Raw genomic sequence first — 118,766 nt, 5'->3', positions numbered from 1 at the left:
CATCATATTTTCCCACCTGCTTTTGGTTCAGGTCAACAGCAACACAAACAACCTCTAAAACACAGTGTACATGTCAAACCAACACTTAGAATCCTTTTTTTTGCCAACAATAAGCAAATACTATTTCTGTTGTGTCTTTGTGTCTTTATTTACATGAAGAAACACGCAGAAACACAGCGTTGCTTTCTAACCGTGGTCATTGCTTTATTGAACCTGTGAACAAAGAAGAGGATGTGACATCATTATTATTATTACTAAAGTCTTCAGATCTTAAAGAGACAGTCATGTTAATACTTCATTTCAGCAATACACTACATCTCCTCCCTTGTATAATTAGAACTGGGTATTGAACTTAATAAAAGTATATATTTAGTTTCCTTTTATTTTACTTTACTTAGTTTTATTTTCTACATACTATTATTCCCAATATTTAGAACATTAGTAACAACTAACAGCTACAGCTATTAACATATGCTGTGGCATCACTCTTGGTTACTTATAACAAATAATTACAAGTTCAGCTTGTCTGGAGCCTTGCGGGTTCTCTCAGGGTAGCGTCTATCAGGCAACTGTTGGTTTGGTGGATCTGCAGTCATCGATCCTGGGGTTAAGGCTATGTCAGGCTGCTGCTGGGTATCAGTAACTGCACTGCTGTTACTCGTATCAGGAGGCTCCGCTGATGTTGGTGTGCAGGTAGGTAACCGGACTGGCAGGTCAGGAACATCAAGTGGTACTGCATCTGGGTTACCTCCAACACCTCGAATGTCCCACATTCAGCTGACGGCTTTGCTTCATGGGGTGTGCAATTGTTTGCTGCAGTTGTTTGCTAACCACATCACTCTGGACGCAGGGTTTTAATAAGTCCAGTCGGGTCCGCAGGTTGCGTTTCATCATCAGCATAGCTGTTGTCTCATTTGTGGTGGTGAGTGGGGTATTTCTGTATGTTAACAAGATATTTGCAATTTTCTTTTGCAGTGTCCCATTTTCCCCTTTCATTGCACGTAAACTCTGTTTAAGTGTTTGCACAAACCGTTCTGCCAGCCCATTAGTTGCAGGGTGAAATGGTGCTGTGGTGATGTGTTTTATTCCATTCCGTTTCATGAAATGCTGGAATTCTTCACAAGTAAACTGGGGTCCATTGTCACTTACAAGTTGCAGTGGCAATCCAAATCTTGCAAAAGTGATTCTGAGGAAATCAACTGTTCGCGAAGCTGTTGTTGACTGAGTGCAAAACACTTCAGGCCACTTGGAGTGTGCATCTACAACCACAAGGAACATACTCCCTTGAAATGGGCCAGCATAGTCCACATGAATGCGTTGCCACGGTGATGTTGGCCATTCCCAAGGATGAACAGGTGCAGTCTGGGGTAGGTTTTGGGTCTGTGTGCATCCAATGCAACATTTAGCTATTTCCTCAATTTGTTTATCTAGACATGGCCACCAAATGTAGCTGCGAGCAAGCATTTTCATTTTGACTATCCCAATGTGGCCATTGTGTAACTGTTCTAACACTTGTGACTGTAGCTTTGGAGGTACAATTACCCTCATGTCCCACAGTAGACATCCTTGATGGGTGGTTAGCTTATGTCTGCGGTGGTAATAAGGGTTAAGTGCTTCATCATGTCCATGAGACCAACCAGACATTGTCTGTTCATAAACACCGAGGAACCATCCTTTCGCCTACTCGACGGCGTACAAAAACCCTGCGTGATGAACCGAAGATTTCAAATTTTGATTCATCGGTCCATAAGACCTTCTTCCAGTCTTCAATAGTCCACTGGCGGTGCTTCATGGCCCAGGCAAGCCTCTTTTTCTTATTTTGCCATCTTAGCAATGGCTTTCTTACTGCCACTCGACCTGTCAAACCTGCAGCTCGAAGTCTTCTCTTCACAGTTGAAACTGAGACTTGCTTACTTCGACCAGTGTTAAGCTGTGCTTGAAGCTGTTGTCCTGTGAGCCGCCTATCACGCAAACTGTTGACTCTCAGAAACTTGTCTTCTGATTCTGTTGTGGCTTTGGGTCTGCCAGACCTCTTCCTGTCAGAGTTTCCTCCAGTTTCCAAGTGCCTTTTGATGGTGTAGGAAACTGTACTCACTGACACCTTGGCTTTCTTTGCAATTTCTCTAAAGGAAAGACCTACACTTTTAAGGGTTATAATGGTCTGTCTGTCTTCCTTTGTTAATTGACTTTTTCTCGCCATTATGAGAGCAATATACTACTTCCTGCAGTACAATACTGTCCAAATAATGCTTAAGAGGGTGTAGTAACACAGTCTGTTCCAACACTGCTTTTATACAAACAGAGGGTTTGTAAGTAATCAACAAAAGTTGGGACACCTGTAGGAATTGTTAGCATCAACTTTCAAGGCTTAATTTACTTCCATTGCTGCAGAACAGCTGTAAGTTGTTAACCCATTACTTGTTCCCTGAAAAAGGCCTTTTTGTATAACTCTGAAATGTACATTATTTTTCACTTTTTGGTAACCTAAACTTTTTTTTTAACCTCTGGCAGTTTACCGCTTACCTTTGTACCATTTCAGGTTATTCACTGGACTTGAACTGCTTAAATTCCAATAAAAACTGGAAAAATGGGGGTGTTCTAAAACTTTTGACCAGTAGTGTATATATATATATATATATATATATATATATATATATATATATATATATATATACACACACAGTGCCTTGAAAAAGTCTTCACACCCTTGAACATTTTTCACATTCTGATGCCTAAAGAATACAATTCAAAATGCATTAAAGTAGGAGTTTGTTTCACTGATCTACACAACAGCATCTACACTTTCAACGTGAAAGAACAATTATAGAAATATTCGAAAAGTAATTAAAAATAAAAAAAACAAAAAGTCTTGATTGCATCAGTCTTCACACCCCTTGAGTCAATACTTGGTGCAAGCCCCTTTTGCAGCAATAGCAGCCATGAGTCGTTTTGGATAAGTGTCTACCAAATTAGCACAGTGGGATGGTGCAGTTTTTGCCCATTCTTCTTGGCAGAATAGCTCAAGCTCTTTCAAGTTGGCTGGGGATCGTCTGTGGACTGCAGTCTTGCCACAGATTTTCTATAGGATTCAGGTCTGGGCTTTGACTAGGCCACTCGAGGACACAAACCACAAAACCTTCTCCCACATGTGTGCAGTGTTCCCTCAGTGTTTCTTTGCAAAATCTATGCGGCACATCATATGGCTTTTTTTCAGCAGTGGCTTCCTTCTTGCCACCCTCCCATACAAGCCATGTTTGTGGAGTACTCTTGAAATTGTTGAACAGTCAACATTTTCCCCAATCTCAGCCAGAGACCTCTGTAGTTCTTTTTAAGTAATCTTAGACCTCAGTGACCTCCCTCAGGCTACTGACTTTGGAGGGACGGCCTGATCGAGCCAGCGTCTTGGTGGTGCCAAACTGTTTCCACGTTACAATGATGGACCTGACAGTGCACCAAGGGATATTCAAAGACATTGAAAGTTTCTTATATCCTTCCACCAATCTGTACCTTCCAATAACTTTATCCCAGAGTTCTTTTGGCAGCTCCTTGTTCGGCATGTTTTGCCATTTGCTACAAATTCACTTCATACAACAGAAACAGCTTGATTCTTCATCCTGGAGTATTCGAATCAGTTGAACTACTGTGACTGGACACAGGTATGTTCTATTTAACTTATTATGTGCCTTGTTAAGGTAATTTGTTGTACCTGAGCTAATTTGGGTTCGCTATGACAAAGGGTGTGAAGACTTATGCAATTAAGACTTTATGGTTTTTTATTTTTAATTACTTCTTGAATATTTCTATAATTGTTCTTTCACGTTGAAAGTGTAGATGATGTTGTGGAGACTTTTTAATTTGGAAAATAGTGCAAACCCTGTAATGCAGCTCTTAAGCATCAATACCTGCCAGTGTTGATTACATGTTAGATAATTGACAAGCCAAAATGCCAGGGAATTAAACCAAGCCACCAATGTGTTGTCAAGATGAAGTCTGTTTAAGTTATTGTAGGAGACAGAAAATACTGAAAAAACAGGCAAATTTCATGTGATCTGACATTAGATTTTAAAAAATAAAACAAACAAAACCACCCCACTATATTAGTGACAACCTTTATATAAATTAATACAAAAAAATTATAGCCCTTCATAGGTACATTCACAGTTTATTCTCATCTCCGGTGATTGAACAAATATAAGAGTCCTCGGAGGCTACTGAAAGTCTTGGCTTGGGAGTCGATAGTTGGTTACTGTACAGTTTTATGCTGGTGTCTTGCACACTGCTTCTCTTTGGTTGGGTTCTTGGTGAGCTGCAGAATAATAAAAATCAAACAAACAAAATTAGTATTTTGTTGATCACAAGTGCCTAAGAGAATACAGCACACTACTCAGGATGAAGAAACCTTGCAAGGTACAGACTTTAATTGAAGTGCAAAATAAGTTCCTGATATGTTGTGACGCATCTTTAAGTTTAACGATACAGAAACAGTCAGCTTATGTCCTTAACCACATCTTTTAATAAACCGCTACCTTTTGTCAGGTATAAGGCATAGGGTCTGGTATGCTAAGAAATAAATAATAATCTGCAGTACATGGCATTTTCAAGGAGGAGGAAGATTTTGGTGTAGATAATGAAGTGTGACAAGTCACTTTATTCTGCTGTGCTGGAGGAGTGTGTAAATTCTGGTTTTCCAAGTCCAAACCTAGAAAAAAAAAAAATTCTCTCCTTAGTTGCATTTCCACATCATTTTAAAAGACACACAGTTAAAGAATAAAGTATTGGCACCCTATGATTGATATAAGCACAATTAAAATACAAGTTAAATACAAGCATTTAGTGAACAATAAATCGCCAATTAGTATGACAGACCAAAACTACACCATAGCTGTTAGTAGAACAAGCTTTATAAAAATAAAAAAAAATTAAAAATTAAAAAGCACTTGGCACCTTTACACCAAGTCTATAAAAATGTAATACAACTTTATATTCATTAATTGAAAACCACAACACCATAATTAAGCTGCATTATAAAAAGTAAACTATTTCCAACATCTGTTGAATACTTTTTGGCAACACAGTAGATGACGGCCAAGACAAAGGAGTTAGATTCATGTTTGAGAAAAGCACTTGCAGCAAATTACAACAAAGGAAATGACTACAGAACAGTATTAAAATAAATATGGAATACCAAAATCCACAAATCAGAGCAATAATCAAGTACCACCACAGAACAAATTCAACTGAAACGCTTGAAAGTGGAAATCCAAAGAATTAGGGGTAAAAGCAGGTAGGAGAATCATCCAATGATTAACAGCATCAGGCATAATCATACACGAAAACTGTACAACGATCACAGAAGAGTTGTATACACTTGGGCCTCACTGCAAACCACTTTAAAATAAAATTTATAAAACAAACAAAACAAAAACGTCTAAAAGTTTGCCAAGGCTAAAATAAATATTTTCCTCAAATGGATCACAGTATGTTGGGAAGGAGGGGGGGGGGGGGGGCTTCAAAATGAAGAAAACCTTGTAGCTACAGTTAAACATGGAGATGGTGCAATCATGATAGGGGGGAGTTAACAGTTCAGGGACTGGAGACTTTAATGCAATTGTAGAGTGTTTTGATACATGGCTACATTAATTTGATCTTTAAAGTACAATGATACCATCTGCTTGTAGGCCGATTGGTAGAATGTTCCAACACAACAACCCAAAGCATATGGCTGTCAACGCCGTGAAGGACAATCCAGAATTGATCTTTGCATTCAAGAATCATAAAAAATAATAATAATAATAAATAAATAAATAAATAAATAAATAAATAAATAAAATAACCAGATTAATCCAATAGAAATGCTTTCCACTGATCTGAAAAAAAAACTGTAGCGAAGCATTGTGTATCCAATCTGTCTGAGCAGATGGAAATATGCAAGACAGAATGGGCCCAGGATTTCACCAACATGACGCAACATACTGGTTAAGAATTATTATTATAAACATCTGAAAGACATAATAAAAAGCAAAAGGAGGACACACGTTAAATACTACAGCAGGGGTGCCAATACTTTGTCTTGAACAAACACTTTAAATGGAATAAGTTTGCTTTGGGATAGATTTGCTAAATTACTAGAAGTGTGAATTTTGCTTTTATTAAAAGTGGTTGCAGTTTACCAAATGCTTGTCCTTAAATCTGTGATATTGAATTATGGTATAATACGCAAAGGGCACCAATACATTTGGCTGCAACTGTATCAAGCAAACCTATTTAGATACAAGTTTTGGACAGACATTTACACTTGATATATTTCATCTACACAATTATTCAATTTAAATTTCCCCACACGTTTTTTAAACATTCAGATAGCTATAGAAAGTGCCTATAGAAAGTCTATACCATCTTTCAAAATTTTCACCTTTTGTTGCCTTATAGCCTGGAATTAAAATGCATTAAAATATTTTAATTTTTTTCATTTATCTACACATCCTACCCCACAACTTCCAAGTGAAAAAAATATTCTAGAAATTTGTAGAAAATTAATTAAAAATAAAAACTGAAACAGCTTGGTTGGAAAAGTGTCCATCCCCCTTGTAATAGCAATCCTAATTAGCTCAGGTGTAACCAATCACCTTCAAAATCACACACCAAGTTAAGTGGCCTCCATCTGTGTTAAATTGTAGTGATTCACATAATTTTAGGATACATTCAGCAGTCCTGTAGGTTCCCTCTGCTGGGTAGTGCATTTCAAAGGAAAGACTCAACCATGAGCACCAAGGCGCGTTCAAAAGAACTCCGGGACAAAGTTGTTGAAAGGCACAGATCAGGGGATGGGTATAAAAAAATATCAAAGGCCTTGAATATCCCTTGGAGCACGGTCTAGAAGTGGAAGGTGTATGGCACCACCAAGACCCTGCCTAGATCAGGCCATCCCTCCAAACTGGATGACCGAGGAAGAAGGAGACTGATCAGAGAGGCTACCAAGAGGCCAATGGCAACTTTGCAAGAGCTACAGGCTTTTATGGCCAAGACTGGTCAAAGTGTGCATGTGACAACAATATCCCAAGCACTCCACAAATCTGGCCTATATGGTAGGGTGGCAAGAAGGAAGCCATTACTCAAGAAAGCCCACCTTGAATCCTGTTTAAATTATGCAGAAATTCTGTAGCCATGTGGCAAAAAGTTTTGTGGTCTGACGAAACTAAAATTGAACTTTTTGGCCTAAATGCAAAGCGTTACGTTTGGCACAAACCCAACACAGCGTATCACCCAAAGAACAACATCCCTACTGTGAAGCATGGTGGTGGCAGCATCATGTTATGTGGATGTTTCTCATCGGCTGGGGCTGGGGCAGAAAGAAGGGAAAATGAATGGAGCAAAGTACAGAGAAGTCCTTGAGGAAAACCTGCTGCCCTCTGCAAGAAAGCTGAAACTGGGACGGAAGTTCACCTTTTAGCATGACAACGACCCAAAGCACATAGCCAAAGCTACACTGGAGTGGCTAAGGAACAAAAAGGTAAATGTCCTTGAGTGGCCCAGTTCGAGCCCCGACCTAAATCCAATCGAAAATTTGTGGCATGACTTGAAGATTGCTGTCCATCAACACTCCAAGGAACTTGACAGAGCTTGAACAGTTTTGTAAACAAGAATGGTCAAATATTGCCAAATCTAGGTGTGCAAAGTTGGTAGAGACCTATCCCAACAGACTCACAGCTGTAATTGCTGCCAAAGGTGCTTCCACCAAGTATTAACTTGGGGGGTGGAGACTTATCCAATTATGATCTTTCAGTTTTGTATTTTTAATATATAACTTTTTTCCCCTTAACAGTGTGGAGTATGGTGTGTAGATAAGTGGAAAAAATCCTCATTTAAATGCATGAAACTCTGAGGCACTGATACAACAAAATGTGAAAAAAGTTCAAGGGGGTGTAGACTTTCTATAGGCACTGTACCTGATTGCCAATAATCTTAGGATTGTGAAACCAATAGATTACTGTATAAGTGACGCTATTTTGCAAGTCACTATAAAACTAGACATGAAATATACTTACCAGTAGACAAGGCACTGTGTGACTTTGAAGCGTGTGGCTTCTTGCGATCTACGAAAGGAGTAATGTTTAAAAACTGATGTTTCAACCAAGTTGCTCGGTCTTCCTCAAATTCTTTCCTCTACAAGAGGACAAAATAAATTAATAAAATGAATGCATCCATCTGGAATTCACATATTGTATTTTCCAATAACAAACTTTTTTTTTTCTTTTTAAAGTTAGGCAATTTTATACCACAAGTACCTCGCGTCCTAATCGGATTGCAGCTTCTGTGAAATTTTGTCTCTCTCTTTCAAAGTTCTTCCTCTGGTCATCAAAAAGCCTCCATTCCTCCTTTAATTTTTCCTTCTCCTCCACGAGATAACAGTCACGGAGCAGTGCTCCAGCCTCATCATCAAAGGGACAGCTAAGCTGTTGCTGCAACAAGAGATACAAATTCAATCCTGTTTGACAGGGGTATTGCACCAAAGAGGTTAGCTATGTAACTTCTGCCACTGGTCATATCTGCTGCTAGGGTGCTCCTCCACCCTCATTTAAGGAGAGGATTGATAGAAATTTTCCCATGGAAAATCTACCCGGCACCACAGTAAAGTCACGGCAACTCTAATCACGTTAGGGTATACCACAGTTATCATACTGCGCAGCTTGAAGTGTTTTACACCCTCTCAGTAGGGTACCATTCCAGAACTATTAACCAACATACTGCATTTAAAATGAATGTGTTAATTGACAACTAAACTACAAAGAAAAAATCTATTGTAAAAAAAAATCTGCCAATATAAATGCAATTAAAATGCAAAATGTTCATTATCTGAAAAACAAAGTTCTTTAGGTCAGCAATTTGTGCAAAATAACTCTAAATGTTACCATACTATACACCATTGTGCAGTATTCAAATCAGTAGATGCAATTGTTTTGGCCCAGTTTAGGATGCCAGATACTGTAAATGTGATTACCAAGTTGCACACTTTCTATATTGCTTCATAAAATGTACAAAAACACAGCTGCTTCTCTTATTTTGTGGTGGCTTTTAATTTCTGTACCATTAAACAGCCTCTTTCCAAACCAGAGTACAACACCCATTTTTGTTTTAAATTTCAACATTATTATTATTATTATTATTTATTAGCAGACGCCCTTATCCAGGGCGACTTACAATTGTTACAAGATATCACATTATTTTTACATACAATTACCCATTTATACAGTTGGGTTTTTACTGGAGCAATCTAGTACAAGGGTACAGCAGCAGTGTCCCCCACCGAGGATTGAACCCACGACCCTCCAGTCAAGAGTCCAGAGCCCTAACCACTACTCCATACTGCTGCCCCTGTAACTCATATAAAATTCTACATATTGTGGTTGAAATAATGCAACATTTTAAAATGACAAGGTCTGTTACAATGTCACAATACACAAAAGAAAAGTTGTATACAAATTTGTATTGAGTAATGGCCAATGCTTAACCCATGGTGCACTGTGGTATCAGTTACCACACCTAACATTGTACTGGGGAGATTTTCCATGGGACCCACTGTAAGCAGCAATCACTATTTATTGACACAATACCTTTTAATTAGTGTTGGGACGAACACAGGATTTTCATGTTCGGATATTCGCTCATAATTTAAATATAAGTTTGGATATATTCTTTAATTTTTCCAAAAAGTAATAAGCCATTTTACTGCTCTGAACACAGGCAGACAACATAGCGCAGGGGCAGGGGGGATGCCCGTGGCCCCTGTGTGTGTGCGCGCCTTTATTTTACAGCAATACCTTACAATATGTAACATGTTAAAATAGAAAAATATCCCTGGGAGTAAAGAATGAAGTTGTGTAGGACTTACTTTACCCCAGTGAATTAACTACAAAACAAAAAGATGCCATAATAGAAGTTCAATGTTGTTTTGTTTATTCCTGAAATAAATAGTAAATAAAGTTGACACCGCATTTCATTTCTTTTTTTCTCCTCCATTCCTTCACAGTAAACAGTGGCCATAGATAAGTTTTCAAGTAATAACATGAGGTTTACTTGTGCCTTTTTGTAGCTGAACAAGCAAACAAACAGAAATTTAACTTTAAACACTTCAAATAAAACAAAACGTGGAAATGGCATTGTAAAGTGAAGGGGGAAAAAAAAAACCTTGCTGTTTTGGTTCTCATTTATTACATTCTACATAAAAAGTCGCAACAAATATATAATGTATACAATCTATATATATAAAAAAAATCATCACTACACAACAATTTTTCAGGAAGGGTACTGTATAAGCGAGGCATTTCAGAATGACGAGCTTGCCTTTTTTCTGTCCCATGAGATTCTGGCTCGCTCTAAAGCAGCACAATGTGTTTGTCTCAGATGGCTTTCCATTGAGGTCACTATGGTGGAGTTTCCGTGCATGTTTTTTTTTTTTTTTATAGCTCAAGATATTTGCATTTCATAATGACGAGCTTGCCTTTTTTGGGTTTCCATTCGCTCAGTTTATTTTACTCGATTAAACCAGGCTTTTCACCCGACATCATGCAAATGAATGGGAAAGGTGGGGGTTGATATGTAAATTAGCTATGCGTAAAGTACTTGTGCTGTTTTTAAAGATTACTAGTGACATTTTGTGAAAATGTGGTTTCCATGAGCAGAGAACTGGTACACAAGTCAATCTAAGCTGCTGCGACAAGGCAAAATACCTTGTGTCTGGTTGGTTAATAATGTGTTTTACTTCTTTCCCAAATTGTTTTTCAAACACCATTAGTGGGGTGTCATGTCGTTAGTAGTGAACACGGTTTCAACTAATTTCTTACAATTCATTTATTAAAAATGAACTCTGAGACATAAAATTAAACTGAGCAACAGGTATTGCAGATCACCATGGCTGAAAACCGGCTGAGATGTTTTATATGTGTGTGTGTATATATATATATATATATATATATATATATATATAGTGAGGAAAGGATAGCGTTGCCTTTAAGAAATGGCGGCGCTAAGGAAGAAACTACACAACCCAGAAATCCGAGTGCCAATTAATTGGGTGGGGTTTCTGGGTTTAAAAAGGAGCAGGGCAGAGCCATAGGGGAGAGAAGTGAGAAGTAGCGTGCAAACTCCAGTGTGTTGGAAAAAACAACCAAAAAGAAAGAGATCGCAAGGTAAAGCTATCGTTCGTGTTAAAATATAGTCGGCGTTTAGTTTTTACAAAGTGCGATTTTTCCTCTTGTTGAGGTAGCCTTTTGTTTGTCAAAGTTTATTTTTATTTTCTGTTGTCGGGGTGCGACTTGAAGATATTGTACCCCTTAGCAATTTAAAAGAGACCTGCGGTATTCTGTGCTGTGCGGTTGTGCGCCGCCACAACCGTAGTGTGTTGTGCTATATGCTTTATAACCCGGAGAGGTATTGGTTATTTACGTGTTGCAGAGACAGTAAATAATAACCAGAAAGAACAGACTTATGAGACTGGAAGTGCAAGACATTGTTTATTCATAACACAGACACAATATACTTTGCATATGATTAATACAGGGAAAATGGACACTGGCTTTTAGAAGGAATACAATTTGCTTCTGTGGACGACCGGGAGTTGGCTGCAGGAGTTCTTTCTCCACAGCCCGGATATAACTTGTTTTATCTTTGTTCACTTCTTTGGACGTCTGGGATTACCTCTATTGTGTTCCTGGGAGTCTTCTTTAAAAGCGGATCCATTCTTATACTTACCTGTGTTCCAGGACAACTCCAGCAGAGGGAGCTTGTCTTGTACCTACCTATGTTCCAGAACTACTCCAGCAGAGGGAGCTTGTCTTGTACTTACCTGTGTTACAGGACTACTCCAGAAGAGGGAGCCTGTCTTGTATTTACCTGTGTTCCAGAACTACTCCAGCAGAGGGAGCTTGTATTGTACTTACCTGTGTTCCAGGACTACTCCAGCAGAGGGAGCTTGTCTTGTATTTACCTGTGTTCCAGAACTACTCCAGCAGAGGGAGCTTGTCTTGTACTTACCTGTGTCCCAGGACTACTCCAGCAGAGGGAGCCGGTCTAATACTTACCTGTGTTACAGGACTACTCCAGCAGAGGGAGCCTGACTTGTTTTTATCTGAGTTACAGGACTACTCCAGCAGAGGGAGTCTGTTGGATAGTTACCTGTGTGCGGATCTACTCCAGTAGAGGGAGCCGGTCTTATACTTACCTGGGTTTCCGGAATACTCCAGCAGAGGGCGCTCAACCTACACTTACCGGTGACCCAGGACAGCTCTAGGGAAGAGAGCTGACCCTGTTCTTACCCGCGGACTGACTCACTTCAGGTCGGAGGATCCTTGGACTTCTTTTCTATCTCCATATCTTGACGTAGCTAGAGAGGGTTGAAGAAGTGAGTTAGTCAGTGCCCCGTACAGGGCGAGAACTGTGACAGAAACTGCTTATTTGATGTAAATATTGTAAATAAAAGATACTTGCCTGCAAACGTATTGAGTCTGTGCCAGTTGGTGGAATGGGAAAGCAGTGGTTCAGCAGCACGTATCTACTGGATCTTTTACATTTGGTGTCAGAGTGGGATTCAGATCGACTGGAAACATACTCCAGTCGGCCCACGAAGATCAACAAGATGGAGACCACCGACGTGCTGATTCGTGCCCTTTTACATGCTACAGCAGTGCAACAGGACCATAGCGCTAAAATGCAGGAGTTTCAACAGACGGCTGTGCAACTACAGCAAGAAATAAAACCGGTTGAACACACAGCAATTGGAGGTAACCCGACAGGAGTTAGCAATTTTAAAGGGACGTTTGGACCAGTCGAGGGAACCTCCACATGTGTCTCCAATTCGACCCTCCCACGTCTTACAGAAGATGACGCGGGAGGATGACGTAGAAGCGTTCTTGCTGGCATTTCAGCACACCGCCACCTGGGAGGGGTGGCCGTCAGAGAAATGGGCTGGGATTCTGGCACCGTTCTTGGTGGGAGAGGCACAGAAGGCCTATCACGACTTGGCCCCACAGGAAGCTGAGAGCTATCCCCATTTAAAAGCAGAGATCCTTGCTTGGGAAGGGGAGACCTCGGCTGTCCGGGCACAGAAATATCATGCCTGGGGTTACACCACCGGAGTTCCACTCAGATCCCAGATGTATGATCTGATTCATCTGGCCACTAGGTGGCTCAAGCCGGATATAAATAACGCAGAGAAGGTAGTGCAGATCCTGGTCATGGATCGGTATCTGCGGTCATTACCAGCCACACTGAGGAAGTGGGTGGGGCAAGGAGACCCCACTACCATTAATGAGTTTGTGGATCTCGTAGAGCGACAGTTAGCCGCTGAAGAACTCTTCCGTCAGCCCCAGATCCCGGCAGCACGGAACCCGAGACAAACGTCATGGAGGATTCGGACGCCTGTCAGGTCGGGTAAGCAAACGGCGGTGCCGGAGAAGGGTGAAGAGCGGTCGATGGCCGTGAAGGGACTGGGGACAGATGGGGAAGTAAGGATAAAGGCCCGGGGTTATGGTAATTATCGCTGTTTTAAATGCAACCAGTTTGGCCACATTGCTAAATATTGTACACAGGAAGAACGAATGGAGTGTAATGTTTAAAAACCTGTTATCAATGAAAGTCAGTTTTGTGGGAATATAATTGTGCCACGTCATCCTGAGGGGACGTATCCATATCTGGTTAGGGTAAAAATGAATGGGAAACGGGCAGAGGCTCTCGCAGATTCGGGGAGTGCTATTACGTTAATTATGCCAGAATTATTGGCAGACAGACCATTGGATTATGATTTTAAGACCGGAATTACTTGTATCCATGGAGATATTAAATACTATCCGACCGCGGTAGTCTCCATTGAAGTTGGGTCTCAGGTGGTAGACTTCCGAGTTGGAGTGGTACCTTGTCTTCCCCACCAAGTAATTCTTGGACGAAATATCCCAGGGTTCGACACCCTGGTCAAATTTAACAGGCCTCTGGTGAAACCGGAAGCAAACAAGGCAGAAAATACGCCAGTAGAGAGTCCTTATGACATTTTTCCATTTACCGACCCAGATATGTTTATTGAAGGCAGTTGTGTACAAGTGAGGAAGTCACGCCGGCAGCGCCGCCAGGAACGTGACACTATAACACAAAGTTTAATTGGGGTCTTAGCAAAACACAATAGTAAGGGAGTGTCTACACAGTGTGATGAGACGGAAATTGTTACAGAAACAGGAGAGGTGGCAGTAGAAAACTCAAGGGAGGGGCCCAGGGAAGATTGTCTTCAAATCCAAAGTGGAGATTTTGCTAGGGAACAGGAACAGGACCCTACTCTTGTGAATATCCGAGAGCGGGTGGTGTCAGTAAATGGTACCAGGGTAGAGAATACTATAGTTAACCCACTTGAGCACTTTATTGTGAAGAATGATTTACTGTATTGCTGTACGCAGCTTAACCAAGAACCAGTAGAACAGTTGTTGGTTCCCCGGGCTTACCAGTCACAAGTGTTATACTTGGCACATACACATTTGTTTGGAGGTCATTTAGGATCTGAGAAAACCTTGCAATGTATACTAAGAAGGTTCTATTGGGTGGGGATTAGAAAGGCTGTAGATTGGTATTGTAAATCATGTCCTGAATGTCAGCTGGCTAGTCCAAATCCAGGATTACGAGCTCCTTTACAACCTCTTCCGATTATTGAGGTACCTTTCGAAAGAACAGCTATGGATTTAGTGGGGCCATTAAATAAAATCGGCTCGTGGGCACGAATATATTTTGGTTATATTAGATTATGCTACCAGATATCCCGAAGCCATTCCTTTAAGGAACACAACTTCCAAAACTATTACTAAAGAGTTGATACACTTGTTCTCTCGAGTAGGTATCCCTAAGGAAGTGTTAACGGACCAAGGCACCCCGTTTGTGAGTAAATTAATGAAGGATTTTTGCATAACCCTTAAGATTACACCTATTAGCATATCAGTTTACCATCCTCAAACGGATGGACTTGTGGAACGGTTCAATAAGACCCTGAAGTCGATGCTAAAAAAAGTCGCTTCAAAAGGACGGGAGGGACTGGGAACTCCTATTACCGTATTTGATGTTTGCTGTCCGAGCGGTTCCACAGTCCTCTACAGGGTTCTCACCGTTTGAATTGTTGTGAGACAGCCAAGGGGAATTTTGGATATAGCCAAAGAAACGTGGGAGTCTCAAACATCCTCCGGTCGCAATGTGGTTGATTACATCTTACAGGTTCGAGACCAGATTGACAAGGTGACCCCCATCGTAAAGGCCCACATGGAAGAAGCGCAGGCCCGACAAGCGGGTCAGTATAATAAATCAGCGGTACGCCGTACATTTAACCCCAGAGATAGAGTTATGGTGTTAGTGCCAACTCCGGAGAGTAAACAATATACTAGATGGCAGGGGCCATATAAGATAATAGCTCCAGTAGGAGAAGTGAACTATAGAGTGAGACAACCAGATAAGCGAAAAAGAGAACAGGTGTATCACATCAATCTTCTCAAACCATGGGATAGATCGGGAAGAACTGGTAGCAATGGTGGCGTTGGGTAAAGAAGGGGAGACAGGACGGGAAGAAAGGTCCGTTAATATAGGCCCCTCGCTTAACCCCCAGCAAATTCAAGAAGTTCAGGAATGTGTTAAGGCAAATCAAGATGTGTTCTCTCCCATACCAGGAAGGACTCCGGTTATTCAACATGAGGTCCACACACCCCCTATAGGATCCCGGAGGCCCAACAGAACGAAGTTATTCACGAGGTCGAAGCTATGAAACGGATGGACGTGATCGAGGAGTCCTCGAGTCCATGGAACAGCCCTATTGTAATGGTGGCCAAACCCAACGGAACTTGGCGGTTTTGCAATGATTTTCGGCAATTAAATCAGGTATCCAAGTTTGATTCCTATCCTATGCCTAGGGTAGATGAGTTAATTGAGAGGCTTGGTTCGGCTAAATATTTAACAACCTTAGATCTTACCAAGGGATATTGGCAAATCCCTCTTAGCCCCAAGTCTAGGGAAAAAACAGGTTTTTCTACACCTCTGGGGCTGTTCCAATATAAAGTGATGCCGTTTGGATTGCATGGTGCTCCTGCCACTTTCCAAAGGCTTATGGATATAGTTTTAAGACCTCATGCCCAGTATGCATCAGCTTATATTGATGATATTGTGATATTTACAGATTCCTGGGAAACACATCTTGAAAAAGTCAACGCAGTACTACAGTCCCTAAGAGAAGCAGCTCTTACAGCAAATCCAGCCAAATGTTTTGTGGGTTTGCAAGAAGCCCAGTATCTAGGGTTTGTGGTAGGGGGTGGTAAAGTTAAGTCCCAGATTAGTAAAGTGGAAGCTATCACTAATTGGCTAGTTCCGAAAGAAAAGAAACAAGTTAGAGCCTTCCTAGGTTTGGCAGGTTATTATAGGAGGTTTGTGCCTGAGTTTTCCTCCATTGCCGCCCCCCTTACCGATTTAATAAAAAAGACGGCTCCGGTTTGTGTGAGATGGAACCCCGAAACAGATAAGGCGTTTAAAGCGATTAAAGAAGCCCTATGTAATACTCCAGTATTAAAGGTACCCGTTTTCTCCCAACCCTTTGTGTTACAGACAGATGCTTCAGAAGTGGGTCTAGGGGCTGTGTTGTCACAGATCATTGATGGAGAGGAACATCCTGTAGGCTATCTTAGCAGAAAGCAAATACCCCGAGAAAAGAAGTATGCTGTCGTAGAGAAGGAGTGCTTGGCTGTAAAATGGGCAATTGAGGCCTTAAAATATTACCTGTTAGGCAGAGAGTTTACCCTAGTTACGGATCACGCACCCTTAAGATTTATGAAGGAGAATAAGGAGAAGAACGCTCGGGTAACACGCTGGTCTTTAGCTTTACAGCCTTCAAGATTGAACACAGAAGGGGAACACAGAATGCAAATGCAGATGGGCTGTCAAGGAAACATGTGGTTAGTTGGTCTGCTCAAACTGAAAGGTTGGGGCTGGGGGGGGAGGATATGTGAGGAAAGGATAGCGTTGCCTTTAAGAAATGGCGGCGCTAAGGAAGAAACTACACAACCCAGAAATCCGAGTGCCAATTAATTGGGTGGGGTTTCTGGGTTTAAAAAGGAGCAGGGCAGAGCCATAGGGGAGAGAAGTGTGGGGAACACGGCCCGGTTGTCCTGCAAGGAAGTAGCGTGCAAACTCCAGTGTGTTGGAAAAAACAACCAAAAAGAAAGAGATCGCAAGGTAAAGCTATCGTTTGTGTTAAAATATAGTCGGCGTTTAGTTTTTACAAAGTGAGATTTTTCCTCTTGTTGAGGTAGCCTTTTGTTTGTCAAAGTTTATTTTTATTTTCTGTTGTCGGGGTGCGACTTGAAGATATTGTACCCCTTAGCTATTTAAAAGAGACCCGCGGTATTCTGTGCTGTGCGGTTGTGCGCCGCCACAACCGTAGTGTGTTGTGCTATATGCTTTATAACCCGGAGAGGTATTGGTTATTTACGTGTTGCAGAGACAGTAAATAATAACCAGAAAGAACAGACTTGTGAGACTGGAATTGCAAGACATTGTTTATTCATAACACAGACACAAGATACTTTGCATATGATTAATACAGGGAAAATGGACACTGGCTTTTAGAAGGAATACAATTTGCTTCTGTGGACGACCGGGAGTTGGCTGCAGGAGTTCTTTCTCCACAGCCCGGATATAACTTGTTTTATCTTTGTTCACTTCTTTGGACGTCTGGGGTTACTTCTATTGTGTTCCTGGAAGTCTTCTTTAAAAACGGATCCATTCTTATACTTACCTGTGTTCCAGGACAACTCCAGCAGAGGGAGCTTGTCTTGTACCTACCTGTGTTACAGGACTACTCCAGCAGAAGGAGCCTGTCTTGTACTTACCTGTGTTACAGGACTACTCCAGCAGAGGGAGCTTGTCTTGTATTTACCTGTGTTCCAGAACTACTCCAGCAGAGGGAGCTTGTCTTGTACTTACCTGTGTCCCAGGACTACTCCAGCAGAGGGAGCCGGTCTAATACTTACCTGTGTTACAGGACTACTCCAGCAGAGGGAGCCTGACTTGTTTTTATCTGAGTTACAGGACTACTCCAGCAGAGGGAGTCTGTTGGATAGTTACCTGTGTGGCGGATCTACTCCAGTAGAGGGAGCCGGTCTTATACTTACCTGTGTTACCGGAATACTCCAGCAGAGGGAGGTCAACCTACACTTACCGGTGACCCATGACAGCTCTAGGGCAGAGAGCTGACCCTGTTCTTACCCGCGGACTGACTCACTTCAGTCGGAGGATCCTTGGACTTCTTTTCTATCTCCATATCTTGATGTAGCTAGAGAGGGTTGAAGAAGTGAGTTAGTCAGTGGCCCGTACAGGGCGAGAACTGTGACAGAAACTGCTTATTTGATGTAAATATTGTAAATAAAAGATACTTGCCTGCAAACGTATTGAGTCTGTGCCAGTTGGTGGAACGGGAAAGCAGTGGTTCAGCAGCACGTATCTACTGGATCTTTATATATATATATATATATATATATATATATATATATATATATATATATATATATATATATATATATATATAGTGAAGAAGGAGCAGTGGTGCCTTTAAGAAATGGCGTCACTGGGGAAAAACTACACAACCCAGAAACCTCAATACTGATTGGAAAGGCGGGGTTAGGCAGTTTAAAAGGAAGGGCAGAACAAATCGGGGCTTGAGTGATTGTACACACACACACACACACACACACACACACACAGTGCCTTGCAAAAGTATTCAGACCATCTCACAGTTTTCACATTTTGTTGCTTTAAAGCTTGCAGTCATGACATTTTGAAATAGGAATTAATATGTGTTCTATACACAACCTACTCCACACATTCAAAGCAAAAACAACAAGAAAATAAATAGATAATTAATATGAAATAAAAAAATGGAAGTCACGATTGCATAAGTATTCAAACCCTTTGCTGCTTGCAAACCTAAATTAATTCAGTGCACAAAATGACCTTGACGAGCCACACAATTAGTTGAATGGCCTCTGTCTGTGTGCAATATTAGTGGTTCTCATGATTTCAGAATAAAAACACCTGTCTGTCAGGTTCCTTGGTCAGGTAGTGAATTTCAAGCAGTCTCAACCATGAAGACCAAGGAGCTTTCAAAGCAAGTCAGGGATAAAAAGTCATTGAAAAGCACAGATCAGGAGAAGGGTACAAAAAAAAAATCTGTCTTTGAATATCCCTGTGAGCACAGTCTACTCAAATCATCAAGAAAAGGTGCATTGTACCACCCAGACACTGCCTAGATGAGGCTGTCCCTCCAAACTAAGCAGCCGGGCAAGGAGGAAACTGGTGAAGGACGCCACTGTGAGGCCAACGACAACTTTGAAAGAGCTACAGAGTTGAACGGCTGAGATGGGAGAAAACGTGCATCAGTCAACAACATCCAGAACACTTCACAAAAGTAGCCTGTATGGCAGGGTGGCAAGAAGGAAGCCATTACTAAACATAAGCCATCTCAAAGGCCGCATGGAGTTTGCAACAAAGCACCTGAGTGATCCCGCAAAAATGTGGCAAAAGGTGTTGTGGTCAGACGAGACCAAATTTGAACTTTTTGGTCTAAATGCCAAGCAAAAATTCACCTTTCAGCAGGACAATGATCTAAAGCACAAGGCCAAAGATACACTGGACTGGCTTAAGAATAAGAAAGTGAATGTCCTTGAGTGGCCCAGTCAAAGTCCTGACTTGAATCCTATTGAGAATCTGTGGAAAGACTTGAAAACTGCTGTCCATAAGCGATCCCCAAGCAACTTGAGAGAACTTGAGCAAATCTGCCAAGAAAATTGCACCAAGCCGGTGTGCAAAGTTGGTAGAAATTGCTGTAATTGCTGCCAAAGGTGCTTCCACCAAACATTGAGTTGACAGGTCTGAATACTTATGCAATCAACATATTTCTGTTTTTATTCAAATTTTGAATACAATATTAAGTTTAAAAAAATGTGTATGCATCATTTTGAAACTTCACAAAATGGGACACCATAGGAAGGGTCTGAATACTTTTCTTTTGCAAGGCACTAATTTATATTATATATATATATATATATATATATATATATATATATATATATATATATATAACACACACACACACATATATATATATAGTGCCTTGCAAAAGTATTCAGACCCCTAACCAATTCTCTCATATTACTGAATTACAAATGGTACATTGAAATTTCGTTCTGTTTGATATTTTATTTTAAAACACTGAAACTCAAAATCAATTATTGTAAGATGACATTGGTTTTATGTTGGGAAATATTTTTAAGAAAAATAAAAAACTGAAATATCTTGCTTGCATAAGTATTCAACCCCTGTGCTGTGGAAGCTCCCAGTTTACAGCGATGAAAGAAATTGCCCTGACGAGGACACAATTACCTTACCATTGGCTGCCACCTGTGAACCATTAAAGTTACTGTCACATTTTCTGGATAAAAACCCCACTGTTGAAGGATCATTGGTCAGGCTGTGAATCTGAAGGAAAATGAAGTCCAAAGAGCATTCTACAGAAGTTAGAGATAAAGTAGTGGAGTAGTAGCAGCAGTAGTGGAGTAGTGGTTAGGGCTCTGGACTCTTGACCGGAGGGTCGTGGGTTCAATCCCCGGTCAGGGACACTGCTGTTGTACCCTTGAGCAAGGTACTTTACCTAGATTGCTCCAGTAAAAACCCAACTGTATAATTGGGTAATTGTATGTAAAAATAATGTGATATCTTGTAACAATTGTAAGTCGCCCTGGATAAGGGCGTCTGCTAAGAAATAAATAAATAAAATAAATAAAGTAATACAAATGCATAGATTAGGGAAAGGGTACAAAATAATATCCAAGTGTTTGGATATCCCAGTGAGCACAGTTGGATCAATAATCAGGAAGTGGAAGCTGCATCACACCACCCAGGCACTGCCAAGAAAAGGCTGTCCCTCAAAGCTCAGCGCTCAAACAAGAAGGAGACTTGTGAGAGAAGCCACAGAGAGGCCAACAATCACTTTGAAGGAGCTACAGAGTTCAGGGGCTGGAAGTGGAGTAATGGTGCACCAGACAACCATATCAAGAGCTCTGCATAACACTGGCCTGTATGGGAGGGTGGCAAGAAAGAAGCCATTACTCAAAAAGTACCATCTGAAAGCATGTCTGGAGTTTGCCAGAAATCATGAGAGTGACCCAGCTGCGATGTGGGAAAAGGTTTTGTGGTCAGATGAGACCAAGATAGAGCTTTTTGGCCAAAACTTAAAGCGCTATTCATCAGCAGGGGCTGGAAGTGTCACGTGAGCTGTTCAGTGTGTTGACTTAATATGTAAATAAATCCTGTTCTCCTGTGGGGGGCGTCAACTTCAACCTCTGTCTCGTTCTCCTGCCTGTCGCTCAGCAGCAAATGCACACACCCACACTGCAGACGGCTACTCTGTCACAAGCATTAATACCCTGCATCTTTCTAAACAAGGGATTTAGGGGAGTTCCCTTATAAAAGCTGAATCTCAAAACAATAATTGTGTGAATATAATGTACAGCCGTCCCTTTTCTTTGCAGCGCCAGCAATAAAGTCGCTGACAAGGTGAGTGTCTTATTTATTAACCACAAACAACTGTAGCTGGCTTCCAGTCTCACACTGTAGGCAGGTACTGTTTCTCACTCAAAAAACTTTCACACACAGAGCCGTGTAATCTAACTAACCCCATTCACTCCCGGATGCGCATACACACGTGCATGCATACCAGTTTAACAATACACACAACGAGTACAACACATAACCACAGCAGCGGGTCTTCTGAGCGCCCAGTTGTCCGGGTCGCTACAATAATATTTGTTACAGCTGTGTATAATGGTATTTAAAACAGGATTTTCCCCTTTCATTCAGGCAATACAGCATATACCCTGGCTTAGAAACCCTACCCGTCTGGACGGCTGAGAGCTGCTGAGGAAGCATTCAAAACACCACGCGTGGGTAAATACGGGTAGTGGGCACTTGAAAGGGAGGTGGTGGATACTGATAAAAAAAACGGACTGAAGTGCAGCATTAGTTTGTTCTCAAAATCGCCACTACCTGCTGTATCCTGCAAAACCTCTTGTCAACAACAAAATGAGGTGTTCAGGAATCAGTGGCTGCCTGTGAGACAGCCCGGGAAGGTTACCAGTGTTGCCAAGTGTGATAGAGAGAGAAAGGATCGATGTTGTAAATCTCCCTCCCGATTAGAAAGGGCGCTGTGTAAGTGGGAAGGTACGCTGCCTCCTAGATCTGCCACCTCGGTGGTAGGTGGAAACCGGAAGGTGACCATATTAGGAGGGGCACATAGCTGCAAGTACTCAGGACGATTCCATTGCGGTCAGCTGCGGGGCAGCTCTCTATTGGAGAAATCATGGCGACTCGTTGACTGCAGGGAGGAGTTTGCTGGGTACAAAGGGGAAGCAGCTAAGTCAAAACCTCCCCTTGCACTGAGACACTGAAACGACCGGCCAGAGCTGGTGTATGTTTTTGTATTATGTGTTTGTTTTGTGTTCGCAGAGGAGTCGGAGGACGGGAGGCTGTAGCTACCACGCCAGCACGAACCCCAGAGCACGCCACTCACTCATTGCACAGCACTACACAACACAACACAGTGCATGCACCACGATCCCTGGACCAGAACAGCACATTTTCGTGCATGGAGGATTGTGGTTGAGGAGTGACTTTTTATTTACTTTCTTTGAGAACTGACCCCGTTTCTGTTTTACCCCGATATCACTGCTGATAGAGGGGTGGATTATTATTTTTCATTTTGGATTATTTTTGGTATTGTTTTTGTTTAAAAATAAAAGTATTTTTGTTGGGAGAAAAACAAACAGTCTGGACATTGCATATCTGTCGCACCACACCACTCACCATAATCACACAAGTCTAAAGAGAAAAAGCGACACTGCCTTTCAAAACAAACCCAACCCATGTTAGAGTATGGGTGTTTATGCGACTCTTGAAAAACAAGCCCAATCTCGCTTATTCTAAGCGGACTTGGCAACTGTGAAGGTTATCTCAGCTGTCAGTTTCAATTGAACAGCAGCAATCCGAGGAGGCTTGTACTATCAGAGATTCTCTCCTTTCTTTTATTAAGGAGTGTTGGATTTACTGTTGTGTTAAATATTAATAATGCAAACAAACACACAATCAATACGTTAATTTTTTATTTTATTTGGTCAGTTCTGAGAGGGCATCAACAACTTGTTGGATGTTGTTCTGCTGTTTTGGGCAATCGAGCTGGTTCATGATATCCAGTTCACCAACTAGATTTATTAACGTTGAGGACGGACACGCGTTGTCTTTGGACATCGGATCCAAAAAAAAAAAAAGGGAAGGGAATTAATTCAGTTAAACTTTTAAGCAGCTCACTTGCTCTTCATGTTTAACTTTAGCATAGTTTTTTACAGCAAGGCAATTCTAAAACAGCTGCTTTAATACTATAACAAGGCCATAATGCAGTTCATGGTGGTTTTATACAGAACAGTAAAACCAACAAGAGGTATACAACATGACATAACAGGCCAGACACAGCAAAAACCAATAATAAAAAAAGCCACCCGCATTATCATTAATGTGAACTACACCACTGCCAACCATAAAACTGCCCATCAGCCACTAACTTTCTGCCATCTTGGAATCTACAGTAACAACTGACCTGCTCCCTTGCAATATTTACATGTGAAATGCAGGTTTCCATGTGAAACTGGGCATGGATTTCCCGCGTTTTTCATCATTTACACGAGTAAAATTAGATTTACCCTATTCCTGGCCGTTTTTTTTGCCACAAACCTGGCGCGCATCGCTATTTCACGTGTAAATAGCCTCGCATGGAAACCCCATGTATGAGTGCACGTGCATAAATGTGGTTTGTTTACTTTTTGCTGTCTAATACATTTAAATAGAGGCTCAAGAGCTGCTGTGTTGATCCTGTGTGTGTTTGTTTGTTTGTTTATTATATAATTATATATATATATATATATATATATATTATTATTATTATTATTATTATTATTATTAATTAAAAAAAAAAAAAAACACCCAAACACACACGTAACATCCATGCAGAGCTCTTTCATTTGCCATTTTTTGAAACACCAGAATTTGCACAACAGACGGTAAATAAGTGCAAGATATGTCATTTGTAGCGAACATGAACATCTGATGTTTGTATCAGAATACATGCCAAAAAATATTTGTTCAAATATTCACATATTTGCCCCAGCACTATTTATAATACTGTTCACAAGTATCAGCTCCACCCGCACTTATACAAAGTGACCAGATGCATCTGGCTTCAACGCATACAGCCATATACTCAAACTAATCTTACCTGCCAAAGCTGCTGTTGGTTTGTAATTAAATCTTTACACTGCTGAATTTCTAGTTTCAGCTTTTCAATTACTTCCTCGTGAACATCTCTGGAAATTAGATCCTTTTCATTCGGGGCCCCCATCTGGACCAGGGAAGCTACAAAATAATAAATGTTCAAGGAACATATCTGAACACTTTTAAAAGCACTAAAGCAAGCCATAACTTGTGTGATAACTGTCATTCTGGAAAGTACAACATTTTACATCCGTCAAATTTGATACAGTAGGTCGAAATTGCTTTGTTCCAGAAATAAATATTTGGAAATCAAAACAAACCTTCTTGGAACGGGAACACATCATGCAGACTTTGTACACTGTATTGGTTTAAAAAAAAAAAAAAAAAACACACACACACACACCACAGACCACAGAAGTGGTATGCTAGGGAATGTATGAACTTATTTAGTGAAGGAAAAACACTGGTAGGAGAACGAAGGTTGGAGAGAGCTATTTAACAGCATTCTGGAGAGATAAGAAGGGGAGTTCTTGCCTTACTAGTTTTCTGTATCTGTTGAACCAGATCAGCATGAAACTGTGTCTCTGAATCCTAAAGTTAAAATGATATGTTAACTCTTCCCATTGTAGCACATGTTGCTATTTTAATTTAAATCATCCATTACCTGTCTTCTAATAAACATTAGGTTACTTACCATAACCCTGGTTCTCTGAAGAGAATACGACCACCAACCAATACTTTTGGGATATGCCTACCATAGATAGATATTCTCTGAGCATTTTATGTCAGAGCTGCCGATAGATTCCTCCGTGGAGCGACGTCCTCGATCCCACCTGCTGAGGGAATAAGTAGGTCGCTCTGCGGAGCTCACTTCCTCTTTTGCATCGAACTCGCGAATGTGAGTGATGCGACCTTGCAAGGTTTGGTGGTCGTCTTATCTTTTAGGGAACCAGGGTTACAGTAAGTAACCTAACGTTCCCTTTCAATTTGAAGATGACCACCAACCAATACCTTTTGGGAAAGTATACCGGAGCCACTGAGAGGTAGCGTGAGCGGACAGCAGACAAAGGAGACCTCACTACCGCCAACTAGTGTTGGTGGTGTGCACGTACAACCTCAAGGACCCTTGTGCCTAATGTAGGCTTAGGAGAGATTTATCACCTTAAGGTCGGTAGAACCTGGTGAAAGTGTTGAGCACTTTCCTTGGCACATGTGTCTCGGCATCTGTATTCTGGTTACAACCCAGCTGATAAGGGAATGAGCATTTCAATGTGAAGTGGAGCGATCAAAAAAAGGCGCCAAGTTAGAAGCAACAATTGTGTGAATGTTGGGGCCCAGAACCTTTCGAATTATGCCTATTTGCTTGATGCTTGACAAGGTTGCCCCAATTGCTTCTCCTAACTTGGGCTTTTGTGTTTGATCTCACCACTTTAAACAGCAGTTGCATTTTTTTAACTTGTTTTTTTACATTAACAATGTTTGTTAGAGATATCACTTCATCAAATAATTAATAAAGCGAGGGAAATATTTGAGAATGTGTATGGTAAATAGACAGACAGACGGACAAGACAAGAGAGTAATAAGTAGAGTAATACAAGACAAATGAGAATAGATTTGAAAGTAAAATAAATGGTAGAAGGGACCTTTGGACAGTATTGGAAGTGTAAACATTGTATTCTTTTAGTTGCATCAGTGGTGAAAACAATGTCTATTTTGGTAGGTATTGATATTTATGTAGGTACAAAACTACAATATTATATGGTTCAAAAGGTACATATGCATGTCAGTGCTAAAGGGTAGTTGTGACATGCTGGACGAGTGGTCTGACGTCAGGCCAGAAGCAGGAAGGAAAAATACTGACACCAGGGAAGTACTGCAGGTAAAGGCTGTGCCGTTTTTATTTAGCAACTAACAAAAATAAAATAAATATTTAAACAAAAAAACACTTTGCTCACAGAGCGAAAATAAAGGTTTAAACATAAACAAATCTCGAACACAAAAATACACACCGAATAGGTCAGGCTAGGCTATCGCCTTCACTGTTCCTATTCGCTTTAATGTTTACGTTTCTCTCTCAGTTCTCTTCACTCTCACTCACTCTCTCCTTCCAACACCCACCTCGAGTGCCGAGAGCTGCAGGCTTATATACCGTGGCCGAGGGGTTTAACTGCCTAGTAATTATCCTATTACCCCTCGGCCACAATCTGCACGAGTTTATTAAAAAGTGCTGTGGATGGGGCTTCCCATCCACGTTACTAAACAGTATAAAATAAACAAATGGCTACGCCGTCACTAAACAAAACAATACTAAAACATACGGCGCTCACCGTCATGTAAATAATAAATCATAATAAACAAACACAAAACAATAATCTGCACAGGGGCGGAGGGGAACCCCGTTCTAAAATAAAATAAACAAATAAATACGTACAGGGCTCTCTACCGCCCTGCTACAGTAGTATACTAACATTTTAAATGCTGGGGGAAAAAAAGAGTATAGGCGTTATGAATTAAGGTGTTATGAATTTAGGCTAATGTAAGGCATTTGTAAAGCATTAGATCTCTTCATAAAAAGGCCATATACATTTCGTTTGCATTTCTTGACTTCAATAAGTGCATCATTTGCATGCACCCATTTTCCAGTAGCACCCACAGCAAGAACAGACATAGTGTCCTGAAGGAACACCCTGTCCTTGGTGTATGATAATGGAATCTAATTGGTAATTCCTGTTGTCCACAGTAATTGTGCTCTTCTGCACAGCAGTATGTTGCATTTGCAATGTTGCATTTGCATAGCATGAGGTGAAAGTGTTCTCTTAGAAGATTGAGGCTTTTGCTGTTACTGAACATTAACAATGGTCTGTGAATGAAATGCACACAATCTTTTACCTTGTGTCCGTTGTGCGTGTTAGTCTCCTTCAAGCTTATCATAAATCCCTCTGAGCCGATAGTACTCTTCAACTGCAGTTTGACATGCATAAATGCAGGTGGGGTCAAAGTTGATAAGGTGGATATTGCTTAAGGAAGTAACTGTGGAAAGTGCAACAAAACTTTGTCCATAGGAGAATATGGAGTTACCAAGATCCATCATAACTGTTTTTAGAGTCATACTCTAAAAACCGGCGAGGTCTACGGCAGCAGGGCAGGCCAAGCACAGCCCCGATGGAAGAACACGTCTGACTTTTGTTTTTGCCCAAGCTGTGCGAACGACAGCCGTCAGGTCACAAAACGATGCAAGCCGAGCCCCAGCTGAGGAACAGCGTTCTCCCTGAAGGTGTAGGTTGAAAGACAACACACGCACACTCCAATACTGCACAGGCAGTCGCACTCATATGATGGACAGCAGAGAAAAGACAGCCCGTGAGAAAGAAAAAACACACACTTAGGTTAGTGACACAGATAGTTTACCTTAACGTCGTGAGGCAAGAGAAAGCGAGCCCCGCGGAGCCAAGGATGTCACTCCACGGAGGGGCCTAAAAAGCGGCAGCTCTGACATAAAATGCTCTGCGAATACCTACCTAAGGCAGGCATATCCCAAAAGTATTGGTTGGCGGTTGTCTTCGAATTGAAAGGGAACACAACTACCATGCATAAAATGCTGCAACTTGTTATACCATTGATAGCCAGCAGAGGTCTCTGCGGGTTTACAGGTTAAATATGTGCTAAACTGCAGTCTGCTACTTTATAGAGCAACTTTAAGGCAACACACTTACATTTTCTTCGATGATCTTAAGATGGTCTATGTACATGTTTGAGTAACGGACTGGAGGGATAATTAAGCTACCAAAGGGGTATTCAAATGTCAAAACACAACAATTAAAATTACTTAAGTTAAGCTTAATTCAGACTGAGCTAAAATGGAGGATGTTTACAAAACAATATTTAAATCAATGTCAGCATTTCAACTGCAATTGCAATTTGTTGAGCTTGCTTTAAGCCTCAATTTGTTTAGCCCATAGTAGTACCTGAAATACAATTTTTTTCATCACATCCTCTCAAAGCTCAACTGCTGTCCAACACCACTCATGCTGATTAGAGCACGCACTTAAAACAAGGATTCACCCGACTGCACTGTAGATTTATTAGTGCAGTAAGAAGATATTTTGAACAGCACTAACATTAGGAGGATGAAAATTACTGACTTGTATTTCCTGGTATAAAACAAAATCACATCAATTAATTGATAGTTTTATAGGGCTATTTAAAAAAAAAAAAAAAAAAAAAAAAGCACACAGACATACAAGGTTAGTTAGCTACATGCAAGGAACAGATACCTTTATTATCAAGGTTCTCCACATGATTTTTTAGCCTTCTCCACTGCTGCCGGATGCTGTTGGTGAGCTGCTCCCGGGCATCTTCACAGGACAGCTCCAGGGAAATATTCTCTCTGCCGTGTTCACTGGCATCCTCCTCATCGTCAGATACAGCCTACAGAACAAGATAGGTTATTAAAACAGAATCTCTTGGGTGCAAGGGCCATAAAATTGCACTCAAGATTATTGTCAAGTTTGACTGTGTGGTTACATTTTTAAAAATACTGGTTAAGAAATGTAGAAAACAAACAAAATATATTCATTTTTTGTCATGCTGCCATTTCAACATTAGTCTTGTCTTATAATAGAAAACACAAGCAGTTTTAATGTTACCCATGTCAACATGAGGTATAAAAACAGCAAAGTGGACTGGCGCATTGTTAGAAGGCATGAGCCATGTAATTGCATATTTCACAGATTGTTTTCCATAGTTAATTGGCTGAGGCCCCCTGTAATCTTTGAAGGATGACTTTACACCTGGGAATACAAGCTGTAATTCAGTTATCTATTGTAATTAAACAGTGTTCGACGATTGCAAGCATTGGTAGATATCCATGTTGCTGGCAAGCGCTCCACTTGACATACAATCAACACTGTAGCTTAGTTTCCAATCAAACGTACTAGATTTATTGTAACAAACTTACCTAGTGTGCAATAACCAAACACTTAGGTCATAAGTGTATACTAGCACCAAGCATAAAACATTCAATACTACAGTCCCAGCAGGTAAATCAGTACAGCAAAAAACAAGGATTTCACGAGAACCAAGGGAGTAAATTTTAAACAGGATAGGTTTATTATGTCTATTTGTATATAGTAATAAGCACAAGAGTAGCCTGGAGTAATCAGAACGGTAAGTCTTAAGTAAGATCAGCAATCTGGCAAATATCAACCCTGACTCAATGGTAAGCAAACTAAACATCCAGGTTGGTAGAACAATTGGAGCACACCAACACTGCAATGCTAATCACATAAAAATGCAATTGGAAAAGACAAACACATTGCAATATATATATATATATATATATATATATATATATATATATATATATATATATATATATATATATATACACACATACACCACACGAACAGGCCTTTGTATCGATAATCACAATACCAATGTATAGCAACACAATTAATAAATCGGCCTCGCTGTTGGAACTGGAGTAAACAAAGAAGAAAGAGAGGGAAGGAGACAACAAAAAAAACAGGCAGGCCAACCAATAATCAGGCTGTTAATTCTATGGCTCACGCAGTTGCAATAATTATATCCCAGTGTATGAGTACTTAAGTTTCAGTCCCGGGCTTGATATTAAAACACACCCAGAAAGTAACAAAACAAAACAAAAACAAACCAATAAAGTTCTAGAAAAATAACAGAACAATCCAGCACTCCCAAAAGAACGCTCTCCAAACAAAAACCTGAATGGCCATTCAAAAAATATTTGTAATCCAAACTGCAGCAAAAAAATAGAAAAGGATCGATCTCACCCGGTTATGATGAATCCGTGTGCAAGTCCTCCAGTTCATACAATGTTGGGAGTCGCCATTTGATTGAATATCTTCTCTCGTTCCGTTGTCCCGTAAAAGCAGTAAGGTATCAAAGTAAAGATATAAATCAAAACAGCTAGACGAAAAATAGGACCCAACACGGAAGTATTGCCCAACGAGCACTGAGCAGCGTGTGATAATAGCTATTGCACTAGCATTAGTCAAACCCGTTATAGAAACTGGTAAAAACCAAACCACGGTTGTTTGACATAACACCGACTAGAAGCATGCTATACACAGACTAACTCGTTTTTTATGCCGTTTGAACAGGTTGCCTGTAAGTTCTCTCTCTGTCTCTCTAATAACTCTGTATTTTTTTCTCTCTCTTCTCTCTTCCCTCTTCCCTCTTTCAACAGACTTTCAAAAACACTTTTTTATACCCTATTGGTCCAAAACTTAAGCAAAGGAAGCTCCGCCCCCAATTACCGAAAACAGTAATGGACAAAATACCTAAAACTAATTAGTCTAGGACCATAGCGTTTTAACTCAAATATACACAAATGTACCCAGCACACGAAATAAAACCATAATTGCCCCAAGAGTTTATTTTTAAACCAGGCACGGATATAGATTATAAATACACGTATGTATAGCGAAATATTAAGGAGCTAATTAAAAACGCTGTAATGAAATAACGAGGATTGCCTGGCCAGGCTTACTGGCATTCACTTAAGAATGCGCAGGTGCTACGTTTCTTGCAGCACATTGTGTGGCGATTGCCACATAGTCCCACCCCCCCCCCCCCCCCCCATCCGGAGGTACCGGGGTTTTTGCTCCAAAATACCGTTTTAGATTGACCACATTCAAAGTTTCACTTTTTGACTGGTCTGTCCACTGAACCCTATAATTGACAGGACCTAACTTTTTCACAATCACAGCTGGCCCTGACCACTTAGGGGCAAGCTTTGCGGAGAAATTAGCAGTGGCATCAGATATCGGATGTGTCCTTACCCACACTAACTCCCCTATTTGAAACTGTACATTTCTCCTACGTGCATTATAATATTTTGCTTGACGTACCTGTGCTATTCCAATCCGCTGTTCTACCTCTTTTACTAGGGTTTGCTGGCGTTCCACCACCGTATACTGCTGAGAACCAGGAGAGGGAGCTACAGCAATTAACTGGTCCAGAGGGCCTTTAAGAACGCGTCCCACTGCCAACTCAGCTGGAGACAAACCAGTGGTTTCATGCTTGGCCGAATTGATAGCAAAGCGAAACTCAGCAAGCCATTCATCCCAGAGCTGGTGATTCTCCCCCACGAACGAGGCTATCATAGTTTTTATTGTCCGGTTGGCTCTCTCCGTGAGATTAGCCTGAGGATGGTAAGCCGTCGTCAACTTTCGGATGACCCCCCACGATTTGCACACTTCCTCCATTAGCTGGCTGGTGAACTGGGGCCCTCGGTCCGAGACTAGGTAACGCGGGGTACCCCACCGAGTGAAGATCTCCTGAATGAGGATTCGGGCGATACTCTGCGTTTTACTATTGCGAAGGGGAAAGATTTCCACCCATTTAGTAAAATAATCAATCACCACTAACAGGTATACATTGCCTTTTCTGCTTCGTGGAAAAGGTCCCATTAAGTCCACTCCCAACTTTTCTACTGGCTCACCGACCACCGTTGGTTGCAGTAAGCCTGCTGGTTTACTATTAGCTGGTTTGTATTGTTGGCATATACTGCATTCCTTCACGTGTTGCCATGTATCTTTGCGCACCGTGGGCCACCAAGCCACCTCTAAAATCCTGAGCAAAGTCTTCAGCCGTCCTAAGTGTCCACCCAAAGGATTATCATGAAAATAACATAAAAACGATTGTGCCAGTCCAGGGGGAACCACCAGCTGAAATCTATAACCCCCTCCTTTGATGGGGACTCTACGGTAGACCAACCCCTGTTGTTGGACAAAGGTAATCTGGTTAGGTCCTGCCGGAGATGGCGTCTTCCCCTCACCGAGAAACTCGAGCACCATTGGATCCTTTGCCTGTGCCGCCGCCACCTCATCGAGTGAAGTAGGAAGATCAGTCCCGAAGTTGTTCTTTCTCATACCCACGGCTATAATAGCCACAGGAACGACCGGCGCGCGTGACAGGGCATCAGGGACTACATTGATGCTACCTGCTCTGTATTCCACTGTGAAAGAAAACTGCTGAAGTCTCAGTGTCCACCGTGTCAACCGAGAAGACGTCTTCGGCGCATTAAAAGCCCATGTTAGTGCGGCATGATCCGTCACCACGTGAAACTGCACTCCCTCCAAGTAGTGACGCCACTTCTCCACTGCCCACACTACTGCCAGACATTCCTTTTCAGAAGTGGAGTAATTGCATTCTGCCCCATTAAGCACCCTGGAAGCATATGCAATCACGTGCTCTTCCTCTGCTTCTCTCTGGGCAAGCACGGCACCCAGCCCCACCTCGCTAGCATCTGTATAGACCCAGAAGGTCTTTGAAAAATCTGGGTGTGATAAAACCGGAGGAGCTTGAAGAGCTTTCTTAAGCACCTCCAGGCTGGTCTGGGCTGTTGTCCATTCCCACTTTACATCTTTCTTTTTAAGATGGTTGAGGGGAGCTGCAATGTCCGCAAAATGTAAAATGAATTTATGGTACCAACCTGCCAATCCAAGGAAACGCTGTACCTCCTTGAGATTGGTAGGTACTGGATAGTCTTGTATGGCTTTTACCTTCTCCGGGTCAACGGCTACACCTTCCTTAGACACGATATGCCCTAAAAACTTCAAGGTGTTTTTAAAGAAATGACACTTGGCCAGGTTCAAAGTGAGACCTGCTTAATGTAGTTTCTCAAACACTAGCTCAAGGTCCCTCAAATGTTGGGTTTCACTGGGAGAATGGAGGATGATATCGTCTATGTAGACAAAACAACAGCGTCCTCTCAACTCTCCCAGCACATGTTCCATGAGACGTTGGAAAGTAGCAGCAGCGTTCTTAAGTCCAAAAGGCATCACTCTGAACTGAAACAACCCAAATGGAGTAGCAAAAGCAGTTTTCTTTTTCGAGTCAGGATCCATGGCAACCTGCCAATATCCTGAGCGTAGATCGAGTGAGCTAAACACCACTGCTCCATTCAGTGACTCCAAGATGTCATGGACACAGGGCATGGGGTAGGCGTCAAACTGGGTTTTGTTGTTCATCCTTCGGTAGTCCACACAGAAACGATAAGATCCATCACGTTTCTCGATCAACACCACCGGAGCAGACCAATCTGACGAAGATGGTTCAATCACGCCATCCTCAGTCATCTGATGAAGGTGTTCTTTAATCAGTGCTTTTTTGAAGGGGGACACTCTGTAGGCCCTACACCGCACTGGCATCTCATCTGTAGTATAGATGGTGTGGGCACAAACCGTAGTCATGCCTAATTGGGAGGTGCACACGGCAGGCCATTTCTTCATGAGTTGCCGGAGATCCTGTCGCTGCATCCCGTCGTGTATATCAATAGGGGTAGGCTCCACTGTACCCTGGGCAAGACATGTAGGTGCATCAGGCTTCTTAGAGACAGCCAAATAGAGATGTATGTAAGGCACGTCAGGCATGTTTTGTACTTTCCCTGACGATTCCCACTCCATTCTGGGCAAAAATGGATAATATGCATATCCCCTTTGTCCTTTGACTCCATACTGTTTCTTACGCAGATCAATCACGGCAGAGGTTTTATATAAAAAATCCAAACCAAGAATCAAAGGAAATGCCAGGTGTTGGTCTGACATAACATAAGTGTCGACCGACCAAATTTCGCCATGAAAATCATATGTAAGGCGGACTTTCCCTAAAGCGCTATGAGACTGTCCATCCGCCAACACAAAGGCTTGATCCTCACATGGCTGCAGCACGTCACTTGGCTTCTGAATTTGATGCCATAATTGGTTTTTCATTAAAGTAAATGTACAACCTGTGTCCAGTAATGCAGAAATGTGGGTGTTCCTTACCCCAACCTTCACGACTAATAGAGTCAATCCTGAGAGACTGGGGGTATCCGGGATGGATCTTCGGATATTTTGCATTACACTCACCTCTGCTGGTTTTCTTAAGGCTCCTTTGGTTCCTTTCTTTCCGGTGTTATCTGTGGAAGTTTTATTATTTACTTTAGCCCAATACTGTTTCTGCTCGCTCCAGTCCCTTTCGATCATGGTGCCTACGCGAACCAGATCAGTCACAGTACTCACTGTGCCACGGAGACCACTGGCCAGCTTTGGGTTGCTGTTATTAAGTATTCGTCGGACAATCTCCGTTTCCGTTACGTCCGGCTTCCACCTCAAACACAGTGAGCGATAATCATATGCGAAATCTCTAATACTCAGACCCCTTTAACACTGTAGATAACGTTGCCATAATTTCAATGTCTCTTAATGGCCGCAAAGCTAAAAACTCTTCACACAAATCAATGTATCCCACTGCATCACTGCTCTCGTCACCTCCAAACAAAAGGAAAATTAATTTTTATCGGCAGTTTAGGGTCATGGGCCCCTCTAGAAGTGATCTCTGGCTCCTCCGTCCTGCGATCAGCTGGATGGGAACTTGACGAATGAAGGCGCGATGGTATTGCCGACACTCTAGGGGTACTGGCTCTTCTCGCTAGCTTCTTAAATTCTCTGTCCCAATGCTCATTCCAACGGTTAAAACAATCCACCACTGACCGCTCCAGCTGATCAACAGATGATTCCGTCAAACTTTCGACCCTCTGGAACTGGGTGTCAACATATTGCCGAAAAGACTCCTCCCTATTAATACTGCTGCTTTGTGCCAGATTAAAACTTTCTTCTAGTGTCTTAACCTGTTCCGTTAGCTGAGCCAGCCTATTACCTAACTCTTCTAAGGTTTGCTGTTCCTCAGACGAGCCCTGTTCTATTTCCTCCTCTGCCTCATCAGGGTCTGGCTCATTAACGTATAATTCACTCAACAGGGAGCCCACTTCCACAATTGGCTCTCTCGGTCTTCTCTTGGTGATATAAACACTAGGTGGTTCTACTAACCTATCAGAGGGACCTGTCTCTCGAAACAAGGTTAACAAATCCAAAGACATGACTACAAAATACTACGCAGTACGCCAGAATGCTATAAAAAACGATGCAAGCTTACCCACTTAACAAACCTCTTATACACTCTACCTTAGTCCCCGTACGGGCCACCACTTCTGTAACAAACTTACCTAGTGTGCAATAACCAAACACTTAGGTCATAAGTGTATATTAGCACCAAGCATAAAACATTCAATACTACAGTCCCAGCAGGTAAATCAGTACAGCAAAAAACAAGGATTTCACGAGAACCAAGGGAGTAAATTTTAAACAGGATAGGTTTATTATGTCTATTTGTATATAGTAATAAGCACAAGAGTAGCCTGGAGTAATCAGAACGGTAAGTCTTAAGTAAGATCAGCAATCTGGCAAATATCAACCCTGACTCAATGGTAAGCAAACTAAACATCCAGGTTGGTAGAACAATTGGAGCACACCAACACTGCAATGCTAATCACATAAAAATGCAATTGGAAAAGACAAACACATTGCAATATATATATATATATATATATATATATATATATATATACACACATACACCACACGAACAGGCCTTTGTATCGATAATCACAATACCAATGTATAGCAACACAATTAATAAATCGGCCTCGCTGTTGGAACTGGAGTAAACAAAGAAGAAAGAGAGGGAAGGAGACAACAAAAAAAACAGGCAGGCCAACCAATAATCAGGCTGTTAATTCTATGGCTCACGCAGTTGCAATAATTATATCCCAGTGTATGAGTACTTAAGTTTCAGTCCCGGGCTTGATATTAAAACACACCCAGAAAGTAACAAAACAAAACAAAAACAAACCAATAAAGTTCTAGAAAAATAACAGAACAATCCAGCACTCCCAAAAGAACGCTCTCCAAACAAAAACCTGAATGGCCATTCAAAAAATATTTGTAATCCAAACTGCAGCAAAAAAATAGAAAAGGATCGATCTCACCCGGTTATGATGAATCCGTGTGCAAGTCCTCCAGTTCATACAATGTTGGGAGTCGCCATTTGATTGAATATCTTCTCTCGTTCCGTTGTCCCGTAAAAGCAGTAAGGTATCAAAGTAAAGATATAAATCAAAACAGCTAGACGAAAAATAGGACCCAACACGGAAGTATTGCCCAACGAGCACTGAGCAGCGTGTGATAATAGCTATTGCACTAGCATTAGTCAAACCCGTTATAGAAACTGGTAAAAACCAAACCACGGTTGTTTGACATAACACCGACTAGAAGCATGCTATACACAGACTAACTCGTTTTTTATGCCGTTTGAACAGGTTGCCTGTAAGTTCTCTCTCTGTCTCTCTAATAACTCTGTATTTTTTTCTCTCTCTTCTCTCTTCCCTCTTCCCTCTTTCAACAGACTTTCAAAAACACTTTTTTATACCCTATTGGTCCAAAACTTAAGCAAAGGAAGCTCCGCCCCCAATTACCGAAAACAGTAATGGACAAAATACCTAAAACTAATTAGTCTAGGACCATAGCGTTTTAACTCAAATATACACAAATGTACCCAGCACACGAAATAAAACCATAATTGCCCCAAGAGTTTATTTTTAAACCAGGCACGGATATAGATTATAAATACACGTATGTATAGCGAAATATTAAGGAGCTAATTAAAAACGCTGTAATGAAATAACGAGGATTGCCTGGCCAGGCTTACTGGCATTCACTTAAGAATGCGCAGGTGCTACGTTTCTTGCAGCACATTGTGTGGCGATTGCCACATAGTCCCACCCCCCCCCCCCCCCCATCCGGAGGTACCGGGGTTTTTGCTCCAAAATACCGTTTTAGATTGACCACATTCAAAGTTTCACTTTTTGACTGGTCTGTCCACTGAACCCTATAATTGACAGGACCTAACTTTTTCACAATCACAGCTGGCCCTGACCACTTAGGGGCAAGCTTTGCGGAGAAATTAGCAGTGGCATCAGATATCGGATGTGTCCTTACCCACACTAACTCCCCTATTTGAAACTGTACATTTCTCCTACGTGCATTATAATATTTTGCTTGACGTACCTGTGCTATTCCAATCCGCTGTTCTACCTCTTTTACTAGGGTTTGCTGGCGTTCCACCACCGTATACTGCTGAGAACCAGGAGAGGGAGCTACAGCAATTAACTGGTCCAGAGGGCCTTTAAGAACGCGTCCCACTGCCAACTCAGCTGGAGACAAACCAGTGGTTTCATGCTTGGCCGAATTGATAGCAAAGCGAAACTCAGCAAGCCATTCATCCCAGAGCTGGTGATTCTCCCCCACGAACGAGGCTATCATAGTTTTTATTGTCCGGTTGGCTCTCTCCGTGAGATTAGCCTGAGGATGGTAAGCCGTCGTCAACTTTCGGATGACCCCCCACGATTTGCACACTTCCTCCATTAGCTGGCTGGTGAACTGGGGCCCTCGGTCCGAGACTAGGTAACGCGGGGTACCCCACCGAGTGAAGATCTCCTGAATGAGGATTCGGGCGATACTCTGCGTTTTACTATTGCGAAGGGGAAAGATTTCCACCCATTTAGTAAAATAATCAATCACCACTAACAGGTATACATTGCCTTTTCTGCTTCGTGGAAAAGGTCCCATTAAGTCCACTCCCAACTTTTCTACTGGCTCACCGACCACCGTTGGTTGCAGTAAGCCTGCTGGTTTACTATTAGCTGGTTTGTATTGTTGGCATATACTGCATTCCTTCACGTGTTGCCATGTATCTTTGCGCACCGTGGGCCACCAAGCCACCTCTAAAATCCTGAGCAAAGTCTTCAGCCGTCCTAAGTGTCCACCCAAAGGATTATCATGAAAATAACATAAAAACGATTGTGCCAGTCCAGGGGGAACCACCAGCTGAAATCTATAACCCCCTCCTTTGATGGGGACTCTACGGTAGACCAACCCCTGTTGTTGGACAAAGGTAATCTGGTTAGGTCCTGCCGGAGATGGCGTCTTCCCCTCACCGAGAAACTCGAGCACCATTGGATCCTTTGCCTGTGCCGCCGCCACCTCATCGAGTGAAGTAGGAAGATCAGTCCCGAAGTTGTTCTTTCTCATACCCACGGCTATAATAGCCACAGGAACGACCGGCGCGCGTGACAGGGCATCAGGGACTACATTGATGCTACCTGCTCTGTATTCCACTGTGAAAGAAAACTGCTGAAGTCTCAGTGTCCACCGTGTCAACCGAGAAGACGTCTTCGGCGCATTAAAAGCCCATGTTAGTGCGGCATGATCCGTCACCACGTGAAACTGCACTCCCTCCAAGTAGTGACGCCACTTCTCCACTGCCCACACTACTGCCAGACATTCCTTTTCAGAAGTGGAGTAATTGCATTCTGCCCCATTAAGCACCCTGGAAGCATATGCAATCACGTGCTCTTCCTCTGCTTCTCTCTGGGCAAGCACGGCACCCAGCCCCACCTCGCTAGCATCTGTATAGACCCAGAAGGTCTTTGAAAAATCTGGGTGTGATAAAACCGGAGGAGCTTGAAGAGCTTTCTTAAGCACCTCCAGGCTGGTCTGGGCTGTTGTCCATTCCCACTTTACATCTTTCTTTTTAAGATGGTTGAGGGGAGCTGCAATGTCCGCAAAATGTAAAATGAATTTATGGTACCAACCTGCCAATCCAAGGAAACGCTGTACCTCCTTGAGATTGGTAGGTACTGGATAGTCTTGTATGGCTTTTACCTTCTCCGGGTCAACGGCTACACCTTCCTTAGACACGATATGCCCTAAAAACTTCAAGGTGTTTTTAAAGAAATGACACTTGGCCAGGTTCAAAGTGAGACCTGCTTAATGTAGTTTCTCAAACACTAGCTCAAGGTCCCTCAAATGTTGGGTTTCACTGGGAGAATGGAGGATGATATCGTCTATGTAGACAAAACAACAGCGTCCTCTCAACTCTCCCAGCACATGTTCCATGAGACGTTGGAAAGTAGCAGCAGCGTTCTTAAGTCCAAAAGGCATCACTCTGAACTGAAACAACCCAAATGGAGTAGCAAAAGCAGTTTTCTTTTTCGAGTCAGGATCCATGGCAACCTGCCAATATCCTGAGCGTAGATCGAGTGAGCTAAACACCACTGCTCCATTCAGTGACTCCAAGATGTCATGGACACAGGGCATGGGGTAGGCGTCAAACTGGGTTTTGTTGTTCATCCTTCGGTAGTCCACACAGAAACGATAAGATCCATCACGTTTCTCGATCAACACCACCGGAGCAGACCAATCTGACGAAGATGGTTCAATCACGCCATCCTCAGTCATCTGATGAAGGTGTTCTTTAATCAGTGCTTTTTTGAAGGGGGACACTCTGTAGGCCCTACACCGCACTGGCATCTCATCTGTAGTATAGATGGTGTGGGCACAAACCGTAGTCATGCCTAATTGGGAGGTGCACACGGCAGGCCATTTCTTCATGAGTTGCCGGAGATCCTGTCGCTGCATCCCGTCGTGTATATCAATAGGGGTAGGCTCCACTGTACCCTGGGCAAGACATGTAGGTGCATCAGGCTTCTTAGAGACAGCCAAATAGAGATGTATGTAAGGCACGTCAGGCATGTTTTGTACTTTCCCTGACGATTCCCACTCCATTCTGGGCAAAAATGGATAATATGCATATCCCCTTTGTCCTTTGACTCCATACTGTTTCTTACGCAGATCAATCACGGCAGAGGTTTTATATAAAAAATCCAAACCAAGAATCAAAGGAAATGCCAGGTGTTGGTCTGACATAACATAAGTGTCGACCGACCAAATTTCGCCATGAAAATCATATGTAAGGCGGACTTTCCCTAAAGCGCTATGAGACTGTCCATCCGCCAACACAAAGGCTTGATCCTCACATGGCTGCAGCACGTCACTTGGCTTCTGAATTTGATGCCATAATTGGTTTTTCATTAAAGTAAATGTACAACCTGTGTCCAGTAATGCAGAAATGTGGGTGTTCCTTACCCCAACCTTCACGACTAATAGAGTCAATCCTGAGAGACTGGGGGTATCCGGGATGGATCTTCGGATATTTTGCATTACACTCACCTCTGCTGGTTTTCTTAAGGCTCCTTTGGTTCCTTTCTTTCCGGTGTTATCTGTGGAAGTTTTATTATTTACTTTAGCCCAATACTGTTTCTGCTCGCTCCAGTCCCTTTCGATCATGGTGCCTACGCGAACCAGATCAGTCACAGTACTCACTGTGCCACGGAGACCACTGGCCAGCTTTGGGTTGCTGTTATTAAGTATTCGTCGGACAATCTCCGTTTCCGTTACGTCCGGCTTCCACCTCAAACACAGTGAGCGATAATCATATGCGAAATCTCTAATACTCAGACCCCTTTAACACTGTAGATAACGTTGCCATAATTTCAATGTCTCTTAATGGCCGCAAAGCTAAAAACTCTTCACACAAATCAATGTATCCCACTGCATCACTGCTCTCGTCACCTCCAAACAAAAGGAAAATTAATTTTTATCGGCAGTTTAGGGTCATGGGCCCCTCTAGAAGTGATCTCTGGCTCCTCCGTCCTGCGATCAGCTGGATGGGAACTTGACGAATGAAGGCGCGATGGTATTGCCGACACTCTAGGGGTACTGGCTCTTCTCGCTAGCTTCTTAAATTCTCTGTCCCAATGCTCATTCCAACGGTTAAAACAATCCACCACTGACCGCTCCAGCTGATCAACAGATGATTCCGTCAAACTTTCGACCCTCTGGAACTGGGTGTCAACATATTGCCGAAAAGACTCCTCCCTATTAATACTGCTGCTTTGTGCCAGATTAAAACTTTCTTCTAGTGTCTTAACCTGTTCCGTTAGCTGAGCCAGCCTATTACCTAACTCTTCTAAGGTTTGCTGTTCCTCAGACGAGCCCTGTTCTATTTCCTCCTCTGCCTCATCAGGGTCTGGCTCATTAACGTATAATTCACTCAACAGGGAGCCCACTTCCACAATTGGCTCTCTCGGTCTTCTCTTGGTGATATAAACACTAGGTGGTTCTACTAACCTATCAGAGGGACCTGTCTCTCGAAACAAGGTTAACAAATCCAAAGACATGACTACAAAATACTACGCAGTACGCCAGAATGCTATAAAAAACGATGCAAGCTTACCCACTTAACAAACCTCTTATACACTCTACCTTAGTCCCCGTACGGGCCACCACTTCTGTAACAAACTTACCTAGTGTGCAATAACCAAACACTTAGGTCATAAGTGTATATTAGCACCAAGCATAAAACATTCAATACTACAGTCCCAGCAGGTAAATCAGTACAGCAAAAAACAAGGATTTCACGAGAACCAAGGGAGTAAATTTTAAACAGGATAGGTTTATTATATCTATTTGTATATAGTAATAAGCACAAGAGTAGCCTGGAGTAATCAGAACGGTAAGTCTTAAGTCAGATCAGCAATCTGGCAAATATCAACCCTGACTCAATGGTAAGCAAACTAAACATCCAGGTTGGTAGAACAATTGGAGCACACCAACACTGCAATGCTAATCACATAAAAATGCAATTGGAAAAGACAAACACATTGCAATATATATATATATATATATATATATATATATATATATATACACATACACCACACGAACAGGCCTTTGTATCGATAATCACAATACCAATGTATAGCAACACAATTAATAAATCGGCCTCGCTGTTGGAACTGGAGTAAACAAAGAAGAAAGAGAGGGAAGGAGACAACAAAAAAAACAGGCAGGCCAACCAATAATCAGGCTGTTAATTCTATGGCTCACGCAGTTGCAATAATTATATCCCAGTGTATGAGTACTTAAGTTTCAGTCCCGGGCTTGATATTAAAACACACCCAGAAAGTAACAAAACAAAACAAAAACAAACCAATAAAGTTCTAGAAAAATAACAGAACAATCCAGCACTCCCAAAAGAACGCTCTCCAAACAAAAACCTGAATGGCCATTCAAAAAATATTTGTAATCCAAACTGCAGCAAAAAAATAGAAAAGGATCGATCTCACCCGGTTATGATGAATCCGTGTGCAAGTCCTCCAGTTCATACAATGTTGGGAGTCGCCATTTGATTGAATATCTTCTCTCGTTCCGTTGTCCCGTAAAAGCAGTAAGGTATCAAAGTAAAGATATAAATCAAAACAGCTAGACGAAAAATAGGACCCAACACGGAAGTATTGCCCAACGAGCACTGAGCAGCGTGTGATAATAGCTATTGCACTAGCATTAGTCAAACCCGTTATAGAAACTGGTAAAAACCAAACCACGGTTGTTTGACATAACACCGACTAGAAGCATGCTATACACAGACTAACTCGTTTTTTATGCCGTTTGAACAGGTTGCCTGTAAGTTCTCTCTCTGTCTCTCTAATAACTCTGTATTTTTTTCTCTCTCTTCTCTCTTCCCTCTTTCAACAGACTTTCAAAAACACTTTTTTATACCCTATTGGTCCAAAACTTAAGCAAAGGAAGCTCCGCCCCCAATTACCGAAAACAGTAATGGACAAAATACCTAAAACTAATTAGTCTAGGACCATAGTGTTTTAACTCAAATATACACAAATGTACCCAGCACACGAAATAAAACCATAATTGCCCCAAGAGTTTATTTTTAAACCAGGCACGGATATAGATTATAAATACACGTATGTATAGCGAAATATTAAGGAGCTAATTAAAAACGCTGTAATGAAATAACGAGGATTGCCTGGCCAGGCTTACTGGCATTCACTTAAGAATGCGCAGGTGCTACGTTTCTTGCAGCACATTGTGTGGCGATTGCCACATTATGACAGACACAATTCATAACATAATGAACTATTTGCATCATAGCAAAATGGTAAATTACTGTGTCATTCATTTTGAGAAATGCATTTCTTAACTGACCATTTTAAAATATTGGTAGACACATTAAAGAGAATAAAATACTGACTTGTTCTAGGCTGTCTTCAATTCTCTCTTTCATGCCGTGCTTTTGGGGGCTTAAAATAGAGACCATCTCCTTCTTCATCTGCTGAAGAACCTTCTTGAGCTCTGCATTTTCCATCATTAGGTCTTTCTGCCGATGTTCATAGTCACTAAGAAGAACTTTGTACATTTCCCCTTCATTCCTGGAAAAAAAATAGGAGGTAAGGGTGGATAACATGAAAAAAAAGTAGGTTAGCATGACATGTAGATCTATAGTATGCATAGTTTCATTAGTATCAGACAAGTAGTTTGCATGTATATATATATATATATATATATATATATATATATATATATATACACACATATATACACACAATTAAAGCCTACCTCAAGGGTGCAAAAGTTTCATCTGAGTTGGATGAAGTGACAAGTTTAAGCTACCAACTGTTTCACAGTTGTTGGTGTAGTAGAGGCAGATCATTTGACTTACACCAAGTTCTGTAAAGAATGACCACCTGATTTAGGTAATAGCCAGTTTTGAGGGGTTAGTTAACTGCTTTACCTGGCCTCGGCCTTCTCAGTTTTCCAGACACTCCTCTTCCCATCAGATCTTCCAACATAATTTAATACTTCAATGGCTGGGAAAAAAATAAATAAATAAATTATATTGATTTAAAAAAAAAAAAAATATATATATATATATATATATATAAATTAATTATATATATATATATATATATATATATTATATATAAATTAAGAAGTGAAGTCTCTTCTGAAAAACAAGTTCAGAATTCTTTCAGCCAGACTACCAGTTTAAACGGCTTACCAAAAAGTTTTCATAGAGACATTCATGGCCGCACTCTCATCATTTTCCTTCAAAAGGATTAATTTTTTAACTCCCGAGTTAAATAATTAATCATTTTTAAGAAAAATGACGAGAGTGCGACCATGAATGTCTCTACAAAAACTTTTTGGTAAGCCGTTTAAACTGGTAGTCTGGCTGAAAGCAATGAGAATAGTGTATAGAACTTACAAAAACAGTTTGTGCAATAAAACAGTACTGCACACAATGCTCAATCTTTACATATATAAAAATCACACACAGGCACACATTTCTCCCCCCCCCCCCTTTTTTTAAAAAAAAAACAAAAAAAAAACACATTCACTAAACAGGTAATACAGTAGTTCTTAATACAAGATTGCTGCCTAATTAATTCTGAGGATGTTACAGGCTCAAGGGAGGGTTTTGTTCCAGAAGTCGTCAGACCTGCTGTTACACCCAATTAACCCTGCTGAGCATGAAAATGACAAACACATTGATATTTAGACGTTATAGCTAGGCTTGCCTACAATTAATTTTTTTTTTTTTTTTGCCAAATCAACGATTTTAGAAAGAATTTACCGGGTTTTTTTTTTTAAAACTATTTCTCAATTCAAGCAGAGAACGGGTTAAAATCGACTTCTTTTTTTGAAAATGCGTAAGACTTTTTATGCCATTCAGGAAGGTCTCATTTGGCGAAACCCCTTTATCATGCAACATGCAACAAAACCATGGTTACCAATATTCCAACTGAAATAATGTTTGGTCACAGCGGACCTACACCTTGTAAAGAAAGATCCTACACAAATGTAAGTCTTAGCTCTGCCCCTCTCCTGCTTAAGCACAGCTGGACTAACTGGAAGACAAGGTAGACTGGCCCGCTTCGTCCTGCTGCAGAGACTTCACCTGTCGGTCAGGGCATTGTGCACAGTACTCAAGTGTTTTCCTCTTGCGCCCCATGTTCAAATCAAACTAGTAACTGTCTCCGTATACCTATAGCAAAAACTTACCTACACCTTAACCCGCTAATTTCAAAGTAGGTGCTTTGAATGACAGGCGCTGTAGCTGGCAAATGAAAGTGTACAGTTGGTGCAGGTCTTGATTGACAGTCATTTATACGAATGAGAGCACTCTCGAGCTGCTTGTCAACGAGTAGTAGCCTACTAAGAGACCACTGAGATGACTGACAGCGACCCCTAGCCATTCAGAGCAGAACGGGGAGGGCACAGACAGCAAGTATAAAAACTACACAAAACTAGAGATGATTTTGAAATTACTATTTTTGGTAAGAAAATAAATAAAGTGGTTTTACTTATGTTTTCCCTATGTAAATTTGAACTCATTTTTGGGGAATTTGGCATTTAACAAGCTTTACCGATTAAAATCAAAGTAGCAAGCCTAGTTATAGGCAATTAGGGATGTCTTTCTTGTACACACATCCAATTCCTAACTCCGGGCAATAGTTGTACTGTACCATTATCAAAAAAGCAAAGCACGTCATACCCTACCTATATTTTACTTGTACAGCACATTGTCAGAAAGCCATTAAATAGACTAATATGGTACGTTGGCACAGATTAACTTCTCCCACCTGTATTTGCAAGTCAAATGGCAAAAACCTAAAATATATTCCTGATTGAATTGGTAAATTAAATACATACCTAGCTTTTTATCCTTTTTGTCCATCAATAGCTGATGTAAATGTTCTTTTAGTTTACCATATTCTCTTTCTTTCCTCTTCATATCATGGTTATACTGTGTAGCACGGCTTGCAATTATATACTGAAGTTTCTGTATCTAAAGAAAAAGGTTTAACTTCAATGAATTCTCCCATCATGGCTAATGAAACAAGCCAAATTTATGAATTCCTAACAAACACCCTTGGTCAGGACTCCAGGAATGTTTATTATTCAGCATTTAGTCAGTGTCAGTCAAATATAAAATTACAAATTGATATTAAAAAGTGATTTCTATTTTACCTTGTTCAGCAATTAAACCACATTATAGAAAACCTTCTGTATTCGATTAAATAATGTAACATTAAGCCTTACCTCCTCTCTCTCATTTTTTAAGCAATTATGCAAGCTCTTATTCTTCAGTTGTAGCTGGCGGTCTCTTTCTTGAAGTGCTTTATTTTCCCTTACACACAATTCAAGTTGTTCCTAGCAGAATTAAAGAAAACAATTGTATAACAAACATATTTAAACAGCATGTCAGAAACTATACAGCGTTATTAACTACAATCAGATAATGTTGCTCTTCGAAGAAAACTCGAATCTGTATAAAAATAAATTATAGTTTGCCATACACCAATATTAAATGATATGGTATGTTCCTTAACGGACCTTTACTTTTGAATGGCTGCTCTGTAGATGGTCCAAGTCACTACTGGACTTGAGCTTCTGATTCTCCATGTCTTCCACAGTGCACATGCTTTTACGCCAGAGCTGAAAAAGCTTGTACATCGCATTCAACACAGACACCAGGTTCAGGTCTGTCTTTCCATTGGATCCATTATCAATAGTGGGGAAACTAAGTGAAGACATTTCCTGTAAACAGGATTATGTTGCATTAGGTGTGTGTAATTCTCTTTTATATATCTATATATAAAATCAACCAGTCTCATTAACACAAAATCAATTCCTTGTAAAAGGAATTTCATCTTACCGAAACAGCTTAAAATTTAATAGTTTAAAAAAAACTGTCAAGACTGCCTAGAATATTGTTTTGCATTTGGTGTCATTCATAGGAACATTTATTTATTTACTTATTTATTTTTATTGTTTTTAAATCAATCCATCAGCATACCTTGGGATTTAAAATCTTTACAGCCTTTACACACTGAAGAGTATGCAAGCAAGAGCAAAAATACCTAGAAAACTGCTAAGCATTGTATCAAACTAAAGCATGAAACAGATTTTCAGGTTAAACTGTTACTTACTTGATTGATGTATGAAATGCACTGAACAATATTTTCCTCTGTGCAAAATGCATTTAAAATGTTGTAAGAGTTTTTAGACAAAGCCTGTGAACAGTGCAGAAGTGGTGCCTTGTAAAGTATTGAGGGAGACATTGCTCTTGAAGTACAGCTGGAATACATTTCTTTGCAGACTGCAAAAAAACAAGAATTTTAAAACATTACCAAAGTTTTTTTTTCTTTTACATTTCCCATTCTAGCGTCTGTAAAACAAACCCAGGGATGGAAATAAGATTCTTATTGCATAGCAGATTCAACCATTCCAAGTTTTGTTGGGCACTTGATTAGCTACTGTATGGGTAACAAGTGCAGGTGTCACATTAAAACTCAAAGTAAAACTAGGAATAGATCAAGCTGCTAGGCAATTGGGGTCATATTTCCATGCCTGAAATCGTACACTGCTACACAAACAAATTAGGCTATGATAATTCACCCTTGCATACTAGTACACTGGTCTCATATTATATTATATTAATATATATATATATATATATATATATATATATATATATATATATATCAATTCGTCGGGGCATGGACTCTACAAGGTGTCAAAAGCGTTCCACAGGGATGCTGGCCCATGTTGACTCCAATGCTTCCCACAGTTGTGTCAAGTTGGCTGGTAGTGGATCTCTACTCCGAATAGCTCGTTCCATCTCATCCCACAGATGCTCAATTGGATTGAGATCTGGTGACTGGGCAGGCCACTGCAGTAAGCTGAATTCACTGGAACTTCGTGGAACCATTCCTGGACAATCCTAGCCTTGTGGCATGGGGCATTATCCTGCTGAAAAAATCCATTAGCAGATGGATACACTGCTGCCATGAAGGGATGCACCTGATTGGCAATGATGTTCAGATATCCTGTGACATTCAAACGTAGCTCCACTTTTATCAAGGGGCCCAATGTGTGCCATGAAAACACACCCCACACCATCACACCACCACCACCAGCCTGCAATGTTGACACGCGACATGATGGATGCATGTACTCATGTGGTTTTCTCCATACCCTAGTCCTCCCATCAGCATGAAACAGCAGGAACCAGGATTCATCAGACCAGCCAATGTTTTTCCAATCCTCCAGTGTCCAGTGTTTTCGTTCCTTAGCCCACTGCAATCGCAGTTTCTTGTGTTTTGCTGAAAGAAGTGGAACTCTGTTAGGTCGTCGGCTGCCATACCCCATTCGTGTCAAGGTACGACGAGTTGTGCATTCTTTTATGGGTCTTTCGGCACCAATGTTGTTCTGGACTGTCAGTTGACTAACTGTAGCCCATCTGTTGGTCTGGACAATTCGGTCAGCTTCCTTTGGCCTCTTTCATCAATGAGTCGTTTTCGACCACTGGCCTGCCGTTGGCTGGATGTCCTTTGGGTGGTGGACTATCCTTGATACACACAGGAAACTGTTGAGCATGAAAAAACCAGCAGCGTTGCAGTTCTTGACACACTCAAACCAGTGTACCTGGCACCTACTACCATACCCCGTTCAAAGGCACTTACATTTTTTGTCTTGCCCATTTACCCTCTGAATGGCAGACATACACAATCCATGTCTCAATTGTGCCAAGGCTTAAAAATCCTTCTTTAACCTGTCTCCCCTTCATCTACACTGATTGAAGTGGATTTATCAGGTTACATCAATAAGGGATCATAGCTTTCACCTGGATTCACCTCGTCAGTCTATTTCATGGAAAGAGCAGGTGTTCCTAATGTTTTGTGCACTCATATATATATATATATATATATATATATATATATATATATATATATATATATATATATACACACACACACACACACACACACAGTGCCTTGCAAAAGTATTCAGACCCCTGACCAATTCTCTCATATTACTGAATTACAAATGGTACATTGAAATTTCGTTCCGTTTGATATTTTATTTTAAAACACTGAAACTCAAAATCAATTATTGTAAGATGACATTGGTTTTATGTTGGGAAATATTTAAGAAAAATAAAAAACTGAAATATCTTGCTTGCATAATTATTCAACCCCCACACATTAATATTTGGTAGAGCCACCTTTCGCTGCAATAACAGCTTTAGGGTAAGTATGTACCAGATTTGCACACAGTGTCAGTGATTCAGGCCCCTTCTTGGCAGATTTGCTCAAGGTTGTTCAGGTTGGTTGGACGACGCTTGTGGACCGCAATTTTAAAATAGTGCCACAGATTCTCAATGGGATTGAGATCAGGACTTTGACTGGGCCACTGTAGGACATTCACCTTGTTGTTCTTGTGCCACAATGTTATAATTATTATTATTATTATTATTATTTATTTCTTAACAGACACCCTTATCCAGGGCGACTTACAATCGTAAGCAAATACATTTCACAGTACAAGTAATATTACAATTAAGAGCAAGATAAATACAATGACTTTGGTTCAAACAAGTACAAGTGTGACAAAATACAATTCAATAATACAGCAGATAACAGTGTCAGTGATAGTTACATCAGGACATGATTAAATACAAAATACTACAGATTAAACACTTTGCAGATTACAGTACTCTGAAGTACAGGATTAAATGCAGTAAAATAGGGGGCAGATAAGAGCAAGTAAAGCGCATTTAAGGAAGGGTGATAAGTGTCCCAGGGGAAAAACAGAGGAGTTCTACAGGTGTTGTCTGAAAAGGCGAGTCTTGAGGAGGCACCGAAATGTGGTCAGGGACTGGGCAGTCCTGACATCTGTGGGAAGGTCATTCCACCACTGCGGAGCGAGGGTGGAGAAGGAGCGGGCTCTGGAGGCAGGGGAGCGTAGAGGAGGTAGAGTCAGTCTTCTAGTGCAGGCGGAGCGGAGAGGTCGAGTGGGGGTGTAGGGAGATATGAGGGTCTGGAGGTAGCTGGGTGCAGTCTGGTCAAGGCATCTGTAGGCTAGTACAAGAGTCTTGAACTGGATGCGAGCGGTGATCGGGAGCCAGTGGAGTGAGCGGAGTAGTGGAGTTGCATGGGAGAAGCAAGGCAGAGAGAACACCAGGCGGGTAGCGGAGTTCTGTATGAGCTGGAGCGGACGGGTGGTGGACGGAGGGAGGCCAGCCAGGAAGGAGTTGCAGTAGTCTAGGCGGGAGACTACCAAGGCCTGGACCAGGAGCTGGGTGGCATAGTTGGTGAGGAAGGGTCGGATTCTTTGGATGTTGCTCAGGAAGAATCGGCAAGTGCGTGCCAGAGTGGAGATGTGCTGGGAGGCAGGGGTCCAGGGTGACTCCGAGGTTCTTAGCGGAGGAAGAGGGAGAGAGTGTGGTAGATTCCAGAGGAACAGAGATAGAGAGATCAGAGGAGGGGGAGGAGGAGGGAAAGAAAAGGAGGTCAGATTTAGAGAGGTTGAGTTTGAGGTGATGCGAGTGCATCCAGGAGGAAATAGCAGACAGACAGGTAGAGATACGGGAGGGGATGGTGGAGTCAGAGCTGGGGAAGGAGAGGAAAATCTGAGCATAATCAGCATAGAAATGGTATGAGAAACCATAGGATGCGATGAGGGGGCCCAGGGAGCGGGTGTAGAGAGAGAACAGGAGGGGACCCAAGACTGACCATTGGGGGACTCCTGTTAAGAGAGGGCAAGGTGTGGAGGTTGCTCCACGCCAGGTTACCTGGTAAGTGCGGTTGGAGAGGTAGGAGGAGAACCAGGCCAGAGCAGTGCCAGAGATCCCCAGGTCAGCAAGAGATGATAGTAGAATAGAGTGATCAACAGTGTCAAAGGCAGCAGAGAGGTCGAGGAGAATTAGGACAGAGGAGAGAGAGGCAGCTTGGGCAGACTTTAGTGAGTTGGTAACAGACAGGAGGGCAGTTTCAGTGGAATGAGCAGAGCGGAAGCCAGATTGGAGAGGGTCGAGCAGAGAGTGGATGGACAGGAAAGCAGAGAGCTGGCGGTGTACAACTCTCGGTGTACAATGTTGCTTTAGCCTTGTGCTTGGGATCATTGTCCTGCTGAAAGGTGAATTTCCTCCCAAGCTTCAGTTTTTTAGCGGACTGAAGCAGGTTCTCTTGCAGTATTTCCCTGTATTTTACTCCATCCATTCTTCCTTCAATTTTAACAAGATGCCCAGTCCCTGCTGATGAGAAGCATCCCCACAGCATGATGCTGCCACCACCATACTTCACAGTATGGATGGTGTGTCTTGAGGCATGGGCAGTGTTAGGTTTGCGCCACACATAGCGCTTTGAGTTTTGGCCAAAAAGCTCTATCTTGGTCTCATCTGACCACAAAACCTTTTCCCACATCACAGCTGGGTCACTCTCATGCTTTCTGGCAAACTCTAGACGTGCTTTCAGATGGTACTTTTTGAGTAACGGCTTCTTTCTTGCCACCCTCCCATACAGGCCAGTGTTATGCAGAGCTCTTGATATGATTGACTGGTGCACCATTACTCCACTCCCAGTCACTGAACTATGTAGCTCCTTCAAAGTGATTGTTGACCTCTCTGTGGCTTCTCTCACAAGTCGTCTCCTTGTTTGAGCACTGAGTTTTGAGGGACGGCCTTTTCTTGGCAGTGCCTGGGTGGTGTGATGCAGCTTCCACTTCTTGATTATTGATCCAACTGTGCTCACTGGGATATCCAAACACTTGGATATTATTTTGTACCCTTTCCCTAATCTATGCATTTGTATTACTTTATCTCTAACTTCTGTAGCATGCTCTTTGGTCTTCATTTTCCTTCAGATTCACAGCCTGACCAATGATCCTTCAACAGTGGGGTTTTTATCCAGAAAATGTGACAGCAACTTTAATGGTTCACAGGTGGAGGCCAATGGTAAGATAATTGTGTCCTCGTTAGGGCAATTTCTTTCATCGCTGTAAACTGGGAGCTTCCACAGCACAAGGGTTGAATACTTATGCAAGCAAGATATTTCAGTTTTTTTATCTTTCTTAAAAATATTTCCCAACAAACTAATGTCACCTTACAATAATTGATTTTGAGTTTCAGTGTTTTAAAATAAAATATCAAACAGAACAAAATTTCAATGTACCATTTGTAATTCAGCAATATGAGAGAATTAGTCAGGGGTCTGAATACTTTTGTAAGGCACTGTATATGTAGAGATATATTATATATATATATATATATATATATAAACTAAATAAATATATGGATGAAGGCTATATTTGCATATAGTGGAGCCATTCGGGCAAAAAAAAGGCATAATACCAGAGTAGTGACATCAATAAGTAATACTTCCTCTAGAGGAAAATGTACTTGAACTTTGACCCATTCGACTCAGAGACCATCACTTTCAATTCAAAACACAGAATGTCTTGTTTTCAATCACTCGACAACACCTACAGTACAGAAATGTGCATTAATGATCAACAAAATGAGAATTTTTTTAAACAAAGTAAAGCAGGTACATTCGTATCTCAGAGAAACTGGAGAGGAACGGGAAATTAGAACAAGGTAAAAGGCAATCATCCCAATAAAGCTGAAGCACTAATGGATAAGACATAGAACATCTGTACAGCACTGAAGAACTACATTTTAAAAAAACACAACTGTACTGCTGAACCTCGTCTTTATTAGCATCACAAGGGTATCCATGTATTATAAAAAAATATATGGACCTCTTCAGTGAGTTACAGGAAAACAATTCTAAACCCTAGATGGAATTATTTTCCTGTAACTCACTGAAGCCCATCTATATCAAATATATATGTTAATCACATCTGGTCTAGTTAGTGGAATTCAAAGTGTACTGAAGACAGTTACTAAACCATGTACTAGTGTAACTAACCGACATATCAAGGATACATGTGTTTTTGTAACCAACAACATTACAGGTGCATTTTGTGGTGTAAAACCCTAAACCTTAAATTGCCCCAGGTTATATGGCTCCCTGCCTTCTTTGTGAAGACCATTACAGTATACTTAGTTCCTCTGGTGGCCAGAATAACGAATGTCCTTTATATCTAGACAATAATCCTAGATCAGTCATCATAATAAAGCCAGATGTACAGTAATGCTGTGCCAGTGCAACAAAATAAACCAAAACATTTGACTAAGGTTTGTGGTTAATGGTTTAATTTACAACCCCCTACAGCAAAATATTCAGTTAATGCACAAAATATACTGTAGAAAAATATGGGTCATTCAATACTAACTCTACTAGAGCTGTTGCTGGCAAAAATTCACCGGGTGAATTTTAAATTTCCCCTTCGAGCTGTGACCCGGCAAAGGTCAACCTAAAGTGAAAAAAATCACCCTGGGCTGAACTTAGACGTTACCATCATGTATAGCACCTCGGTTGACTCGGGATTGAGAAATACCAGGAGCACCAAAATCACTTTTTGGGACAAATGATCAGTGAGGGGGGACTTGAAACCAAAAGCGTTTTAGTAAATTTGGAAGAGTGATCCCTAAGGTTCTTACAGCAATACTAACATTTTAGGACCAGCATCCCCTACAGAGTAAAGGGTTGGGCTGAAGTTCGAATAAAACTCGTCACTTACTTGTCTGGTAACTTGCCAAAAAGTGAGTTAGGTGCACCTGGCATTTCTTGAAAGCCCTGTTCATTACGAGTCGACCGAGGTGCTACACATAATGGTAGCATCTCAGCCGAGCCCAGGGTGATTTTTCTGGTCAGGGCCACTTTTTCACTTTAGGTTGACCTAGGTTGAAATGTTACTGGTTTTTGCCACGTTAAATGCCGGTAGTTTGTTTACTGTACTATATTGCTGTGTCTTGATAATATTTTATGTTGTTATGTATTTCTAAAGTAACCAGTGTTACCGGACTGTTAAATGATTTAATCAATACGCTTCTTTAGAGCGATGTTTCTGCGCATGCGCCAACGAACGGGACAGTGCTCAGAAAATAACATTTTTCATAATTACGTATTGTCATAATTTGCTAATGTTGCCATTTTCTTCAAAAGGCATTGGACAAATGTGAAGTCTACTTCAAAAGTTTTATGCATTTTTTTTAACATGGCGAAAACCAGCAACATTCTGTACGCCTGCATCGACTCTCAATAGAATTTTTATTGCCTAACTCTCTATATACCACAATGCTTTGCATGCAGTGATACGGAAGTCTCTATTGAAAATCAGCGGAGTCAAGTATCTTGTTAAATAGAATATCTTTTGAAACGCCCTTCTAAATATTATTGGATGAAGCAGTTTTGAGTGAGGCTGGATTTTCATTGATTAAAATATTAGTGTGTGCTCCCATTGGCTAGAAAGGTTGCAGTGTTTTCAGCACAGTGCGAGATTGACAGTTGGAAGTTTGTCTGTTTGTTGGGAAGTTTGTCTCGTTGAAATTTGCACGTCCATACAGCCTTTTGTATTAATGAATGACAAATTAATTAATGAATTATTAGATGAATTAACAAATACGTTTATGAATTACTGTATGAATTGACAAATTTATGGACGAAGTGCTGGACAAATTGACAAACTAACGGCTGGATAGTTTTTTTTTTTTTTTTTTTTTTTTTATAAATTTAGTCGTTGCCAATTATTTTTTATTATTTTCTCCCAATTTGGAATGGCCAATTATTTTATTAAACTCAGCTCACTGCTACCACCCCTGCGCTGACTCGGGAGGGCGAAGACGAACACACGCTGTCCTCCGAAGCGTGTGCCGTCAGCCGACCGTTTTTTTTTCACACTGCAGACTCACCATGCAGCCACCCAAGAGCTACAGCGTCGGAGGACAACACAGCTCTCGGGCAGCTTACAGGCAAGCCCGCAGGCGCCCGGCCAGACTACAGGGGTCGCTGGTGCGTGGTGAGCCAAGGACACCCTGGCCGACCTAACCCTCCCTCCCCCCGGGCGGCACTCGACCAATTGAGCGCTGCCTCCTGGGAGCTCCTGTCCTCGGTCGGCAAAGGAATAGCCTGGACTCGAACTCGCGACGTCCAGACTATAGGGCACATCCTGCACTCTACGCAAGTGCTTTTACTGGATGCGCCACTCGGGAGCGCCCCCACGGCTGGATAGTTTTGACACAAATGGCGCTCCATAGTGTGTAGTGGTGCTGTGTTCATTTAGTCGTTGGTTTATTAACATTGGTATGTTTGTTACTATTATAGTTTATTAACACACACTTGACTGTTGCTTTTCTCTTCTGTTAATTTTATATGTTGATGCACGTGCGTCATGACAAGTAATACATATTTATTGACTCACATTGTGTGTGGTGGCTAACTCCGTCTTAATGCCACAATACACTAAGCAATTTAAGTACAATCCGATAGCCCTGATGAAGGGGGATTTTTTTATTTTTTATTTTATTTTTATATATTTTATAGACACACACACACTCAGAAATGTGTAATTCATGTTGAGGTATGTAGTGATGAGTATATGGGTATCTGATGTTTGGAAAGGAGTACCTGAATATGTGACACCCTACATGTAAGATAACACTCTCCATAAAATTTCACTCAGAAGGCACCAGTGAAATAGAAAAGGAATCTTCTGTAGTACTGTAAGGTATACTACTGCTCCATGTACACTAAGCAGTGTTTTATGTTTCTTGGAAGCATAAAATCCACACATTACAATTCACTTCTGCTTTATGTACTTCATTGAACTGCAGAAATCTGCAATTGTACCTAAACATTTCAATGTCATAATTGGCTTCCAGACATAAGATTGTTAGCAAGAATTCTTACTGAACTGTAAATTTTGAAAGAAGAATGGGTAACAGTGCAAAAATAAAATGAATAATAATACTGTAGAAAATGCAGGGACTCCTTTTGCCATGTGAAACAGTGTAGTTCATACAAGAAAGCCAATGTTGTGGATTCCACTATTAGAGTTTGGAGAAATATGGCTTGTGGAAGGTCCCAACTAATTAATTAGGTCTACTATATCCTGAGTTAATTGGTTTTATTTAGAACACTGGTGAAATAATTAGCTTGACAGCAAAGATTGTGGGAATGCAGTTACTGAACATGTTACCAATCACAATGACTTCTGTATGGCCAGTCTTCAGGGAAAATTTGTCAGGTGATTAGTGATGTCACTGCCCGTCATTGATGATGTCATATGTGATGTCACATGTGACAGGAAACATACACTTAAGGGTGCAGAGTCAAGGTTGCGTGGCTACCTTAACTTGCAATTTCCTCACCTTTTGGACATTTGCAAACAAATCTTAATGTTACTTTAACAAAGTTTTTGCCATTGAATTTCCAGTTTTGCAGAAGGCATCTTGGAAAATCAAACAACCAACAAGTATGTAAAGATTTTTTTTTTAAAGCCAGGTTTATTGAGGCAAAATCAATGTTGTTAATCCCTGCCCCTGAGGCTAGAGGAGGGGGGAAAGCAAAGACTGTCCCTGGAGGCTGGAGAGGTGGGGAAAGCAACGGCTCTGTACCTGAGGCTGGAGAGGTGGAAGCAGCAACAGCTGCCAGAGGGGCTGCAGATATGGAGACAGCGAGGACTGTACCTGAGGTTGAAGAGGGGACAGCAACGACTGCCTTGGAGGCTGGAGAGGTGGGGACAGTAACATCTGTACCTGAGGTGGCAACTGCAATGGCTGTACCTGAGGCTGGAGAGGTGGGGACAGCAATGGCTGCTTTGGAGGCTGAAGAGGTGGAAGCAGCAACGGCTGTACCTGAGGTTGGAGAGGTCGGGACAGCAACGGCTGCCAGAGAGGCTGCAGATATGGCGACAGCAAGGACTGTACCTGAGGTTGAAGAGGAGGGGACAGCAATGGCTCTATCTGAGGCTGGAAAAGTGGGGAAAGCAAGGGCTGTACCTGAGGCTGAAGAGCCGGTGACATTATTTGAACAGTACTGCCGGGGAGCAGTTATTCTTCATATTGTGTGGCTCTGTCCACTCTCTCTAGAAAGATCATGTAAGAATCCTGCAGGTTTTTAGGCAGACGGATTCATTGTGTGCAAATTTAAGGTCTTGATGCTATATTGGATTTGCCATCACTTCTCTCTTCTATCTGTCAGGCGCATCTTTCAAGTCTTGTCAGTTCTTACCTGAATTAGATAGGAGATATTTGGATCAACCACCAAAGGAAAAAAAGGTTTCTGAAATGTAATAAATCGAGTTCTGTATATTGTGATTTGGGTACCTGAAAATGTATATAATAATCTGTGATATACTAAGAGTATTTATTAGATGAAATAACAATAACAGGTTACATGCATTTCTAAATTGAGTTGACCAAAAGTTTATTCAAAATGTAATAAATAGAATTCTGTATAGTTGTACTTTACTGTACTGTCTTGACGAGTTGTACACATAAACAATTACAATCTGAATATTACTACAGTTGTATTGTCACTGTATTAATATTATACTGTATTGTATTTATTTTACTGGCTTTAGACTACTCGCTGCAAGCAGTATTAAATTTGTGTTCTCAATTCATGCCGATTGATTATCGTCATCAGCCATGTCTTATACTTTCTAAAATATATATTGTTATTGACCCATTTCATTAACAAAAGTTCAATAACTTTTATTTTGCTTGTGGATGTTCTACTGCTGTCTGATACATCCTTATTTCAGGGGTTTCTTAAATCCACACAAATGATTAATAGCTTTTACCCACCTGTCAGTAAATTACTTTGTGTTGTGAAGGTCTCTTTCAAGATAAACACTCTGTAGCAGTTGAAGAACTTTATTATTTTTGATCCATTTGGTAGATGCCTTTATCCGAGGCTTGCATTTTATTATTTAAATAGTGCTTAATTTGTTTCAGGGCTGAGCCACAGCACCTCTTCGTTTCACTCTTTAGTTATGAAAGTTTTTTTTTTTTTTTTTAAATTATCACTGGAGCCCCGCCATCCCTGTCATTACAAATTAAGGACAAGTGAGCAACAATATAACCCAGCAAACAGGGTAATACTGTAAAGTGCCACTGCATTCTTTATTTCCCTCGATCGTTTCTCTGACCGCTGACGCTGTGTGTGTATCATAAAGTGAGGGGGGCGGGGGAGAAAAACATATTTCCTAAATGAACAAAATTATTATTAGTTTAGGCACAAACAGTAATTATTATCACTGATTACCAGTTTTATCCTGACAAACACAGATCAGACAGAAGTGACCGTTATCTTTATGGTTCAATTTCGGTAAAACCAGGACCCCCACCCCCAAATATAAATACCCCGTTGCACATCTACACTCCCGGGACTATGTGTATGCCAAGTGTGGTTCCTTAATTGGCAGTACTCTTTGAGATACAGGTGTATATAAAAGTGTCTTAATTTTCCTTTTAAAAAAAAAAAAAAAAAAAAAAAAAAGTTGTTTTTATCGCCACTCTCTCTCAAAAAGTATTTCACCCGTTCACAGGGTTTGTTGAGCCTGTCAATCCGACCACACACACCAATTTTCATGCATATCATTGGGGATTTACCCCCCTTTTGAGCTGGATGTAAAATCGACTAACAGAACCTTCGTTCAAACCTCAACTATGTCTGCGCGACCGCCCAGACATAATTATGCTATTCTTACTAAACAGGAGTAATCATTTCGTTAATTGATGGGCATATTATTTTCATGTTATTTTATACATTACCAAAGTTCGAAAGGTTAGATATTTGTGGGGGGTTGAAGTTTTACGTTTAAAATGTTAAACACTCAACACGTATACACTTTTTTAAACCCCACAAATAACTCGCCTTTCGTACTTCGGTTGGGTTATTTTGCTAACATTTTCTTGGTTAGCTACTTAAATTGATTGATTACTTTGTAGTTTCATTTCCCCTTCCATTATTTTTATTAATGTTTAAATTGACCAAGTGCTTGTAAACTTGTACGTTCACAGAAAACTGTGAACAGGGAAGGATTGGTATGTCCAAACTCCACGTGTAATAGTGATTAATCAGAAGCTTACTTAATATCAAATAACATACATTTTTAGCAAACTACATTTTAATGGTGTTAACTATACACTATTTTATTTAACCCGTGCCAGAAATAAACCACTAATCTCAGCTCTTAACTAATAGCCTGTATTGGTAAATATATTTGTATTTTAAGCAATATAACCGATCATTCTCCAATTGTGTTTACCACCAGCTGAAGAAAGTACTTTATTTATTTTACACAATACAATTTTTCTAACAAACTGCTGCACCATGTTGTTTTGAGCAAATTATAGATCTTAATAGAATGATTCATACTGTGGTATATATTGTGCAACTTTAGGGTTCTTTTAAAGTTTTTAAAAGTCTTTTAAAAAATACATAAAATTGCTATGCCTTTTTTCAGCTTTTTGGTGTAGTAAAATATGAAATGCGAAAGTTCAAATCATTGTGTGAAAGGAAGTGTTTGACAGCACCTGGATACACAATCATTACACAACAGAAGCACATCGGCTCGGTGTGCAGTACAGGAGGTTTTCTTTTTAATGTGGTGGTGGGAACGCAAAGGGTCTTGTGCAGGGCTAGTTGTTTCAAAATATTTTATCTATCTATCTATCTATATCTATATAAAAAATAATAAAAAAAAAAAAAAATCCCCCTTCATCAGGGCCCCGGAAAAATTTCCCCATCCTCCCCGCCCTCTATGTGGGCCTGAGTTTACCACAGTTTCGTGTGTATTACCGAGTACAAGAGCAGAGCGGCTCTCCTGTCAAGTTCAAGTTCTTTCCTGTCAGCATAGATGTTGTCATGTGACTCCTCCTTGCTGACTGACTGGATACTTGTCCAGGGAAATCGCATTTGATCGCATGAAAATAGAGCCTCGCTCGATAGCTTGCAATCCGATCGAGCCCGATTGCACGGTACAATCACGGGTTGCAATTGCATAGTGTAACGTAGTCTTTATAGAACACTTTGCTAGCTTCACGAAGTGTGTTCTTAGCCGGAGACTACTAAACTATAAAGTGCTCTCCATTTTAAACTTCAATAGTATGGCGAATGGACAAATATACTGCAATTACTTTTATTATTATTATTATTACTTTTATTATTATTATTATTATTATTATTATTAATTTCTTAGCAGACGCCCTTATCCAGGGCGACTTACAATTATTACAAGATATCACATTATTTTTACATACAATTACATTATTTTTTACATACAATTACCCATTTATACAGGGGTTTTTACTGGAGCGATCTAGGTAAAATACCTTGCTCAAGGGTACAGCAGCAGTGTCCCCTACCAGGGATTGAACCCACGTCCCTCCGGTCAAGAGTCCAGAGCCCTAACCACTACTCCACACTGCTTTTAGTATACAAGGCAAGAAAGCCAAAAAACAACCCTGGTTAAGAAGGATATAAAAGAAATAATTGTAATTGAAAAATTTGACACCAGGGATAAAACTTGCGTCTAGATCAGGGCTTCCCAACCCTGGTCCTGGGGACCCCCTAGGTCTTCTGGTTTTCATTCCAACTGAGCTTAAATTAGACCTTTAATTGTTCACGGCTCCTGAAAATTTGTAGCGTTAAAGTTACTTATAAAATGGTATAACGAACTTGAAATGTGTAACTGTTTAAGAGCTGAAAACATATTAAAAAAAAAAAAAGTCTACTTAAAGGAAGGGTTTAGTTAATTAATTGACAGCTCAGAATGAAAACCAGAAGACACATGGGGTCCCCAAGACCAGGGTTGGGAAGCCCTGGTCTAGATTGAAGTTGAATTATGACCTTCACACAGGAATGAATACAGCCCTCCCAGCCCTGTACTGTAGAAATGCATTAAGGTTAAAAGCAAAAGTGTACATTATCATGGTCAACAGTATTTTTGTATATAAAAAACACACACACACACACAAATATGTGGGTACAAGAGCTAAGAAACTGCAGAATAGAAATGTTTCTCTGCATCATTTGTTTCTGATGCAGCTCCCCAGACACTGGCAATAGGGCAGTGCTAGTATTGAAAAGAAACTCCAACATCTGGGTACAGAACTACTGTATCTTAACAACTGACTAAAGAAACAATGTCACACAATTTATTCAATAAGAACCTTAACCTTTAATGTAAAAATACAATTCGCTAACAAGCCAGTTAGTCATTTATACCGCAATAATCGGCGAGACTAGTGATCTCCCGTTTCCTACACACCTGTTCAATGTGACGAGCAAAACATGTTAATATGTTTTCAACATTCTGCTAACATTACTAGTTTAAACGGTTTCGCTGTTGATACTGAGTTTGCCAACTGTTTTATTCTTTGAAACAATAAGAATATAGGTGCACAGGATACTGTATTGCAGGTGCACGGGGTCCAGATTCAAGTTTTAAGAGAGAGAGATCCTCCACCACGCTGTTAAAATATATAAAAAACAAGATTTACAAATAAAAACGCTAAATTTAAAAACAAACAATACAAAAGCCAATATGAAACAATTTTGGCGTAGTATACCGTAGTTGTAGATTAAGGTTTATTAGACAAGAGAAATTGTGGACACTGGATTGAGAATGAGGTTTTGAAACACCAAAACTGCAATGTGAAACAGCTACAAAAGCAAAATAGATAAAAATCGATCACATCTTAAAATATTTCAAGTAGAAAAACTAAAATAAACAAAATAGCCCAAGTCTAAACCGCAGCATCCCACTAAACGATAACTGTAGTGTAGGAGATTTTAAAAAGAAACATAAAAAAGCCACTTACACGCTACATATTTTGAGGTGAGATCAGATTCCAGTGTTTGCTAGGCCTTTCCCATCAAATAAATCAGGGATTATTTGAAATCTTCTTCCACGGTTAAAATGCTTTCATCCAGGTTCAATGTGCCTGCTGCACTCTCGTAATCTCCTCACGATTACCAACAGTTGTTGACGAGCCACAATCTGTACAGACTGTAATCGAGCAGCAGGTTTGAAGCTTCTGACTCCAGCACTCCATATCAAACAAAACACTCTATTGGCAAACTCGTTGTCAGGCAACCAGTATCTGCTCATGTATTGGCTGATAACAAACACAGACGTTAACAGTTTCAGCAGCTAAACCTTAATTACCATACAACAGCGTTGTGTGTATGAATGACTGAGAAGCGAAGGTTGAAAAGTGAACAGAACCTGCCACAATGGGCAACGAACAAAAATTACTGCAACTCACTTACCGGGGAAAAAACAAAACTGTATTCTCTGCTAACTGTACTGGTTATCTTGAATGGGGTGTTTACCACGCCACAAAAAACAAACAAACAAAAAAAAAATCATCAGGACCACCCACCCCCATGGGAATGGAAAAAGTAGTTTGTCTGTGACTTTGTTTTTTTTTTTAATTTTATTAAAAAATAAATAAATAAGTAATCTTTTTTTAAAAAAAAAAAAGAAAAACTAGTGAAAAATATGTAGTGTCCCAAATGTAGTGCACAGTACTTGCAACATGTTCTGTTGTGACGTCATCACATCCGTATTAGGAATTCACACAATAAGTTAAATGGAGTCCATCTGTGTGGAATAAAAGTGGTTCACATGATTTCAGATTAAATACACCTCTCTCTGTAAAGTCCTACAGTTGGGTAGTGCATTCAAAGCAAAAATACTACCATGAAGACCAAGAAGCTTTCAAAACAACTCCGGGATAAAGTTATGGAAAGGCACAGATTAGGGGAGGGGTATTAAAAGATTTCAAAGGCATTGAATATCCCTTGGTGCACAGTCAAGCCGATCATTAAGAAGTGGAAGGTATACAGCACCACCCAGAATCTGCTTAGAGCAGGCCATCCTCCCAAACTGAGCAGCCGGGTAAGAAGGGCATTGGTCAGAGAAGGAAGCAAGAGGCCAATGACAACTCTGAAAGACCTACAGCGTTCCATGGCTGAGATGGAAGAAACTGTCCATGTGTCAACAATAGCTCAAGTACTCCACAAATCTGACCTGTATGGAAGAGTGGCAAGAAGGAATCCATTTCTGAAAAAAGCCCATGTAAAATCTCACTTGGAATTTGCAAAAAGGCATGTGGGAGACTCTGAAATGATATGGCAAAAGATTATGTGGTCTGATGAAACAAAAATGGAACTATTTGGCCTAAATGCAAAGCGTTATGTCTGGCGCAAACCCAACACAGCACATCACTCAGGTAACACCATCCATACTGTGAAGCATGGTGGTGGTGGCAGAATCATGCTATGGGGATTCTTTTCATCAGCAGGTACTGGGAAGCTTGTCAGGGTAGAGGGCAAAATGGATGGAGCTAAATACAGGCAAATCCTTGAGGAAAACCTGCTTCAGTCTGCAAAAGACCTAAGACTGGGACAGAGATTAACCTTTCAGCAGGACAATGACCCCAAGCACACAGCCAAAGCGACACTGGAGTGGCTGAAAAACAAGAAACTGAATGTTCTAGAGTGGCCCAGTCAAAGCCCAGACTTGAATCCGATTAAGAATCTGTGAATCTATATATTGTAAGAAAGAGTAACGGCGCCTTTAAGAAATGGCGGCGCTACTGAGAAAAAGAAACAAACAGCACCCAGGAACCGGAGCACTAATTAGTAGGGCGGGGTTCCTGGGGTATATAAGGAAGTAGGGTAGGACAGGACGGGGGTGATTGTGGGGAGCACCGCCGGATTGTCCTGCAGAAAATACCTAGAAAAATAAAGAGAGTGTTACAAAACTTCGCAAGGTAAAGTGAACGTTTTTGTTTGGTGAATAAGAGTTTTGTTTTGATTAAACTGTGAGCGTTTTTTCCTCTCGGTGAGGTAGCCTTTTGTTTGACGAGGGTAATTTGTTTTATGTAAACGTTTGTACGAACGCCGCTCCTCAGTGTTAAGTAAAGCAGTCCCGCAGCTTCCGTGACGGTTGAGCATCGTCACAGCGGCCGTCTGTGTGACTGTGTGGAGTAACCGGGACCTGGAAGGGAATTGTGTGAGCACGCGCTGCAGGAGCAGCGGGTAAAAATAAAAGAAAAAGAAAGTGGACTGAGACAACAGTTTGGTTTGCAGGACGCAGTTTATTGTGAGACATAAAATAACCACGTTTTACACAGGGGTGCTCTGGAATCTCCCAGGACATTGGCTGCCGGGGTTCTTCCCCACAGTCTGGATATATTCATCAACGCCGTTGAGCACGTCTTGCTCTGGAGGTGGGTCACAGGAGTGGCCTTCCAGGAGCTGTTATTCAGGGGCCCCATTACATACTCCAGCCAAGAGTCTCCCCGTTGTTCTTACCTGTGTTACAGCGAGACTCCAGCAGAGGGAGTTGGCGCTGTTCTTACCTGTGTTACAGCGAGACTCCAGCAGAGGGAGTCGGCGCTGTCCTTACCTGTGTTGCAGCGAGACTCCAGCAGAGGGAGTCGGCGCTGTCCTTACCTGTGTTGCAGCGAGACTCCAGCAGAGGGAGTCGGCGCTGTCCTTACCTGTGTTGCAGCGAGATTCCAGCAGAGGGAGTCAGCGCTGTCCTTACCTGTGTTGCAGCGAGACTCCAGCAGAGGGAGTCGGTGCTGTCCTTACCTGTGTTGCAGCGAGACTCCAGCAGAGGGAGTCGGCGCTGGCCTTACCTGTGTTCAGAGAGACTGCAGTGAGTGGGGAGTCTGTGGATACCTACCCGTGTTGCAGGATTACACCAGCGGAGGGAGCGGTTGGACTACGTGGATTACAAAGCTCCTACCGCTGGGAGAGCCTACGCTGACCCTTCCTCTGGAGCGGACTTCTACAGGCTCCGACCTGTAGGACCTGGTATTCTATAGTAGTTAGAGAGGGGCGAAGAAGTGAGACAGTTAGTGACCCGTACAGGGCATTAAGTGATACAAAGAGTCTGTTGGTGTCTGAATATTGTAAATAAAAGTTACTTGCCTGAAAGCTCTACGTGTCTGTGCTCGTCGGTGGAAGCCGTGGAAAGGAGTATCCCGCAGGGTACCCCGCCAGTTTGTTACAATATATATATATATATATTGTAACACAGCAATTTATTGCTTAATTAGATTTGTTAATTGTTGTATTCGTTAGTTATGACCTGCACATGGCTGTTGTTGTAAATTAGAGCTAGGTGCAGAATATAAAAGAGAAGCAGTCAGCCTCTGCTTGAGGCTGCTGTGTGAAGAGCCCGCTTGCGAGTGTGTGCAGGCGTACAAGATCTTTTTTGTTGGAGTGTGCTGTGTACTTTTGTTTTTGTTTATTTTTGCAACAGGTAAACAGCTTAGCTGTTCTGTTTTAAGTTTAGGTTCCTGATGTTATGTTTAGTTAGCGCTCAAAGAAGGCTAGGTGTTTATTTTTGGCTTTTGTTTTATTTTGTGTGTTTTTGTTTATTAAAAATAGCGCATCAGCACAGTGATAATCCATTTCTCGTGTCCTGGGTCGGTGTTTTAAAAGGGGCAAAGAACCCAAGTGGGTGCGGTTTTGTTACAATATCATTACTTTTTTATTTATTTTTATTTTTAAGTAGCTTACCCACATTATTTTGCGTGTTTATTTGTTTTGTTTCCATTGCCATGAAAAATGATGACAGACAGATTTGAAAGTTGTGCTCACAGGATCCCTTTGGTTGTGTGAAAGGGTTATGACGGTATTATACAAGTGTTACGACGAATTCAGTGCCCCCTAGGATTCATGTGTCCCCGATGGATGTGCGCATGCGCTTGCAACAAACCTTGATATCTGCCAACGGTGGCGTGTGAATCGTCGCTCATGACGCTGTCATTGCAATCCATTCACCGTAGAGCAGGGCCTGCTGCAACGTGAACGTGCGGTTTGCTGCAAACGGGAGCGAGTTTATTGCTTCTGGACGGAAGATGTTTGTGTAAGCTTGTGATTTCGGCGATTCTACATCCAGAATAGATTGTTTAAATACAGTAACACACTTTTTTTTTTTTAGATTTCAACAACAAACAAAAGAAATAGGTTATTATTAACAGTTTTTACTTAACTTAAACATATCTAAAATTAAAATATATAAAAAATGATTTAAAACGTGTAGAAATGCTTTTTTAAGCACCAAATCCTAATACCCTTTCCTTCTCGGTGGCCATCTTGGATTTAAGTGTTGCACTGTACTGACTAGCTTTCTGAATAAAAAAAAAATAATAATAAAAAAAATTTAAAAATAAAAAAAAATTAAAGAAAAAGTTTACTCTAAGCTTGGTCGTGTTTTTAAATTGAAAGTTAGAGTTATAGTGTTTGTTTAGGGTTCAAAAGTCATCATAACAATGTTTTACATGTTAAGAATTTGTAAAGAGTGCATTTGCCACTGAAAAGGCAGGTAATGTGATTATTTGTATATAAATAAAGTGTTTAGCATTTTTTATTTTTTAATATATTAATCTAATTTAAACTTGTGTAAATTGTTACACAATTGCAACTTTGTAATTTCTATAAAGTTGATATATTTAAAGCATAATATATAATTTGGTATCATGGTATTTTTTGCCGTTGAGTAGTTTAAAACAACAATGGTTAAAATAAATAAAATAAGTATTTAATTAATATGCAAATGACCACTTTCTTACGTTTTGTTACATGTTCACTGGGCGTGAGCTGGGGGGGAAAGATAAGGCAGAAGAAGCAGCAAGGAGCAGTTAGTAGGACAGAATGTGGTCACCGACTGGGGCCGACGCTGTCGACATCCCAGGGGCGGAGGACCCGGCAACCGGAAACAGGATAGAAAAGAGGTCACCGACTGGGGCCGACGCTGTCGACATCCCAGGGGCGGAGGACCCGGCAACCGGAAACGGGATAGAAAAGAGGTCGTCGACTGGGGCCGACGCTGTCGACATCCCAGGGGCGGAGGACCCGGCAACCTGAAAACACATATGAGGGTTAGACTTGAAAAGCCACCCCTCGGGAGGAGATGAGAGAGGTACCCAGCATTTGAGGCTTATGTAAGGGGCGCTCGTAAAACCCCTGATTGGCCGAGACATCACGCTGCCTGGGACCTGAAAATAAGGACAGAGCATTGAGGTTAGTATAGGACTCAGCACGAGTGACCACGTCCTGAAGAGAGGCAGAATAGAAGAGAGCCTCAAGTGAGATGAGCGCAGGAGCTGCGACAGAACAGAGTTTGGCCGGGGGTCCGCTCTGACTCACGCGGTGAGAACCCCTGAAGGTAAGGGAGGCGGCTGCCTAGCCCTGAGGTCGGGGAAGTGAGCCTCACTTGCCCCCCAAAGGATGAACCCCTTGAGGCAGATTAGGGGAAAACCTCTGGTGGCCCCGGCGAACAGGTAGCCCCCACTCCGGGCATGCTAGCGATTTTAAAATGGGCTGCAACTATATCGGAGGAGATGAATGAACGTAATAAATCTACTGCAGAAGAGGACCAGCAGCCCATGGTCTTAATCAGACTGTGGTTGATGCTGGCTCTTGCAGCGGAGGTAGCTGCACCTATACGAAATGAATGGGGAGAATACAGCTGAGGAGGGAGGCCTGCTCTAGAAAGGAGAGTGGAGAGGTGGGCTGATTAGGAGATCTTCGTCACTGCAGGGAAGCTTGAAGCTGAAGAAACTGTGTATTCTGAGCTTCTGAGGAAGCCGAAGAAGGCTGTGAGTGATGTTGGCCCTAGCAGCAGAGGGGGCTGACGAGTGATCCTAGGAGCGAGAGAAATCAATAAGGGGGTGGAGTAGAGGAGGGAGGCTTGCTCTGGAGGGTGGAAGGTGGGTGAGAACCAGCGATGAGTGATGATAGGAGCGAGAGGAATCAATGAACTGAGGGTCCTGGGGAGGGGGGGGGGGAGGGGGGTTTGCTGGGGCGATACCTTGCTGATGAAAGGGGCAGATAAGGGACTCTTCTTGACAGCTGAATGGACTAACCACGTTGAAATTGATCCCTCTTGGAGGTACGACCGAATGGTGAAGTAAATTAGAAGCAAAAGAAACAGCGAGTTCTGAACGTAATAATCTACTGCGGAAGAGGAGCAGTGGCCCATGGCCGAGAAGCAGATGAGATACCTTGACGTTGAAAATAAGGGGCAAATAGGGGAATCTGCTTGACAGCTGAATTAACTGACCGCGCTGAAATGGATCCGTCTGTAGGTACACGACTGAATGATGGAGTAAATTAGAACTGTGGATTCTGAGCTCCTAAGGAGACCGAAGAGGGCCAGATGCAGATGGTCTCCATAGGTAGATCCTTGTATGGGGAGAAGTGGCGTTTCAGAAGAGAAGAATGAGCAAACTGAGAATGGTCATTGATGCGGACAGCGGGAAGGTGAGGCAGAGGGGAAGGCTCTTAAGAATCAGCTGTTAGGCAGATGGTCTCCATGAGGAGATCTTCGTAAGGGGACAAGCAAACTTTCCGAAGAGTAGAGATGAGTGAAAGAGAATGTCTGTTGATATGGGCAGGCGGGAAGGTGCAGCGGGCGGGGGGGGGGGGGGGGACTTTGAAGATTCCACGAAGAGTCAGACAAACTACTGGTATGGAGAGAATGGTGGGAAGAAAAAAGAAAAAAAAAAAAAAAAAAAAAATCCCTAGCTGGACGATGAAAGCCGTGATCTGGTTTGATTTGAAGGAATAGGATGAATCCGATTCTGGCACAGAACGTTTAAAACACTGACCAAGCTGTACAATATGAAGCTGTCGAAGGAGGGAGAGAGCTGCAGATATGAAATGCTGAGCAGATTGAAGGAGGTTACTGAGAGTATGATTCAGTCAAATGACAGCTGGTGAAGCTGGTGAATTTGGGGGGGGGGGGGGCACGCAGCAGACGGGAGCAGTCGACGGAACTTGAATACTAAAAGTGGAGGCCGAAGGGGAGCTGGAACTGACAGTTGAGGTAGCAGCTGGATCTGAACGAACGTGTGTAAATCGACTGCTGGGGAGGCTCAGCACGCTTTGTGCTCCATTTACTGGAATGGAGGGCAGAGATGAGATGTTGACTATCCTATGTGTCAGTTAATACGGGATCGATCTGCGGTCTGCTACTATCATGTCTGCTTGAAATGGAAAAGGTGAACTCACACTGAGAGACTGGGTTTCACAACTCCAGATATTCTCCTAGAGTGGAACTCCTTAACTCATAAACAAGACAGATTTCCAGTCTCACCGCGTCTCTCACCATGTATTAATGCTGTAATATTTGAGAAGATGTGTGGACATATAAATAGATTGCTGAGAAAGACAAGCACCTCGTATTTTTGATCAGATGGGGATTAGCATTAGCCTTGACTGCGGAATGCTTCCATGATCTGCGTATTGGAGGAAAGCGGAAGCGTTGGAAGATCTGGAGTAGTGCAGGTACAGATTTAGACTGAACTAAAGCAACTTGCATGCTATAATCTGAGTAGATCTGAAGAGGGAGCAGAGATCTGCTGCAGTGAGGAGCAATTAACAGTAGAGGACGGGATCTGCTGGACGGTGCAGAGATCTGAGGAAGTAAACAAAGAAATGCTGTCAATAATGAGCTGTGGTCTGCTGTAGAGAGAGAGAGAGAGAGAGAGAGAGAGAGATCTGCTGAAGCAGTGATCTGTTATTGTGAATGGTGGACTGCCATTGGTAGAGCGTGGTGGTCTGCTGCAGAACGCAGATATCTGCTGAAGCAGGGATCTGTAATAGTGAATGGTGGATTGCCATCGGTAGTGTGATGATCTGCTGTAGAGCACAGACATCTGCTGAATGCGGTGGATATTGGACTGTGAGTTAAAGTGATTTAGATGAAGCCAGAGATGGAGAATACATAGAGCTGAGGCCGTTGTAGAACCTAAGAGGATGAAGAATCCGCTGCTCTGAGGCTGTTGAAAAATCTATTGATTTGGTCGGGAGCAGTCCGCCTCAAAGGGGCGGGGTGAGGGGGGGTAAGAGTTGAAATTGAAGAATGTCATTTGATATAGATAGACAGAGGATTAGGCAGGAGGGAACTCTCGAGAATCAATCCGAGCGAGAACTGCGGGAATAGATAGAAAAGCTGTAGTGTCCGAGCTTTGCAGCGAAACCAAACTAGTTTAATGTATAGAGAGAGAGCTTGTGGTATTATACTGCCATCCAGAGGTTATGATTGGAATTACATCATTGACTTGAGTGAATCAGGGTAGACTCTATGAAGTTACTACGATTAAAATCCTTGTCTATGTAGAACAACATTTGCTTATTCCTTTAGATTTGAACAATAAATATTCTAGACATGTTTAGGACAGATAGTCATGAATATAAATAAGTTAACGCAATATTTAGATGTTATGGTTCGGCGCGTTGAATTGGTCCCCACCAGTTGTGAAAGTGCAGCAACAGGAAGCCGGAAGATTGCAGTGCTGAGGCACAGAGCACGCAGAGCCTGATAAAGCTGCCTGGTCGCCATGACAACTTACCACTCCCCGCAGTCACTCAATAAGGGCATTGCCGTGGTAACCATAGCCTGTGAGGCGCCGGTGGAAAAGTTACAGTACAATAGTGTAGTTAGAGAATGTTGTGACCAGTCGAGTCACGAGCCGCCACTAGTTAAATTGAGTTTAGAATGGGCTGGATACGTCTTTAAAATGTTGAACGTAGCTGATGGAGGTCCAGGGCAGGATCTTCTGATGAAACGGTAATTGTGCTGGCTCAGTGGGAGCGAGGGAGGGGCGCCTGATTGCAGGCGAGGATTAAAGAAAGATTCCGCCGACAAAACTTCGTAGTAGAATTAAATAGAGCTAAGGTAAGGCAATCGCAGACAACGGGAATGTCGAAGGAGCTTGGAAGTTTAACGGAGGACCAGACTTTCTGATAAAGTTACAGACAAGTTGAGTAATGGAGCTGCGCTTTGGACGGCTATGATGCCGAGGTGGAGACCGGATGGAACAGGAAAGAGTAACGTTGGAGCTCTTGGAGCCGAAAAGAGAAGCTGAATGAAAAGAAAGATCACCTGAGCAGGTAAGAAAATGATTGATAATATATCTTGGCAGCGATGTGCAGAGAAACGACCTGCGTGAGCGAGGCAACGAAGTTTAGATATTAGAGGTGAAGCACGAAACGACGGCGTCTGAGCGTTTGCTACAAAAAACGAAACACTAGACAGAAAAGGTGCAGGTGATCAGGTCTTAAATAGTAAATAGAACTAATTAACTGGAGATTAGAAAATTGAAAGATTAGAGATTAGCGGCCTCCCCCAGCTCCACGCCCCCGGCCCGCCTAGCACCACCTACCGGCCCTCCAAGCATTGTCCTTGATATCATTACATCAGGCCCGCCACATCAGAATGTTCTAAAGGCGCAGCGCAGACATTGCTCATTGTCCGATTGGCTGATGAAGCTGTACATTCAGCTGTACTTGCCTGCAGAGAGCCGCACTGTTCGATCCTACATTTTCTATCAAGAGTTTCAAAATACAAAGTAAAGGATCAACTATCAAAACAACATCTGTGCATCACCTGATACCGCTCTGAAGTGAATATAGCAATTAACAATGATAGATGATTGCAATGATTACAATGATTGCCCTCGATTTTTATATTACTATTGTGTATGCAAATCAAGTCAACGTCAAAGTTATTCAGAACCACTCAGCATCTGACTACCCCCCCATACAAATATTACCATGGAAACAACAACGGTAGGGTAACGTTTCGAGGAATTAACGTTAACCAAAAAACCCCAATCTAATCTCTTCTATTCAAAAAGGCTGCACAATGGCTCTGCCAAAGAGAAAAGTCTATCAAGAACATAGGCAATTTCAAGAGAAGTGGACCATTGATTATTTTTTCGTTGAGTTCAACAGCAATGCAACGTGTCTGATTTGCAAGGAGAAAGTTGCTGTTTTAAAAGAATATAATCTCAAGCGCCACTATTCAACAAAACATGCAGATCATTACGACAAATATCGGGGAGATGAACGAGAGAAGACTGCTTTGCAGCTCAGAAAGGGGCTAACATTACAGCAAAATCTTTTTCAGAAGGGGAAAAAGGAATCAGAGGCCGCTGTTTTGGCAAGTTATGTGGTGAGTGAAATGATCGCTAAAGCTGGGAAGCCGTTCACTGATGGTGAATTTCTTAAAGATTGCATCCTGAAGGTTTCTGAGATTATGTGCCCAGAAAAGAGAAGCCTATTCAGTAACATCAGCCTCTCCGCAAACACAGTAGTAGAACGCATCGTTGAGCTTGCTAACGACATTGACGAACAACTCTGCGAGAAAGGCAAGGCATTCAGTGCGTACTCTGTAGCACTCGATGAGAGTACCGATTTGGTTGACAGTGCACAACTAGTGATATTTGTCAGGGGTGTCAACGATACTTTTGATGTCACAGAGGAGCTGCTCAGTTTGAACACAATGTGTGGTCGGACAACAGCAAATGAAATCTTTTGTCAGCTTTCAGATGCAATTGATCGTGCTGGGCTGCCGTGGCATGCATTAGCAGGCATTACCACAGACGGTGCCCCATCAATGATTGGGAAAAAGAATGGGTTGGTGGCGCTGGTACAACGAAAGATGGAAGAGCAAAATGCAGAGCAACCCGTTGCATTGCACTGCATTATTCACCAGCAAGCACTGTGCAGCAAATGCTTGAAGTTCGAAAACGTTATGTCCGTTGTTGTGAAATGCGTCAACTACATTCGCTCCAGGGGTTTGCAGCATCGGCAGTTCCGTGCATTTTTGGACGAAGTTGAGTCAAAATACGGCGATCTGCTGTACTTCACAGAGGTTCGTTGGCTTAGTAGAGGGAACGTTTTAAAGAGGTTTTTTGAGTTAAAAACGGGGGTGAAAAGATTCATGGAGGAGATTAACATGCCAGTGCTCGAATTTGATGACACAAAATGGTTGATGGATCTTGCTTTCCTTGTTGACATCACACAGGAGTTGAATATCCTAAATCTGAAGCTACAAGGTCCGGGCTAGCTTGTAACAGCAATGTTTGACAGTGTGAGGGCATTCACAACAAAGCTGAGGCTGTGGAAAAGTCAAATGTCACAAAACAACCTCACTCATTTCCCAGCATGCAAGTCTCTTTTGGTGGAGCAGAGCACTGATATACGATTCAGTGGTCCTGAATATGCGGCTATCCTTGACCTGCTCCTGGAGGAATTTGATCAGCGGTTTGCAGACTTCAGGAGGCACAGAGACACCTTCTTATGTGTGCTGACCCATTTTCTGTTGATGTGGAAACAGCTCCAAATGATCTGCAGATGGAGCTAATTGATTTGCAGTGCAACACTCCTTTGAAGAACAAATTCAAGGAAGCACAGGGAGATCTTGCACAGTTCTTCAAGCAGCTACCCCCTACCTTCCCAGAGCTTTGCAAAAGGTTCAAGAAAATAATGTGTCTGTTTGGCAGCACATACATGTGCGAGAAACTTTTTTCCACTTTGAATGCAAACAAGTCAAAGTACCGTTCAAGGCTAACAGATGCACACCTTGCTGCCATCCTGAAGGTCTCCACTGCTGAATCACTGAGGCCAAACATCAACAGACTTACAGAGCTGAAGCGTTGCCAAGTGTCTGGCAAACGCTAAAAACCTTTGGGAAAACCAGCATTGTAAAAAGTTTGATTTAGTAAATTGTAAAGACTGTTGAATTTCATTTAATTCAGGACTTTGTTTTTGAAAGATTTTTTTTTTCTGAATTCCATCTCCCATGATGTTACTGCCCCCCCAGGAGGATTTCAAGATTGACATTGGCCCCCAGGTAAATTGAGTTTGAGACCCCTGTTCTAGACCATTTTTGTTTAAAAATTTAAGTTCTTGATTTTTTAAATTGTGGATGAAGTAGTGATTAAAATATCACAAAACGCATATTTCAGGGGTCGATCATTTTGTCTAGCAACGGCAAATACGTATATTTCGTGTATAACTCCATTGCTCAAAATCTGTACATATCATTTATCATTTACATTTTTATGATTGAATAACTTTAATAAATGTAATAACTCTATTCCTAATTCCGTACAATAAAGTATTGCTCTGCTGCTCCCGCATACTACTCGCTGTTAGAACGTTGGTGTCTAATGCTCCCCAGCATAACAGCCTACTGTTGGAAAATTACAAGCTCGTCACCAAGTGCGTACAATGTTAACGCCTTAATATCTAAAATGTCGACCATGATTGGCTCTTGATTTAAATTACGTTTTATTATAGACACATTCAACAACCAATAGTTTAAGGTCAGGTCGGCCCTGATTGGTTTAGGTTTTGAGATCATCGCGTAAAGGGAAAAAAACGAAAAAAAACGCCCTTCTGTATGACGTACATTTTAGGGCCTAGACTGACAAAAAGTTTACTTTTAATTTATTACACAGACATGAATCAAACTCGACAAGGACTCATCAACCGTGAGTTTAAAAAACTGTAGAAAAATAAAACTCGGTGCCGTGGACCTGTTCGAAATGCATATTCTGCACTATCAGGGAAACAGGTTTGGCCGTGATGCGTTGTTTTGAGATCACTACGAGAAAGTACTACGAAGGGCCAAGATGGCGGCGTAGAAGGACGTAACTTTGCTGAGCTCCGTCTGACCGGAATTTAAATAAATAAATACACACTATAATACGACACTGGAACTGAAACATATATTCTGAAGTACTCTATGGAAATTTAAAATCACTTTGAAACATTTAGAACAAGTACAAAACAAAACTAGAAACTAAATTTATAATTAGCATTCCGCCTGAAGGAAAACAAGCCACACCTGAATTTATTTCAAACTTTAATGCCTGACTTCTGAATGTACACATGTCCAAAGAAGGCAAAAGAAATCAAACGGAAAAAGTAAATTACGACAGGCTGTCATGTACAAAGACAAAAAAAATGGATCTAAACCGAATTTGGATTTTGAAAATACAATACTGATAGAAGAAGGAGCTAATGTTACCGTTGCTTTAACTGCTCATGACTACACGTGTTCCTCTGGAGATTCTAACAATGAAGTGACTGAAGTTGAGGAACTTTCTGGATTTGATATTCTACCGGGTACCCCTATCAAGAGTCCTGCTCCTAAACGAGGTAAGATTGACACTCAACCAGACTCCGGTCCTAACATGGAAATTAATATTATTACTGAATTAAAACGAGTTATTAACGATAGGGCGGATGTTCTTGAAAAACTGATCGGAGAAAACGCAATAAAAATTGAAGGCCTTAAAAAAACTGTGGACTTTGTATGTGCTGAAGTCAAAGAAATGCAAAACAAAATTAAGCAAGTTGAACGTCGCATAAACAAAACAGAAGGAAGGCTGGATGCATGCGAAAGTAAAATATCCGAAGTTGAAAGATACAAAAGGCGTTGGGACCTGAAACTATATGGTGTACCAGAAAACGATAACGAAAACATAAGATTGGAAGTTATTCAGATTTGTCAAAGTCTCATTCCGGATGCCAAAATGAAAATACCCGATGTCATTGACACTGTTCATAGACTTGGGAAAAAACAGTTGCTCAACATCCGTCCCAGAGGGATTATTTTACAGTTCTCTCTGCGGCACTACAGGGATATGATCTGGAAAGCTGCCAAAAAGTCAACATTTCTAAAGGAACAAGGATACCGTTTTGTAGAAGATTTGTCTCCGGCAGACAGAGAAACCCGACGTCAGCTCTGGCCTACCATTGAGAAGGCGCGCAACGAAGGAAAACGCGCATACTTTGTCGGGGCTCGAGCATTTATAGATGGGGTTGAAGTTCGATCACCTTTTAACACAACCTGAAGAATCTCTACGCAGGTCTGTGGTACATGATTCAAGTTTAGTGTTGTACAAATTAAATATATAAATATGTTAGGTAATAACAACGTCTACAAGGTAATTTGTCGTTCTAAGCTATAGTTATGGAACTGCTGGTTTCTATTTAGTTGCCTCTCTCACACTTAACGTTATGTGTGTATTTAGTCTATATGTATGTATATATGTATACATTTGTGTATAGGTATATTTAATGTACAAATACATATGTATATGTGTATGTTCTGAATTTATAAAAAGGTCAGATGTTCTCAGTTTATGATGAGCAATACTCTTTAATTAGTGAAAATTACTATTTCTGTTAGTAACGTTTAAATCTTTACAAGTTTAAAATCTCATCATTATCTATTATTTCTTTTAATGCCAGGGGGTTAAGAAACAATGTTAAACGCAAAGCTTTATTTCTTTACGCAAAAAAATGTAACTCTGATTTTTGTTTTATACAAGAGTCTCACTCTTGTGAGGATGACAAGAGGTTCTGGAGATCTCAGTGGGGTCATGATATCTGGTTATCACATGGTTCGGGTCATTCCGCTGGAGTTGCTATTTTGAAATATAAATTTGATGGGAAGATTCTTCAATCAGAAAGTGATCTTAATGGTCGCTATATTATTCTCACTGTTAAACTCAACGATCATATTATAGTATTAATTAATATCTATGGTTACAATTCTCAAACTAAAAACGATTTTCTGTTTGAAACTTTAGAAGATAAAATTTCTCTTTGCCAAACAAAATATCCAAATTCTAAACTTATTATTGGAGGGGATTTTAATGTAACCCAAGATGATACTTTGGATAGATGGCCACCAAAAAGATCTCCTAATATCAATAGCACTTTTGTTCTTTTCACTGAAAAATTTGATATAATTGATATTTGGAGGAAAAAATTCCCTATTGATAAAATGTTTACCTGGAGTAACAAAGCATGTTCACAACAGTCACGCATTGATTATTGGTTAGTCTCAAGATCTATAAATGAGAATAGCATTAAGGTAGAAATTCTTCCAACCCCCTTAACTGATCACAAAACAATATATATACAATTAGATTTTTCAACAACTCAAACAACAAAAAATATCAAAGCTTCATATTGGAAACTAAATATCTCTTTATTAGAAAATGAAAAGGTTAAGAAAGATATAAGTAATTTAATTGACGTTTATTGGAATAAAGCCTTACATGAGAATATCTTTGGGAAGAATTGGGAGCTCCTAAAATTTGAAATTAGAAAATTTGTTATGAAACTTGGTGGTAAACAAGCTAAAATGAGACAAAAGGAAGAAGAAGAGGTAATAGCTAAAATTATTGCTCTTTCAAAAAAAATTCTGAGCATGTTTCTGATGAAGAGAGACTTAAAATGAACGAACTACAGAATAATTTAGATGCTTTATATAAATTCAGGGCAAAAGGGGCTTTCATTAGGTCAAGACAAAAATGGTTAGAAGAAGGAGAAACAAATTCTTCTTTTTTCTTTAGAATGGAAAAACACCACTTCCAGAGCAACTCAATTACTCAACTTGTTGTGGATGGAGGTATCACAAATAACCCAAAGAAAATAGCTGCACATTGTGCAAATTTCTATCAGAACTTATATAAGTCTAATGTCTGTGAAGATTCTACTAGAGATTTTTTTAAATTAATAGGTAATGTTAAAACTATTAATGCAGATGAAAAAAGTTTTTGTGATGGTCCCATTCTTATACAAGAAATTGTTGACTCCATTGCAAATCTTAAAAATAATAAATCACCAGGAAATGATGGTATTACCGCTGAATTTTATAAAATGTTTGTAAAACAGGTATCCATTTTTTTATACAAGGTATATTTAGAAAGTATAAATGTAGAATCTCTACCACAAACCATGAACCAAGGACTAATTACCTTAATACCTAAACCTAAAAAAGACCTTCTCTTACTTGATAATTGGAGGCCCATAAGTCTTCTCAACAACGATTATAAAATTTTAGCTTTGATTTTTGCCAAAAGAATAAAAATAGCTCTTAATACAATAATAGATGAAACACAATCAGGTTTTATGAAAAATAGACATATTACAAATAATATTAGATTAGTATTAGATATCTTAGATTATTCCGACTTGGTATTGGAAGAAAGTTTGATTCTCTTTCTTGATTTTTACAAGGCTTTCGACACAGTTGAACACCTTTTCATCGTTAATGCTCTTGAAAAATTTGGCTTTGGAGTTTTTTTTATTAAAGTAATTAAAACTCTTTATAAAAATAATAATAGCTCAATTAAATTAGGTCATGGTACCTTGCAAAGATTTACTATACAACGTGGCATCCGACAGGGTTGCCCTATTTCACCTTATTTGTTTTTACTTGCAATGCAGCTATGCAGGGTATTTCCATCGCAGAGAAACAAATAATTATAAGTCAATTGGCAGATGATACAACTCTTTTTCTGAAAAATAAATCTCAGATACCAATAGCTATTAACATAATTAATTCATTCTCAAAAGCCTCAGGTTTATACTTAAATATAAAAAAATGTGAATTATTACCTATCAAAAATTGTACTGATTCGTTTATATCAGAAATTCCAATTAAAAACGAAATAAACTATTTAGGAATTATTATAAATAAAGATAAAAAAACTAGGTGCTCTCTAAATTTTAATCCTCTTATTGAAAAGACACAACATAAATTAAACCAATGGTTGCAAAGAGATTTGTCTCTGAAAGGTCGGATTTTGCTTACTAAGGCTGAAGGTATTTCTAGGCTGACTTATGCAGCTCTTTCTCTGGATGTATCAAAAGACATCAGTAGTATGGTTGATAGAATCTTATTTAACTTTATCTGGAAGAACAAAACTCATTATATTAGAAAATCAGTAATAATGAACAATCATGAATCTGGAGGACTTAACTTTCTTGATTTTTCTACCTTAAACAATACCTTTAAAATAAATTGGATTAAACAGTTTATTAAAAATCCATCTTCAACTTGGAACTTTATTCCTGCATATATTTTTAATAATCTTGGTGGTCTAAGCTTTCTATTAATGTGTAATTACAATATTGAAAAAATTCCCATCAAGTTATCAAATTTTCATAAACAAATGCTTCTTTCTTGGTCTTTAATTTATAAACATAACTTTTCTCCACACAAATATTTCATTTGGAATAATAAGGATATTTGCTATAAGCATAAGTCCTTATTTTTCCCCAATTGGTTTAATAATGGCATCATATTAGTTACTCAATTGTTTAAATGTAATGGTAATCTTCTTAACTATACAGAATTCTTGTCCACCTTTAAATTACCTATTACAGCAAAGGAGTTTGCCATTATTTTTGATGCTCTCCCTAGAGGAGTGATCACTTTACTGAAAAATGATTTGAAAGCATTATCTTGCCCTCCACCTTCCATAGACCCTTGTGAAACTTTTATTGGAAAATATTGTTTAATAGATCATTCTAAAAATAATAAGCGTATAAGATCTCTTTTCCAAAATGATCTAGTATCCATCCCTTACGTTATTTCATATTGGGACGGGTTTATTGAAGGTATTGACTGGAAAAAAGTTTGGATTTTATCCAACAAGTACTTATTAACTAACAAAGTTAAAGAAGTTTCTTATAAAATAATACATAAATGTTATCCTGTTAAAAACTACTTAAAGAAACTGAAACATGGTATCGACCTGAGCTGCTCATTCTGTAAGGACTCCACTGAAACAATGTTGCATTTATTTTGGAATTGCAGATACTCCAGATTTTTTTGGAAAGATGTAATTACTTTCACCAACAATAATATTAAAAAAGAAAAAAACCTTAAATTTCATATTGGTAATGTACTGTTTGGTTTCAATTAATTATAAGACCAGTGAAAATAATGAGTATTACATTATAAATCTGATTAATCTAATGGCCAAATTTCATATTCACAAGTGTAAATTCTCTAATCAGAAACCTTTCTTTTTTCTTTTTGTAAAAGAAATGGAACAGTACATTAAGGTTATTAAGATGTCCAATAATAAAAAAGCTTTGAAGACACTTCATGTATGTAACCTATTTAATATTTTTTTGTAATTTTATTAAGCCCACCCCCTGGCTTCCATTATAATATGTTCACTATTCTGTTTTTTTTTTTTTGTTTTTTTTTTCTACTTTCTGTACATTCTTTGTTTGTTTCAATAAAAATGCATTAAAAAAAAAAAAGTACTACGAGCAAAAATAAATTACATTGCACATGTTATGTCTTCTTCAGTTACTATACTATACTGAAAATGTGTGTTTTAGATTTAATTTAATGTTTTTATTCATTTTCTACCAGTTTGAATGTGCTTGAGACTGTGTTTTTTTTTTCAGAAATGGCAGTTTTTAAAGGGAAATAAAACAAAAACCGTCAAAGTATGAGTATGATGAATGTTATTTATGTTTACCGGAGTATTTATACTTCTACAAAATACAGAAAGATGGTGCTTAACTGATTTGTATTTAATTATACAACGAGTTGAAAACTGTCAAGTTCATGAGTATCACAGAGCGCCCTGAGCAGTGTTCGCCATAGAGGCAGGATCGCCAGGTGCATGTTTGGGCCAACCACAGTTTCTTCAAATGTGTATAAATGAGCTAATTACTTACTCTTATTAGGACGGAAGTATTGTATGTACTCTTACTATATTGTGATTATCGAACTGTATATGTATATATTTTAGTTTAAAGTTGCTCTGAAGTTATTGTATTATCTGCTCTTACTGTATTGTGAAAAATGTTTATTTTGTGACTACTGTAAGTCGCCCTGAGTAAGGGCGTCTGTTAAGAAAATTAAGAAAAACAACAAAACGCAACGGTAATTAAATGAAGTTTTGTGACGAATTGTACTGTATGTTTCACAGAGCACAATAAACAAATTGAAACACTCTCGTTTATATTTATTTATTATTATTACTACACAAGTAATCTACCGCGTGTAAATTAATCCAGTTATTTTATAATTCAGTTAAATGTAGTACAATCTTCTAAATGTTTATTTACTTATTTATTTGTAAATAATTTAATTCCTGACGGCTTTTCACACTGTCACACACACAGATAAACCAATAACAGAAACGTTGAACTTGAAAGGAGATTATAAAAAAAAAATGTATTTGCCATCTGAATGCATACTCAACAATTTTTGCCACTCTGCTGTGCATTTGCTCTCAGTAAACAAGGGGCACCATTTTTTCCAGGGGCACCGTTTTTTGCAGTCACTGGAATATTTGGTGTCCCCTCTAAATCAAGCAGGAGCTTTCCAAAAAATACCAGGCTTATACTGTTAGTGTGTCTCTCTCTCTCTCTCACCTGCATGCTATATAGGTTTTTGTCACTGGTGTGCAGGTGCATGAATGGGTGTGATTATATTAAAAAGTTAATTGATTTTCAGGTTATATATCCATCCCAAAAGAAGACCATTTTCTTGGCTCCACTGGGAGAGTCCAAAGAAAAAGTGAGGAAGTGCCTTGAGACAACAACGTAAATCTTTCATTTTGCCATTAATGACATTGCTATTTTGAGACTCTAGCAATCTATAATAATAATATAGAGTTCCCAAACAGAATAATACAAATGTATGTTTTGTCAATGTTACATTTGGAGCATCATAAAAGTATACATTGTCTGCATGTAAGAGCATTTTCATAGACTTATTATTAACATAATACTACTAAAATTGTACAGGTGTATAGTATGACAAGTAGTGGTATTGCAGGGTTGGTATGGCTGAATGCTAGAAAATAATAAAAAAAATAATAACTTTTAGATCTTATTGCAGGGTGTGTTAGGGGTGGTAGTTATGGCATGTTAGGGTAGAAATGGTGGGTTTGTGTGTAGGTTATGGTAGGTATAAAGTTCATAATTTTGAAATTGAACATTGAAATGTTGGTAGGCACTTCCTGCAGTATGATATTTTGATAATAGCACAAGCTATAAAAGCAATAGCACACCTTCGTATTTTGTGTCCAGGAAATTTGTTTACCCAAAAAGAGTGACTTTTTTGTGTGACTTTGTTTTTGCCAAAAGGAAAAAAAAGACATAATTATCCAGAAGACCTTTCCTATTTCTTACATGCAGACTAATAAATTAACAAATACTAATCTTGTCCTGAGGGCCTTCATGAGAACAAAAGGGTGCCATGTTTCAAGATAGAGTTGTAAAACTGTCTCCCACCCAATACAGTCAAACAGCACATCGTGTGGTTTTTGTTTGTAAGGTCTGCATACAGTACAGCTATTATATCAGTTTTTCAGTGATTATTAAAATACAGCCACACTGGGTGGCATTAAAGGGTTTGTTGAAGTAATATAAAATACACTATCCACATAGCTTGTATCAGTTTATGATTAAAAAAATAAAATAAAAAAAACTAAATTTTCGCAGTTTGCAGAGGATGTTCTTGAAGGCAGACAGAGCAACTTTTCCCCCCGAAGGGAGTCCATTGCCATTATCCGAAAGGAAATGGCGATCAACCTTCTAAAAGAATCAGGTATATAGGGTAATAGTACAGTATGTTAATACTGATGGCACTGATGATGCATTTGTAATATTCAAGCTATTTTTACTGCACAGATTAATGTGGGGCCTGGTTCATGAAGCTGCCTTTAATAAGTTAGGTTTAGCTTAAATTCTCACAATTGAAAATACAGTAATATTGAGCTTGTTAAATCTAGCCAGGTTTATTGCATTAATATTGATCACTTGTACTTTTTTGGGTGAGCAGCAGCGTTGCCATCTTAATCTTGTATTGTCCATGGTACAGTATAGTGATGTTTCATGATAAAAAGAAAATAATGTGCAGCTAAACATCTAAAATGACTGGTAAATACATACATGAACAACAAACTACTTCATCTACAGTAGTGAAACAGTCTGGTGGGGTTTCTAACTATTTCTAACTCACATGTGAGACTGCAATGTATGAATGGACTTATGATGGATTTACACATTTATAAGATGGGAGGGAGAGGATAAATTATAGCGAACAGGTAAGAGTACTTGAGATGTACCTATTTGTGCATGTTCTCAAATATGCACCCAAATATGATTATTCCACAGATGATCTGAGCAGTCTGTGCCTGTTTTGTGGAGAGCAGGACACTGGGGGATGTAGTGTCACAAGATGAATGAGTAATTTAGTAGTGAACACTTTACTTGTATTTGTAAACTTTTTCAACTGCAACTCCAAACATCTTCTAATCAGAATAAATAAATAGAAGTAGATGTTTTCTAAAAGTTTATGCAAATGAAATGTCCATGGTTTCCATACTTTGTTATGAATTCCTAATTAAACTCTACACTACATTAGTTTTTATACACCCTCTACTTTCCTTTGTATTTTTCAGATTGCATGCGATGGCTGCAACAGGTGGTTCCACCACACTTGTGTTGGACAGCCATCAACTAATGTCAGCTTTTTTGTGCAGCATGCACAATGTGAGGACACACAAATGGTTAATTTCCACTGCAGGCGCAACTGGGCCAGCCGCGCTAGAGCCGTGGCCCCACCAATAAAATTGCTGTTAATATTGTATTACTTCAATGATTCTTCTTTCACCTCCTACTAAATAGTGGGACAAAATACATGCTTAGGTTTCTAGATTTTCATGGAAAGGGGGGTGAAAATAAAAAAGGGGGGAGAGTTTTTGTGCAATCCTTTTTGTTATTTTGTACTGTTTGCTCCTCCAATAAAAACATTTGATCACAAAAACGTTGTTGAGTATGCAGGTGAGAGAGAGACACACTAGTGTTTTGTGAACTGAGCCAAACATTTCCTAAGGCGTTGTTTTATAATTGTATATAGGTTCCTTAGGCAATCTATGTTTATTTGCACAGCAGCCAGTGAGAGTTGTTGAATCACTTTCTGCCATAAGGCCCTGAAAATCCAGGTAAATAACAGAAAACATTTCCTAGCAACTTTCTAGTGACGAGGCTGTGTGGTCCAGTGGTTAAAGAAAAGGGCTTGTAACCAGGAGGTCCCCGGTTCAAATCCCACTTCAGCCACTGACTCATTGTGTGGCCCTGAGCAAGTCACTTAACCTCCTTGTGCTCCGTCTTTTGGGTGAGACGTAATTGTAAGTGACTCTGCAGCTATGCATGAACTATGCATGATGCATAGTTCATGCGTAGTCTCTGTAAGTCGCCTTGGATGAAGGTGCCTGCTAAATAAATAAATAATAACAATTGCAATAATAGCAATTGCCTATTTTAAGCAATTTGCACTATGTGCAATGTTCAAGCCACAGAATTGCTTGAACAGTTGACAGAAAAAGTTACCTGAGTCAAATCCTGGATCTAGTCAAGTGATGATAATTTTATAGGCAAACAGAGAACGGCAGTGATTATATAGTATTTGGTCATTATTGTCAGTGCTGGCAATTGAAATAAATTGACTGTAAGTAGGCAATTGCATTTTCCTTGTTGCTTGCAATGTCTACACAATTTTATTTGTATGCCTGCTAGTTTTGGAAAACAATCATGATTTGTAGACATCTTCACCAATGCATGCTGACAAAAGATAAAAACGTTCAATTTAGGCAAATATTATAACAAACATTTAATAAATTACAGCCACAATAGTTTTGATTTATATGTACTTGTCCTTACCTGTATATTGTGTGTTAATTATCCTCATCCACATCTGGCACAACATCTACTGTAGTCAACACAAGGACGAGATCCTCAGTTTATATCCAACCTCCACTTAAACTTTGGCAACATAGCTCAACTGATAGCAGGTTTTTTTTTTTTTTTTTTTTTTTTATCTGTATATACAAATTAGTGATGATTCACAAGGAACAGTCTCAACAGATAGCTCTTTGAGAAATTATGGAGAGACTTTATTACAGATTTACATCCCCAACTTCAAAAATGGAATTGGTCTTAAATTCTTCCAGAACAATTTGTTAGTTGCTCCAGATTTCTCCAATATACCTTTTGTGACTACAAAATATGGTCAGTATTTACATAATTAAGACAATGCAAACACCACTGAAGTACTGAAAAGTGCTTTATTCAATGAGCATGACATTATCTTAATAACAGATTAGTTCTACATGATCTTGTAATGTATTGTTACTAAGGTTGTTTTAAGCTATTAGCAGTGAATGCAGTATATCGCACTCTGAATGCAGTTCTGATTAGTATATTATTGGCTCTAACAGTCATTTTGTTGTATTAGATTTGAGCATTAACTGTATTGTAAAATTAAAATTATGTATGACTGCACTTTTAATAGACTGTACTTTCCCAAAGATATTTTGTTTCCAACAAGTTTGTACATGGTAGATATCACTGCATTCAATGTAAGATATACAGTATGAAATTAATGTATTATAAGTCCTCATAAACAAGTGTGTTGAAGTAAAACACATGGACACACTTAATTACCAACAATGGAGGGACTATTCTGTGAACTGTCTTGTGCAGTATTTTCACATCCCTTTGAGTACAGTAAACAAGTAACTTGAGTTAATATTTTATTATATGAAGCTGTGCCTTAAAATCGGTAGCTACTATTGTTGCGTTTACACTGGCCATTTTTAGGACGGCTTTGGGCCATCTCAGGTCTTTTTTCTGCAGTGTAAACGCACACGGCCTACTCTCAGCTGTCCTATATAAATGGCCAACTAAAGACGTGGCTCAGCACCAGCTTAGGTCCATCCGAAAGGCAGTGTAAAGTCACCCGACTTCAGGACGGCTCACGCACGACGTGAGTGCCGCTCGGCTCCTCCCCCATGGAATCTAAACAGGATGAAGCTGCAGTGCCGTTGCAGCGTCACAAAAAGAGAACGACGATTTGAGACACGAGCGTCCTGAATATTTGAATTTATTAACTGTTTACATTGGGGAGTATTTGTAAATATCTACGTTTTATTATTAAGTTGTTGTCAAAAGTGTACATACCCCAAATATCCATACATTGCACTATGTAAACTTTTAACGGTAACGAGCTTTGTTAAACAGCTGCAGACACCGGTGGACTTCAAAGAAACAAAAGGTAATTGTTGAGTATATCAGTATTATTTTAAAATATGCTATCAAAAAAAAAATTATACAAAAACTATCCTGGATTGTGTTTTTCCCAGTTATTTCTCAGCAGAAGCCCTTATCCAGGGCAGCAGTGTGGAGAGGTGGTTAGGGTTCTGGACTCTTGACTGGAGGGTTGTGGGTTCAGTCCCCGGTGGGGAACACTGCTGCTGTACCCTTGAGCAAGGTACTTTACCTAGATTGCTCCAGTAAAAACCCAACTGTATAAATGGGTAATTGTATGTAAAAAATAATGTGATATCTTGTAACAATTGTAAGTTGCCCTGGATAAGGGCGTCTGCTAATAAATAAATAGTTATTGGCTTAGTTTCAAAAACGCTTTTAACACACCGTCTTTTTGTTGTTTGTTTTTATTGTTATTTAAATAAATATTTTGATTGTACCAATGATTAGCTTACAAACATAGAATATATATTTTTTTACAATTTTTTTTTGGTTTGTTTGTTTCTGACAACCGTGGTGTGAACTAGGGAGGGTAAGAAAGTAGAGCTGTCATAACGTTGAGGGGTGAAACTCAGATCCAGAATGCACTCTACGCGGAAACACAAAATAAATATATATACCAAGAAATAGCGGCAGGTCTGGGATAAGATCTGTGCAAGCCCCCCTCTGCACTGTTTGATTTATAGTTGATCTGTTACAGAATTGCGTTTTACATGTTATGTCCTAAGTTTTAAATATAGATTGTTTTAATAATTTGCATTCCCTGTCATTTCATTTTTTTTAAAAGTTATTAAATGTTTTAAATAATTACAAACAATTTAGATAGTGTACTTATATAACAAATAATAATAATTATTATTTATTCATTTGCAGTAGTAGTATTTGTATCAAGGCTAATTTGAAAAAATAAAATTTGTTAACTGCAATTTTATACAGTAAATGTTTTTCCTCTGGTATTCCTGTGGCTGCTTAGCATATTTTAATTAAAAATAAATGACTTATGCATCATACAATTATGACTCTGCCTCTTCTGCCTTTGTGGTTTGGGGAGGGTAAACCTCGTCATCCCTTCAGTGGTCGTTATGACGTCACCGAGCATGTATTGTAATTCAGATGGTATGTGCGCATTCGGACCTAAGCCAGCTCAGGGCACAACCGCAGTGTAAACGCTACGTGAAAAATGATAAGAATCTCCATGATCAGTTGGACCTGAGTTGGCTTAGGTCTGAGGTGGCAGTGTAAATGCAGCATGTACGACAATGAAATACAAGATACAAAGTGCAGTTATGTAGATATTTTAAATAAAAGGATACTAAATATAGTAATGCAATATTAATGTTGCAAAATGTGCCACATATTATAATTCATTAATTACAAAGTATTATTGCATTGTCGCTTGGTTTTGCTGAGAACTACACAGAACTGAATTAAATGAAAATAATAACACTACTATAGCCATGTCTATAGTGACCTGTTGTTGAATGGCTATGGCACTGCTACAGTGTACGTACAGTGACACTATCTTTTCTTATTGAATGCAGCCCATAGTAAGATTCACCAGTACTCAGTTGCTCAGGTATCCTGGGACTGTGTAAGGAGGGGTGTTTTCTAGAGGAGTCAGAGTCGTCACTCTTGCATCACAGTCAACTTCTTTGCCTTCCAGCCACCAAGTAGTCATTTCACCTTTACCCTTTTAAAATAAAAAAAGGATTAGGGTTAAATAACTATGAAATCGGTCACAATGAAGTGATAGATAGCATAGGATTAATATGTCGGGTTTAGTTTAGATGTCTTTTTAAATTCTTCCTATTTCAGTTCCTTTAGTTTTAAAATTATATCACACAAATATTTCATGCATATTGCGTTTTGTACATATTTTACCACCTAACCACCTACATTCAGTATATAAACATAATACCTATATAATTCACATATACAGTTCATGACAAACTTGCAATGGCCAGTGAGGGATATGGTTCGATAAAGGCTGAGGACAAACATACAGTTCATATACTACTCGGAGAAAGGATCCTTGAGGATGTCCAGAAGCATTTAAACTAGAAAGGAAGGGGGGAGAAAACAAAAAAACAGAAGGAGACCACATCAAAACAAGGGCAACAACTCAGGTAAGACAACTATTAAGTGTATTTATCTTAATGTTAGAAGTCTCAGAAACAAAATGTTAGAACTTGAAGCTACTGCACTAACAAGTAACTACGATGTGATAGGTGTTACAGAAACTTGGTTGTCTGAGAGTGATGGAGACGAATATAATATTAGTGGGTACACACTGTATAGGAAAGACAGGCAGGACAGAAGAGGCAGAGGGGTAGCGCTATACATAAGAAATAGTCTTGAAGCCCAGGTGCTAAATCTGGACAAAGAAAACAACGCTGAATCAATATGGGTCAGAATAATGGACAAAAATTCAAAGGGCATAATAATAGGAGCATGCTATAGACCGCCAAATTCAGACGCTGAGCAAAATAATCTGTTATACAATGACATTAGAAATGCGTGTAGAAAAGGTGAAGCCATACTAATGGGAGATTTCAACTTCCCCCGTATAAAATGGGAGAAGTGACAAATGATTAAAGTGACAAAAGTGGGGAGCACGACGGACGAAATTGAAATGGTAGAAATGACAAATGATTATTTCCTAACACAATTTGTCAAGGAACCGACTAGAGGGGAGGCATGCCTTGATTTAGTCTTTTCAAATAACGAAGACAGAATAACTAAAACAAAGGTCAGAGAGCCATTGGCAAACTCAGACCACAACATGGTCTCATTTGAAGTGTTTTTTAAAACCCCAAAAGTAATGACTAAAGCTAAGGTTTACAATTTTAGAAAAGTAAACTATGAAGGTATGAAACAGAGACTAACAGAAGTAGATTGGAGTAAAATAGAGAAAACATCCACAGAAAAAGGATGGCTGTTTTTTTAAAAATCTAGTACTAGAGGTGCAAAACAATTACATCCCAAAAGTAGACAAATCTAAATCTAAAACAAAATGGCCAAAATGGTTTAATAGATCAATTTAAATAAAATATTCAGTGAAAAAAATGTCATAGCGTTTAAAAGGGACCAAAAACAAAGTACACAGAAAGAGTACTTGGAACTGCAAACACAAGTCAAAAAGGAAGTTAGAAAGGTCAAGAGAGAGATAGAAATCAATATTGCTAAGGGGAGCTAAAACCAATTTCAAAATGTTTTCCCAATATTATAACAGCAAGAGAACATTCAAAGAGGAGGTTAAATGTCTAAGAGACACAAATGGCAAAATCATAGAAGAAGAAAAAAAAAATATTAAATGATTACTTTTCACAGGTTTTTACAAAAGACACGGACAACATGCCCCACATGTCGACCTGTTCCTATCCAGTTTTAAATAACTTTAGCATAACAGAGGCAGAAGTGTTAAAGGGACTAGGAGCTCTTAAAATAAACAAATCCCCTGGGCAGGATGAGATCCTCCCAATAGTACTCAAAGAAATGAAATAAGTTATTTACAAACCACTAACCAAGATCATGCAACAGTCTCTTGACACAGGGGTTGTACTGACAGACTGGAAAATTGCAAATGTAATACCGATCCACAAAAAGGGAGACAAAACCGAACCAGGTAAATACAGACCAATAAGCCTGACTTCTATCATATGTAAACTTATGGAAACTATAATAAGGAAAATGGAAAATTACCTATATGGTAACAATATCCTGGGAGACAGTCAGCATGGTTTTAGGAAAGGGAGATCGTGTCTAACTAACCTGCTTGACTTTTTTGAGGATGCAATGCATTGACAATGGATAATTGCAAAGCATACGACATGGTTTATTTAGATTTCCAGAAAGCTTTTGACAAAGTCCTGGATAAAAGATTAATTCTCAAACTGAACGCAGTAGGGATTCAAGGAAATGCATGCACATGGATTAGGGAGTGGTTAACATGTAGAAAACAGTAAGTACTGATTCGAGGAGAAACCTCAAAATGGAGCGAGGTAACCAGTGGTGTACCACAGGGATCAGTATTAGGTCCTCTGCTATTCCTAATCTACATTAATGATTTAGATTCTGGTATAGTAAGCAAACTTGTTAAATTTGCAGACGACACAAAAATAGGAAGAGTGTCAAACACTGTTGCAGCAGTGTGACAAGCTGGCTCTAGTGGTTACGTCAGACCAGAAAGGAGTACACAGACAGACGGTAGTAGTGATGAGTGAATCTGAGACGCGGCAGCGCTCAGTGTTTTAATAAACAAACAAAAAGGGTTTTAAACAGAAAACAGGACACTGCACTTGAGGCCAAATAAAACAGACAAACAAAACGAATAGACACTAACACACAGGGACGAACACTAAACAAACAAGTACAGTGCTGGTCCTCCAGCACGATGTAGCAATTGATTATATTTACTTATTTCTCTCCCGTTCTTTCGCCCTGAACATACAACCCCGAGTGAGAGAAACGTGCATCTATATATACTGTTGTGCCGGGATTTAATTACTAATTAATTATTCACTTGAATCCCAGCACGTGAATTAATTATGTGCAACCACATGCTCACATATTAAATACTTTAAATGCACGTGAAGTGAAGTGCAATCCTCGTGCCTAAATACAATTATACATTTTAAATAACTCGTGCTGCACACACCCATTTATATCCCGTGCAGCCATATCTATACACCAACATTAACACACCACAAGCAACATACAACATAGAAATGCACACAGGGGCGGGGCACATTGCCACAAGCAGCAAAAGTCATTCAAAATGATCTAGACAGCATTCAGAACTGGGCAAACACATGGCAAATGACATTTAATAGAGAAAAGTGTAAAGTATTGCATGCAGGCAATAAAAATGTGCATTATAAATATCATATGGGAGATACTGAAATTGAAGAAGGGAACTATGAAAAAGACCTAGGAGTTTATATTGACTCAGAAATGTCTTCATCTAGACAATGTGGGGAAGCTATAAAAAAAGGCCAACAAGATGCTTGGATATATTGTGAGAAGTGTTGAATTTAAATCAAGGGAAGTAATGTTAAAACTTTACAATGCATTAGTAAGACCTCACCTAGAATATTGTGTTCAGTTCTGGTCACCTTGTTACAAAAAGGATATTGCTGCTCTAGAAAGAGTGCAAAGAAGAGCAACCAGAATTATCCCGGGTTTAAAAGGCATGTCGTATGCAGACAGGCTAAAAGAATTGAATCTATTCAGTCTTGAACAAAAAAGACTACGCGGCGATTCAAACATTCAAAATCCTAAAAGGTATAGACAATGTCAACCCAGGGAACTTCTTTGAATTGAAAAAAGAAACAAGGACCAGGGGTCAGAAATGGAGATTAGATAAAGGGGCATTCAGAACAGAAAATAGGAGGCACTTTTTTACACAGAGAATTGTGAGGGTCTGGAACCAACTCCCCAGTAATGTTATTGAAGCTGACACCCTGGGATCCTTCAAGAAGCTGCTTGATGAGATTCTGTGATCAATAAGCTACTAACAACCAAACAAGCAAGATGGGCTGAATGGCCTCCTCTCGTTTGTAAACTTTATGTTCTTACATACATAACATACACACATAGACCTACATGCAGTACAATAGAAAGAAAATACTCAAACTGTGGATTTACATAAGGACATAAGACAGACAAGTTGTGATAGGTAATTAGGCTCATCTGGTTAAACAATAAATTAAAATACATTACCTTCCTTTTCACAAAATGTACATACCTGTATTTTAAGAAATAAACAAAGATGGCTAGTATTTTCAAGTTCAATTTTCAGTCCTGAACAATCAAGTTTATACATGTACATCAAGATATGACCTGGACATGGCCTTGAATTAGCAAGATCTTATCACACCTCACAGGAAAATGAGAGTGAGTTGGCTGCTCATTGAAATGGCTGTTGCTGGAGGTTAAATAGTTTAGGGAATTCATTGGTGCATAGTTTTATTAGGTGGCATGCATTTTGTGATACGATTAAGGAGATGCAACAGTGTAGATTCGTTACATACTCTTATCTATCTGGTATCAATCCTACAACAGTTAAAAGTATTCATAAACTAGGAATAATAAGCTCCATGTGATACAACTAGGGATGCACCGAAACCAGGTTTTGGTTTCGGATTCGGCCTGAATACCTACTTTTTGAGCAAGGTGAACCAAATCCGAATCCTACATCCGCCCAAACACACACCCATTTTAATACATCCCTCCATTGTGTGCAGTTCTTTAAATAAAAGACACGAATCTGGTATAGAACGTAACTGTTGTATTTAACAGCAGGTATTCAAGAATACGTTTGATAAACTCCCTACATTACTGATGGCGCACACACTAAACACGTCACGTAGCTGTTGAATGTAAACATACCGCCCCCGTATGCAACAGCACATTCACGTCACACTTTTTAGGAGTAAAGTTATGCAGTAAACCTGTAATATATAGTAATGGCAAACTGTGTAGACTGTTGTGCTGTGTTGCTTTGTCTGTGAAATGTGTTCTAGAGATCATACTGAGGAAGTGTACAAACGCACCACAAACCTGCCTTTAATTCAAAATATCACAAGATGTAGCAAGTGTTGAATGTAAAAGTACTAATGTAGCCTGACTAACGCCAGTTCAGTGCGATAAGGCACTGAACAAATTAAAGATCCTTTAGGTTCTTGTGGAAGGGTGGTGGAATTCACTGACACGGGAGACAGAAGATTTTATTTGGAAACACCGCACAGGTGCCCAGATTTATTTATTTTTCTTATTAATTGTTTCATTTAGTTTAGCCCGCAGAGGGCGCTGTTGTCCGTGGTCTGGATACTGTCGACAGTAAACCAGGACCACGGGGTTACCAACACAGGTATCCAACTCCGTGCACCTTCAAGTGCTCAAAAATAATAATGAAAACAGAAGGCGAAAGAAAAAGGGAAAATAAAACACAGTAATAAAACTACAACCAAAAGTGCTGCTTATGCAGTGCCCCCACTGCCGCTAAGCCGGTCAGCCTGGGTCTCCATCCTACACTCTTCTGCCAGCGACACTGTCCTTCCCCCAACACGGCCACCCAAGCACATAACCAAGCCAGTTCTTATGGGCCGAGCAGTCTCCCAAGGCCTGCCCTCAGCCACTCAGAGAGAGGGAAAGCACACACACACTCTTCCCCACCTCTCCGTGTCATCGCCATGGCCGACAGGCGGATCCCACGAGACTGCTGCCCTCTACCTGCAATAATACGGATGTGCCAGACAGTCAGTCCAGATCTCCCCTGTTACAGTTCAGATAACAGATCTAAAAATGTAGGAACAAGGTCACCAAGAAAATCACACAGATACATTTTAACAAGCATTTGTTTATTGTAAACTTCCAATAGCAACACCTAGTTTCAAACGGTACTGATATAATAAAACAACAATTCCATTCACCTTAACTACTGCTTGAAATCTTGCTACATTAACAGGTAGCAAGATTTCACAAGCAGTTAAACAAGGTTCACATGAATGAGGTCATGTATTAAAGTGCAAATGCAACAACGCTGCTACTCAACAATAGAGACACACATTCAAAGACACGATAAAACTGTCATAATAAAAACAATAATGCCACGGTACAAAAAGTACAAATACCCACACCACACACACACACACAGACACACACAGACACAGACACACACACACACACACACACACACACACACAATGTCCGTGCAGGGGAGGGAACACACAGAGAGAGAGCGAGAGAGAAACCAGCATCACAATATAGCCTATTCTGTGCACTTCTTAAACTCCAATCGACTACCAAAACTAAAAACACTCTGGCTGTTGGCGCTCATTATTCAACACGGGCATACCATCAGCCCAATACTTATTGTCGGGATGCTCCATTTACTGGTCTGATTCCGTCTCTCTCGCTCATCGTTCCCCGCTCCAAACACTGCGTTCCCACTCCTGCACAGACATACAAACCCCAGGATGGCCATCCCGTTTGTAAAAACATGTCCTATTTATATTCTTGTGCGTAAATGAATCAATAATTCGCTCCGCTCACTCCACTGGCTCTCGATCACCGCTCACATCCAGTTCAAGACTATTGTACTAGCCTACAGATGCCTTGACCAGACTGCACCCAGCTACCTCCAGACCCTCATTTCTCCCTACACCCCCACTCAACCTCTCCGCTCCTCTTGCACTAGAAAACTGGCTCTACCTCCTTTAGGCTCCCCTGCCTCCAGAGCCCGCTCCTTCTCCACCCTCGCCCCGCAGTGGTGGAATGACCTTCCTACAGATGTCAGGACTGCCCAGTCCCTGACCACCTTCCGGCATCTCCTCAAGGCTCTTCAGACAGCACCTGTAGAACTCCTCTTTTTTTCCCCCTGGACACTTATCACTCTTCCTTAAATGCACTTTACTTGCTCTTATCTGCCCCCTATTTTACTGCATTTAATCCTGTACTTTAGAGTACTGTAATCTGTCAAGTGTTATTTAATCTGTAGTATTTTGTATTTAATTATATTCTGATGCAACTATCACTGACACTGTTATCTGCTCCATTACTGAATCGTATTTTGTCATACTTGTACTTGCTAGAACCAAAGTCATTGTATTTATCTTGCTCTTAATTGTATTATTACTTGTACTGTCATTCTTGAAATGTATTTGTTTACGACTGTAAGTCGCCCTGGATAAGGGCATCTGCTAAGAAATAAATAATAATAATAATACTAGGTGCTCAACAAGGCAAATAGGGAAGCGGGTGGAGAAGCCAACATAACGTGATACAAATCAATTATCAAAAAGTGTCAGACAACACAAAACGTGCACTAATCAAATCAATAAAATATCAAATAAAATCAAATTTTATAAAAATAATAACATACAAGTGTGAAATAAATTTGAACAGGGCATTCTTGACCCTGTTACATTTACAACTGTCAGATGTGCAAGATGTTGTTGAACAATATGCTTTAGTAGATGACATGTTATGTGTCAATACAAGTTGAACCATTTGGGAACTGCTGTATTTTATTAAAATAATTTAAAAACTCTTTCGTAGTCTATTTGATAGGTGTTACACACACAGTGCATTTAAATCAACGTAGGTTTTTTTTTTGCAGGGAGATTCAGGTCACTGACGGTAATTTTTTCCTCAGCTCTCAGATCAGTTGGCACGGGTTGAAACGTCATTAAAGAAAATAGTGGGTTATGACAAAGGTGCAGCTCTCTGTTCTAGTAAAGTTAAAGTAAATGGTTCTGTATTTTGACGTTTCTGTTGTGGGGGGGAGGGGGCTCGCGGTAAATTGTGTAAGTTTCAAACTAAAATCTTATTCAAGGATATATTTCCATTCGTTAATAAAAAATACTATTAACTAAAAGGCTCAAAACTATTGATTGTGTGCGCCCCTTGTTAGTAGCTGCCAGTCTGTTTTTCATGCAACAGTTTCCTTCAGTTTTCTTGACAATTGTATTCGGTTCGGTATTCAGCCAAATCTTTTGAGATGGATTCCGTAATGGGCTGAATCCCAAAAACTTGGATTCGGTGCATCCCTAGACAAAACCATCTATAAAAGGCTTTTAATAGAAGCACTATATGAGCTGGTATCAGAGAGAGAATTGGGTACCATGTGTTGCCTTGTGAATTGTAAATGGGAGGAATTAAACCCTGTGTGTCTGTCTTGAAAGCAGCTGCCACTTCTTGTTGTTGTGGAGTGCTAGCCAGCTGCAAGCAGACGTGCACTGTGCATGGAGCTCTCTTCCTTGGGGACCTGCGTTAGGCCTGTCCACTCACAAAGCTGCTGACACAAGGGGCTCAGTTGGCCCAGGAGCAATGATTAGCAAAATATTTCCTCCCTGAAGATTCTCATAAAGTAAAGTGGCCTATTGAGTATCTCTTTCATGCGCACAATAAGAGATTCAATTCCCCTTTAAAGCTATTATACAATGTTTCTGAGTCACAGGATTTAAACCAGATTAAAGTGTTACTTTGCATTATTGAGAAATTTGATTTTAAGCATTGCAGAGCTAATGAAACAGAACTCATGTTCATTTAAAGAAGCCTGTTAACTGTTAAAAAAAATCTACCATTACAAGATGATTCTAGTTAGTTCGCCACAGGTGATTTTTGCGTCATCCATGTGAAACTGAAGGGAAGTAATTGAAAACATCAAACTCAACACATCTCATTAGCAGCAGCAATTAACCCCACTTTCGCAGCAAGATGCAACTGTCGACACAAATGCTTGCACAGGTGCTGAGGGTGAGACTAATCAAATAAGTCTCACTCTCTCACATTACGCTAATTACAATTGACAATTTGGACTAATAGCACAGTGTAACAATTTTTTATCACTGTCTGGTCACAAAAGCAAAGTTTGTGGGGAATAATAGCCATTTTCTATACTTTTGAGGCATAAGCAATTAGGAAATAACACTTACTACCCAGGAACAAAAATTGTGTTACATAGTGTAGCCTATCATCCTGAATTAAAAAAGAGCTTTAAATCTTGCAAAAGCTCAACCTCCGGTAGAGATAATTTTTTCTGTGTTTTTGGGACAAACAAGGTCCTAATACATCCTTCTTGAGTGGGTACATCATTGGCAGTGTGGTAAAATAAAACAATGGAGGCTGTTTTTCATGTAATTTACCTGCAAGTAATATTTTAAAAAGTTAGGTGTAGTGGTAAGACAAATGGCAGTAACCAGAGTTTTGCGCATTGGATTAACACAAAAGTGGTATCTGTGCATTGCAAACGACATTTTGAACACCATGCCAAAACCGTAAGATATATCTTTTTAGTAAAAAACTGACACATAATCTGAGGAATATGATGAACCTTCTTAAACACTTCTAGCTCAGGTGGAATACATTCTTCTCTGATATTGTCACACGATCATATTACCCCACACTGTGACATATTAAATACAAACACAGGTCTTGTTCAATGTACGGATACCACTTTTGTGTTAATCCAATGTGTAAAACTCTAGTTACTGTCATTTATCTTACCACCATACCTAACTTTCTTAAATGTTAATTTCAGGTAAATTACATGAGAAACAGCCTCTATTTTTTTATTTTACCACATTGCCAATGACGTACACCCAAAAACACCAAACAAAATGATCTCTACTGGGGGGTGAGGTTCATCACCAAATCTGGTACTCAGATGATAGTCTATAAATAGCTTTTGTCAAAAAAGAACTAAAACTTCCTATTAATTCCTTATGTAGTCTTACCATTATTGTTCAAATGTGTTTGCTGGATATTTGAATGGCGATGTTTAGCATTTAGGTTAGATGGTCAAGTGAAGGTTTTTAACTTGGTGCTTCTGTACTGGCAATTCATGTGTTAAGGCTGCAGAAAAGTGAATGCTGGGTAGTTCCAAGCAACCCACAAGAAAACAGTCTGTGCCTCGTTTAATACTATAGCAACATTTTCTAACAAAAAATCCACTACAGAACTACATTATTAAAACTGTTTAAACAAACGCAATCTTTATCTAAACGCAATAGGACCATCCTTGGCATTTTACATATTTTTAAGAGACTCACTGCACTTTTAGATTAGATTGTTCACAACCTTACTACACCAATGGTTCTTTTGTAATGATCTAAACAGTATTATTAAATACTTCTACATTAACCTGTAACATTAACCTGTAATATTCCTTATTTGCCATAGCAAAATAAATGCATGTCTATAAACTTAAAGAGCAGATGACTGTCTTTTCTTAAAAGGGATAGTGTCATGTTTAGAAACCATTTTAAATAAATCAGCTTGCTCTCAGTGAATGAGCTATTGAGAAAAGCACTGAACATAAATCTGAGCAGTCTTCAATTACCTTTGCAAATGCACTGCCAGCATTTAACCATCCAATTCATCTTGTGGTTGGCTGCTGATAAACTGTGTCTAAGTTCATAATGTATACAACATTTTAGCGCATACAAAGAGTACATCTTACTTAAAAGATTCTGACTCTAATGCTCAAGTATCTCATTTGACTTTCCTGCTCTACATTTCTGTAGCAGATTACATTTTTAATGTGCAATGCCCAGCTAATAAAACTAGCAAATATGCTTTACATCAAATTAATGTCTTCTACATTTACTGTAGGAAGTGTGGACAAACTGCAGTCGTAGGAATTGGATATTGGGGTCGAGCTTCTAACAGAATGGGTTATAATATCCAGTATTTGCAATGAAAAAAAAAAGGTGTTTATCTGAGAATGAAAGAATTGCTTATATTCCTTTTCTATACAATAAAAAACTACTAAACAGTGTGGCTGAGTGTCCCACCCCTATTTATTATTATTTGTATTTGTTTGCGGCGCAGATAAAAGCGCTGCGTCTTTTGTTATTCTTTTTTATATTTATATTTAAAAACCTGTGAGGATGTGTGGCTGATCAGCTACTGATTATTTAACTAGCTGACAGTCACGCATCCTTACCAAACGCGTGCAGACTGTGGCCGAGGGGTAATAAGATAATTAACAGCTAGTTAACCCCTCGGCCAGAGTATAAGAACCTGCAGCTGTCCGTGCTGCAGGTTGGGTGTACAGAGAGGAGGTACGGGGAGATAGAGAGGAGACAGACTTTAAAATAACAATTGCTAAGACGTGCTGGATTAGCCAGCACAACACTTACTTGTCTGTCTGTCTGATTCGTTTGGCCCTCGTGCCCTTTTGTTTTGTTGTTTTGTTAAAATCATTTGTTTTGTTTGTTAATAAATTCAGCTGAGTGCCGTAGCATTCAGCTTCACTCGCCCATCCACTGTTTTGGTTTCTGGTCCGTGACGTCACCACACCTCACCACTGCGAGCCATCCTGCCACATATGGTGTCCTGCGTGGGACAAACAACGCCTCCATGAGCCGGACCAGGAAAAGGACGTTTTTTTTTGTTTTTTTTTAAAAGTGTTTTTTTTTGTGTTTTGGGGATATATATATATATATATATATATATATATGGAAGGCTGGAGAAACGACTGCGGGAAACTGGAGGACCTCCTCGGTGGTCTGGAAGACCAAGGCTGGTGCCTTGCTTGCGGGGTGTACGGGCATACCGTAGCAATCTGCCCCTTCCAGGACAAGGAGGAGAAACCGGCCCAGGAGAGGAAGGCAGGGAGAAGGAGCAGGAAGAGAAGGGGGAGAGGTAAGCTGCAACAGCAACAGCAAAAGCAACCGCAGCAACAGCAGGAGGATGATAATGGCTGGGAGGTTTATATTGTGAACCTCGTGGCGGAGTTGTGCCCTGGCAATACAAAGAGGGGGAGCGCGAGCATCCAGCGCCCAGAAGGGGGGAGCGCGAGCATCCGGCGCCCAGAAGAGGGGAGTGCGAACATCCAGCGCCCAGAAGGGGGGAGCACGAGCATCCAGCGCCCAGAGGGGGGGAGCCCGTGCATCCAGCACCCAGAGGGGGGGAGCCCGTGCATCCATCGCCCAGAGGGGGGGAGCCCGTGCATCCATTGCCCAGAGGGGGGAAGCCCGTGCATCCAGCGCCCAGGCCTCCAGGAGCAGAGGAAGAATACCTGCTGCCTCTGCCTCCACCACCAGGAGCAGAGCAGCAAGAGCTGCCTCCGCCACCTTCACCGTCAGGAGCAGAGCAGCAGGAGCTGCCTCTGCCTCCGCCAGCTCCACCAGCAGAGGGTGAGTTCCTGCTGGTTCCGCCTCAACTGCCGTGGGAGGATTGCTTGCCCCTCCCACCTCTACCAGCAGAGGGTGAATTCCTGCTGGTTCCGCCTCAACCACCGTGGGAGGACAGCTTAACCCTCCCACCTCCACCAGCAGAGGGTGAATACCTGCTGGTTCCGCCTCAACCGCCGTGGGAGGACTACTTGCCGCTCCCAGCTCCACCAGCAGAGGGTGAATGCCTGCTGGTTCCGCCTCAGCCACCGTGGGAGGACTGCTTGCCCCTCCCACCTCCACCAGCAGAGGGTGAATACCTGCTGGTTCCACATCCACCGTCATGGGAAGGACTGCTCCTGCCCTGCTTCGCCCAAGAATGCCTGCTACGCACTACCCAAGGATGCGTGCTTCGCATCGCCTGGGACTTCCTGTTGCTCCGCATCGCCTGGGACTGCCTGTTGCTCCGCATCGCCCGGAGAGCCACCAGTTACAGGGTACGAGGGAGAAGTGGAGCTCCCGCTGCCAACTCCATGGCCAGGGGCTCCCCTCCCGAGTTCGCCTCCCAAGGGTCCGCTGCTGCTGCCGTCGCCTCCCAAGGGTCCGCTGCTGCTGCCGTCGCCTCCCGAGGGTCCTGTTTTGCCTGGGGTCGCTACCAGTCCTGCCAAGCGGCAGGAAATACTATGGCTGGAACCCCATGAAGGGGAGCTGCCGGCCACGAAGAAGGGGGGGGGGGGGGGGGGTCAGGAGACCAGCTCCCCCAGCCGCACTTTCGCGGCAGGAAATACTGTGGCTGGAGCCCCATGAAGGGCAGCTGTCAGCCATGAAGAAGGGGGGGGGAGGTCAGGAGACCAGCTCCCCCCGCAGCAATTTCGCTGCAGGAGAACGGGTGGCCGGAGCCCCACGGAGGGGAGCTGCCGGCCATGAAGAAGGGGGGCAGGTCTGGAGACCACCCCCAAAATTTTTCTGGCCAGAGGAGCCGGCCTGTGCGTGGTCCACTGGGACGCTACAGTTGTTTGGGTGGGAGGAGGACATCCCACTGTGACCGCCACCTTTGGCCCGTTGCTGCCCCTGTTCCTGGGCCGGGACTGCTAGCCGGGACTTTGGGGACTAAGGGGGGAGGTGGCCGAAAAGGCCATGTGTGCTGCGCACAAGGGTGGGCATGTGTGGCGGAGTGTCCCGCCCCTATGTATTATTATTTGTATTTTTGTTTGCGGCGCGGATAAAAGCGCCGCGTCTTTTGTTATTGTTTTTTATTTTATATTTAAAAACCCGTGAGGATGCGCGGCTGATCAGCTACTGATTATTTAACTAGCTGACAGTCACGCATCCTTACCAAACGCGTGCAGACTGTGGCCGAGGGGTAATAAGATAATTAACAGCTAGTTAACCCCTCAGCCAGAGTATAAGAACCTGCAGCTGTCCGTGCTGCAGGTTGGGTGTACAGAGAGGAGGTACGGGGAGATAGAGAGGAGACAGACTTTAAAATAACAATTGCTAAGACGTGCTGGATTAGCCAGCACAACACTTACTTGTTTGTCTGTCTGATTCGTTTGGCCCTCGTGCCCTTTTGTTTTGTTGTTTTGTTAAAATCATTTGTTTTGTTTGTTAATAAATTCAGCTGAGTGCCGTAGCATTCAGCTTCACCCGCCCATCCACTGTTTTGGTTTCTGGTCCGTGACGTCACCACACCTCACCACTGCGAGCCATCCTGCCACATATGGTGTCCTGCGTGGGACAAACAACGCCTCCATGAGCCGGACCAGGAAAAGGACGTTTTTTTTTTTTTTTTTCAAAAAGTGTTTTTTTTTGTGTTTTGGGGATATATATATATATATATATATATATATATATATATATATATATATATATATATATATGGAAGGCTGGAGAAACGACTGCGGGAAACTGGAGGACCTCCTCGGTGGTCTGGAAGACCAAGGCTGGTGCCTTGCTTGCGGGGTGTACGGGCATACCGTAGCAATCTGCCCCTTCCAGGACAAGGAGGAGAAACCGGCCCAGGAGAGGAAGGCAGGGAGAAGGAGCAGGAAGAGAAGGGGGAGAGGTAAGCTGCAACAGCAACAGCAAAAGCAACCGCAGCAACAGCAGGAGGATGATAATGGCTGGGAGGTTTATATTGTGAACCTCGTGGCGGAGTTGTGCCCTGGCAATACAAAGAGGGGGAGCGCGAGCATCCAGCGCCCAGAAGGGGGGAGCGCGAGCATCCGGCGCCCAGAACAATTGCTAAAACGTGCTGGATTCGTTTGGCCCTCGGGCCCTTTTGTTTTGTTGTTTTGTTAAAATCATTTGTTTTGTTTGTTAATAAATTCAGCTGAGTGCCGTAGCATTCAGCTTCACCTGCCCATCCACTGTTTTGGTTTCTGTACTTCCTGGTCTGTGACGTCACCACACCTCACCACTGCGAGCCATCCTTACACAACAGTCATACATTTTACATTTTATTCTATATTATTTCTCAAATGTTGTTTTATTTAAACCTATGTTACTCATTCTCCATTATAACTTTGAAATCCAACATTTTTTTTTACTTTTTCAGAAAAAAAGGAAAAAGTCTATTAGTGTATTTGTATAACATTTCAAATACTATCTATCTGTTTACTTTTTCAGTAGACAAACACCTATGTATTGATACATTTTAAAGATGTCAGAAATTTCCAAGAGAAATAAATACACTATTATCAAAGTAGGAATATACACACAAAAAATACAAAAGTATAAAAATAAATACGCTACCTTAACACCGAGGGATCCACGTAAGCCCAAGATATACCCACCCAATTGTTTCAGAAGTTTTCCAGTACTGCAGCTGCACTGTATTTTCATTGCTATAAAAACAGAGAAATAGGACTGGAGCAACACGTTACCATATAAAGGTTTATGATAAATATGCAATTTAGTTTACCATGCTTTTCCTGTATATATTGTGCATTTACCATAGATAATGGCACATTTACCATACTTCTTTCTTGTTGACCATGTTATGTTTTTATTTTTAAAGCACTGCAACTTTTCCAGTTATTGTATGTATTATCAAGTAGTTTGGCTTTTCAGAATTTGCAAGAAACATCAGACGTCCTGACAACTGCATGAATAATGCCAAGAGCAGAATAATCTGGCAAAGATGCTGCCCGCTGACAGATTTAAAAAAATCTGTCCCAGGGATATAGAAACAGACTTTTCAATGTTTTCACTGCATCACCAATTTTCTTGCACAATTGTCATTTAATTTATTGTTTTGTTGCCTACTCACAAGGAGACTTTAAATCATACTTAAAACCTAGCCCTGAAAGCGTGTCTGGCTCACTTCACAGACCCCGTTTAGCACTCATTTTGTATTACTGAATGGACTACATAAAGATGGCTTGTCTGGGATCAGGAAGCACAGACTATAGCCAAAGAAGGATTCTCTTAGTAAACTCAACACATCGACACTATGTATAGACAGACAGTAATAGACAACAGAATCCAGAATAACCCAGAATGATAGATTTCATATTAGTTTAGGAACTTCAGAATCCTGCTGCTATATCACTTTTTGGGATATCTGCACCTTTTACAGTTACACATACAGCTATGGCCAAAAGTTTTGCATCACCCTATAGAATGTTCATGTTTAGAATTTTTTTTTATGTGATCCACTGCCAAAAGTTCACCTAATTCGAGAGCCATTCAGACAGCTGACCAGTAAAAGCAATAATGGTGATTGTGGCTTCCAGGGTTCCTATAACTTATTTTAAGATAACTCAGAACTACTGTACATCGCAAGGAAAGACGAACTGGTCCTGTCATCAGTGTTGCTTTGCCAGCAGTGCCATTTACTGGATGCTTGATACCGTGCTCTTCTTTTTCATGTCTTGTCTTTAGGGCTACATATTTTTAGATCATTATTGACAAAAAACACAAAAAAATTGTAATTAAAGACTAAATGCTGTGCTAGCTTCTTGTTACCCAGTGCCTATAAGTTTGCCTGCAACTATAAAACAACTGAATGTATTGTTTATTATGTGCTTTCAAAATAGTTAATAATTAAAAACAAAGGTACATGATGGAAATAACAGGGTAGGGTGGGGCAAGATGCATTTTTTTTCAATCACTACTGCCTTGTATACGCACAGGTGGCAGTAGTTTAAAAATAAATTTAATTCCTTTGGAAATCGTATGTATTATCAATGTTTTTAACATGGGCGTTTTGCCCCATCCAACTCGTGAAACTTTGTTCTTGTAACTTGTAAGATACGAATAGTTGACCAATAGTGTTTTCTATTCTAAGCATTATTCGACATTGCCATGCTCTAATAAATAAAACTGTTAAGCTTGATTTAAAACCAATGAGTATAGTTTTCAATCTGGATGTTTTCAGGAACAAAATTAAACAATACACCTTGGTTAATGAATATGAATCTATATTCATGTAAGATATGAGAACCTATTTTAATATTAGCTATTTAGTAAGCCAATATGGGGCATGCATTTTGGTTACATTTTATGAACGTTTAAAACTTAGGCACTGACATACAGCTATGGCCAAGTTTTGCATCACCCTATAGAATTAACACATTTTGCTTCATAAAGTCAAATGAAACCTGCTGAATAATATTACGTTAACATATTGAATTACATACCACTTTGTAGTTTTCTATATACTTAACAAAAAACTGACAAATGTAAAAATGAAATATTGTGCTACTGTGATACTATTATGGTTTCCGATAGACTTTTGCAATATCACTTTGTAGTTTCTTTGATTACATGATGTTAAATAAAAGACCTCAATTATGTTCATATAGTTTTTCTAGGTGATGCAAAACTTTTTGACCATAGCTGTACACACACACACCACACACACATATATATACATACATATATATAATGATCTGCAAAGATTCATAAAAAAAAAAAAAAAAAAAATATATATATATATATATATATATATATATATATATATATATATATATATATATATATATATATATATATATATATATACACATAGTGTGTGAGTGCCCAATTATTTTACACCCTATTTTCTCCCCGATTTGAATGTCCAATCATTTTCCCCCTCAGTGTAGCAATTCCCCACACAGCTCAGGAGAACTGAATGTTGAGTGGACGTCCTCCGATCCCGCAACCAAGCCAGCTTCCTCTTTTACACCCAGGAACTCTAGAGCAGATGTCAGTGAGCTCCCGACCTCTGGAGGACAAAGGTCAGCCCTGCAGGTGTCCGCTTTTGAGCTCACTGGGCACCTGAACAACAGGGTTTGCTGTAGCGCGATGAGGAGAAACAGTCCCTGACAGTTTTGCCTCCCCTATCCAATGGGAGGGCCAGAGCCAATATGACGCTCCCTTCAGAATCCCCAGCGAAGACCAGCGACTTTGCACAGCCAGGAAGCGAACCTGTGCTGTATGACTCACCCTGCACACCAAGCGGCTGGGCTTTTACCAAGTGAGACACTCCAGGACCAGATTCATTCAAATATAATAGTTTGTTTTAATTACCCTAAGTCAAAAGAAGCAGTTCTACGTACAATAAACTAGAGCTAGTAACCAGGCTTGCTTCTGTACCTTCACTTGTGGATTCCATTCTTGATGCTGTATTCACTGTATCTCCAAATAAACAGTACCGAGGCATCTTTGTCCCGACTACACCAGCAACCACAGGCCCTGTAGAGAAAATAGTAAGAACCCTTCCCCACATTGATTAGACATGCAAGCAGATATTATTACATGGCCGAATGTACCGGTACCTGAATGAATGCCAGCCCTTATCTTCAGCTGCATGTCAGGCTTGTGTGGGATTTCAAAGGCATAGCAAACTTCAACCACATCCAGTGCCATGCTGGCAATCTCCCCCGCGTGGTTAATGCCATTTTCATTGGGAACCCCTGAAACAACCATATCTGAAGAAAGAAGCAGTAAGAGGGTTACAAGAAAGCCCATATGTCATAAAAAAGCAAAACTACAGGGGCACCAAAAAGCCTTCTTTGTACAGATAGTAAATGTGCATCCAGGTTTATAAGCTTTGAAGGCTAGCTACCGTGACCCCTGTGGGAAAAGGTTAATTCCAGACAAGAACACATTGGTAAAGCAGCAAGCTATCCCTATATACACAATTAACTGTGGTGTCAAACTAGATCTGAATATAAAAATACTTACATGCATCTCCAATTGTCTCAACTTTGTAGACGTCGTAATTGTCAATAATATCATCAAATGTGGTGTAGAGTTTGTTTAGGAAATCAACAACTTGATGTGGGGTGCTTGCCCCAGAGAGCTGAGTAAACCCCACAATATCACTGCAATAGCAAAACACGACAACACGTTTATTGGGTGACCATTAGAACACAACTTTATTACCCTGAGAAAAACTTAGCAGAACACTAATGGAAACAGATAGACTTTCATTGACAACAGAGTGAACAGAATTTACTTTCAATGTAAGTATCTCCCAAAAATGACATCTAGCTGTATTGGTCCACATGTATATTTAAAATGTGTTGCCTTTGCTGGTGATTCTTTGGTATGAAATGTTGTGTTTTCAGGCTCTTTTTTAATTTTTGGAAGTGCAAACAACAAACAGTAACTATACAAATGTTAATCAACCGCAGTCTATCACACAACAACAAACACATCATGCACAACTAGTAACTAACTAGTAACAATGACTTCCACAGTACTGGAGGACCTGCCTGAAATACACCGTCGCGTTTGAGTAGCTCTGAGCTTCTGTTGTACGTCCTTGACGAAGGTCATCCGCTACTGGTTTTGGTAACATGCCTAGTAACAGCAACAGTTTTATTTCACGAGCACATATTAAAAGAGAAGATCATATATCCTAAACAAACATGGTTGTGCTATGCAAATGTATTTAGGCAGTGATTTAACATTAAGGAGTAGGTAGCTTCCAATGTAACTGTCTTCGTTATTTTGTGGCTTTACCCCTCCTTTGTGTGATGTTTGAGTCATTCTGTGGTTTCAATTGCAATTACTCAAATACTGTTTTGTTTTTTAGCTAAGTCTGTGTTAAGGCTCTTTCGCCTTCTGGAGCTGCTCTTCAGTTCTAGTTGCCTGCCATATATATATGTAACATAGGCTAGATCAGGCAAAGTGTCTTAATAGAAGTAAGAGAACTGAAGAGCAGCAACGGATTTCAATGGATAACAAACAGAATAAACCAATTCTTCTGCTTTCAGAATCTGAAACACTTCAATGTAGGAAAAGCATTACTTGTTTCCCAATGGTGTCACAAAATGCCCTCCATGTTTCATAAATCTGTCACTACGGATTTGAAATGCGTAGTGGACCACTATGTAAAAATCGGAATACTCATAGGACAGTACAGCGCAACATGCTGTGCTGCTGGAACACCCTCTAGTGGTCTAAGAATAGCAGTGCTTCGCTTTTATAAAGCACTACATCGCATTTCCAGACAGTATTGTGGTACTAACCCAGCTGTATTTATTAAATATTCTGGACAGGCAACACTATTTTCTTGACACTTTCCAAATGCCTGTCACATTTTAAACACAGCTAATATGCAACATAAATGTATGGGTGCAGTTGATTAAAATTATATGCAGTCCTGTAATACAGCTTAGGCTATAGCTAATTAGTTATACAGTAAATTACCCATGTGAATATGATACTATGATTTAGCTATTTTGAGCTGACAAGCTGTATTAATAAGTAAATAACATCTGATAAGTAGCTGGTAATACCTATACACTGGGGTAATAAAGTGATGATTAAGTATGCAGATCACATCGGAGCTAATCTGTGGACCATTAGCTGCACTGATGATAGCAGTGTACTGCGGCTATATTTTGAAAATCAGAGAGATAAAAGACAAACTGTTTAATATCTTACTGTACAGCAAACGATCTGTCTTCTGTTTCTCCTGAAGAAGATCCTGGGTCCTCTCTGCTACAATTGCTTCCAAGTGCTTACTGTATTTTTCCATCTATGATGGAGAAAGACAATGCATTTGAGCACACAGTTGAGCTGCTCTCTCTTCCAATGGGGGGTGGGGGGTTAAGCACCAAATAATTAAACTGGGCATCAGAAAATGAGTAATTCTGTAACCCTCTACTGCAGGAGAGAACAGTGGTATGAAAAAGTAGACTGAGGACAAAAAATTAAAGTATGTGAAGATGAGAGAGGAAGTCTTACTCTAGTTAAAGTATTTGCTGTTTTAATGCAGTTGTCAACAGCTCGCATATTCCTGGAGATGTATGATGTCCACTGAACTGCAGCATACAGAAGACATTAAATGGACCATACTGTACATTACGACAAAACTGCTTTTTATTGATCGTGAGATTACTTCCTAACACATTCAGAGTCTCTGGTAAATCAAAGCTTACAGTTGTATTAAGTAGTGTTACCTATTCCAGGCAGCAGAGTACCGTTATTAGGACTTGGTTTCAGATTGCTTTTGCTATACTCTAAATGTAAATGCCATGCTAATTGTAGTCTCAGGCAGCCATTTCGGAAGGGTGAAAGGAAGGCTTTTTAATGTAAGCCTGACTTTTACTACAGGTATAAGATAGGAGGGAGGCTGCAGAGAACACCTACCAGGTTCATCATCATGTCCACGGGGCTCACTTTGTGAGGATTCATCCTGTCCAGCATCTTCCTAACCTGCTCGAATGCAGGCCTCATAGCAGGGTTATGGTGCCAGCATTTTTTGATAAGCTTTAAAAGAAAAAACACAATTGACTTTATTTTCGAAATAAAAACACATTAAAATGAAAATGTTTCAAGCCATTCTTATTACACAGACGGTTGTAGGTGTGAAAATGAAAGTTTTAGGAGGTTTCTGTAGCATTGTAGATTACATTGAAGATTGACGTGAATAGCCATGGAATTTAAAATGAAAACATACATGTAATTATGTATTTAATATTGCAGTTAATATTTTAGCGATCCTGGTTCCCGCAGGCAGGTGTATCACACAGGGCGAGGAAATCCACACAAGCGGAGGACAGGCGCGAACCCGGAAATTCTCGCACTGACTCATAGCGCCGCAGTGTAATTACAGTATTATTCACAAACCTTCAGGTAAACTGTTACCAAGATTTGTATTACATTGGCGCGGCAGGTACAGCCAGACTGTAGTTTTAAAGCCTTCGCTGAGCTCCTCATTGTACAGTCGGCACCGCCTAATCGGGATAGTGATAATCTGGATTGGTGCTTAAATGGGATCAATTCTGAGAGACGGTTCTTCCCAATACTATTTATGTCATTTAATTGGGACGTCACTTCATTTAATTAGGATACAGTATTTTCAAATGATGAACAGAGAGCGCTTTTCAGAGCTAGACAGGTTGCGAAGCAGTGCAGCGAGTACATGATTACGCTGTGACTTGCGTAGTTGTGTAAACCACGTTGAACTCTTGAGAACGAGGAGTCTCCAGGGGTTTCTCAGGCTGCTTTTGCAAAGAAAGTTGCCATGTCAACATCGCAGGTGCGATTAATTTTGTTTAGGAAAAAAAACAAAAACATTGACTCGTATTTTAAATTATGTATTTAACATTTAATCATAATGTGATGTGATTTCATTATTTTTCTTTTCATTAAGAATAAAAAAAAATTGTGACTAAGGTTGCTCAACTGCCTCTCGTTTAACTGGAACAGCCGCTTATTCAGGATATTTTTCCTTTCCCGAGGCGTCCCGATAACGCGGCGTCAACTGTACTTTATTTGAAAGGCATTGAGGCTCAAAGATTAAGACCTGGACCTGAGATTCAAAACCAACATCTCTGTGCTACCAGTCCTTCCCTAATAGATTGTGAATCTAGCTCCTCCTGGTAATTTAAAACCTTTTTTTTTTTTTTCATTGCCCACCTCATAATAATCTGCCTGATTTGGACAATCATTGTCTGTTTTTCCATTCCTCATTTCAGGCAGAGGGGGGCGCCACAGCACATCAGTCTTTTCAGGATCAGTGTCCACCTGCATCACACAACAAGTGGCAGTGTTTATGAAATTCTTATTTAAAACAAGCGTTCACAGACAACACCATTGTGAAAGGGCCAGATTTTAAATACATTTGCATACTTACTGAAATAAGGTCGCAGCGTGTTGCAATCTCAATTAGTATGATTGAATAGCTGAAACAAAAGGGAAGAACAACAGCGATTCCTCCGTTATTAATAATGCCTCGTCTTTTCATTGCATCAGAATTGTATGAATACTGGCATTAGAAAGCTTTAATGAAACCTGTAAGTAAAAACATGTAAACTATGTACAGTGCCGTGAAAAAGTATTTGCCCCCTATCTGATTTTCTGCATTTGTGCATATTTTTGACACTGAATGTTATCAGATCTTCAACCAAAACCTAATATTAGATAAAAGGGACCCTGAGTGAACAAATAACATAAAAATGTGATACATATTTCATTTATTTATTAAAGAAAGTTATGCAACACCCAATGCCCCCGTGTGAAAAAGTAATCGTCCCCTAGACTCAATAAGTGGTTACACCACCTTTAGCAGCAATAACTGCAACCAAACGCTTCCTGTAGTTATTGATTAGTCTCTCACAGTGCCGTGGAGGAATTTTGGCCCACTCCTCCATGCAGAACTGCTTCAACTCAGTGACATTTGTGGGTTTTCGAGCATGAACTGCTCGTTTCAGGTCCTGCCACAACATCTCAATTGGGTTTAGGTCTGGACTTTGACTAGGCCATTCCAAAACTTTAAATTTCTTGTTCTTCAACCATTCTGATGTAGACTTGCTTGTGTGTTTCAAATCATTGTCTTGCTGCATGACCCAGCTGCGCTTCGGTTGCAGCTCACGAACGGATGGCCTGACATTCTCCTGTAGAATTCTCTGATACAGAGCAGAATTCATGGTTCATTCAATGATGGCAAGGTGTCCAGGTCCTGATGCAGCAAAGCATCCCCAAACCATGACACTACCACCACCATGCTTGACCGTTGGTATGAGGTTCTTACTGTGGAATGCAGTGTTTGGTTTTCGCCAGACATAACGGGGCCCATGTTGGCCAAAAAGTTCCACTTTTGACTCATCTGTCCATAGAACATTGTTCCAGAACTCTTGAGGATCATCCAGGTGCTTTTTGGCAAACTTGAGATGAGCATTCATGTTCTTCTTAGTGAGCAATGGTTTCCGCCTTGCTACTCTGCCATGAATCACATTTTTGCCCAGTGTCTTTCTGATGGTGGAGTCATGAACAATGACCTTAGCCGAGGCGAGAGAGTCCTGCAGATCCCTGGATGTTGTTCTAGGGTTCTTTGTGACTTCCTTGACAATTTTACGTCTTGCTCTTGGAGAGATTTTGGCAGGACGGTCACTCCTGGGAAGATTCACTACTGTCCCAAACTTTCTCCATTTGGATAATATGGCTCTGACTGTGGTTCGGTGGAGCCCCAGAGCCTTAGAAACAGCTTTGTAACCCTTTCCAGACTGATAGGCATCAACAACTTGTTTCCAGAGGTCTTCAGGAATTTCTTTTGTTCGTGGCATGATGTGCCTCTAAAACCTGTGTGCTGACAACTTCACTCTGATGGTAAGAGCCAAAGTTAGTCAGATTTATATTGGGCAGGGCTGGCCCAAATCAGGCCTGGTTGTTAACCAAAGTACTCAAACAGCTGACCCTAATTATCCCTTTAATTGGGTTAACTGGGGGGGGGGGGGGGGGGGGCAATAACTTTTTCACACCTGAAGATTGCATGTTTGATTACATTGCACACCAAACAAATGAAAGAAGCACCAAACTTTGGTGTCATTTTTTCTCTCAGACTCCCTCTCTATACTACTACAACCCACAAAAAAATCTGACCAAATACAATGTGAAAAATGTGCAAAAATGCAGAAAATCAGACAGGGGGCAAATACTTTTTCATGGCACTGTATTTCTTTTAAGCTGTGTGACAAAACAGTTATGTGTAAGAAGTAATAGGGGGATATTTTGGTGAGACAGACTTCAATTACAACACAAGAAGCAGCGTGTAGGTACCAAGGTATTAAAACAAAACTTGTAGATGCAGGGTTTTTTCTTTTGTTACCTTCCAAGCTTAGATTGAAAATAATAGCTTATAGGTGTTTATTGTGAAACGGTTCCTTTTTACAAAAGTGTAAATATTTTGTTTTGCTACTCTGAGCTAAATCCAAGCTCACAGATAGCACCTATCCTCCATTAAACATGTCTATTCATGACAATTCCTCCATAAGAAGTTGTAGTTCCCATAGACGTATCCCTGCCGAGTGATTGGTACCTGTATATATCTGCAGCAGGGGTTGCATTGGGACATGTCCCCAGGAACACCTCTGGCGCGTAGTAGATGCGGGAGATTTTCTCGTGAAATCCACTGGTGACTTTCTCAAAATCCTCCTTTCTGTACATGGCAAGGCCATAGTCTGCAAGAATGGATTATAAAACAGTAATTGTGTTGAAAATATTCTGGGTGCAGAAAGTATTCCATGTCAGCATACAGTAAGTACAGTAACATACCCTGGAGGTTTTGATAGATACCGGTGAGCGGATTTGTTAAGGTGGGAACATTTTCATCAGGATTTAAAAAATGAGAGTGCTAAAAGAACAATAAAGCAAAACATTCCTAAATATATATGACAAGTATATTAAAATGACAAGAGTGGTTCTGAAGTTTGGAAGTTAAACCCATATAGTGTCTAATCCTGATAAAATATTTGAAAGCCATTTAAATCATTGATAGAAATGAAGGCTATACCTGTAAGGACTATAAAAGCCATATGAAAGTCAAGCCACTTGTGGAGATGAAAACGTGATATGTTAGCTGGAACTTCAGCAGTGGTGCCATGTCATTGTCGGGTATTGAAGGTACACTGCTGCGCTAGTCCGGTCATGCCTCTTAGTAATTCAGTGCACAGTTAATGTTACAGAATTATAGAACCATATTCTGGCATTACTCTCCAGATTTTGGTACATGTAGAGTTAAGGTTAGGCCAAATGTGAAAAAAATCTGAATTTAGTATACACACAGTACCTACGTTTGACAAAAGTGACATGTCTCTACATGTAAAGTTTTGGTAACTATACCATAATCTGACACCATACCATTCTGTGACATAGGCCTAAGTGCTGTCTTGGAAAAATAGGTATCACAAGTTACCTGCAATTTTGCAAACCCATCTGTCATCAATGATGCAGTTTTTGGAATGAAGTCTTCCATGAAAGATTCTGTGCTGGTGAAGGTAGGCCATTCCACGAGCGATATCTGTTGCAAATGACAACCTACATTCCAAACAGCATTAGATTCACGAGCAGGTGCAGGGAAACAGAAAAGGTATTAGGCATTATAAATTGTTCAAAAAGAACAGTTCCTCTAGGTTCTTCTTATATACTCTTATGCATTTATATTTTGTTTGTCTGTTGCTAACAAGCCCAAACTTGCCTCAGTACCCTCCTCAAAATGTCCATACAGTAATTAATGACCTGGTTCAACTTGTCAAATAAATATATTGTTCTATACTAACAGAGAATGTATTGTGACAAAGCACAACTCACTCGGGTTCGTGCCCCTTTAAAAATACGACCCAGAACAATGAAATGGAGTTTTAAGCGCTGGTGCGCTATTTTTAATAAACACAAAAAAATCAAACAAAATACACAAAATAAACACCTAACTCCACTTGGAGCACTAACTCAACTCTCAGGAACACCCTGACTAACGCGGGACAGCTACGCTGTTTTCCCGTCCTTCCCAAAACCACAATGGTGTCACACCGCACTTACTTCTTCTCTGGCTACTCTGAGACAGAGCACCTCTCCTGCCTCCTTCTACTCAGCAGCGTAGAGCAGACTGACTGCTCTCCTTATAAACCCTGCACCTGGCTCTAATTTACAATCATAGCCAGGTGCAGGGGATAATTAACAATAAAACAATTAACAGAAAACATTCCGCACATGTTTTTACTGCAGAGAGGTTTTAACCCCCTCCCTGCTGTCTCACACATCCCCCCCCATGTCTTTTCAAGACACCGGCCATACCACGGCCACCTCCCTCCACCCTTAAAAGACCACCCAGCCTCAAGTCCAGCAATGTCCATTGCCGCCCTCTTCCACGGGCGGGCTTGAGGATGGGTCGGTCCTTCCGGCGCTGCCAGGAAGGGTCCGCAAACCGGCGACACGGGACCCCACCGGGCTAACAGGGCCGACCGAAGCGTAGGCCGGGGCACTGGAGGATGCCGCAGTGGACACAGGTCTTCCCCTGGGAACTGGCGCAGTGATGTCCGATCACCCAGGGGGAGCGAAGCAGCTAACAGGGGGAGCCTCAGCGACGTCTGGCAGCAGCCCAGCGACGTCTGGGTGCTCGGGGAGAGCGGAGCAGGTAACCAGGGGCAGAGCTGTGGCCAGTGCTGCAGACTCCTGGGCTCTAGGTCCAGCACAGGGAGGTCCAGGTAGACCGGCAGGGTGTCCAGGAGCATGGGGTTAGGGACTGGACGCAGCGGCGCCGAACTGGGCTGTAGGGGTGGTGGTCGGGGCTGTGGTGGAGGTATGCTTTTCACCTCCTCCCCTCTGGGCTCCTCCCCTCTGGGCTCCGGAAGCGGCAGCTCCTCCCCTCTGGGCTCCGGAAGCGGCGGCTCCTCCCCTCTGGGCTCCGGAAGCGGCGGCTCCTCCCCTCTGGGCTCCGGAAGCGGCGGCTCCTCCCCTCTGGGCTCCGGAAGCGGCGGCTCCTCCCCTCTGGGCTCCGGAAGCGGCGGCTCCTCCCCTCTGGGCTCTGGAAGCGGCGGCTCCTCCTCTCTGGGCTCTGGAGCTGGAGTCAGCAGGGTACCTCTTGCTTGCTCCCACTTTTGGAGTAGCAGGTCTAGCTCTGTCGGCTCCGGATCCGGTAGCCCCCACTCCTGTCTCCACTTCTTTGTCTGCTCTTTCTGAGCAGCGGTGTTACGATTGATCATTACGATCAATTCTTTAAAATCCATTTTCTGGGTCGTAGGGGTGCCCACACACTCTGCCCGCATTCTCCACCAAATGTGACAAAGCACAACTCACTCGGGTTCGTGCCCCTTTAAAAATACGACCCAGAACAATGAAATGGAGTTTTAAGCGCTGGTGCGCTATTTTTAATAAACACAAAAAAATCAAACAAAATACACAAAATAAACACCTAACTCCACTTGGAGCACTAACTCAACTCTCAGGAACACCCTGACTAACGCGGGACAGCTACGCTGTTTTCCCGTCCTTCCCAAAACCACAATGGTGTCACACCGCACTTACTTCTTCTCTGGCTACTCTGAGACAGAGCACCTCTCCTGCCTCCTTCTACTCAGCAGCGTAGAGCAGACTGACTGCTCTCCTTATAAACCCTGCACCTGGCTCTAATTTACAATCATAGCCAGGTGCAGGGGATAATTAACAATAAAACAATTAACAGAAAACATTCCGCACATGTTTTTACTGCAGAGAGGTTTTAACCCCCTCCCTGCTGTCTCACAGTATATAATAATCTAAAAGTGATTTTTGAAAAAAAGACTCCACTTCATAATTACCGAAAACCCCAGTTCAGCGGAACATCTTCATTTAAAAGAACATCCGCGAGGCTTCCTTTGGGGCAGTATTCTGTCACTATGGCAACATTGGGGACTTCAATGGAGCCACCAATGAATTTACAAAGATTAGGGTGATCCAGTTCCCTGTAGAAATATAACAGATGACATGTTCTGTAATTGTGGTGTAAATTCTACAGCAATGATAAAAACTAAAATCATACAGTATCTGTTGTTTGAACAGTTACTTTTTTGTTAACATAGCATTTGCTTCCATAAGAAATGCTAGGTAAATCTAACAACCACTCTGTTTTTTTTTTTGATTTGGCTAGAGCTTTAATAACTAATATCAAAAGCACAGAATAATGATTTCTCTTTCAGCCAGTAACCTAACCAGACAGTCGTCAACATGAAACATTTATTAGTGCAGATATCATGCTGAGATAATGCTCATGGATAATTGCCATGGTTGAAAAACAAGATTTTTATTTTATTTTTGCAAATTTCCTTTGAAATGTCGTAAGTCCAAGAAAATGGGAGATCGTATTTGATTAATCATTTACAAAGATATACAAGTATGACCGCATTAAAAACAGCATAATTGATCACTGAAAACAAACAAAAAAAAGATCTAGATGTTTTCAGTCTTATTTTGAAGCTTTACCTTACTTGCTTCACTTCTTTCCTGATGGTTTTGACAAGAGTGAAATGTTTCTTGTGAATTAGTTTGACTGCTACTGTCCTTCCGTCACTGAAATCAAACACAAAAACAGTGACTGTAATACCATTTCAGTTGTATTCTGTAGCAGAGCAGGGTTCTGCCCTTGTAAATATTGGCAGGGATGGGGTTAAATTCTCCTCCCTGCCCAGGTGTATTGTGTCAGGTGGGAATCATGAGTAATCAATTAGCACCCAGCCACCTGACATAAAAGGAGGCCTCAGCTCCTCAGTAGGGAGAGGTAGCTGAGGAAGCAAGGTTGGTTTTTCTTTGTGTGCTGGTTTTTTTTGAAATTTTGCAATCCAGTGAAGGCAAAGCTTAGCCTGGAAGCCTTATTTTTGTAAGTTTTAATAATTATAATTATAATAATTATAATTATAATTTGTTTATTTAGCAGACGCCTTTATCCAAGGTGACTTACAAAGACTAGGGTGTGTGAACTATGCATCAGCTGCAGAGTCACTTACAACTACGTCTCACCCAAAAGACTGAGCAAAAGGAGAATAAGTGACTTGCTCAAGGTCACACAATGAGTCAGTGGTTGAGGTGGGATTTGAACCGGGGATCTCTTGGTTACAAGCCTGTTTCTTTATCCACTGGACCACACAGCCTCCTTTACTTTGTGTTCTATTGTTTGTGTTTTAAAAACCTTTTGTTTGGCCCTCGTGCCTGTTTATTTTGTGTGTGCTACTTAAAAGTCTTTTGTTTGAACTGCAGTCTGTCTCTGGGCATCATCCCTTGCGCCATCCTGTCACATGTGGTTTCTGAAGTGGGATATAGCGCCTCTGGGAGGTTCAGAGCAGTACTACAGGAAAAAGGAGGAAGAGCTGCAAGAGACAGCAGCAACAGCTGCCACCGGGGGACGTCTGCCCAATCTACATAGTAGATGAGTGGTGCCCTGGTTGTGGGGAGTTTGGGCACACAGTGGCCATCTGCCCCACCCAAACTGAGGTGAGGAGAAGGAGGCAGAGAGGAAGGAAGACATGGGAGGAAGAGGAGTGGTGCACCCAATGCATGCAGTACAGGCATGAGGAGCACCACTGCCCGGAGGTGTTACAGGACACAGACCTGGAGTGGGAGGAGCCCGAACGTCCTACGCCTGAGTGGGAGGAGCCCGGACGTCCTGCGCCTGCGTTGGAGGAGTCAGTGCGTCCACAGCCCAAGAGGGGGGAGTCGGTGGGTCCACAGCCCAAGAGGGGAGAGTCGGTGCGTCCACAACCCAAGAGGGGGAAGGCCGAACGTCCACAGCCCAGGTATCCGCCAGCAGAGGGAGAATACCTGCTGGTTCCACCTCCACCTCCCTGGGAGGACTGTGTGTCACTTCCACCTCCTCCAGCAAAGGGAGAGTTCCTGCTGGTGCCATCTCCTCCGCCGTGGGAGGACTGTGTGTCGCTCCCACCTTCGCCAGCAGAGGGAGAATACCTGCTGGTTCCGCCTCCACCTCCGTGGGAGAATGACTTGTCGCTCTCACCTCCACCAGCAGAGGGAGACGGGCCGCCATTCCCGGCTCCGCCACCAGAGGGAGACGGGCCGCTGTTCTCGCCTCCGCCACCAGAGGGAGACGGGCCGCCGTTCCCGCCTCCACCACCAGAGGGAGACGGGCCGTCGTTCCCGCCTCCGCCACCAGAGGTGCCACCAGCGCTGCTCTTGCTGGAGGGTCCAGGTTCCCTGCCAGCATTCGCGTGCTTTGAAGGTCCGGGGCCCCCGCCATTGAAGAAAGCTTGGGGGATCCGACATCAACCCCGCCCACCGCCCGCTAAAATAGCCCACCTGAGGGACATAAGGGGATTCTTGGGGGGGAGGCCTTGGGTTCAAAGGGGAGGGGGGGAGTTTGGCCGATTGCGGCCTGCGTACTTTGTAAGTGGGGGGAGGTGTGTGGCAGAGCAGGGCTCTGCCCTTGTAAATATTGGCAGGGATGGGGTTAAATTCTCCTCCCTGCCCAGGTGTATTGTGTCAGGTGGGAATCATGAGTAATCAATTAGCACCCAGCCACCTGACATAAAAGGAAGCAAGGTTGGTTTTTCCTTGTGTGCTGGTTTTTTGTGAAATTTTGCAATCCAGTGAAGGCAAAGCTCAGCCTGGAAGCCTTATTTTTGTAAGTTTTACTTTGTGTTTTATTGTTTGTGTTTTAAAAACCTTTTGTATGGCCCTTGTGCCTGTTTATTTTGTGTTTTCTACTTAATAAAAGTATTTTGTTTGAACTGCAGTCTGTCTCTGGGCCTCATCCCTTGCGCCATCCAGTCATATATTCATTAAAATGGAGCTTCAAATTTCATTTCCATAGTTTACTGTCCTTTTCCTGTTCTGGGTGTTTGCAAACATTCTGTTTATTTCTTAATGCAATTTCTCAAATAGTGTGCTACAGTGCTTTCACCTGAGCTGCTCTTCACTTATAATTGCCCGTCATAGATATAGTTGCAGACAAAAGTATTGGCATCCTCCACTTAATATAAGATCATTCAAGAAAGCATGGTTAATACAAACATTTTGTGAACAATAGCCACTAATTAATATGACAAAGACCAAAATACACCATGTTCTGACGCTTTTTGTGATCTACATATAATATCTTTGGCAGACAACTAGAACTGAGCTGAACCTTGGTCAAAGCACTCAATATTTGATTGCAAGAAGATATACTCAAAATGGTTGCAAACCTTGTAAAAATGTAAGGGGACAGGAAAAAAGCTACAACTTTTCATCAACCGTACATTGTCTTTGAAATGTCTGTATATTCCAGATTGAAGTATAAGATGCAAGCTAAATACCAAAAAGATTTTCAACAGAAGAAAAGCGATAATGTTGCTAGCACTAATAAGAGGTAAAAAAATTGAATTTAAAACCTTGGTAGCACGCCTTTAGACTGCAATGAACAAGTTCATAAACAATATCTGCATACAAAGTCCAGTATACTTACTAAATGCCAATCTGTATGTAGTTTTGTTTGAGAGTTGAATTGGCGACAGCAGTGTCTACAGTAACATCAGTGACATGACTTCCCTTAGAGAAGCTGTTGACAGGTTGTAAACTCGTGGTACTGCAGAATCCCTCACAGTCCCCTTTGCCTGCAAAATATCCACATAAAGAAATGTCACATAATGCCTTCAGCTATCCATCACAATTTTTCTTAAAATGAAAAGGCTTCATTACCGATCATTAAATCATTAAAATTGATGATCCAGCTCTCATCCCAAAACATCTTCTGTTTCTGATACTGAAGCCACTGAAATGAGAGATATGCAACTATATTGTTTTACAAATATAATATATAAGGGGCAACAGTACCAAGTGATAATCAATGTGTGTAGATATGTTTATTTTGCGTAGAAAATTGACTAGTTCATCAAATATGTTAAATCACACTAATATTATACGAATCACCACAGTGGCGATTATTGCAGCATAACATGAAGAAACGTTGAATCCGCTGACGTACCACAATGGTTAGTATGAAGCCACCACAGAAAAGAGCCACGGGAAGTCCAATTGCAATTCTGATAGTT

The 118,766-nt window shown here is 40.8% G+C and overlaps 2 protein-coding genes and 1 long non-coding RNA gene across 7 annotated transcripts; all 3 read right to left on the bottom strand.

The window, feature by feature from the left end:
* Window positions 1-4,093: 4,093 nt before the first annotated feature.
* On the bottom strand, window positions 4,094-61,773 carry LOC117416962 (afadin- and alpha-actinin-binding protein-like). 5 transcript variants are annotated; one of them, XM_059034689.1, is made up of 13 exons: window positions 61,519-61,773; window positions 46,928-47,097; window positions 46,332-46,535; window positions 46,038-46,148; window positions 45,648-45,783; window positions 43,726-43,801; window positions 43,186-43,363; window positions 28,650-28,803; window positions 24,380-24,516; window positions 8,286-8,459; window positions 8,046-8,163; window positions 4,647-4,699; window positions 4,094-4,306 (listed from the first exon to the last, which is right to left on the bottom strand). In XM_059034689.1, the coding sequence occupies exons 2-13, from the start codon at window positions 47,084-47,086 to the stop codon at window positions 4,244-4,246; spliced, it is 1,563 nt and encodes a 520-aa protein (XP_058890672.1). In that variant the 5' UTR covers window positions 47,087-47,097; window positions 61,519-61,773; the 3' UTR covers window positions 4,094-4,243. The 5 variants fall into 5 exon arrangements, with proteins under 5 accessions (XP_058890672.1, XP_033884372.3, XP_058890671.1 ...); XM_034028481.3 differs by having other exon boundaries at window positions 4,589-4,699; window positions 61,519-61,772; XM_059034688.1 differs by having other exon boundaries at window positions 4,143-4,306; window positions 4,527-4,699.
* A 22,677-nt stretch (window positions 61,774-84,450) lies between these two features.
* On the bottom strand, window positions 84,451-109,867 carry LOC117416441 (atrial natriuretic peptide receptor 1-like). Its single transcript, XM_059034150.1, has 11 exons — window positions 109,824-109,867; window positions 109,112-109,160; window positions 108,895-109,002; window positions 107,623-107,742; window positions 106,915-107,008; window positions 105,738-105,825; window positions 105,205-105,344; window positions 104,796-104,948; window positions 104,614-104,712; window positions 101,785-101,876; window positions 84,451-87,098 (listed from the first exon to the last, which is right to left on the bottom strand). The coding sequence occupies exons 1-11, from the start codon at window positions 109,865-109,867 to the stop codon at window positions 86,973-86,975; spliced, it is 1,113 nt and encodes a 370-aa protein (XP_058890133.1). The 3' UTR covers window positions 84,451-86,972.
* Window positions 109,868-114,555: 4,688 nt separating this feature from the next.
* Window positions 114,556-118,317, bottom strand: LOC131740077 (uncharacterized). The gene is made up of 3 exons (XR_009330728.1): window positions 118,181-118,317; window positions 115,210-115,296; window positions 114,556-114,692 (listed from the first exon to the last, which is right to left on the bottom strand). It is a non-coding gene; the product is annotated as an uncharacterized LOC131740077 (long non-coding RNA).
* Window positions 118,318-118,766: the final 449 nt, after the last annotated feature.

The sequence above is a fragment of the Acipenser ruthenus genome, chromosome 12, assembly GCF_902713425.1.
Source record: "Acipenser ruthenus chromosome 12, fAciRut3.2 maternal haplotype, whole genome shotgun sequence".
NCBI lineage: Eukaryota > Metazoa > Chordata > Actinopteri > Acipenseriformes > Acipenseridae > Acipenser > Acipenser ruthenus.
The sequence above is the reverse complement of the archived record's forward strand: the minus strand, read 5'-3'. Positions and strand labels throughout refer to the sequence as shown.

Bases quoted from the DNA above. Each gene is read 5' to 3' on its own strand.
- LOC117416962 (XM_059034688.1), bottom strand. From the start codon at position 47,086: ATGTATTCCAGCTGTACTTCAAGAGCAATGTCTCCCTCAATACTTTAC. The intron at 8,460-24,379 runs GTAAGATTAGTT...CTCTTGTTGCAG, and splicing joins ACCAACAGCAGCTTTGGCAG to CAACAGCTTAGCTGTCCCTT. The intron at 4,700-8,045 runs GTAAGTATATTT...TTTTTTTTCTAG, and splicing joins ACACAGTGCCTTGTCTACTG to GTTTGGACTTGGAAAACCAG.
- LOC117416441 (XM_059034150.1), bottom strand. From the start codon at position 109,867: ATGTCAGGCCATCCGTTCGTGAGCTGCAACCGAAGCGCAGCTGG. The intron at 109,161-109,823 runs GTCATGCAGCAA...CTTTTGTTTCAG, and splicing joins TGCAACCGAAGCGCAGCTGG to CTATTCAATCATACTAATTG. The intron at 104,713-104,795 runs GTACCGGTACAT...TTTTCTCTACAG, and splicing joins AAGGGCTGGCATTCATTCAG to GGCCTGTGGTTGCTGGTGTA.